Source organism: Xenopus laevis, chromosome 4L (genome assembly GCF_017654675.1).
Source record: "Xenopus laevis strain J_2021 chromosome 4L, Xenopus_laevis_v10.1, whole genome shotgun sequence".
Classification (NCBI taxonomy): Eukaryota; Metazoa; Chordata; class Amphibia; order Anura; family Pipidae; genus Xenopus; species Xenopus laevis.
Window position 1 is genome coordinate 142690890 of NC_054377.1, and position 144179 is coordinate 142835068.

Consider the following 144179-nt stretch of genomic DNA (forward strand, 5'->3'; position numbering starts at 1 on the left):
TCTCTAAGGGCAGGGGCACACGGGCAGATTCGGGGAGATTTAGTTGCCTGGACAACTAATCGCCTCTTCTTTGGGGCGACAATCTCCTCGAACTGCCTTCCCCCTGCCTTCCGCCTGCTATAATGAGAAAACGCCAGCACAATGGCACTCGCGGCACTTCAATTCCCGAAGTCGCCCAAAGTTGCCTTATGGGGAAACTTTGGGCAACTTCAGAAATCAAAAGTGCCGCGAGTGCATTGCCGCAGGCGATTTCTCATTTTAGCAGGAGGAAAGCACGGGGAAGGCAGTTTGGGAAGATTGTCTCCCGCAGGCTAACAACCCCCCCCCTGGGAAATGCCGCATACTCCGTACTTACCCCTCGGCGCAGATTCTGCGCATGCGTAGTTGTTGCAAACCAACAAACTGCTCCAACTGCACATGCGCAGAAATACCGAATCTGTGGCGGGTAGTTAGCCTGGGGGGAGGAGGGAGGGAGGTCTACCTGGGGTGGGAGGTACAGGGTTTTTTCCCACAAGTTGATTTCTCCTTTAAGGGCGACTAATCTCCCCGAACTGCATCCCACCAGCTAGAATCTAAATCACCGGCAGGATGGCACTTGGAGCACTTCGTTTTCCAAAGTCGTCCGCAGTTTCCTCGTGAGGCAACTTCTGGCGACTTCGGAAAATGAAGCACACTGATTGCCATCCAGCTGGCGATTTCGATTCTAGCAATGAGAATTGTCGATGGGCGACTAATCTCCCCGAATCTGAGCGTGTGTCTCTGCCCTTAAAAGCCATCACAACAACCTCCAGCAGGGCATTCCCCAATCTGTGAAGAACCCCCTACATTGCTTTAAATGAAAGTTATCTAATGGTTTGGGGGGGCTTTCGTGCAGTGATTGTAATTCAAATCGGATTTGGGTCAGTCCAGTCCAATATCTTCCATATGGCTTCCCCCACAAGATACTATTGCACCAACTGTTCTATAATGTATACCCCTTTTAGCGTCAGACTAGAGGGGTCCAGGGTTGCAGCATCGGGGGGCCCATCCCCCTGGGCCCCCCTCCTCCTTCATCCCCTACCTCTGCCAGCACATACCTCTTCTCTCTGATCTTCATGATCAGGGAAGGGGAGTGCATTAATCTAATGTGACAATGTGACCATGGGGAGCAGGTCTGAGCTGGTGAGACCCACGAGGGTTGGGTCCTACCAAGTTTTTCGGGGTGTCCTGCTGCCCCAGTCTGAACCTGACCCATTTATTCCCAGTCCACTCACATTAACCTTCCCTTTATCTGCACATTTACAGCCAGAATATAACAAGAATACACACAATATGAAAGCAGTAGAACCCAAGGTAACAATAGGACATTTCCAAGAGCCTCTGTGCTACATTCCTGAACTTAATCATTGATTGTGGGATGTAGTGACATTTTATTTAGCAATCCCACTGGCTGGCACGGCATGAAGTGGAAAGAACTCTTGGCACCCTGTTCCGCATTTTTCTGCCAAGAACACAGCCTTACACCCTCTTATTTCATCATGTCATTTTGGCTAAAGGGGAATCATCCAGAGGGCACTGAAGCACCCGTTTCAGAATGGAGAAATGAATAAATCTGTAGGGCATGGCTGGTACAAGGTCTCCTCTAGATTGACCCCTCTTACTAATTCAGAGTTTAATTCACTAATTTAGATTATAATCTCATCTGGTCAGTCGCTCACTGTGCAGTACTGTAAAGATGGCCATAGATGTTGAGATTTTTAAAAGATCAGATCCTGATTGTGAGACCACGATCTTCTCGGAACGATTTACCATCAACTAAAAAGACCAATTTGCCAGGAAAACAAAGGGGAGCTGCCTGCTTGGCCCTGCAAACATAGATAGATTGCACTGGGACCGACAAAGATTTTTTGACCTGGCCGATCAATTTCCTGACAGATGTCGGCCGAAAAATCGTAAGATGTACGATCGTTCGAATCCCACTAACCGCACGATAATTTCGAAGGATTGGTCGGACTTCCCTAAAATCGGTCGTTCGGCAAGAAGAATCGTCGCGTCTATGGGGAGCTTAAGATGTGAATAACAATTGTTTGAAGGCTTGAAGTTATTATTGTTGTATTATTATAAATATTAAAGGGGAACTGTACCCCAATTTTTTATTTTGCCTAATGAAAGAAAACGTTCCCAGCATTAGTTGAAAGGGGCTGTTCACCTTTACATTAACTGTTAGTATGATGTAGAGAGTGATATTCTGAGACAATTTGCAATTGGTTTTTAATTTTTTATTATTTGTGATTTTTGAGTTATTTAGCTTTTTATTCAGCAGCTTTCCAGTTTGGAATTTCAGCAATCTGATTGCTAAGGTCCAAATTACCCTAGCAACCATGCATTGATTTGAATAAAAACTGGAATATGAATAGGAGAGGGCTTGAATAGTAATAAAAAGTATCAATAATAGTGATGGGCGAATCTAACCCATTTTGCTTTGCTCTAAATTCACAATTTATTCACCCATTGGAGTCATATAGGCATCATTTTCACAGCAAAACTTGAGGTCAGGGACCACATTTGAAAGCTGAAAATAGTCAGAAGGCAGCAAATAATTAAAAAACTATTTAAAAAAAAATAATTAAAGACTAATGAAGACTAATTGAAAAGTTGCTTAGAATTGGTCATTCTATTGATGATGCAATCAAAACACAGTTCTGTATGTTATACCTAGACAGTTAATCTCTTGTTCCACTTATTAACAATATTTTTTTTCTCTGAACATTGAAAATAAATGAAAATTTTAAATAAAAAAAAAATAAAGAATTGGTCATTCTATAAGTCACCAGCGATAAACTTTCGCTACTCGAAATTCTTTGAATTTGAATCGGCCAGTGGGATGGCATAAGCGTCACTTGGGTTTTCCGAAGTCGCTCGAAGTTGCCTCACAACAAAACTTTCGGAAAACTGAAGCGTCAAGTATGGCATTGTCGCCGGTGATTCACATTCTTGCCGGTGGGAAGATATTTCAGGGGGATTAGTCGCCCGCAGTAGCGAAGACTTATCTCAGGCCACTAAATCTCCCTGTTTGCCACTACCCTAAACATTAATAAAGGAGATCAGCCCCTTGAAGTGTAATTGTTTTTGTAGGCAATATCCGAGTCCATTTCTGCACGGTCTACAGAAATGCTACAATGAAGCAGAAGTCAGCTCTAGATCCCCCTTTTGCTACAATTGTTTCAAGATATAAAGTGCAAGAAGGGACAGACAGATACAAGAACAACTACTTTTACAAATAGGTTTCAAACCAACGTATATTGTGAAAGTTCCCCTTTATATTTAAGTTTGCAGTTTGCCTTTAATCACCCGCCGGGGCTACTTTTTTCTGGTTGGTCGGATGCTGGAGTTCAGTATTCTAGGAGGCAAAGCTGTGGGGTTAGGACAGTGGAAGGCAGCCAGACCTCACTAAAGGTGGCCATACACGGGCCGATAAAAGCTGCCGACAGACTGTGTCGGCAGCTTATTGGCCCGTGTATGGGGGCCCCCGACGGGCTTCCCCGATCGAGATCTGGCCGAAAGTCGGCCAGATCTCGATCGGATGGGGTTAAAAATCCCGTCGGATCGCGGCCGCATCTGTTCGTTGATGCGGTACCGCGATCCGACCGCCCATTTGCGAGCGCTAGGATCCGATCGTTGGGCCCTAGGGCCCACGATCGGATCAGCCCGATATTGCCCACCTCAAGGTGAGCATATCGGAGGGAGATCCGCTCGTTTGGCGACATCGCCAAACGAGCGGATCTATCCGTGTATGGCCACCTTAAGCCATTTCCCAGAAGTCCTTCATGGCTGCTCCTGGGAGGTCAAAGTAATAAAGATAAAGAATATAGGGAAGCTATTAGGTAAGACAATGTGTATGGTGAATAGAGCTACATCCACTATAGACAGAGAGGCAAAGGAAGAAGAGATCCCTGTGTGACTGTAGGGGTCGCAGCTCTCTGCACAGGAGCAACTGTCATAAATAAAAATTGATATGTTGCTGTAACTGTGAGATTTGTTGCTCATTTCAGTGTTTCCGCTTTGTATAATTGATATACATGCTATAAGTTAAGGTATCTAAGCAGGAACAGACCTCTAGGTTTGTTTAAAGCAGGCATGTCCAATGTCAGGCCCGAGGGCCAATTGTGGCAAATTTACACCGGCCCTCCATCATGAAATTAATAATAATGTGGCCCCCCAGCACAGTGCGATCAGGAATCGACTAGCTGTATCAGTAATATTTGCCCACTTAAGGTGGCCATACACGGATAGATCCGCTCGTTTGGCGATGTCGCCAAACGAGCGGATCTCCCTCTGATATGCCCACCTTGAGGTGGGCAATATCGGGCTGATCCGATCGTGGGCCCTAGGGCCCAACGATCGGATCCTAGCGTTCGCCAAACGGACAGATGCGGCCGCGATCCGACGGGATTTTTAACCCCATCCGATCGAGATCTGGCCGACTTTCGGCCAGATCTCGATCGGGGAAGCCCGTCGGGGGCCCCCATACACGGGCCAATAAGCTGCCGACTTGGTCTGTCGGCAGCTTTTATCGGCCCGTGTATGGCCACCTTTAGTCTATACTGCTGCCTGTGTGCTGAAGGTGTTAGTAATAGACACGTAATGGCACAAAGTGACGCACCGCTCTCACATACTTTTTTAGGGCTGAAGGTGCAATAGACGTACTGACGTGCCAGTACAGTGAACTAAAGACGTATACGAGAGTGGTGCGTCACTACGTGTCTATTACTAACAGCTTCAGCACACAGGCAGCAGTATAGACCAAGTGGCAGATCATTTCACTAATGTTTCCAAACATTACTGCTACGGCTACGCGATTCCTTGTTTAATTGAGACACGTTGAATATGTCCAGACTCCACTTCTCCACCTCCTAAATGCTGTGTACACGCCCATCTCCAGTAGTGAATGATCCTGATCACAAGCTACCTCAGAATGGATTTCAGGCTGTCGGCCCTCACACAGTTTCACCTCACTAAATCTGGCCCTCGTTGCAAAAAGTTTGGACACCCCTGATTTAAAGTCTGAACAGAAGGAGACCATTAAACCATTTGAGTTTATTGATTCCCCTGTACTAAGCGCAATTCAGAAGGAACAGCCCCTGAGAAACTTAGGGGGCTGTTCCTGCTGAATTGTGCTTAGTACAGGGGAATACCTATGCTGCCATAGTTTTATGGGATCTCTCTGTACAGGCTATGAGCAAACTTAGGGGACTGTTCCTGCTGAATTGTGCTTAGTACAGGGAATACCTATGCTGCCATAGTTTTATGGGATCTCTCTGTACAGACTATGAGCAAATTTAGGGACTGTTCCTGCTGAATTGTGCTTAGTACAGGGGAATAGATACACTCATATGGTTTCATGGTCTCCTTCTGTACAGGCTTTAAACAAACCAAGAGGTATGTTCCTGCTCAGTACAGGGGAATGCCTAAACTGACATAATGTTATGATACAGTGGTCTGTACAGTTTATAAACATAAGGGGGCTGTTCCTGCTGCAGACATGTCTATGAAAAATGGTTAGTACTGGTATGGGACCTGTTATTAGGGTTGCTACCTTTTGAAACAGTGGAGACTGGCAGGTGGGCAGGGCAGGAAGTTTTGACCCGGGCAGCCCATCAAATACCAGGCTGTATGGGTCAAAACCGGACAGGTGGTAACCCTAACTGTTATTGTTATCCAGGATGCTCAGCACCTGGGGTGTTCCGGATAAGGGATCTTTCTGTAATTTGGATCATACCTTAAATCTACTACAATAAGATTTAAATGTGAATTAAACCCAGTAAAATTAGTTTGCCTTTAATAAGGATTCATTTTTCTCTAGTTGGGATCAAGTACAAGCTACTGTGCAGAGAAAAGGGAAATCATCTTTAAAAATGTAGATAATTTGGATAAAATGGAGTCTATGTAGGGTTGCCATCTGGCCGGTAATTTACAGGCCTGGCCAGTAAAAATGATGGCTGATCCCAATGTTATTAATAGGGAAAAAAAGATAAACATATAGGAAGGCCAATATTTTTTTCCAGAAAAGGTGGCAACCCTAAGTCTTCGAAACTTTCTGGATAAAGGGTTTCTGAATAACGGATCCCATACCTGTACCTGCGTTTGGCCAATTACTTTTTCAGTCACATCCCTGGGTGTGTATATAGTCAGAAATAAAGCACCTTACAGCAGCAATCTGCATCTGGTATGCTCTCCTCACTTCTCTGCTTTGTAAAGCCTTGCCCGTACCTGGCATCTTATTCTGTGGATTATAACACAGTAGGAGGGCTACGGTAGCAGCAGCTGAGGCCAGACTGAAACCAAGGGTTTTGTTACAAGTGGGATTTTCTGCAATGGTGGCAATATACTGGTGGAAAAATTGGCCAATACGGCCCACTACCTGTAGTGCAACTAGATGTTACTTATTCATTTTTCTAGACAGGAGCAGTTATAGGCTGAAACCACAGACTTGCCTGGGCATAGAAGGAACAGTGCAATGTTATATTTGCTGGGGGTCAGGGCCACATTTATGACAGATGATATTGAATCATCCTTCCGAGTCCTACCCGAAGGCATGGGATCCGTTGCCCAAGTGTCCCAGGCTACCGCCCGCGAACTGTTTGAACGGATGGGTCCCTCTTCACCGAAGCCCACCATCCCCGCCCCCCGAAGGGGTCTGGAGTCGTTTCGACGGGCAGAACCCATCTGCCGAAGCTTCCCCCAGGGCGTGTCATGGCCTGGGGTCCAGCCAAAGGACTATGACACCCATTCAGGGTGCTCAAACCAAACACACAAAAGGTTCTGGAGTGTGCGGTGCAAGGCCATTGATTGCCTTTAGTAAAGCTGACAGCCGGAAAAAGAAAAACTTCCCGCCCGCCTAATGGCCGGGGCAAAGTAAGTGAAGCATGATTAGGTATAGGTACATGTGCATTGCCCCTGACTCAAAAGCAAATCAGGTGCCTCCCTCATGGGAGCACAGCAACCCAACTTTCATCAAGCTTCCACTTGTCAGTCTAGTACCAAGTGTTTCTCCGTTCAGATACTCATCCTTGATCTTGCCAGCCAGAGGACCAAGGGGCAAATTCACTAAGATTCGTAGTTGCGCCAGCATCCGCTTCGCCGCACTTCGCCAGGCGAATATTCGCCAGCACTTCGCAAATTCACTAAAATCCGAAGTTGTGCTCAGGGGAAACGAAAGGTTGCGAAGTTGCACTAGCGTTAATTCGCCAGGCAAAGCGAAGTTACGCTAGCAATGCTTAATTTGCATACGGCGCCAAATTGAATTTACAATGGAAGTATTCGTAGCAGCACTACACAAGCCTGGGAAACCTTCAAAACATAAAATAAAATTGTTATTTTGCCCTACACATGTGCCCACTGTATAGTTAGGTTGCCATGAGTTAGGAAATGTAGGGGGGAAGGAGGGTAGCCCCAAAAAAAATTTCGATCTTTTTCAGCCTATCACCCATAAAAAAGAAAAAACGCCAGCGTTTTTTGGGACTTTGAAAAAATTTCAACTTTTTTTGAAGCAATCCCTATCTACTCTATTGCACTTCGCCTGGTCTGAGGTGGAGAAGGAAGTCTAGCGTAAAAGGTAGCGCTCAGGAAAATGCGCGCGTCAGTAAATTTACGTAGTTACGTCCATTGCGCAAATTCGCCAGGCGTAAGGGTGCGAAGTAACACTAGCGAATTTACGCCAGTGTCCGTTCGAATTAACGAAAATGCGCTACACTATCCAATAAACGCTAGCGTTAGGCGCTTCGTCCTTTAGTGAATTTGACCCCAAGTGTTTCCAATGGTACTACACTTGATCTTAGCCAAAAGGCCGAGAATGACCGATACAGAATAAAGGAATTGCTCTGCCATATCTTGGTTTCCTGTATTGGGGGGAAACTGCTGAGTGTGTCGCTCTCATACCAGGACCACCCCATAGACTGAAAAAAACTTTAAAGATGTTGGATTTTCCGCATAACTTAGCCCAAAATATCAGGACAGACACAGGCGGCTGCTCTTACATGAAAGGGGTTTATTTTTTCCTTATATCTTTGTAGCGTACAGGGGGAAGATGGCAGGGGGATTATGGTAGAAAATGCATGACAATTACTATGTTTTTTCCCAAGATCACAGCATCATATCAGTCCCCCTTGCACGTTATTTACAAACTAATTAGTGAGAGAGATTGGAATCCCTGGTACTTATGTTGCCTGAAAGGGTTTGTTCCCCTTTAAATTAACTGTTACTATAATGTAGAGAGTGATATTCTGAGACAATTTGCAACTGTTTTTTATTTTTTATTATTTGTGGTTTCTGAGTTATTTAGCTTTTCATTCAGCAGCTCTCCAGTTTGCAATTTCAGACATCTGGTTGCTAGGGTCCGCATTACCATAGCAACCATGCGTTGATTTGAATAAGAGACTGGAATATGAATAGGAGAGGGTCTGAAAAGAAGGTTGAGCAATAGAAAGGAGCAATAACATTGCATTTGTAGCCTAACAGAGCATTTGTTTTTAGATGGGGGCAGTGACCCCCTTTGAAAGGTGGAATGGGTCAGAAGAAGGCAAATAGTTTAAAAACTATAAAAAATAATGAAGACCAATTGAAAAGTTGTTTAGAACTGGCCATTCTATAACTAGGGATGCACCAAATGCACTATTTGGGATTCGGCTGAATCCTAATCCTTCATGAAGGATTTGGCCGAATACCAGATTTCGAATCCTAATTTGCATATGCAAATTAGGGACGGAAAGGGGAAAAGTGGAGAAATCAAGTAACAAAAAGTTACTTGATTTCCCTTCCCGGCCCTAATTTGCATACACAGGCACAAGGATTCGGCCGAATCTAAAATCCTGCTGGAATCCCCTAATCCTGTATTTGGTGCATCCCTATCACACCAGAAAATTTGGGATTGTACATCCAGTTATAAGGTCTTACAATTAGTGTTAGGCCTAATGGCCACTTATCCTCACTTATCCTCATTAAAGCCCCTTGCATCTCTTGTGAACTACAATACCCAGCATCCTCGGCACACAGTGCTGCAGTTGAGATATCCCTACATTCAGCATCACCAGTGTATGGATATACATTTTAGGCTTTGGGTCTGAGTTGCATTAGGAGAATAGGCATAAGGGTTAGTCACACGAGGAAATTTGAGGAGGTTCGGGGGAGATTTTGTCGCCTCGTGAGGCAAATTCGGGCAACTTCTGAAAACGCAGCGCTGCATGTGCTTAAGCGCAGGCGACTTTTCATTATAGCGGATGGGAAGACACGAGGAGGCAGAAGATTGTCGCCCAGAAGACGAGGCGATTAGTCGCCAGGCGACAAAGTCTCCCCGAATCTCCTCGTGTGAACTAACCCTTAATGAGAAGCGCAGGAATGTAGCCGGTATGATAAATATTTCTGTGATGGGGACCCACAATGAAGGCTGAGTTAGTATTTTTCCACTCCCTGTGAAATACTTTAAAATAAACATACTCTCCTCTCCTGAGCGAGTGTAACAGAACAGGTTATGCCCTTCCCAACCAGCCCCATTCATGTCCCAGGCTCCCATAGTAAATCATTAATACACTGCGCTAGTGACTCCAGCATAGGGCACAACTTAATAGAACAATACAAGGTTATCTGCTCCACTGCCTGCTGCTCATTCTTTCCTTTATTTGTCTCCTTATACACTTGGACTGTAATTACTGCTGGAAACAGGAATAATGTTTTTTGTTGTCAGTCTGCAGCCTTCCAACTTTCCCAGCAAACACTGAAGATGAGCAATAACTCAGTTAGAGAGCTTGGTGGGAGCGATTTAGGCCTCACATTGGCCAATTAATTAAAACAAATCTAGACCAATCCAGCCTGGTCGGAAGGAGGTCTTTTTTACCACTTTTAAGCTACTTCAGTAGTCAGAATGTCAAAGTCACATGCCCACCAGCTGCCGCCTCAGGGCCCCCCAAATCAGTCACTAGGTCCTCTGTACTGCAAGTCCAGCAGCACCCCCCTCCCATTCACCATGCGTGCACACCCCCACCTGTACCCCATACTTGTTACCTGCTCGTTTTGACCTTGATTTGGGGGTGGTGGGAAGAGCGCAGTACCCACAATTCATGGCTGGGGGGCAGACCTGGGACATTGGGGCACGCAGGGATTTTTCTCCAGTGCCCAGTCTGACCCTGGCCAGGTAAGGAGTGAGAAAGAGTGAGAGACGGTATAGGGAAGAGGTGGATGGGGCATGTTGATGGGAGAAAGAGCTGGGGGAGGTGGAGAGACTGAAGAGCAAAAAGAGAATAGTCAGAGAAGGTACTAAGATAATACAGAGGTGGTGGTAGGTATAAAGTAGGGAGGGCATGGAAATTAAAAAAAAAGGAGCAAGGAGGAAGTTATTGGGGGGGGCACAGAGAAAAGGGAAAGTGCAGGCAGGAGGTACAGCAGACACAGAAAATGAGTAGTGATGAGAGAATTTTTTTGCCAGCCATGGATTCACAGCAAAATTCTGCATTTCACGATCTGCAAATTTTTTTACGAAACTGTGATGAAAATGAGCCTAAGAAAAATTAGCAGAGACAAAAAAGTCACAGAGGATTACGCCATAAGAAAAGATGCCGGTTGACTTTAATGCATTTGGACAAAAAAGTCGCCATAAGAAAAAACAAATGCATTTGGAGCGAGAAAATTTGTTGCATGCCTAAAAAATTGTCACTCATAAAAAGAAAATTGACACCCATTGACTTCCAGGCCCGGATTTGTGGAAAGGCCACCAAGGCCCGGGCCTAGGGCGGCAGGATTTTAGGGGGCGGCATGCTGCCCAACCACACCCACATTGGTTCAGAAACACTGGGAATGCGCTGGAGATACAATCATTTCTTAAATTTCCTATGCGCCAATCCCCATTGCTCCAGTCCAGATAATGAAAATTTGCACAAATAAAGGGGAGGGGACAGGGGCGACTAAAGGCAGTGGGCCTAGGGGCGCCCACTATGTAAATCCGGCCCTGTTGACTTCAATCAGTTTTGCGAATTTTTTCGCAGTTTCCTGATTATATCAGCAAAGTGACAGATTTGCTCATCACTAAAATGAGTAAAATGATTGGGAGGAGGGGGCACAGTAATGGGGGAAGGAGCAGAGAGGAATTATAGAAGGTTAGGGATGTAGCGAACTGTTCGCCGGCGAACTAGTTCGCGCGAACTTCGACTGTTCGCGTCCGCCGAATGTTCGCGAACGTCGCGCGACGTTCGCCAATAGGCGTTCGCGTCAAAAATCGTTCGACCATTCGACCATTCGATTCCTTCAATCGCTAAAATCGAAGGATTTTCGTTCGAATCGAACGATCGAAGCCATTGGATTGAATGAAATCATTCGATCGAATGGCTTCGATCGTTCGATTCGAACGAAAATCCTTCGATCGAACGATTAAAATCCTTCGATCGTTCGAATCGAACGATTTTCGGATGTTCGAAGTTCGCGAACAGTTCGCGAACTGTTCGCATTTTTTGCCGGTGTTCGCGAACGGCGTTCGCGAACACATAAACGGCAGTTCGCTACATCCCTATAGAAGGTATGGAGATATGAGGAAAGAGCAGGAATGAGGTGCAGAGAATATGGGGTTCACATTCAGAAAAGGAACAGAGAGCAGGTGCATTAGGTACTGAGATAGTTGAGGGATGGGGAGGGAGTAGAGAGAACACAGGAAAAGGGGAATGAACGAGGAGGGAGAAGAGAAGATGAAGATCAGGAAGGAGAGGAGGAAAGGGAATCAAGAAAAGAGAAGGAACAGGGAGGAGGCCCAGAAAACACAAACATGGGGGGGAAGTATGAAGGGGAAGAGCAAGGAGGCAGCAAAGGGGGCAAATAGGTGGGGGTAGAAGCACAGAGGAGGCAGAGGAGCACAGGGATAGTGAAGAAGGGAAGAGAATGTAGAGATCGTATAGAGATGACAGAAGACACAGAGAGGAAACAGACAGGACATAGAGACAGAGGAAGGAGCAGAGAGAAGCACAGAGATGAGTGGGAATAGGAGGCAGGAGGGCGACAAGACATGTATTAGGGACCGAATGATGAGAAGGTGGAGGTCTCCATGTTTTTGGGAAAGAATTATCTCATGGCTGTGTCAAATACAAACAAGATTGCGTTGAGGCATTAGTATTTAAATATAGTGTGTAATTATACCGGTGTGCACCACAACCTGGGTGGAAGCAATACTTATCCTAAAGCCTTAGTTTTGTAATGTAATGAAACAACATATATGAATATGGCTGCCCTCCGACACTAACACGTGCACCCACTGAGCTATCACAGTGCCCAGACACTTGAATCAGGACTTCCCAAACCGGAGACATAAGGACCTATAAATTCAGCTGCTGCTCCTCCAGCTATGCCTCCGTGTGTATCACACACATTCCCAACCTCTAGGTCTGTCAGGCTTTATTTGCCCTTTAAACAGTGCAAAGGTAAAACCTTACTACACAGAACATTCAGTTCTCACTAACAAGCCTTTAACTCCAGGTATTCACATTCCCAGTGGTGTAAATGAAATTGCCACTGAAAGCAGTGACTGTTTATATTCACTGCACTGCTGGTTCTGCTTCCTGAAACAATTTTCGCTAGATAGTCTCAGGAGTGTTAGTAGTAGATCTCTGTCTCAGTAGTCAGAACCAGAGTACAGCCAGGGACAAACTGAACATTGTTAATGAATATATAACGGAAGGTGTATAACGCAATAATGCAATGCAATAAAAGGTTATAAAGTGTCACCCTTGCAGTGAGCTTTGCCTACAGCAGCACCTCTACATTCCCCATTCCGAAATGGAATATTTATCTTTGTCATCTGAACTGGGAAGTGATTCTATGCAGCTCCAGATTTTCCTACAAGGTGATATTTCATGTGAAAGAGCTGCCCGGCCAGTTTCTCCTTCTAGGAGCCATGCAGATATTGCGAATCAATGCAGCAGGCGACAGTTTTTATGAATAATGCGTCTACATTCTCCTTCTAGGAAATTGCTACGTGGCCTTTGGTAAATAATGAACTGCATAATTAGCACAAAAATTTGCATTCTGTCATTCAGGAGTAGGGTTGCCACCTGGCCGGTAAAAATGATGGCTGATCCCAATGTTATTAATAGGGAAAAATGATAAATATATAGGAAGTAGAGATGCACCGAATACAGGATTCGGTTCGGGATTCTGCCTTTTTCAGCAGCATTCGGCTGAATCCTTGTGCATGGCTGATCCAAATCCGATGCATATGTAAATTCGAGGTGGGAAGGGAAATCCCGTGACTTTTTGTCACAAAACAAGGAAGGGAAAAACAGTTTTTCCCACCTTTTCCTTTCCCAGCCCTAATTTGCATATGCAAATTAGGATTAGGATTCGGACAAATCTTTCACAAAGGATTCTGGGATTCGGACGAATCCCAAAAAGTGATTTGGTGCATCCCTAATAGGAAGGACGGTATTTTCTTTGCCAGAAATGGTGCCAACCCTAATCAGCAGTTTTCAGGGAAGCAGAATGCATCTACATTTACTCACCTTTACACACTCATTATGTCTACACACTCACCCACAAATGTCTGGGATTGTCATAATATATTGCTGAAAATGTGTTGGGCCTACATCTCAGCCTCAGCCTCCCTGCTAAACAACGGGGAGATTATCTAATTATTGTCATCAACTAAAACATATCAGTGAGGACCCCCTGGACCTGCTGTCACTATTGATACAATTATCCTTAAAGAAGTTGTTCACCCAAAAATGTGTTAAAAAAAAGTCATTTTAATGGGTTGTTTACCTTTAAATTAACTGTTAGTATGATGTAGAGAGTGAAATTCTGAGACAATTTGCTATTGGTTTTCATTTTTTTATTATTTGTGGATTTTGAGTTATTTAGCTTTTTATGCGGCAGCTCTCCAGTTTGCAATTTCAGCCATCTGGTCGCTAGGGTGCAAATTACCCTAGTAACCATGCATTGATGTAAATGAGAGACTGGAATATGAATAGGAGAGGCCTGAATAGAAAGATGAGGAATGAAAAGTAGCAATAACAATACATTTGTAGCCTTACAGAGCATTTGTTTTTTAGATGGGGTCAGCGACCCCCCCCCTTTTAAAAGCTGGAAAGCGTCAGAAGAAATAGGCATAACTAAAAAAAAAACTAATAATGAAGACCAATTGAAAAGCTGCATAGAATTGGCCATTCTATAACATACTAAAAGTTAACTTAAAGGTGAACCACCCCTTTAAAAGGGATTATGCATCATTCCCAGCAGGCCCTGCACCAGCAGAGCTTACAGTCTAAGGTCCATATAACATTCAGCAGGATACTAGGGGTAGCATATAGAGGCTGGGGAGAGTGTCCTCAACAGTGGGGAACACCTGGACCTAGGGGTGCCCCTCCCAAAAATCTAGCCCTACTTGAGTTCTGAAATATTGCTGAACTACAACTCCCAGAATGCTATAACCTTGAATATAGGATGAAGTTGTAGTCTATTAAATTCAAGGAACCCAAGGCTACGAACCAAAGTGACGGGGCCCTAGTTACGCCACTGCATCCTAGGATCATGGGAGTTGTAGTCGAGCAACATCTGGTGATCCATAGTTAAGAAACAATGCTATAGAGGCAGGGTTTGAGGGGGCCCTAAAATGATTTTCCCCAGGGGCCCAGTAACTTATAGCAATGCCACTGCATCTAAAGGACACTTTATTGGATTAGATTGCAGAGTAGTGTTAGAGACAGCGAACCTGGAGCCATAAGTTGTTGTTGTACTACAACTCCCAGCATCCCTGCGATAGTAGTGCAACAACAACTGAGAGGTAGCAGGTAGGACATTTTGTACCTTTCGTGTGGACACGAGGGGTCATTTCAAAGCCATCACCACCAGCAACACAGAATAACCCCCTGCACATCTATTTCACCCTTTCCAAACAAGGCACATTTCCCCTTTAAATGACAACTCTATATTTTTATACCAATCCAGAATAATTCTGCTGACACTGCTAAAAAAACAGCTATTCCCCCCCCCCCAGCCAGAAGGGCCCATTGACACCCTGCAGTGAACATGTTAAACTGTGAAATTCACTTGGGCTTTAAATACTGAGTCAGGTCTATAAATGCCATGCGATATTTACTTACAGATGGAAGCTTTCAAAGGAGCACGGCACCGGCATCTGCACCCCAATAGTCTCCATGGTTTATTGTTTTGGGGGTGGGGGGATTTGAATGATTTCTCCTTAAGGTGCTCCACAAGCCCTTGGAGAAGAGTGAAAGTCAAAGTCGGAACTGGTAGTTTAATGTGACAGTGGGTGTTTCCTGATTAGACCCTGGCAACTCCAATCCTGAGAGAGCTGTGCGGCTGGACGGTGCCCTCCTGTCTGTTATTCAGACCTGTTTAATCCAGCACCTACCTGGGGCTAACCTTCACGGCACTCACTACCTCTGCTGCTGCTCTGACAGAGACCATTTTAAAGGGAAACTCCACTGCAGAATGAAATTAAATGTCGTTCTGAGCAACTTCCCAATGTACACTTATTCCCCATTTCCAAGGATTCTAAAGTTATTTGTAAATGTCACTGCTATTGAAAGCTGCATCTGTCCGGCTGTTTTATATTCTCTGCACTGCTGGCTCTGACTCCTGAATCAGTGGTGCCTGTTGGCTGATTAACAGACCTGGTGGAGAACTGATTCCTGCCCATATGTTTCATGTCTCAGACTCAATGGATCCTGAACAACTGCAAGGGCATTGTGCAAAGTGCAATTTCAGATGCAAGTTGCCATGTTGTTTTACCCACAATGCAGCATTTTTTTAATCTAATTGCGGCAGTAAGGGTAGGATCTACTGTTATTGTTGCGGTTCGCACTAAAACATTGCAAAGTTTGAATCAGTGTCAGACTAAGTGGGGGTAAGGATACAGAGAGACTGCCGAATCAGGGTCCCCTAAAACTGGGGTTGCCACCTGGCCGGTGTTTTACTGGCCTGGCCGGTAAAAATGATGGTTAATGCCAATGTTATTAATAGGGGGAAAACAATAAATATATAGGAAGGTCTGTATTTTTTTCCGGAAAAGGTGGCAACTCTACCTAAAACCCCTTCTGCAACCTCCACAGCCCCCCAGTCCAGCCTCAAACCACCTCCACCCCCACTCCCCGTGTACCTGCTCTATTCGGTTATCAAACAGGGAGGAGGGAGGTCCAGGAGCACAGCTAAGGTTGCCACCTGGCCGGTATTTTACCGGCCTGGCCGGTAAAAAAGATGGTTGATCCCAATGTTATTAATAGGGAAAAAAGATAAATATATAGGAAGACCAGTATTTTTTTCCAGAAAAGGTGGCAAGCCTACGCTTAGCGGCTATAGGAAGTAGGTCTGGGCCAGCGAGACCCACAAGGTCCGGCGTGGCCTACTGCCACCTTGAAGGTGGCAGAAGGTTTAGGCAGGGTTGCCACCTTTTCTGGAAAAAAAAACGGCCTTCCTATATTTTTATGGATTTTCCCTGTAAATAACATGGCATCAAGCAAGATTTTTACCAGCCAGGCTGGTAAAATACCGGCCAGGTGGCAACCCTAGGTTCAGGGTTCCCTTACACTGGCAGAAGATTTGGAACAAAAGGAAGGACAGGCACACCAATAGGGTTGCCACTATTAATAACATTGGGATTAACCATCATTTTTACCAGCCAGGCGGTTAAAACACCGGCCAGATGGCAACCCTAAGCACCAATGCAAAGTACAACCTTGCCAAAGTACACAGAAGGGCTTTGGACACAAGCAGCATCAGATCAGAACCAACCCCGGGCCCCCCAACCATCCTCCAGCCCCCCAGCCACAAAGTCTTCTTGGATCGCCAACCCCCCCCCGCCATACTCTTTTCCTGCATGTCAGTGTGATCGGGGTCAGAGACGAGGGTAAGGAGAGGGAGTGCAGGGAGCGGGTCTGGGCTGCCGGGGCCCAACAGATTTTTTCCTGGTGTCCCTCCAGTCCAATCCAACCTTGGACCCAAGTACCTTTCAGGAACGTCACTGTACCTTTAAGACTTAAGACTTTGCCGCCACATTCAGGGTGGAATTAGCTCCACGGTTCTATAGTGTCAATAGGCATCGCACTTGTACACGAATCGGCAGTAGATGCATTAGCGTTTGGTGCAAGGAGTATGTTTAGACTTTACCTTTAACGAATGTCACCAATAAGCGTAACAGTTGTGCCCATTTTAGCTCCACTGCACTGTGTTCACAGGGCCGGATTTACATAGAGGGCGCCCCTAGGCCCACTGCCGTTCGTCGCCCCTGTCCCCTCCCCTTTATTCGTGCAAATTTTCATCATGAATGGGGAAATTGAAAAAATTATTGTATCTCCAGCATATCCCCAGGGTTTTTGAACCAATGTGGGTGTGGTTGGGCAGCATGCCGCCCCCCTAAAATCCTGCCGCCCTAGGCCCGGGCCTAGGTGGCCTTTCCACAAATCCGGGCCTGTGCGTTCATAAATGAGCTCCCCAGTAAATAGAAAGGGAGGGACAGACGCCACTTCCAATAACAATTAACTTCATAAAATTTTTTCCAGATAACAGATCTTTCCGTAATTTGGATCTCCATACCTTAAGTCCACTAGAAAATCATGTAAACATTAAATAAACCCACTAGGCTGTTTTTGCCTCCAATAAGGATTAATTATATCTTAGTTGGGATCAAGTACAAGCTACTGTTTTATTATTAAAGAGAAAAAGGAAATAATTTTGAAACATTTTTGATTATTTGGATAAAATGGAGTCTATGGGAGACGGCCTTCCTGTAATTCCAAACCCAGGTTATATTTATTCGCCATCAACATGTATTATTATATCCTTTTTACAATTTTTTGAAAGAATCACATTGATATTGATTCATATTGGAAATGAGAGTCAGGTTGTATAACACACTGGCAAACATGTTTAAAGGGATACTGTCATGGGAAAAAAAAAATTTTTTCAAAATGAATCAATTAATAGTGCTGGTTCAGCAGAATTCTGCACTGAAATCCATTTCTCAAAAGAGCAAACAGATTTTTTTATATTCAATTTTGAAATCTGACATGGGGCTAGACATATTGTCAATTTCCCAGCTGCCCCAAGTCATGTGACTTGTGCTCTGATAAACTTCAATCACTCTTTACTGCTGTACTGCAAGTTAGAGTGATATCACCCCCGTCCATTTTCCCCACCAGCAGCCAAACAAAAGAACAATGGGAAGGTAACCAGATAACAGCTCCCTAACACAAGATAACAGCTGCCTGGTAGATCTAAGAACAACACTCAATAGTAAAAACCCATGTCCCACTGAGACACATTCAGTTACATTGAGAAGGAAAAACAGTAGCCTGCCAGAAAGCATTTCTCTCCTGAAGTGCAGGCACAAGTCACATGACCAGGGGCAGCTGGGAAATTGACAAAATGTCTAGCCCCATGTCAGATTTCAAAATTGAATATAAAAAAATCTGTTTGCTCTTTTGAGAAATGGATTTCAGTGCATAATTCTGCTGGACCAGCACTATTCACTGATTCATTTTGAAAAAAATTTTTTTTCCCATGACAGTATCCCTTTAAGTTACCCTTTAGTCTCAAGCACTGGCTGCATGGTAATATGATACCTGTATGCAAAAACTTCAGCACTGCTGCTATTGGGAAACTACAACCCCCAGAATTCCCCTGCTGGATGAGCTGGTATGTGGATGCTGGAGGTTGTAGTTCCTGGCAGCAGTGACAGTTAGAAGCATTGGATACAGTCGCCTTTGCTCTAAGCTCCCTACCTTTAACCCCTGCCTTTTTGCTCTTTCTGCCATTAACTCTGTACTCCAACACATTCTCTCTCTGTATTTATACTTGTATACACAGCACTGTGCATTGAAACAATCCATTAATAGACCACACAGAAACCAATACAATAACAGACTATATATTCAAAAGTAAAATTGCATTAAAGGGGGACGCCACCCAAAAACTGTTGGGTTTTTTTTGACTAATGAAAGAAAATATCATTATAAGCAACTTTCCAATATACATCCATTACACATTTTCACTTAGAGGGATGGAAGACTTGAATTATGAGGGGAGACTGTCAAGGTTGGGGTTGTTTTCTCTGGAAAAAAGGCGCTTGCGAGGGGACATGATTAGACTTTACAAGTACATTAGAGGACATTATAGACAAATAGCAGGGGACCTTTTTACCCATAAAGTGGATCACCGTACCAGAGGCCTCCCCTTCAGACTAGAAGAAAAGAACTTTCATTTGAAGCAACGTAGGGGGTTCTTCACAGTCAGGACAGTGAGGTTGGGGAATGCACTGCCGGGTGATGTTGTGATGCTGATTCAGTTAATGACTATAAGAGGGACTTGGATGATTTCTTGGACAGACATAATATCAAAGGTCATTGTGATACTAAAATCTATAATTAGTATAGATAGGGGTATATATAGTTTCTGGGGCCAGTGTGAGTGTGTGTATGGATCCTACGTTTCATTTGGAGGGGTTGAAATTGATGGACCTTGGTCTTTTTTCAACCATGTGTAACTATGGATCAGTAAGTATTTCAGACGGATCAGTACATTTTTCAGGTGGATCAGTAAGTATCTCAGTATGTATTTTTTACCACAACCCTGAACTTGGTAGTGTTCAGGGTTTCCCAACGACACCTAATTATACTAAAGCTGGCCATAGATGTTGAGATTTTTAAAAGATCAGATCCTGATCGTGAGACCACGATCTTCTCGGAACTATCGTACGAATTGATCATCAACTAAAAAGACCAATTTGCCAGGAAAACAAAGGGGAGCTGCCTGCTTGGCCCTGCAAATATAGATACATTGCACTGGGGCCGACATAATTATTTGACCTGTCCGATCAATTTCCTGACAGATGTCGGCCGAAAAATCGTAAGATGTACGATCGTTCGAATCCCACTAACCGCACGATAATTTCGAAGGATTGGTCGGACTTCCCTAAAATCGGTCGTTCGGCAAGCTTAACTCAAGGCATGCTTGGGGGAGCATTACAACATCAGCCATAAGGCACATGAATCAAAACAAATGAACTAAATAAAGAATAAATATGAGGGCATACTGGAGCTGCTAGCCACACATCTGCTCTGTCCTTTACAACAACATTTTGACAATTTCCTGTTGGATGCAAGCTGGTCTTGTAGGTGACCCTACTGTTAAAGATGTGACTGGCATAGAGAATAGTATACTAAGCACCCAGGCTAGCACGATGCACAATAAGAAAGCTATGGGTGACACCTAAGCCCCATCCAAAGAGTGCCACCAAACAGCTATTGGCTAGGGATTCCATACTTCTAAAATTTTGGCTGATCCAACAAAAGCGTATGATAAAATGCTGATTGCGCTGTGCCTGTCTGTCCTTCCCAGAGAACCTGCCCAATCAAAATTTGCCATCCTCTGAAAGATTTGGTTGCTTTCAGGTCTTGAAGGTGACCAGACGAATCTTCTATCAAACCATATAAGTATCTCAGACAGATCAGTAAGTATCTCAGGTGGAAGTAAGTATCTCAGGGAGGATCATTAAGTATCTCAAGCAGATCAGTACGTATCTTAGGTGGACTATAAGTATCTCAGACAGATCAGTAAGTATCTCTGCCAGATCAATAGGCAGTAGCTTTGTCAGGCAGTTCAATCGTCAGTAGGTATCTCAGGGAGATCAATAGGCAGTAGGTATCTCTGGCAGATCAATAGGCAGTAGGTATCTCAGGCAGATCAGTTTGTATCTCAGGTGGATCAGTAAGTATCTTAGGTGGACAATAAATATCTCAGGCAGAGCAGTAGGTATCTCAGTCAAAATGTGCCACCCTCTGAAAGATTTGGTTTCTTTCAGGTTTTGATGGTGACCAGGGGACTCTTCCATCAAACCACCTAGGAGGTTATCATGATGCATATGTCCATGCAGCCTGTACAAAAATGCACCTGGCACACCTAAGGTTTACCTGCTATGCACACCTGTAATTAAAAAATTATTATGGACCCCATTATTTCAGCATATAGAATAAAATGTATTTACAATGAGAATTTAATCAAGTTCAGACTGGGCCTTCTAGGGCCCACCAGAAAACTTGACATCCATGGTCCACTCCATAATCAGATGGAGACCAAATGTTATAGATGGTTTATATGTCAATGATGGAAATAAAAAAAAATATTAATTTGGGGCCCACTATGGCCAGGCCCCACTGGGAGATCTGGTGCCCTCACAGGCCAGTCCAATGGAGAGAGAAAGATGGCAGGAGAAAGTCTGTTGTTGCTTGGTCTTAAAGGACAACGCTGGTTCTGGTTACCAGCACACTTTATTCCGAGACGTTTTAAATATCACGGAGACCCTGCCAACTCCGAAAACATGTAAACAAGATCCAGTGCCAGGAAATGTTTCAGTCTTCAGGGTCTCACATCTGCCTTGTGTATAGAAACGCAAGACGGGCCATAAATTGTTAATCTCCGGCGTGAGGAGCACGTACGGCCGGACCCCAGATTGTGTACCGTTGCTTGTCTCTCAGATATAACCTTTCCCAAGTATCAACAGGATTATTTATTTATACTATGGAACAAAATGTAACGGAGTGTGAGATTCCGAAAGATACTGATTAGAGCCCTTCACAAGCTCGGGGGTATTTTTAGCTCTCATTAAAGAGGTGTAACTAAGAAGATAACATGTTCTGCAAAAGTCATAGCCAAGGTAAAATCTATCAGTACTACCCCCGTCGTGCCGGATGGTTTCATTTACAATCAGGTTGATTCAAGGAAACAGAAAAGTTGTGACAAGGAAATGTTCTACTCAGAAGGAAAGACCGGACCTGAGATATGAGGAAACATTGCATTGGGTTGGGACAATGGTGGTGGTGGGGCCATGGCTCTGTATTACAGTCACCTATCTGGTGCAGAGAAAACATGGCTATGGGGGAGATGTACTAGAGGGCATCAAGATGACTGACCTACTGTGGTAGCAAATAAAGGCTTTGTTGTTTGGTAGCCCCTGTGTGAATTGACAACCTACATGAGACTCTGTTTGTCAGTACACCTGGTTTTTATGCAACCAAAACTTGCCTCCGAACCTGGACTTCAAAAAAATAAGCAACTGCTTTGAGGCCACTAAAAGCAACATCCAAGGAGTTGAGGTGTGAGGAACATGTTGCTCATGAGACACTGGTTGGGGATCACTGCTCTGGATGCAGCTTATGGGTCAATATGGACTTATCAGAGCACAAAGCAAACAGATTCTGGAAATCGTTGAGCAAAACCAAGTTATACATAGATAAAATACACTCAGGGTCATTAATGACCTCAGCACAGCACTAAAAAGTGCAATTCCTTGTGTTTCTACATATCCCTGGGGTGTCCTCAGTACTCAGGTGCAGGGCTAGTTATGCTCAATACAGCCAGCTCAGCAAAACATGGGTCAGTAGTACCAAAATAGGCATTAATTCCCAGCACCTGCACCTAGTACACTCTGGATTGGCAGTTGATCTGTTGGTGGCCCCCATGCACTGCCCAGAGCAGGGGCATAGCTACAAGCAGACCCTGCGGCTGCAGGTGGGCCCAGGGGTTTAGGGGCCCCATAAGTTCCTAATTAAAGAGCAATTTCAACATATATTGGGGAAAAAGGACAACCTTTGCATATTTAGGGGGTTATTAAATATAAATATAAAATTAATTAAATAATAATAATTTGCTGTAGGGCCCAGTAACATCTAGTTACAGCAATGGCCCAGATGTTGCATAATGGGACACCCATGTCACTGCTGTTGGGTTGCTGCATTCTGCTATTCCAGCTGGGCTCTAATTAGAGTTGCCACCTTTTCTGGAAAAAAATATCGGCCTTCCTATATATTTCTATTTTTTCCCTATTAATAACATTGGGATCAACCATCATTTTTACCGGCCAGGCTGGTAAAATACTGGCCAGGTGCCAACCCTAGCTCTAATAAGCAATGAGTGTCCAGGCCGCAGACCTACAACTACAATTCCCAGCATCCACTGGGAAACGATTAAAGAACTGAATTGGGACACAGCTGATCTGAATCTTTTCAGCTTCCTTGTCTTTCACAAGCAATAAAAAACAAAACATAAGAATGCAAAACCCAGATACTAAAATTTTCCCATGCAACGTCTCTCGCAATGGACTCACAGCTTCATGCTATCAGAGAGCCCTCTAGTGGTACAATGTTTTATAACGGCACAGACAAGGTAATAAACTGGATAAACAAATATTAACCCTTTTTTTGAGGGAGGCAGAATAAACTGGGAATCAAGTACCGTTTTGGTGTTATTGCTCTACTTTATTTTAATTATGGACATTTCACGGTATTAGATAATGTAAAATATGATTATTCCTACTATAAGTTGCTTAATGTAGTACAGGTATGGAACCTGTTACCCACAATCATCATCATTTATTTATATAGCGCACACAATGCTCAGGACCTGGGTTTTCCGGATAAGGGATGTTTCCATAATTTGGGTCTCCATACCTTAAATCTGCTAAGCAATCATTTAAACAACAATTAAACCCAATAGGCTGGTTTTGCTTCCAGATTAATTATATCCTAGTTGGGATCAAATCAAGAGAAAAAAGAAATGATTTGATTAAAATTGAATCTAAGGGAGATGGACTTCCCTTAAAAGGGTGGATCACCTTTAAGTTAACTTGTAGTATGTTACAGAATGGTCAATTCTAAGCAAATTTTCAATTGGTCTTCATTATTCATTTTTATAGTTGTTTAATTATTTGCCTTTTTCTTCTGACTCTTTCCAGCTTTCAAATTTGATCATTTCTATTACTCCTCTTTCTATACCGGCCTCTCCTATTCATATTCCAGTCTCTTATTCAAATCAATGCATGGTTGCTAGGGGAATTTGGACCCCAGCTACCGGATTGCTGAAATTGTAAACTGGAGAGTTGCTCAAAAAGCACAAATAATAAAAAAAACTAAATGCAGATTGTCTAAGAATATCACTCTCTACATCATACTAAAGGTTAATTGAAAGACGAGCAACCCCTTTGATCCAGAGCTTTCTGGATAACAGGTTTTCAGATTATGGATGCCATACCTGTATAGTCTAACCACAGGGTTAGGGTGAGTATATAGCTATGGTGGCATGTATTATGTATCTATTCCCACCATTGCAGCTCCTTTATTATTTTCCAATGTGTTTAATATTATTTGCCATTTATTCTGTGATTGTTTGGGGCAAGGCCATACCCATGTACCATATAGAAGGGAAATTCCTAAACACAGATGAACCTTTGCACATGTGCAGGAAACCAGAGTAACCAGACAGACATCCTGCTGCAGTTTACATACCTGTCAAGGGACAGTTACCGATTTTGACAGCTCAACACGCAGTCCCGGATTGTTACTGAGATGTCCTGACTTTCTCTTAGATCTCCTGCTCTGAACAGCCAGCAAAAGATACAAAGTTTCTAAAACGTAATTAAATAAGAGGCTTTTGGCAGAGAGCCCAGAAAATGTGGCAGCTGCACTTAGATACGTTTGTAACAATTTAAGATAAGCAAAGATACAATTGTAACTATTTTAGATAAGCAGGTCTCTTGGGAAAACTGGGACCTGCAGCTTAAAAGGCAATTCACCTTCATTAGCAAAACTGTTATAACCACAGAAATGTGTACAAACTTTCATAAACTTTTTGTAAAATGAATGTGGTATTTAGGGGGTGTGGCAATAAAATGGGCTTGGTCAGATTTATTTTGCAGCGAATCTTTTTGTCCCTCTTATATTTTCCAAATGCTGGGAGGTATGAATCAATGTTTGGGAATGTCCCCTGCGCTCTCTTGGTATGTATGACAAATATGCAGTCAATTTTTTTAATTACAGGATTCCAACACTAGAGGGCGCTTAAGGAATCTTATACACACCAGACAGGACAACTGCTTATTCTTTTTTACACTGCTGTATATTGAATATTCTTAGTTTGACTTTACTGCATGTACGAACGGAGAATCCCCTAAAGATTTACTGCCAAACCAGTTCCTGAAGCTCCAATGCTTCAAGCTGCTGAGCAGGGAGGGGACCCAGGGAGCCGTTTTCTTTAGAGTCTCTGCAACGTCTGAGGTTACATCAGCCGGACTCAGGCTACAGGGGTTCATGAAGCCTGGGGCACATTTAGGGCCTGATTTATCAAAATCTGAAAATATCTCATTATAGTCTGAAAGCGACTCTGTCCAAATCCACACAGGTTGTTTTCCCTTATTGATCAATACATTTTTCCGTAAAATTTCCCGTGCGGGGAAAAAATTCAAAAAAATCATACAAATTTTTCGAATTTGATGCTCGAAAGCTCAGATTCTTTTTAGATTTTTGCCCGAAAACCACAAAATCTTTGAATTATTGCACAAAACCCAGCGCAGATCAGGATATCTTCGGGACTTCTCCCAATGACTTCTACATGAACTCGGCAGGTCTGAGTTGGAGTACTTTTTTATTCAGACTTTTAAGACCCTGCGGGGGTTTAAGTAATCCCTAAAAATTCAAGGTTTTTTTCCACTGAAAATTTGGATTGTATATTAAAAAAAACTTGATTTTTTTTTTTTGAGTGTTTGTCATTAAAAATATATTTAATAAATAACCCCCTACATGTCACAAACTGTTAGTTTATCTTTTCTCCCTTGAATGTAAAAGCTGGTGCTGACAATGGGGTGCTTTGTGACCCCCAAAACTCCCAAAGCCGTACTTACTACTCAGTGTAGACAGTGTAGTCTATGTCCTATCCAGCAGAACAGTCAAGGGCAGCCTAGGATGGCATCAATGGTAAATCCCTTATATAGGGATCTAGGACAAGCTCTGCTTAATATAACAAGCTAATTAGGAACCAGCCTTTTTGCTGCCAATGGGGTGAGATTTGTTTGGGAAAGAACCAACCCCAGTGTTCTACATTACAAACCTCTTGGAAGACAACATCCAACCTAGTTGGATTAGTGAGGAACATCATTGAGCATGGGCCAGTTGGTAAGTCTACCAAACAATTAAAAAATAAACTCTACTCCCTATGGGCACGGCTATGGGCACCACTATGACATTTCAATTTCTTGTGTCTAATGTCCCATTATCTGCTCCTTGCCTATAGAACTTGCACGTGAAACTTGCTGTAGGACTGCAGGCTAATACTCTGTACATGTTTTTACTGAGTTAGGGGGGAGCTTGTCAACCCATGTGGGAAAGGCAAAAAAAAAACGCAGGAGCAACGGGACTATTTATAAAGCTGATTCCACCTCTAGAAATGCAGTTCTTCACCTGCGCCGGTGTGTTTAACAGGTGCAAAACGAAAGCCTCAGGGTTTGATTACTCGACAAAAGCAAAAAAAAATCTATTTATGATTAATTCTTCATCTCCCAAAAATGCAAAAGTTGCAGTTTCACTTGATTCTTTTTCTTTAAAATTATTTTTTAAAGTACTATTCAACACCTATCTCCAAACATTTGCTTTTTCTTATCATTTCTTAAAAGAAGACGAGATGACGTATGCGCAATTGCCGGTCAGGGGTTACGGAGCACAAGGCTTCGTTAACAGATTTCACATCCACATTTGAACCATCCACAGTTAAAACCTGTGGGGTTTTTTTCAGCTAAACAAAAAAAGAGTATTTTATTTTGCAACATGGAATAATGTCATACTCATGCTCATGATCTTTGCACACCCTGTGATATTTGCCCTGGAAAAAAAAAAAAATATATATAGATTATAGATTTATCTATATATATATATATATATATATATATATATATATATATATATATATATATATATATATATATATATATATATAGATAGATAGATAGATAGATATATATATACTGTATATAAGATGTTAATTGAAATCACAATGCTATTGGTTAATTGAGATATGCAAATAATGATGTCACCTAAGCACAATTGTTTGAATGTTGGGTATTTAAGCTCACTTTAATCACTTGCACAGAATCCTTGATAAAGGTCCAAAAGTGGACCAAAACGTTGGAACGCACAGTGAAATAAACCATTATAATAAGAAGATTTGGAGTGCTGAGCACCCACATAATTAAGTCAGTGAGCGGATACACACCTGGACAGTATATATATATATATAAATATATATATATATATATATATATATATATATATATATATCCTGGAAGAAGTAGGAGCACACCAGTTGTTTGAAAAAATGCAAAAATATAAATTTTATTAATCCATTTAAAAGAAAGACAGGTCAACGTTTCGGTCTCCACCTAAGACCATTGTCAAGATCTAGGTCCTAGGTGGAGACCGAAACGTTGACCTGTCTTTCTTTTAAATGGATTAATAAAATTTATATTTTTTTAATTTTTTCAAACAACCGGTGTGCTCCTACTTCTTCCAAGATATATGAATGAGCAAACTAAGGAAGCACCTGGTCATTTAAAATGGTGAACGGTGTGCAGTGAATAAAGTACCCCCTCTTGTAAAATAAAAGGATATTATAAGTTACCGAGGAGTTTCATGACCATATAAAAGTACGAGGCCGAAGGCCGAGTGTTTTTATACAGGTCATGGAACTCCGAGGTAACTTCTAATATCCTCATATTTTGCAACAGGGGGTACTTTATTTATTATAATACACAAGTTTTAGGGGGTCATGTGACAGAAATGACATCAGAACTCACCGTTTATAACTGATAACATCAGAACTCACCGTTTATAAGGATATAATTTACAAGATATTCATGGCTTTTGTGTATTATATATATATATATATATATATATATATGATGAAAACAGATAGGTGACACAACAACGTCCTTTCGAGTAGTATTAAAACAATAACTTCTTATATTTCTTGAAAAAACAGTGTATAATAAACTGAAATATATGACAGCCATTTTTATTTTGACTTTTTTGCTCATGGCCTGCATGGCAGATCCTGTGGCAGAAACCGGCTCTGTGTGCAAAGTGACCAGCAGGAGGCAGTATAGGGCACCAGCGCTGTGCACTAATTCATTTTTAAAGTATTTTTTTAAAAACACTCCTTTCACTTCTATATAGTTAGTTATATATAGCACCAATACACCCACCCAGCTCTGGTAAATAGTGTGTAAGTGTGCCTAGAGCCCACTGTGGGTACCCTAAAGCTTCTGCCACCCTGGCCATGGACACAAATCCCATTGTACTGGAGAACAGTTTTGTACCTGTAGGATGGGTTTGTAATGTACAAAAGAAAAAGTGGCAGTGGCAGAAAGGGGCATCTATCCAAGTCAGGTGGGTCTGTATGAGATCTCTGGGTACATGGGGTGAATATAATAAACAGAAGGACTTACCTGCAGCCTGCCATACCCTCATGATTTCAGTTAGGGATAGAATGAGACTACGTTACCTGGCACCACCTCTGCTGGCTAAACAAAAAGGAAACAATAGGGAAAGTTCCCATTGCCGCCCGACAGCAGCTAATAGCAGTCAAATACACAGCGTAATGATGCCCAGGTCAGAGGTTACAAGTTAATCCTATTGACTACTGACCTATCACTCTATAGTTCTTTCTTTAAAGGGATACTGTCATTGGAAAAATGTTTTTTGTTTTTTATATACATCAGTTAATAGTGCTGCTCCAGCAGAATTCTACACTGAAATACGTTTCTCAAAAGAGCAAACAGATTTTTTTTTAATGTAATTTTGAAATCTGACATGGAGCTAGGCATATTGTCAGTTTCCCAGCTGCCCCCAGTCATGTGACTTGTGCTCTGATAAACTTCAGTCACTCTTTACTGCTGTACTGCAAGTTGGAGTGATATCACCCCTTCCCTTTCCCCCCAGCAGCCAAACAACGGGAAGGTAACCAGATCACATCTCCCTAACACAAGATAACAGCTGCCTGGTAGGTATTAGAAAAGCACTCAATAGTAAAATCCAGGACCCCACTCTTTCTGAAAGCACATGACCAGGCAAAATGACCTGAGATGCACCTACACACCAATATTACAATAAATACAAATACACTTGCTGGTTCAGGAATGACATTTTATATTGTAGAGTGAATTATTTGCAGTATAAACAGTGTAATTTAGAAGTAAAAACGACACCATAATATTCATGACAGAATCCCTGTAAAGGGGTGGTTTATTTTGAAGTTTTAAGCAACTTTTCAATTGGTCTTCATTATTTATTTATTTTTTTTATAGTTTTTGAATTCTTCTTCTTCTTCTGACTCTTTCATGCTTCCAAAGGGGGGGGGGGGGTCACCTCCAGCCAAGACTCTATTTCCCACAATGCCTTGCATGTTCTGTAATTCAAGGTGGCCATACACAAGTTGACAAAAACTGCCAACTCGGTCCAGACTGAGCTGACAACTTATTATCCCATGTATTGGGCTTGCCTGACAGTAGTGATGTGTGGGCCGAGCCAAAGCCCATGGGCTGAATTTAGACCTTGTCCGCATGCGACCTTCTAGTGCCCCACTTGTGCTGGGTGCACACCTTTTTATATACTCCTGCTCTGACGTGCCCCGTCCGAACATGGGTGTATATAAACGAGAGCGCACCGTGGGTTGGGATTGGGTGCAGGTTCTTGGGCGCAGGTTAGGGTCGGGTGCATGTCAAGTTTTTCTTGACCCGCACTTCACTACCAGACAGATAATTGTCCAGGTATCAATTTGAAAGTCCTGATGAACAAGGAGCACACTGATGCAGTCCTCGTCCAATGGGTCTAAGTAGTCCCCAATGGATGATCCAGTCACTGGCTCTAGGGTCAACAATCAAATCTTTGGCTCAGCAAGTGGATGGACAAATAAACCCCAGATCCGATCCATAAGGAACCTTGTCAAAGCAGGGGATCTGCCATGTATGGCCACCTTAACAGATCTGTAGAGAGGGACAATTACAGAAGCATGCATTGAACAAAAAGGAAGCTTGGCTGGAAGAGAGCTGACTACTAAATTGTTTCAATGGTAAATGTTGTGAGATGCTGAGAGTCCCTAGAGGAAGTATCTTAAATAATTCCACTGGATCTAACTGCTGAGTCCTCCTTGTTTGGGTTTCTAAATAATTTGCCTGTGGGTTTTACTTATTCTGATCCCCCCCCCCTGCGCACACACACACACACACACACACACACTTTCGGAATACGCAAAAGGAGGCATCTCCGGGCTGACCTCAGTTTCAGCTCCATTATATGTGAGTGCACAAAGGCTGATCAGATTCAAATCAATGGAGATGGGGCACTGAGCAGATCTGCTTCTCTCAGCCTGCAAAAAATACTCTACACAGGCTGACAACAGCCAGAGCCTTCAGCCTGTGTGCCCATAGCCAGCATTGGACTGGGCCAGGAAAAAAACAGGTGGGCCCCAGCCCTCGTGGGCCCCGCCGGCTCAGACCCGTTCCACAGAGTGAGACCTCCTCCCCCTCCGCTCCTGACCTCCACCTAAATTGCATGGCTCCGCCTCTTGTCCCACCTGCTCTGCCTCTTGCCCTGCTCACTTCACCCACTTGTCCCGCCCATAAACAGCCGCAGGTATGTGCTGCAAGGTAGGCAGGAGAAGGCAGAGGTGAGTTTGCTGGGGAGGGAGGCCCTTGGGGGGTTGTGGGGGCCCTGATGTGGCAGCCCTGATGGGCCCTGACCCCACCAGTCCAACCCTGCCCATCACCTAAGCAACATAAAGTTGTGAAGACAAAAAGACTCTGGTGAGAAACTCTACCTGGACTCATAAGGTTTAATAGGACTATTCCAAATTCAGAAGGGTAATCACACTCATCCATGTATATGTGTAAATACACATAGAGTTGTGATGTGCTTCATGGACACCAGTAGTTTATTGTGTGGAACACATAGTGTAACTCAGAGTGGAGGTGGCTCAATTGAGGGCAGGTGGCAGGGCCCAACAAGATTTTCCCTGGTGTCCCAGTGGGCTAGTTCAACCCTGCCAACCCCCCAGAGTATGCCCATTCAACCCCTCCCTTACCATGTTCAATGCTGAAGTGATGGATTCTGGTTCCCATGGTGGGTGGACTTCAAATCCCAGAATCCATCAATTCAACATGGAGCAAGGTGAGATGGGATTGAAGGCTCTCCCAGCCTAAGTGGGGTAGGAAAATTGTCCCTGCAAGTCACAGGCAGACTATCATCATTTTCTTCTCAATCTGAGGAATCATACATAGGATTCAATTTACCCTAGCAACCAGACAGTGCTTCTAATGACAGACTGGAAAATAAATAGGAGAGGGTCTGAACAGAAATACAGGTAGCAATATAATTGTATCTGATAAACCCTCAAGTTTCCTAGCTGTGCTCCCTCTGTCAGGTCCAATGAATCAAAAGCTTAAAACAGAAATAAGGCTTTCAGACCATTGTCTTTATCTATTGGCTGGAGGAGGGACACACGGAGGAAAATTGCACAATTTATGCCATTTCCCTAAACTTACAAGCTTGGTGCCCAAAAGACTGACAGGGGTGATAATTTATTAGGAGCCGAGCGTTATAGGACGTTACTACATATTTCTGGTGAAACAGGGCCATAAATATTTATGTCTTTGTGATTATTCTGCTCTTTGCTGCTTCATTTGCAGAGTCAGGGGGAAGTGAGTAGGAACAGAGCTTAATAGAAAGATAAGCAAGAAGAAAAAAAACACGGAACAAAGGCAAATATTAAAATGCCAGATTAAGATTTTACCCACCAAGAAAGTCTTGCATTGGGGAACCCTGGGTATACACAATGAGGAGGTATGAGACAGAGCAGCTCACAAGGAAACATGAATTAAAAATCAAACTCAGCACAAATATCAACTAAAGCACAGTTACAAAAAAACTCAACCAGAAAAACTCAAGTTCGAAGCATTCTAGATTACATGTATCATGTGTTACACTTTATTTATTGTATTTTATAGTAATGGCACTGTATTTTTTTCAAAAAAGGGACAGCAACACAGTTAAAGAGAGGTCTGTAGAGTGAAAACCCACAACATCCCGACCCCTTCCCCGCATTCAACTTGAGATCTTCCATTTCCACCCACTCCACATTTACATTGTGACCGCTAGGGGATGGGAAGGGACACAATTGTTAGTTGCACAAGGACCAAAGTACCAATAGGTAAACTGCTGATAAATAGTTAATGTAACAGGGTTTTTTTTTCAAGAGAATTAAAAAAAGTTAAAAATGTATTGAATTGATCTGAAATTTAAAGGGGATGTAATCACTACATTAAAATTTTGCCTAATGACAGAAAAAATGATTCTAAGTTCATTTCCAATGCACAACCATTACAAATTTTCAGTTATTTTATAGCTATTTGCAAATGTAATTGCTCTTGAAAGCAGTGCGTATCCGGCCATTTCTATGAAACAATGTAACAAAAGCAGCTGATTGACAGACCTGGGCAGAAACAAGCCTTGTGCTACATTGTTTAAAGCGATGGAACCAGGCAGGCACTGCTTTCAGTTGCAATTAAATGTAGAAATAACATGAAAACCATTTGAGATGTATAATGAATGTATATTGGAAAATTCCTTAGAATTACGTTTTCTTTCATTAGGCTGAGTTTTATTCATGGGTTTAAACCCCCCTTTAAGTAACTTGCAAGGAATTAGATGCATTAGAATCCATGGAGAGAGCCTTACCTCGCCATTAAATCATACCGTAGCTTCTGGCTAAGGACGCACAAAGCGTTCATCGTTCGTGGAGGTGGCAGAAATAAATAAATAAAAGGCCTTCGCAGGAATGATCTCCCTAATCAGCAGCGATTCCAGAAAACTGACTCCCACTTTCTGTAACATCTAAAGCATATTCCAATGGCTAAACACTGTTTATAACACTTAAAGCAGTACACTGGGGAGGGAGGGGGGTAAAGAGTGAAGGATTGTTCTGTAACTTGTCCAACCTGCTGAAAAAACCACCCTGTTTCCTCACCCCCATTACCATAAGCTATTTTGCCTTCAGAGATAGAACACTATTTGTGCATGCCTCGTTTCAATACATATTTGCTTTTCTGAAAATCCGGCTACATTAATTAGAGGTCTATGGGTACGAGCAAAGTCAAACATTAATCATAAAATAATGCCTAATATCGCATTAATTACCCGTGTCAGCTGGCAGCGAATAAAGATAATTATGTTTTTTTAATTAAGTGAGACAATAAAGTGAGGGCCATGACTTGTTCTTCACCAGAGTATAACCCCTGAATTACATTCCCGATATATAACTTGTTCAGAATGCATGAGTATCTAAGGGCCACCCTGAAAGAGATCCTTCTTTCTTAATTTGATAACCTTTTTACATCTTAATTTGATAGCCTTTTTACACCTCCCTGGCCACACTTTATTGAAGTCTCTAGCAGGTTTGGGTTAGAACAATGGTCCCCAACTAGTGGCTCACGAGCAACATGTTGCTCACCAACTGGGATGTTGCTACCAGTGGACTCAAAGCAGATGCTTATTTTTTAATTCCTGCCTTGAAGGCAACTTTCGGTTGCTTAAAAACCAAATTTACCACCAAACAGAGCCTCCTGTAGGCTGCCATTCCACATAGGACTACCAAATAGCCAATCACAGCCCTTATTTGCACCCCCAGGGTGCTTGTGTTGCTCCCCAACTCTTTTTACCCAAAAAAGTTGGGGATCACTGAGTTAGAAGATGGGGAGCATACTGGAAGCCAGGCCAGGAGCAGGCTGCAAACACCATCATCGTTGGTCTTGACCAGTAAGAACCTGAGACTAAAAAGACTATTTTCAAGGGAGAATTTTTGAGTTCAAAGTGCCATCTTTTCCCCAGAATGACAGCGTCCTTGCAGCCATGAATTAAGGCAGCTATGCACCATTTGTACCCAATTCACCTATATGGACAAGAAAGTAGAGCCAGACCAAATAATATTAGTGCTCAAAGCAATACTACTTAGTGTGGTGCCCTTCTTGCTCATTCCTTACCTACTCATTCACATACCTGCCCCCCCCCCTGTGGTCAGTCTGCTTACCAACCCCCTACACAAGTGTTCAACCTGCACACAACCCCCTACCATCACAGCCCAAATGGCTCTCCAGTACACTGCTTGCTACCTACTACCCCTTCATTTGTGCAAGAGGAAGGTGATTCTGCTGCCAACCCTACATCCAACCCTGTCATTTATTAACATTTTCCATATGATTGGATTCATAATGGTGTCATTTCCAGTAAACCACATTAATAATAACAGATTTAAAGTGTTATTCACTTTACACAAGTCCATATCGCCTATGGAAGCAATATAATAGTAGAACCCCATAAGTGCACTTGATATTGGTAGACTGAAGTCCAAGGTAGATTGAGGTTCAGGATGATTAAATAACTTAAATGACCCATGGAAATTACACAGGGTCATTAGGAACCCCACCCAATTATCTAAAATTGTTGGACTGTAAAATAAAACTGTAATCTCCTACTGCAATGGACATGTATAGTGGCATCTGTATGTATCTGTAGCCCTACTGCTTACATTCACAATTTTGGATGGGCATCTCTCTAAAAAGTAAGTAAGTTATCAAATAGTATCAGTTTAAGCATCAAGACATCCAACCGATCACAGCTCGAAATTCAATATACTTGGCCCTCAAGTGCAATGGAAAGATTTCTATGTGACCTAATTTGAAGTTAAAAAAATGAATTCATCTTGCTGTAAATTTCATACATCTACAAAACAAACACTGAAAGCGTCTCTTTGTGCTGTCTGTTTGAATTCATCTTCGATAAACAAATTAGCCCAATATTTTCACAGATTAAGTTGTTTTATGGTGTTGACATTAGGAGTTCAGTTTCACATCTTCCTTGGAAACATTAGATGCCCTTTCCCTACCGGACTAGAATATGTAGTGAAATGTATGAGAAGTTTAACCAATGTGTATTCAGCCCTCTCTTTTAAAGTTTCATATAAATACATGTTCTTCTGGAGAAGAAGCAGCATGGCCCTCAAAAACCTGCCATGTCCTGATAGTCTATCACCAACTCTCTTGGTGATACAGGGAATATTCAGGAACTCTATTGATATTCTCAAAAAGATCATCTACTATTCTTATATTGCATCTTCTTGGTGTCTAACTCTTATAGTAGGGAATTTCGGGAACTGTAGACCACTTGAGCTGAAAGAAAAAGTTTATTTGACACAAGCTCCATGGATTCTAAGAGTCAGAACCCTGAACAAAGGAATCACATGGTTTTTATAGACTTGTAAAAAAGGAGTTACCAGTGGGAGACCATAAAGATATCACTCCACAGGCCATAGAAACAAAGAACTGCTCTTACAGCCAAACCAGTGGCTCTGCCCTCAAGGCCAGGGTACAAGTGACCAAGTCTAGCTTGAGAGCAAAATCCATCCAAGTCAGGTGGGCTTCCGGGGGGACTCTGCATACACAGAATTGTATTCTCTTTCATTGCTCTCAGGGTGAATGTACAGGACAGCAGTCTACAGCAAAATAAGAGAAGGGTGCCTAAAGGTATGCATTTAAAATAATATATGGACAAATGCAATATTCCCACTATCTATCTTTGACAGCACACACAGCAGTCATGCCAGTAGGTAGCACAGTGAATTATTATTAATGGTTTAAACAGGGGACATACCATTTTTATGGATATCCTGGGATTAGCATTCACCTACCATAGACGTTTGCCCAACTAATGATGCAAATGCAGGTTTGGAAGAGGTGTAAGTAGTACTAATATTTGTGCCCCCAGATAGTCTTGTTGGTTTCCAGGTGTTTTCTTACTACACAGAGAGCCAGATTTATTTATCCCGTGTGAACTGGTGTTTGCCTAGACATGTTCCTTCTTGTTGTTGAAACTGTTGTTGCACAAGAGGCTCCAAATGTGTCACTTCCCCTTTCTCCCAGTCCGTGGCTTGACCAGCAGAGTCAATGTGGGTGTAGGTACAGAGCAACAGTTATCTAAGGGCATTTCATCAAACAGACGAATAGAAATCTGTTCATCTAATGTAAAATCTGTTCATCTAATGGCTATCTTTGGATAGCCGAAATGTGATCCCCATGCCAATACCAGATCACATGGAGAACCAAATATGAAGGGGGTTGTTTACTAAACTCCGGCTGGGGCTTTTTGGGGCAAAACTAAAATTTTTCAATATTTATTAAAGCCCGATGCAGCTAAAAAGCCAGAATCTGAAAATCCACCATCTCAGACCTGCCGAGGTTATGCATAAGTCGAATGGAGAGACCCCTATCCTATTTTGAAGTTTCTGTGGCCATCACTGGAATTAGCCTGAAAATCTGACCATTAAAAGGGTTGTTCACAGGGGCGTAACTATAGAGGAAGCAGACCATGCGGCTGCAGGGGGGCCCAGGAGGTATAGGGGCCCCATGAGGCCCTAATTCATATACAATTTCAATAAATATTGGAGAAACAAGTCAACCTCTAAACATTTTGGGGCCCTGAAAAATTATTTGCTTTGGGGCCCAGTAATATCTAGTTACGCCACTGGTTGTTCACCTTTGAGATAACTTTTGGGGGAAAATTCACTAAGCTCCGAAAATTTGCCAGCAAAGGCTTCGCTCACAGCGCAACACTTAGCCAGGCGTAGATTCACCAGGACAACGATAATTCACTACAATCCAAAGATGCGTCCAGGGTGCTGAACGCTGGCGAAGTTGTGCTAGCGTTACTGCGCCAATCGAAGCAAAGTTGCACTAGCGTTGTCTAATTTGCACACGGCGGGAAGTTCAAATACAATGGATGAATAAGTTGCAGCAAATACATTATATTGCCCTAAACATGAGACCAGTGTATAGTTTATGTGCCATATGTTAGTAAATGTAGGGGGGAAGCCGGTTAACCCAAAAATAAATTACGCTCTTTTTCAGCCTATCACCCTGAAAAAAGGAAGAGATGCCACCATTTTTTGGGACTATTTTTTTAGGAACTCCTATCTACTCAGTAAAATCCGCATCTTAGTGAATTTGCGTAGTTACGTCCATTCGCCAGAGCGCAACTTCGCCTGGCGTTAGGGAGCGATGTACCACTACAGTCTATTTTCTTCGATAATGAGGTTACGCCAGCGACCCAGTGTCGGACTGGCCCACCAGGATACCAGGAAAACTCCCGGTGGGCCCAGGGGTCAGTGGCCTCTTACTTCTAACCATTTGGCCTATTTCATGGTCATTCCCTATTTCTTTATGAGAACAAAGAGGCTAAATAATGGAAGAATAGAGTATAGTAAGTAGAGAAAAGAGACTAGGAGAATAAAGAGGTTGAGTGAGAAAAGGAGGTATAAAAGTTTGGAAAGTGGGTCCTCAGCCTAAGGTTTTCTGGTGGGCCCCTGGCATCCCAGTCCGACACTGCAGCGACCGTTAATAAATCGAAGAAGTTCCGAAATGATGTTACGCTGGAGAATTTTCGCCAGCGTTAGTCACTTCGCCCTTTAGTAAATTTGCCCCTTAGTATGATGTAGAGCAGTGGTCCCCAACCAGTAGCTTGTTGGGAAGCAACGTGTTGCTTCCCAACCCCTTGGATGTTGCTCTCATTCAAAGCAAGTGCTTATTTTTGAATTCCAGGCTTGGAGACAAGTTTTAGTTGCATAAAAAGGTATATTAACAGAGCCTCCTTGAAACTGACAGTCCACATAGGGGCTATCAAATAGCCAATCACAACCCTTATTTTGCACCACCCAAGAACTTTTAACTTTTGTGTCGCTCCCCAACTCTTTTTACATGAGAATGTGGCTCACAGGTTATAAAGGTTGGGGATCCCGATGTAGAGAGTGATATTCTGAGACAATTTGTAATTGGTTTTCATTTTTTATTATTTGTGGTTTTAAGTTATTTAGCTTTTTATTCAGCTGCTCTTCAATTTGCATCTTAACCAATCCGGTAACTAGGGTACAAATTACCCTAGCAACCATGCATTGATTTGAATAAGAGACTTGAATATGAATAGGAGAGGCCTGAATAGAAGGATCAGCAAACAACTATAAAACTGTAAAAAAAATTGAAAAGTTGCTTAGAATTGGGCATTCTATAACATAATAAAAGTTACCTTAAATATGAACCACCCCTTTAAAGACTCTTCAGGCAAAAATCCAAAATATTTGCACTTTTCGGTAAAAAAGCTCGAAAAAAATACGAGCGATTTGGGAAAAACTTTGAAAAAAAAATCATACGATTATGGTTTGCCCGCGATTTTATTGAATTTTTACCCAAACCTATTAAATTGAACTTTTTAATAACAAATAAGGTAAAATCGGGTATTAGAGTTTGGTCGTGGTTTTTTAATTTAAAAAATTAGATAATTTCAGATTTTAGTAAATAACTCTCCCTGTGTATGGATCCTCAATCAGCAGGATTTTCTGCCCAGCCTAGTAAAAATCGAAGAAACCCTAAAGAGATTGTGCACTTGTGGGTGGGCTAACATTTTAGACAACTTTAATGGGCAGACAACAGCCGGCAACAGATTATTCACCTTAAAATCAACTTTTAGTATGATGCATAGACAATTTGCAATTGGTTTTAATTTTTTTTTATTGTTTGTGGTTTTTGCTTTTTATTCAGCAGTTCTCCAGTTTGCAATCTCAGCAGTCTGGTTGCTAGGGTCCAAATTCCCCTAGCAACCATGCATTGATATGAATAAGAGACTGGGTTATAAATAGGAGAGGCCTGAATAGAAAGACGAGGAATAAAAAGTAGCATTAACAATGTATGAGTAGTCTTACAGAACATTCCTTTTAAGATGGGGTCAGTGACCCCCTCATTTGAAAGCTCAAAAGAGTCAGAAGAAGAAGGGAAATAATACAAAAAATATTTTAAAAAAAATAGACTTGGCCATTCTATAACATATTAAACTTAACTTATAGGTGAGCCAACCCTTTAAAGCAAAGATATTGTCAGAGTGACATCCAGAGAGGTAACAGGTCAAGCTTTTTTCTGACCATTGTTAGAGGCACTGGTCAAGTAGTCAGGATAACCTTCATGGCAGAAATTAACAAGCACTGAGCACTGATATGTAAACATTCCTACAGTGAGACCTAGCGGCTCTGGCAGTAGATGGAGCACTTTATTGTTTAAAATGAAAAGACTAAAAGCAGCAACGAGGGGAAGTTGGGGAGATGGGGTGTCCGACTGGCCCTGATTATCTATATTTATACCTTGCGTCTCTAAAAGACTCTGCTCTGCTTCTCTCTGTGTCTTCTTTACATTTAAAACTGGTGCTGCTGCTTTTCTGCTGCTGTCGATAGAGATTCCAAAGACAGGGGTGAAAGAGGAGCAATTTTTTATTATTTTTTTTATTTATTTTGATCCCCCCCCCCCATCCAGACTCTCACTGGTGTGTGCAATTATTTTATTTGTCCTCCTATGTACTTTCAATAAAAATGTAATCTTTTTGAGGCTCATGTTTCCTTATATATATTTGTTTACGGCACTTAAACCCTTATTAAAGGGGTTGTTCCATTGTAGCCATTATATACAGTAACACACTAACAGTTAACTTAAAGGTGAACCACCTCTTTAAACATTCTATTTATCAGTAGAACTATTTGCCCATCGCTTGTGAACTGTTATTGTTATCTTATGTATTTTTCCATCAGGATATATATATATGAATATGAGGTTAAGGAGTAAAACGAAACACACATTCCAAAAACAGAACTGCAGCTTTTTTTTCCCCAGAATTCCCAGAATAGTTGCTTACTCTAAAAGTCTTACAGATTGTGCAGCGGTCAGTAAAAGCTCTTGCTCAAAATGGACATGGCGAGTAGGTTATGGGTGCAAACGGTCACCCTGCTGAATTACTTTGAATTACAAAGGTGTCCCTGGGTTAAGTCGCAAACCAAAAACGAATTCCACCTGCTGAAATCAGGTGGATAGTAAATTGCACTCAAATGGGCTCCAAGATAAGGCCTGAAACATGGGCGGGATATAGTGGTGTATTTAATTGCTCTTCAATGGCATTTGATTCCATGGGTGCAACATCAACAGGCACAATATTCAAAGGGTGCCCTGTGCCCATTTTTGTACAAATGTGAAGCTAAGCTAAGTGGTATTGTTACCACTAAGGGGCACAATTTTACGCTCATTCACTTTGAACGTGTGTCAGGACAATAGTAAGTGAAGGAAAAGAATGTGGGCATTCAGATACTCAAAGGATTCTACACGGCTCACAGAAATTAAAAGTAAAAAAAGGTATTTATTCAAAGTTACATTAACATCTTTATTTACCCTACGCATTTCGTTCCCTACCGGCACTTAGTCATGGGCTGATAGTACTCTAGTAGTAATGTAATGTAAATAAATATATGCATGGCACCATTTGCACATTTTGTCTATAGTTTCTTAGTGTTGCTCTTCAGGCCTTGGCAAAGGTGAATGGCGTCTGTATATCTGCTCTACGACACAATTGGTGTGCTGCGGTGTATCATTAGATTAGATTAGATTAGATTCAACTTTATTGTCATTACACAAGTACAAGTACAAGGCAACGAAATGCAGTTTAGGTCTAACCAGTAGTGCAATAAGCAGTAAGTGCAGGATAAGGTATAAATTATAATTGGTATGTACAAGAATGTTTACAAATAATAATATTTACAAGGTGATTACAGTCATATGAACATAATATACAGTTTGTAGTAACTATAATCAGTAGTTACAAGCAGATGAACAAATGTACAGGTTGCTGAAGTACAATATTGAATGTGCAATGGTAATGGGGATAGTGTAAGGTGGGGGGTTTAAAGGAGTCAGTAAGGTGCAGAGTTCAGAATGGAGACAGCTCTAGGAAAGAAACTGTTCCTCAGTCTGCTGGTTCTTGTCCGGTGTAACCTGAAACGCCTGCCTGAAGGCAGAAGAGAAAACAGTCTGTGGGCAGGGTGAGAGGAGTCCTTAAGAACACTGCGTGCTCGACGAAGACAGTGCTTCTTCTGGATGTCCTCAATGGATGGACGCGGAATCCCTGTGATGCGCTGGGCAGTTTTTACCACCCGCTGCAACGCCTTGCGCTCAGCAACAGAGCAGCTCCCATACCACACTGTGACACAGCTGGTCAGGATGCTCTCTATTGTGCAGCGATAAAAGTTCACTAGGATGGCTGAGGACAGCTGGTTTTTCTTTAGTATTCTTAAGAAGAAGAGGCGCTGGTGAGCCTTCTTGACCAGGCTGGAGGTGTTGGTAGTCCAGGACAGGTCCTCCGAGATGTGGGTTCCCAGGAACTTGAAGGATGACACAGGTTCAACAGCCATCCCGTTTATGTGGATGGGATCATGGGAGCCACTTCTCTTCTTCTTCCTGAAGTCCACAATGAGCTCCTTGGTCTTGGTGGTGTTAAGGAGCAAATTATTTTCCGTGCACCAAGTGGCTAGATGCTGGACCTCTTCCCTGTAGGCAGTCTCATCATTTTTGCTGATGAGACCAATCACCGTGGTATCGTCTGCAAACTTAATAATGGTGCAGAATTGGTGAGGCCTACTGCAACTATGATCTAGTGTAATGATCCCCAACCAGTGGCTCATGAGCAAACATGTTGCTCACCAACTACATGTTGCTCCCAGTGGCCTCAAAGCAGGGGCTTATTTTTTAATAGGCAAGTTTTGCATAAAATTAGGTGTAATGCCAAACCCCCATAGGGGCTAACAATAGCCAATCACAGCCCTCATTTGGCCCCTCCAAGAAGGTTCCCCAACTCTTTTTACGATTGAATGTGGCTCATGAGTAAGAAAGGTTGGGGACCCCTGATCTGTAATGATTAATTTGCTTTTAGCCACTGCTGAATTCTTTTTTCACAATTAGCACTTGATTATTGCCGCTGTCAGAATAAGCCCTTATTGTGCTCTCTGTAAAAACTGTAAAAAGGAAGGCGCAAACTGCGAGATCATACTGACAAATCGTTTCCATGCAGTTGCATCCCACTGAATGTTACCCATAGTCTATGGGCCAGTACAGTTTATATTCTGTGTTCCACTATTCTTTACATTCAAAGTACGTATGCGCCTCCGACGAATAAATTAGCGAAATGGGCGTGAAAATGCGCTGGCGTAAAAAAAATTTGCCAGCGTCCAAAAACCGGATGCCGGCATCAAGAACGGACGCCGGCTTAAAAAAATGGACGCCTGCGTCAAAAACAAGATGCATGAAATGCGTAGGGCCTATGGAGATGGATTTATACTTTTAATAATGACCAATAAAGATTTAACTTTTTAACTTATACTATTGGCTCTGTGGATTCCTCTGAATGGCGGATAGCCCTGTTGTTTTGCTGTGTGTTTCGAAAGCTACATATAGCCACACATATTTAGCTTTCAGGTGATTTTGCGGAAGGGGAATAAATAGAGGAATTCCCAAGTCACTTAAAAATGAAATTATTTCCATGCTTAGAAGCACTTCTCTGCACACTGAATCTCACCACAGTCAACATCATGTTTCCAAGGTGCCAGTCAATACAAATAAACAAAACAAAAAAGTACAAGTAAACTGTACAAATAGGATGAATATTCAAGGTGTTATGTACTGTATGTACAGTATTTATTATATGTACAATTAGCTAGTTATCTGGCACCAAGAACATGCCAACCGGAGTCATATTCCAGTGTTCATATTCCATTACCTCATCAAGAAGGCTCTTCATCAGATCTCATTATCAGTATGGACAGACCTTTAAGGTGGCCATAGACACACAGATCCGATCGTACGAATCGGGGATTCGTACGATTTTCGGATCGCGTGTGGCGTGTGGCGACATCTTTCGTCCGGCGGAGATCGGTCGTTTGGTCGATCGGTCTGGTTTGATTTTGACCCGATCCCGCCGGAGCCCATGGCACAATCATATTACCCCCGAACAATCAGATTACCCCCGATATAGCCATGCCTGTTAATGGCATATCGGAGAAAGATCCGCTCATTTGGCAACATCGCCAAACGAGCGGATCTTTGCATCTATGGCCTCCTTTACTCCAATCTGATATGATAACAGTAAAGTCTGTAGAAACTGCCTTACATGCCCAGACAGTGAGACAGTAGGGTTAGAAATGTCCATCCACATCTGCCTATCTACAGTCAACCTAAACCTACAATGACCTGCATTCATCATGGTCTAGACAAGATACTTTGCTAAAAGCATTCCCCATGACAAAGTTCCTCAATGTAATGCGATGGCGTTGCGCCCTGAAATGAAAACCTATTCTTACTTGTCTATTGAAATACCGGATACCAATGAATATATGCGTTTATTCTAGTCTTGATCTCAGTTGGTAGTGAAACCTTGGTGTTGATTACGTTGTACTGTGTTTCCCTCCTCAGTCGATCATTTGCTTAAATTAGCAATTTTCTGTCGCTGGTGTGAGAACCTATTTTGGTAGGACACAAAAATAATTATGACGCACGCAGTCCCCCCGGTGTATTCAGCCCATCCAACGAATGGCAGTTAGTACAAGAGGGCTAAAGCTATAATAGATATGCACTCAACTGTATTGAATTCCAAGACTCACCCAGAGTATAATTTTTGGCAGGGCCATGTTTATAAGGAGGGAACTGCGGTGCAACTTTCCAACCCATGGCCCTTTAGCTGTTCTTGAATAACCCTTGGACTTTCATGCTGCCAACCAGTATTACCAACAAGTGGTGCTGTAGGGCCAGGTCCTTTTAACTCACAGAATAACCATAGAGAGATAATACAAACAGACAAAGATGCTAAAATAGAAAGAGGGTATAGGTCGCTGTCAGAAAGGAGGAGGCGGCGCCCACCTGAAAGACCAGCTAAGGACCATTCCACCTGGTAGGGGCTCACCTCTCCACCACACAGCAGCCCCCATGATTACCACTGCCACAAGCATCGCTGATTACCTCCATATTCCCATGCTCCCCTGCCTGCCCATGTTTCCAGACCCGTAGGGTCCAACAAGACTGGATTTTTCCAAGTGCCACAGCAGGCCACTCTGACCTTAGTATAGGTCAAGCGGATAAATATATTATCCTCTTGGATTCTTTTTAGGTCCATAAAAACCCAATAAAGTAAATTTAATGAAGACAACAGAAAACATTTCAACAACACCCAGATAAAAATTGATACTACAGTCTATCAAGGTTCTGTACTACCACTGTTTGTGTATGGAATAGACTGAACAGCCATGATGGATTTATGATGAGGAACACATCATAGTACTGGCAATGTAACTGAGGACAGTGGGAAGGGAAGGGAGGATAACAAAGGGAATTTACACCCTGCAGGCAAAACTCATTCTAATATGTCTATTAAACTTCAGAGGAACTGCCTCCCCTTAAAACTATTCTCACAATGACACAACTGAACTGAGTTCAAGAGCACAGAGCACAACAGAAGCTGGAGGACAGAGGTCACTCGCAGAAGCTGGTGGGAAGAACGTTGAGGAGTAGTGTTACAAAACATCACTTTATGAATGTTTGGAATAGACAGCTTGCACTTCCAGTGAACTTGTACACATCCCATCTTCAACTTTAGCCCAGTATACACCCTCCTACAGAAGAAATGTGGTTAGTGTAAGATGCCTATGATGTCTATGAACTTTGCAATGGGTGTTTAATCGATTACAAACCAAATAAATATAATTAAATCAATGGACCAAGAATAATGAATACATTAATAAAACACTTTAATGGCAAGGTAGTAAAACAAGCAGATATTTGCCTGATTTGACCCTCAGACCAATGGTCACATCACATTAGGGGCCCTGTGCAAACGCCATTAGGGAAGGGCCACAACAACCATGGTGATTTGCATCTAATGAAGGATCTACTGCTCAGAAAATTTAGTATTTCTTTAGTACATTTTCCCCAAGTGCTTATGGTACTACTCACCAAAAAAGCCAATAAGAAAAGGGCAGAGGATAGTCATTGAAGTCTCAAGACTCCAAGTCATCAGTTGAAAGAAAGTTAAAGGAACAGGTCAGCGTAAATATAAAAACTGTGCAAAATAATGTTTCTAATATAGTTATGTAGGGACCCATAAGTGTAATGGTCCTTACGGCTTCATTCCCTAATAGTGCCTTAGTTCCCTGTTGCTGGGCTAAAACCCCATGTAACATAGTATACCTTATTTGCATACCCATTTCATTGGCCCTAGGTTGATGACCATTTCCTGCATCACTGTAACAAAATGCTTGGCAGGGGGAGGTCCTTCAGCTTTGGGCTGCAGCAGTTGATCTGGGTGGAGGTGTCCATTGAGCCTGAAGTTAACAAGGCCCCAGAAGTGTTAGGCCCTAAAGGGACACCCCCTTTAGTGAAGTTGGGGTACAGGGACCCCGTGAACGAGGTGAAGCTAGTGTGTAGTATAGCTACTGTTATAGCACTCTGTAGAGATAGTGAGGCTTAGTTATAAAGAGCAGCTTTGAGCTCCACCTGAGGAGGATAGAAGGGAGTAGCTCTCCCCCAGGCTCTACTGCCTGTAGTGAAGGGACCACAGTACTGACAAGGGGATCAGGTCATTGTTCTATCCCTGTTCCACGTCTGCTGTAGGGGATAAGGTCCACATGAGGTACTGACAACCTGGAAGGTGATACTTTCAACTCCCCATGCTACTCCTAGTATGGTGTCTTTCCTTGGAATGTACTTAGAGAATGTACTTTGAATGCCTCATTGTGAGTATGATAACCCTCTGGCACTTTATACCTGAATAAAGCCTGTTCTACTGTTTTGCAAAGAACCCCTGGTGTCCAACTCTATACTTTTACATCTTTGGCAGTAGTGAGTTGTAGTTTAACAACATCAGCATGTGTTCTTTGCATTTATTGAAAGCCCATCCTGGTGAAAGAGGGTCGTGTGTGTAATGGAATCTACCTCAGGTCGTCAAGATGGCGTCCAAGATGGCGTCCAAGATGGCGACCACCTGCCTCACCACATGGCTCCTGCTGGGCACAGCTCTATGACCTCACCTTCTTCCCACTCCCGGATTGGTCGTCGGCGACGGAACGGACGCCGGCGTCAGAATCGGGTGCCGGCGTCAAGACGTCAGCGTGAGGACGCTGGCGTCTGCGTCTGACGCAAGCGCGTCAAAATTTGGCGCCAACCCAGAGACTATTTAAACCTACTTCCCCTTCCAGTCCTTGCCCAACTATAGGTTCCTGCTACAGAGTTCCTGGGTGTGATTATCTATATTTGATTCTTGTGTACCGATTCCTGCCTGTTCTTCGATTCTGCTTGTCCTCTGCCTGGTCTGACCTATTTGCCTGTATTTTGACGATTCTTTGGATAAACCCTTTTGTACCTCGAACCTGGTCTGGTCTCCTCTTTGGTCTACACTATTACTGTGCCTTCGGGCCCGTTACAGTGTGTAGCCCATGCTCTATCATATTAGTTGGTATTTGCCTAATTCAGCTAAAAAAGGGGTTGCAGTTAGTTAGCCAAAAATGTAATTTATAAAAATCAGTGGAAACCAAGAGAAATGCAAAGCAGGAAGTAGTGTTCTGTTATGTTACACAATCAGTCACTCCAGCCTTTATACATTATATTTTTGGCTAACTAACTATATTAGGAACATTTTTTATTTTGCACAGCCTATCTATTTACCCAGTTTTTATTTTTACATTTAACAATTCCTTTAATGAATATGCATCGCAGGTAAGGGTGGTCATTATATTGCTGCCAAAATGTCACATCTGATGGGGTCAGTGACCCCCCCCCCCATTTGAAGAAGTCAGAAGAAGAAGAAAGCAAATAATTTAAAAAAAACTATAAAAAAATAAATAATGAAGACCAATTGAAAAGTTGCTTAGAACTGGTCATTCTATAACATATTAAAAGTTAACTTTAAGTTGAGTTAAATAGAAGCCTCTGTCCCACACTCAGTCCAGACCCTGGCTGGAGTGTGAGCTTGCATATCCAGGGCCCAGCTTTGACCAAAACCAAGAGTCTGTTTCCATGATTTTCTTGTTTGGACGTTTGATTACTTTGCATGTTTATATGCATATTGAAAATATAAATCCCATGATCCCCTGCCTGGGGCACAACAAACAAGGCATCCCAAACAATAAATCCTAACAACTGAACTGTTTGTTCTCCAAGCAAAGATTTTTTTTTTGTTTATTCCCCCCCCCCTCCAGACTGGTGGGAAGCATCATCTTCAGTTAACATCTCTTCTCCAAGGTTGTTTTAATTCGATCCTACAGGGAGTCCAAGGAACAACTCTAACAAAACCCCACTTTACATTGTATGAGGTAATATGCTGGAAAATCCAGATATTTTTAGAAAAGTTTCCATACATTGATGCAGTATAAAATATACATCTGGTATTTTTCAATATGTGCCGGGCTTAGCTGTGTTATTGCAATTGCCATTGGCTGAGAAAGGGGCACGATATTATAATTGGCCACTAGAGAGTGAAAGTAAAACACAATGGAAACATCTTTTACTTAGCAGTATAACAAAATAAACTTTTACTGATGCACCAGTAACTGTATTTTGTTTCCATGGGGATCTGCCATCCACATAGATGGAGAATAAGAAATATGGCATCCCAAAAAGAAAACCAGCTACTATATATTCATCCAGTAAGTTCTCCAATGGAAGCTCTCAGTTGGAAGCCTTCTCAAACATGAACTTCTCCCTTGATCCCTACTAACAAACTAAAGTTAGGCGTTGGTATAAGTTAGACCAATGCTTTCATTGACAGTCTCAGTAAATAATGGACAGGGATAAGTCCAACCCTCAATGCTGCCTGAAAGTGAGAGGTGAAAGAGCTGATGGAACAATAATTCACTTTCCATCATAAACTTGAAATTCAAGGATTACAAACATCTTGGTTGTAGAGAGGGTTTCTGGTACTGATGTGTGGGTAGGGAAAAACTCAACCCGTACCCGACCATAACCCTCTAAATGTTGCCATTGAAGGCCCAGAAACCAACCAGTACCTGCATCTGGTTCCAAGACAGGGAACGTTCTGAAGCAGAGGAAGAGTGTACTTCAACAGTCTGACCTGCACACAACCCTAAAATAGAATGGTAGGCTAAAATCCAATCCAAACCTGTCCTACCGGTGGTCAACCCACAGATCACCATGGATTTCGGGTCAATTTTTGGCTGTTTGTGCAAAGATGTGAATTACAGAGACCATAGACGCAAATGCAACATCACTAATGTTTTTTTTTTTAAAAAACATGACAGTTTGTTTACTTTGCTGCCTAGCAGCACCAAGGCCCTAGGTTCAATTCCACTTAGGGTTGTAAAAGTTTAAAATAAATAGTGTGGAGCCAATATAAGGCAGTGCCTTGATGAGATATTTCCTCTTTTGGCCTAGAAACATCAAGCATCCAGGACAAAGTGGACAGACCTAATGCAGAGGTTAGTACTGTCAGGGATAACTAGAGGATAGCAGTGGCAAATAAGTTCACTCTAGGGGGTATATTTATCAAAGAGTGAAGTTAGAGATAACTATAGTCCACTAGAGTGAAATTCCACCACTCTTCATCCATTTCTATAGCATTTTTAAAGACATATTTATCAAAGGTGAACTTTGCCTTTCACATATTGATAAATACTCTTTTAAAAATCCCATAGAAATGAATGGAGTGTGGTGGAATTTCACACTAGTGGACTGTGGTGATCTCTAACTTCACTCTTTGATAAATATGCCTCTAGGATTGAAAGTTACATAGGGCTAGTGAGATACCAACGAGGAGTGACTAGGTGGGGGATAGAGCCGCTTAAGGCGATAGTGCGCCAGTGTTAGGAATCAGAAATTGTTGGCGAAGGTATAGTAGAGGGGTCCTACAGTGGAACCTTGGGCACTATAAGTGCAGTCACAGCAGAGAAAGGGGGGGCAGAGGACCTCCCTCAAACAGCTAGCGGCATACTGTGAGTGCATTCCAATGGGACAGGGGCCTGGAGGCATGGTCTGTGTGGCTAAATGGTTAGAAGAAAGAGGCCCACTGACACCTGGGCCCACCGGGAGTTTTCCTGGTATCCCTGTGGGCCAGTCCGACACTGCTGTCAGCAAAGGCCCTGCATGTGTATCTTTCAGTAACGGGTGTCCACCAGCTATTGGTGGCCCCTTTACAGGGTGCAATCTGCAAAGTGCAGGCTGTGCCCATTTTTTTGCACCCTGTTTTTCACTTGATGAATGAGCTGCCAATTTATAAGAATAAACTGCCAATTTTTAGCCAGAAGCTAAAAACAAACACAAAGCCTGCAGGACTACAGTATCTTACATTATCTCATGGTATAGAGAACAGTCGGAAATCTATATAACTATTCAGAGTAAAGTACCCAGAGGAAACCCTAGCAGACACGGAGAGAACACATAGACCCCCCCCCAAATATGGAATCAGACCTAGCTGTATACATTGCTATTGACTTCTTTAATAACGGACAGTTTGAAATAAAACCCATTGTACTGTAGTGGCTTGAGCCTTGGGAGAGCGAGATATAGGAAATATGGACACTAACATGAGGTTTTACTCCTTTCACATCTTAACTTGTGTTGTGCTTCCAGAATGGCACTGAACATACTTAATGACAAAACTAAATCAACCTTGAGTAGCTACAGTGGGAAATGTCAAAATATAACCAACTATTTGGAGACTTCTCACAGAAGATTAACCACATCCGACCCCTCCATGATGACTCAGGGGTCAGCAATGTGCTTACACGTTAATCAAAGGCTTGTGGTTACCTACAGCCCATCTGTTAATGCCATTCAAGTGCTCCAGATGAACACCAGAATCCTCATAGAAGGTCTTTCCATTCACTTCCGTGTTGCCTGTTCCTGAAATCCACCAGCCAATAAACTCGGGGGTAATCACAGTAAATACAATAACTAGGAGATTTACTCATTCCTTGGTTTAGTCCTTAAGGAAGCTTTTTCTCTTTTTCATTGAGGGTAAGTGGGCTGGGCAGCCAAACAAAAGGGTTCAGAATATTTCCAGCATCTCAGCAATGGAATTCAGAACGCCTGGATCTCACAATGAAGTTCTTGCTCTCTGCTTATCTAGACTCATCTGAGTTGGTGAAGCAATTTCCATTTATTAACAATGAAAAGGATTGTTCTTTTTTTTTCGTACAATATTTGAGTGTGAAAGGGTGTTCATATTCTGAGTATATTTACGAGTTTGTAGAATCTTTAGCACCCCCCTCCTTGGCTTGTTTAATATATCTCTGCTAGAGGGAGAACTGAATGAACATTTAGATTATGTGCCAGTGAGTCATTCTGGCAATGCCACCAGACCAGTTATAAGGTTCCAACCTTTGCACCCATACATGGACTTGAATGTGTGCAAGTGCCAATCGAACCCACTGTAATGTCAAATTGAACCAATTAAGGTTGCACAGAGGAAACTTGGACCTCTACCAGGGCTCTGACTGGCCTTTAAAAATTACCAGAAGATCTCCTGGTGGACCCAGTCATTGGTAGGGCACAGTAGGGCCAATAACCAATTCTCGATCTAATTGTTGTAAGAGAGGATCCACGGGGTCAGCTTCTTTGGTAGGCCCCAGTCCAAGATTGTTGGGTGGGATTAAAATTTCAGTTTAAGGAGGAGAGTGCAGATCATTCAGATCATTAATGCCTGCAGTATGAGAGTGCTCCATTCTTCAGGCATACAATGTGGCAATTCTCTTGCCACTGCAGTTGTAAATGAACCTGCTATTATAGCAATCGTATAGTATATTTCCAGGGTCGTACTGGGCCGTCGGGACACCGGGTAAAAACCCAGTGGGCCTCAGCTCTCATAGGCAGGGCCGCCATCAGAAATCACAGGGCCCCAGACAACATTTCCTGGGCCCCATGGGATGCGCCAACCACAAGCCCCACCTACAGGTCCGCCCTCCCCACCCCACAGGTCCACTCCCCACCACACAGTAAAAAAGAAAAACATTGGTGGCTAGGGTTCCCAAATGTTAATAAAAAATAAAAAAATATTGGTGGTCAGGGCCCCCCGTTAAAAAAAAAACATTTGTGGTCAGGGCCCCCCATTAAAAAATATTGGTGGCTAGGACCCCACATAGGAAAAAAATTGGTGGCCAGGCCCCCCCCCACCATGTTATAAGAAAAATTGTGGCCAGGGCCCCCTAAAACATCCATGTAAAAAAAACTTCCCCCCCAGCAGTTTAAAAAAAAATGGTGCCCAGGGCCCCACCACACAACAGGGACCATAAAGGGTTACCTTTAGGGGGGCCCTGCCATGTTGCACTTACTTCATTGCTGTCAGTGAGCTGCCAACTACAGAAGGAATGAGGGGAGCACAGATGGCTGCATCCTCTTCCAGTGACAGCATTTTCTTCCCTTATTGGTCACAGAATTTCAAATCCTTGTAAAGCTGCATGGTGATTGGATGAGCTGGAGGGGAAGTTCAAACCTCAGCTATCCAATCCCTGAGCAGCTCAACTGGGACTTAAACTCTGTGACCAATAAGGGAAAGTAATGGACAGAAGATCCCAGTTTTTGCCCTCTATCACACTGAAAGACAAATGTATAGTCTTCTCTTATACCAGTGCAACATGTCTTGTTGGTTCCATGGCGCTAGCGGCGTAACTACAGAGGAAGCAGACCCTGCGGCTGCAGGAAGTATTGAGGCCTTAATTAATGACAGCACAACCACTGCAAATGTTGGGGGCTCTGAAATTAATTTGCTGTGGGGCTCATTAACAAATAGTTACGCCACTGCATGGTGCCCTGGCAATGGCATATTCAGTGGTATGCTGCACCGGCATCTTTTGCTTCATGCCACCACCTTTGAAGGCACAATGTGTTTTGCGTTTTGACACTCTGCCTTTCAACGTGAACCACTATTCACCTCCAACTACTACCCGCATGCTGCTTAAATCATATTACTATGTATAAACGGAAAGAATACACAGCAGGGGCGGCTAAAATTAGCAGCTATTGAAATAAAACTGAAGATTGCTGTCAGCAAAGAATTGGAAGACTGCTGTTCTCATTCCATCTGCCCAGCAAATTAAATTGTTCCGTGAGGTTTCACAGCTCACAGAGACTCAGAGTCGGATTCAGCACAAGAGGATTTCTAGAAATAGGGGAAACCGGACCTCAAGCAACGTTTATTTGCTTAAATTATAGGCAGTTTTGTATAACTGTTAATTAAATATATATATATAATTGATATAGATGTGAATGGTCAAACATCAAGATGCCACTTACTGACACTGTTTTCTAGGTATATATATATATGCAGACCCTCCATCAGGGATGAATAAGCAGAAGTAATATAATATGGCAAATCCAAGAGTGGACCCCAGACTGACACATACCTCATATTGGTTCAGGACCCCAAAAAGTTCAGGAATTGATATGGGTTGTGACTAGTGATGTGTGGGTCAGGAAAAACTCACACCTGACCCTTACCCACAAAACCTTAACCCACACCCGACCGTAACCCACAAAATGTTGCCATTGTAAGACCCGCACCCATCCCATACCTACGTCTTCATCGCTCTGTACAATATTTCTGTGAATGCCCCTGATTCCAAGACTGGGTATCTTAGGGACCAGTGGAGAAGTGTATTTCCCCAATCTGACCCGCACCCAACCCTAACCCGTATCGGTTGGCCATATTTCAACCTGAACGCACCCAACTGGTGGTTAACCCTATCATCACGGGCTTCGGATCAACCTGCAAAACACTAGTTGGGACAGATTGGGTGTGTTTGGTTTGACATTGGTACAGATAGGGAAGATCTATTATTATTATTATTATTAATACATTGTGGTCCCATTCTACTTAGTTGGCAACTGGCAGTCCTAAAAACTAGGGATGCACCGAATCCAGGATTCAGTTCGGGATTCGGCCAGGATTCTGCCTTTTTCAGCAAGAATCCTTCTGCCCGGCCGAACCGAATCTGAATCCTAATTTGCATATGCAAATTAGGGTCGGAAATAAATTGTGTGACTTTTTATCTCAAAACAAGGAAGTAAAAAATGTTATGCCTTCTCACCCCTAATTTGTATATAAATTAGGATTTGGATTCGGTTCGGTATTCGGCCGAATCATTTGCGATGGATTCGGGGGTTCGGCCGAATCCAAAATAGATTCGGTGCATCCCTACTAAAAACTTAGTATGGGGACCTAATATTTCCTACAGTGGTCCTGTATATACAGTACAGTATGTATAATTCCTTACAGAAGTTAGTGTACAACAGTCATAGATAAAAACATGAGAGTCACATCAAAGTGCAAGATACCCAGAGTGAGAAGAGCTTTCCCTCTATCAAAAAAAACTAAGAGGTTGGGAGGAACTGGCCAGTAAAGGCAGAATAATTAAATGGAATAGATAACACAATTCTAGACGCAAGAGGAAACTGGGAGAAGTTTCTGTGGGTGGAAAATATAGAAAGAGGGTGATTTTGGGAGGAGCAGAGGGGCATGAAGGAACCTATATGAGAGTTATGTTAGTGTGAATAATAAAATTGTAGGTTTAGTTTAAGGAAAGAATGAGAAGATTAAGGCATGGGGATAAAGTAGAATGAAGGTTGGATGGTCAGGATGAGAAAGGATGAGGTATTGCCTAAAAGAATTCAACTTAACCTTCAGTATTTAGTGTTTGTGTCTTGCTCCCAACCTTGATGTCTAGGGTAATGCCATCATAGCAACCCAGGTCCTCTTTTCAAAGATTGTCAACCTCCAATACACATACAATTCTGAAATTCTGTACTGGGAAATGGGATGAGACCCTAGTTATAGAGAAGCAAACCCCAGAGCAAAAGAACAAAGCTCAACCAGTATTATGAAAGTGCTGTAGATCTGACCACAAATGGTAGCAAGACAATGATCAGCGCTTATTGTTTTTATCAATCATAATAGTCACTGCCAGTCCATGTAGGCATTTTAATAGCAAGGACTTGTAGTTTACAAAGCAAGCTAAGCTACCATACCGGGAATTAAGCAAACACCATATGTTGACCATAGCTATTTACCTTTTGGATATTTTTCATAGAATGTCACCTCCCTGCTTGCTTTATCTTCTTGGTGAATAGCAAAAGCCTATTAGTTCTGAGTAATACAATAGCACTACAGGATACAGGTACTGAACATTTACTTGTGGTTTATATTAGCCTAGTTTTAGGCTACACAGAGCCTTGCACACTTAGCCGAGTTCACTGCATTAATAGTAAAGATTAGTTACCCCCAATGTTTCTGTAAATCTGTAACCTTGAGGGCCCAGCCTGAAGGTCAGTTAGGGGGAGATTTGGGGTGAGTGCTTATTTGTACCCTGGGTACCCCTGGAACTATAGCAGGGTGACTGTTACCCCAATGTTTCTGTATATATGTGACCTTGTTATGAGCTAATGGGGGCCAGTCTGAAGGCCACTTAGGGGGAGATTTGAAGTGAGTGCTTCTTTGAGTCCTGGTACCCCTGAAACTATAATAGGGTGACTGCATCAGTGTTTCTATATCTCTGAGTTAAGGGGGACATCTTGAATTCCAGTTAGATATATATGTATGATAAGTACCTAAATGCCCTTAAACGATATAAGGAGTGCAACGGGTTAAAGGAGAACTAAAGCTTAACTAAAGAAGTAGCTAGAAATGTTGTACATTATGTTTTGTGCTTCTGTACCAGCCCAAGGCAACCACAGCCCTTTAGCAGTAAAGATCTGTGTCTCCAAAGATGCCCCAGTAGCTCCATATCTTCTTTTCTGCTGATTCACTGCACATGCTCTGTGCTGCTGTCACTTACTGAGCTTAGGGACCCACTCACAATTTACAGTACACACAGAATAGAAATGTCACAATATAAAGCTGATTAGTAATTAATACAGATAATTACTACATGGCAGCACAGAAACCAGTGCAATTAGCATCAGAATTTAATAATCAGCAAACCTGTAGCATCAGCTTATATTACAGCCAGGGAAGCTCATTTTCTGCTGGATAATTAGTGACGAGCCCTAAGCTTAGCTTCTCAACAGCCAATCAGAGCCCACTGAGCATGTGAGTGTCACAGACACTTTCCAAGATGGTGACTCCCTGTGACAAGTTTGAAGTCCTGGATCATTGCTGCTATTGACCAGCTGAAACTTTAGCGTCGTGCAATAAGTTCAGTATATAAAATATGGCATTTTTAGCAATATTTCTTTTTAGGGTTTAGTTCTTCTTTAATACCACGAAGGGAACACTCTGAAGATACCCCAGGGTTGGATATTTGATTTTCTCTTTGAAGACCAACAAAAACAGAGATCTACCCTTTTTTCTCTTTTCTTTAGAATGTTTCTCAGGAGAAGGGAATTTCCCAGACCCATGACTGTGTTTGTTGTTTATCGCGTAAGTGCAAGTGTCATGAAATTATTTGAACGTTTACCAAACATGCCCACATCGGGCCTTCAGGGCAGAGGCAACGCTTACGTCTCTAAGCATGCTCTCGGGGAAGCTAAAATGACAAATTAAAACATGGAAAATATTTGTGCTCATGGAGATTTCATTTTATTTTCATCTTATTTTCTTACTCTGTATCCAATTATAACAGTGTTGTGTCTGCGACCCTCTCCAGATAAAAGAACCGCAGACATTTTAGACGCTAATTGGCCAAGTTGTTATTCCCCGTGTCCATATAAATCCCTTTCGTCAAGGTCAAGGCACCGTTAAATGTTACTAAATAGACCCCAGGCATGTTTACTGTTTATTTTGCAAGCGTGGGAGGGATCAGCAGGAACACTCAAAAATAAAAAACAATTTAACAAGAACAAGAGGTGGTGGGCTAGTGATTCCAAAGGATGTCTCTGTTCAGAAAGATTGAGTAGTGATGAGCGATGAGTGTGGATAAACGAATTAGAGAAAATTCATAAAAGACTGCGTAAATAGATATTATGAAAGTAGGGGGCACATTCCATTGGTACCAGTATTAGGGTGGTTCATTAATAAAAAAAATAGAGTTGTACTATAAAAAGGGAACTACAACACTAACCATATTTTATGAAAATGAGACTTGTTTACTGGGATACAACATCAGGGGTTACCCACACTAAGAACTGAGCTGATGATTCTTTCTCTGCGTGTTCAAACCCCTTACTAGTTATTTATCACCAGGCTTCTCCAGCACCACAAGTTTCCTCATTGGAATTCGTGCTTATAAGTCTTTCTTTCTCAAGCTCCTTAGAAAGCTTGGGGTTGAGGACCACCAAGATTTTTGTTTTAATCCCCATCACCTACAGAAGTAAGTACACACAGGTAAGAGAAACAGATTCTTCACACTCTGAGTGGTATATAGTTAGGAGCAGGGCCAAGGAGCTTTGGCACCCAAGGCAAGCTGGGCTATCTACATCACAACCTCCATGGTCCCACTACAACATTACCCCTTCAAGGGTCAGGAGATACTTACACAGTGAGCTGATGCACATACAACAATAAACATGTCTGGATTTGTGCATGAACACCCCGGCTCTTTGAAAATTAGGTACACTCCAGGCAAGTGCTCGACTACATATGTTCTGCAACATGGAGCTACTCTCTATTCCAGGGATCCCCAACCTTTATACATGTGAGACACATACAAATATCAAAAGAGTTGGAGAGCAACACAATTATGAAAAAAGTTCCTGGGGGTGCCAAAAAAGGGCTGTGATTGTGATCTGGTAGCCCCTATGTGGACTGGCAGCATACAGGAGGCTCTGTTTGGCAGCACACTTGGTTTTTATACAACCAAAATTTGCCTAAAAGCCTGGAATTCCAAAACAAGCCCCTGCTTTGAGGCCACTGGGAGCAACATCCAATGGGTTAGTGAGCAATGTGTTGTTCGCGAACCACTGATTGAGAAATAACTGCTCTCCAGGTTCCTGCCAGGAAACCCACTGGTACTTGCATTATAGTCCCCTCTTGCCCAAGCCAATACTACTGGGCTTGATGTCCTGCCAGCCTGTCCACCCACTTGCACCCACATCCCACCCACTGCTATAGCTGGATGCCCCCTCTATATCTCATCCACCCAACCTCCAACCCCACTAGATGTGTCCTCCCTTCTCCTCCTGTTCTGTTGGGCTACAAATTTGCTTGGAACTGCACCCACCACCCAACTACAGTCTAGGCCTGTGTCTTCCCCTTGTTCTGGACATGAAGAATTGTATTATGGCATAACATTAACATTAAGTCAAACATAAGACTCAGACTCAATACTGACCTCCAGCACTACAATAAATCTAACCATTCAGCATCAGAGTAGCCTACCAGTGTTACATGAGTGGTTCCCTGGCTTTAGTGGGACCCAATCTAGGAAAATTCCCACAAGTCCATCCTTATTTCCACCGTGGGCCTTTATAAAAACCTATATTATTTGACACTATCAAATTGATGTAAGAGTGGGCCCAGGGTATCAGGTTCTCTAATAAACCCTAGGTGACTAAGTGCAACACTGTATTAAATATTGTCTCTTGCTGCACTTTTTGACTACTTAACACATAAAGGGTCAGATTTATCAAGGGTCGAATAATAAAAAAAAAATCATAATTTGATTTAAAAAAAGACCAACCGAAATCTATTAAAAAAAGCTAAGTTTTTTTTTTTCGGATGAATACAATAGTTTTTAATTTCGTTTGAATTAAAAAAAAAACTTTGAATTTACAAAGTCCACCAATTGACTGCAGATAGGTTCTAGGAGGTCCCCGATAGGCTAAAACAGCAATTCGGCAGGTTTTAGATGGCAAGGTGGTCGACCTGAATTTTTAAAGAGACAGTACATGATAAATTTCGATATTCGAATTTTTTTTAAATTCGAATTTGGACTATTCCCTAGAAGAAATACACAAAAAATAGCTCTTTTTAATTCTAATTTTCACTTCGACCCTTGATAAATCTGCCCCTAAGATTTAAGAATCCAATAAGATAGGGTTGCGGACAACGCGTTTCGTGACGCTAAGTCACTTCATCAGAAGCTTCTGATGAAGTGACTTAGCGTCACGAAACGCGTTGAGCCTGTTTTCCCTTTTCCCCTGCCCGCTACTTTTTAACTTATTCAATAAAGATGGATCGTTTTTAAACATTTCGGTTCGCATGTGTTTATACTATTTGGAGGTGTCCGCAACCCTATCTTATTGGATTGTTGTCTGCCGCGGCCAGAGTGGATCTAGCGGTTACACCTGCCACGCGGCCTGCTGAGGTGCGCTCACGTATCCAGTGTTGGATCGCTCTCCTTCAATCCTAAGATTTAAGAGCAGCTCAGAATTTTAGGTTTGCTTTCCCTTAAAATGAAAACGACGATCATCATGACTTTGTGATGCTACAGTAAGTTTCCAATAAACTTACTCACTGCGTTTTTTTCTAAATAGCAGTTTCTTTCTCTATTCAAGTGACATTCCATTACCTATTTCTGTAACGTTCTCGGCCTCTTCGGGAGGTACCAGACTGTAAGTTCATTGTATGCCGGGCTCCTCTCAAACAAAAGATTTCTTGTCGCTGAAATGAATGTTTATTTTGTTTTCCCAAAAGTGACTGTAATCTAGTGTACTGACCAAGATATCATCTATTTTTGTCAAGTATTTGTCCCTTGGCATGCCATTCCCCCATTAGCAGAAATACGGGCGTGTGTATGGGCCCCGACTATTGATATTAAGCAAGAGATTTTGGTTCATGCAGGGTCAGGGTTTCAGACGTTTGTGAAATTCCAGGAATTCACCCCAACCCACTGTGTGATTACATATATTATCAAATAGAACATGAGCACTAATAATTTCTGCGTGCAGCATGGCAATTTTTGACCACGCCCATTTTTGTGGCCACACCCCCTAATTACCATGTTCATTTTACAAAATTTGGCAGGTCATGAAAGTTTGAAAATATTTCTGTGTTTTTTTTTTATTACAGTTTTGCTAATGAAGGTGAATTGCCCTTTAAGCTGTGAATCTAACTTTTTCCCAAGGGACCTGTTATCTTATATTGTTACAATTACTTATCTTGAAATTGTTACAAAAGTATCTTATCTTGCGCTGTGGCTGTTCTGGGCTCTCTGCCAAAAGCCAATTAAGTTAGAAACATTGTTTCTTTTTCTGGCTGTTCAGTGCAGAGAAAAACTGGACTTTCCAGTACACATGAAGGACTGCGGGTTGAGCTGTCAAAAGAGGGACTGTCCCTCTAAAAGCGGGACAGTTGGGAGATATGGGATCGGCCAGAAATAACAAACACACAGGGATGATTGTCTGTAACAATGTTATTGGCGTGGCTATGGCAGCTTTAGAGGAGCAAATGGGTCAGATGCAGCTTTCTTTGCTACAGTCCCATCATCTGCCCATATCATACACATTATGGAGGTTATTTCTGATATGTTAAAATCTCGGAAAATTCGAGCCATTCGGGGTTTACAATTTTATTAATGTTTTCTGCGATCCGATTAAATCAAGTTGTTTTTATTATTAATAAATAAGCTAAAATTGGGCATGGGAGTTTGGTTGTGGTTTTTTTTCTTATTCACGTCAGTGCATGGTTGTTAGGGTAATTTGGACCCTAGCAACCAGATTTCTGAAATTGCAAGCTGCAGAGCTGCTGAATAAAAAGCTAAATCCCCCATGAAAATTCGCCTGCGTCAAAAAATTTTGGACGCGTGTCCGAAAAGTTGCTCGCGGCAAAATCGCCACGCATCAACAATATTCGGGTGCCAATTGACTTTAAAGCCAGTGTCAAAATTGACGCAAGCATCAATTTAGATTTTTATTCTTTCTTAGCCAATTTTTAGCAAAATTTTTCAGCGAGCGAAAAGGAAGAAATTTGCCCATCACTGACTGTTTATTCTCACACTGCAGAATGTATACGCTATATACACTGTATGAACTGTATTTATATTTACACTGGATGAACGGCTGCAGGAGCTTGTGAATGAATTGGCACATATGGTGGGAAACAGGATAGACAAATATTTGGTCTTCTAACCTGCTCTCACCTCTTTGTATTTATGGATAACGAGATTGCGCTGGAATTAGATACAGAAAGGCAAGGACCCTTAGCATTTAAATATTATCTTTAAAAATAGCCCCTTTATTGGAGCTCCCTATAGATCTTCTCTGGTCCCTTTCTGTATTTCAAATGAGGGGAGGGCGTGTCTTAATGGTCCCTACCAGAAGCACAGTAGGAAGGGGACAGCCAATCATAGATCTGCAGTCACAGACGCACAGAGAGGCTTCAGTTCCCTATCAGGTCCTGCTAGCTGCTGATTGGTTCCTGTCCTACAGGGCAGTGAGCTATGAGCCGCCGGCTCCCCTGCACAGCCTGGGAATTCAGGGAGCAGGAAGTGGAAGAGAAGGGAGGGATTATTAGGGTTTTTGCAGAAATATTCAATAAATCAGCCTGAATCACTACCTTTGTAAGCAGAATTCTTCTATATCTAAATGAGTATAATGCACTGGTACATTCTTTTTATATAAAATGTCTCCTTAAAATTGTTATGTTACTGGGTGAGGCCAAGGTGCAGTCCCCCTGTTACTGGAGTCACGGTACTGTTTATTTACATGTTAGTGCTTCATCTGAAAGGATTTTAGATTGCAAGCTCTGCTGAGCAGGGCTGTCTTTATCTATTGATTAGTACCCTTCTACTGTACAGCTAGGGTTGCCACCTTTTTTAAAATGCTTTACCGGCTGGTGGGGGGCGGGGACACAAAGGGGCAGGCCGTGACATCAAAATGGGCGGACCGTGATGTCAAAAGGGGCCGGGCCGCGCCACGGATGCTAGAAGAAGTAAAAGAAAAGGTAAGTTCCAGGGGATTGGGGGCAGGCCGAGGGCTCCTTTTAATCTTATTACAAATTTACCGGCAGCTACATTTCCGGTAAATTTGTAATACCGGCCCCGGCCTTGGCAGGTATTTTAATGGCTAGGCCGGTAAAATACTGGCTGGGTGGTAACCCTATGTACAGCGCTAAGGAATATGTCGGTGCTTTATAAATACTAGGGATGCACCGAATCCACTATTTTGGATTCGGCCGAACCCCCGAATCCTTTGTGAAAGATTCGGCTGAATACCAAACCGAATCCGAACCCTACTTTGCATATGAAAATTAGGGGTGGGAAGGGGAAAAACATTTTACTTCCTTGTTTTTTGTCCAAAAGTCACGCAATTTCCCTCCCCACCCCTAATTTGCATGTGCAAATTAGGATTCGGATTCGGTTCGGCCAGGCCGAAGGATTCGGCCGAATCCGAATCCTGCTGAAAAAGGCCGAATCCCGAACCGAATCCTGGATTCGGTACATCCCTAATAAATACATGGTAATAATAATGATAGAGACTATCCCCATAAAGGCCAATAAAAGCAATGCATTGCGGGACCCATAACAAGAAAGCTCTGTGCCTTCCGATTGTCACAAGCTGGCACCCAGCACTGTGTGTGTCTAATGACTGGCCAGTGGCCTGGTACTGTATCATGTAAGAGCAGCTCAGAGCCGAGTGCCAGCTGTTGCCTTGATCTGGCACTGGAGGTGATGGCTGCACTCGGCTACAGGTTATCAGCATTGGATTTTAATGAGTTTCCATGCTCCGGGGCAAAGGGGGAAACGCAGGGATAAATAGCAATCAGCTGCAGCCTAGAAAGAGTTTTGTTGTACCTCGTCAGCACACGGGAGCCTTTGGCACATGCCCTGAGCCTTCTGTCATGGCTGATTTGTGGCTGCTGCTGATTAATGGCTTCTTGTTAGGGGATGTATCGCGAAAATTAAAATTTAATATAAGCTTCATCTTGCTGAAATAAGAAACTTTCTAAATACAATCAATTAAAAATTATGTTCAAGAAATAATCAAGTTAATCAAGTATCTCACTCTCCACAACCTGTCACTCTTCAGGCTGAGGTCTGGGTCGCATTTTGATTGACAGGTTGGTCTAATATGTCTTTTAGGGGGGGGGCTCCCTTTCTTAGCAGAATAACTCAAATAACCAACTCCAGCACAAACAAAAGGTATCAAAATAACAGACTCTGCACGCAGAGAATCAGGATTTCCATCAGTTATTTTTAGGGGCCTTACACACGGGTGTTTTGAGCTGCGCTCCCCTGCGTTCCAGTTTCATGCGTTCAGCCGCAGGGGAGCGCAGGGGTAAATACACGCCATTACTGTCAAGGGGGCTGTACTCACGCAGACGCATGTAAGCTCCGAACACAGGTTGAGACGCAGCATGTTGCATTTTACCTGCATTCAGCGCTTACATGCATCTATGTGAGTACTTTACTCCTGCGTTCCCCTGTGGATGAACGCATGAAACCGGAACGCAGGGGAGTGCAGCTCAAAACGCCCGTGTGTAAGAGTGAGCACCTAGGTTAAGGGTGCAACCCTCCCAAAGGATGTTATTAGACCTAACTGTCACTCAAAAACTGACTCCATTTACTGCATGAAGACAGAATGTAGAGAGACCTGTTGCTCAGAGGGGCACAGTGAGGAATAACTTTATTATTTCATAACTGTACCATCATTTTGAATTGATTATATTTAGAAAGTTTGTTATTTCAGCAAGATGAAGCTTATATTACATTTTCATTTTCGCAATACATCCCCTTTAAGCCCCGGCGTTAGTCGTATGCCTCAGAATAGGACTCAACGGCCACCAAAAGGTGCATTTCTTACAGGATCTATGTTGTACTTCCATTCACCCCCCAGGTCTGTTAATCAGAGGGCTTCTGGCACATTGTTTCAGGAGTCAGAACCAGCAGTGCAGACTATATAAATGGGCATATACACAAGTCATTTACAAAGTAACTATAAAACCACTGTCATGACTGCTCATTGTGTTCTTGCCTCCGTGCGTCAGGCTTTCTGTACCATGTGCCGCCCATTACTTTGCTCCGGTCGATTCTGTTCATGGTTCGGTCACGCTCCGTAGACAACACAGAACATTTTGTTAAATGTGCCGCTCAGGCTCCGGAAAATGTCGTGTTTATCTGTTTTCTCCAGCGAGTAACTGTAGCAACAGATAATCGGCATGAATCTGAGGAGGGTGATAAGTGGTGTATCTGAAGCGGACACACGGGCCTAACGGGGCTTGATTAGGCGCCTATCTGCCCAGTGCTGTGATTATATCAAGGCTGTAACATCAGCAACACATGAAAATAAAGTGACGACATGAATTGCTCTGCCCCCTTCCAGCCTGATATCCAGACCACATCCTTTCTTGTATTTTATTTTATTTGTTCCCCTTTTTTTAACCCCTCACATGCAATCAAACTACAGCACCAAAATAGAAGTACAATTTGGCCTGTGCCATGGATTCTACATCATGCAAAGTGGCAAGATCAAAGCAGCCTGGCGCTGAAAGGGTTAAAGGGCCCTACAGTTATAGGGAACAAATGAATTCACAACTGTTATAAAAGTTTTTGTTGTCAGTTGCCCTTTCCATTTCCATGGAACATTCTTGCGGCCATGTGACTTGAGTTTCGTCCCTTTTGGGCCCGAAGGGTAACAAAGCATAAAATAGACGTTTCGTTATATGATACAGGTATGATCAGTTGTCACATTGCCGCCCACATAGGAAAAACTGCCTGGCCAGAATGAAAGAAAAGGAGGAGTGTTAATGAGAAAATCTCCATTGAGTCCGTATTGTCTGATTCAGGGTGGAACAAACTCATTCTGATGGTTTAGCCCATGACTAAGTGCCTATTGGGCACAAAACACTTAAAGGGAAACTGTTGTGGGAAAAAAAATAATCAGTTAATAGTGCTGCTCCAGCAGAATTTTGCACTGAAATCCATTTTTTAAAAGAGCAAACAGATTTTTTTATATTCAATTTTGAAATCTGACATGGGGCTAGACATATTGTCAGTTTCCCAGCTGCCCCAAATCATGTGACTTGTGCTCTGATAAACTTCAATCACTCTTTACTGCTGTACTGCAAGTTGGAGTGATATCACCCCCTCCCTTTTCCCCCCCAGCAGCCTAACAACAGAAAAATGGAAAGGTAACCAGATAGCAGCTCCCTAACACAAGATAACAGCTGCCTGGTAGATCTAAGAACAGCACTCAATAATAAAAACCCATGTCCCACTGAGACACATTCAGTTACATTGAGAAGGAAAAACAGCAGCCTGCCAGAAAGCATTTCTCTCCTAAAGTGCAGGCACAAGTCACATGACCAGGGGCAGCTGGGGAAATGACAAAATGTCTAGCCCCATGTCAGATTTCAAAATTGAATATAAAAATATCTGTTTGCTCTTTTGAGAAATGGATTTCAGTGCAGAAGTCTGCTGGAGTAGCACTATTAACTGATGCATTTTGAAAAAAACATGTTTTCTGATGACAGGATCCCTTTAAAGCCTACGGAGATATAAATATTGTTTTATTTTTTATAATTTTGGCCCTGTGGATTTCCATGAGTGCTGGATGGGCCACATCTATCTGCATAATATTGGGAGACCTGTTGCACAATATCACGTGAAAAGAAAAGCGAATTTATGCATGGGGTGAAATATATCCAGTAATGGACAAGGACCTACGCAGGCCTGCATTCAGCTAAATGGTCAGGGCCCCTCTCTTGTACCAGATAACTCACTTGTTGACGGTTCTATATAGCAAATTATGCCATAAATTGATAGAACAATAACAAAGATTTTCCACCACCAAGGTCAGGATTTGGTTATATACCCGACCTCTGGAGACAATGCCTGAGTGCAGTCAATTCCCCAGGATTTCCCTGTTGTTCGCCCCATTGGATTTTGATCTAAAATACTAAAAGGATTCAATATATTTAATACATCATACCAAAGGCTCATAACTATTATTTTCCTCTCATTTTTGTATTATATTGTAATGTCGTTTAACTTCAGCATTGGCAATTGAATGTGCTTTAGCCAAATTAATTATGTTGCAGACCCCTGACACACAGCATGAGTCTGTTGCTTGTTCCAGAAGGAACGGGAATCTATAATACACTGATTCATGCTGTATACAGGCAGCTCAGATTAGGAGTGGGATCATGTTGGTAACTGACTCAAACTGTAGGGTCTGACCACTAGAGGTTCTGATTTGAAATCGAACCTCTCCCATCATTCCAAAAGGCTATTTGTCTTTAAATAAGATTTGTCTTATATACAGGGGGTATCCCTATTAGAATTAGGGTTAGGTGGTCTTTTATTAAAATAAACACATTAGTGTGTTAACCTTTGAATTACAAGGAGCAGATGTCACATGAATAACAATTAGATAAACCTAATTTTCCATTACTTGGGCAATCTTAGCAGTGGTCCCCAGCAAGGGTGATTTTATGAGCCGTGGGGGTTGTGGGTGACCCGCGAATATGTGCGGCAGGGAATCGCTGGTCATCTGGTCATTGCTAGATTTTTCCGTCAAAACGTTCGAATTGCTCGATTTTTTTGTGAAAACGTTCGAATTGCTCTAATTTTTCATTGAAAATGTTTACATTTCACGATTTTTCGTGATAAAGGTTCGAATTTCAGGATTTTTTCGTGAACTTTCCAAATTTAAATATTTGTCGCCGAAAGGAAACAAATTCGCCCATCACTACACCTAGCGCAGTAAAAGCCTCAAGCCAGTGCAGAATTCAGCACATACAGGTGCAAGGGAGCCTTAGTGCAAGCAACTCCACCATGTTGTGCATCAATTGCAAATTGCCGCCTCATCCTGGAACCAGCCAATAACAACAGGGCAAATCTGTCAGTGACTCATGAGCATGTTGGTTGCAGTAGGGAGAATGGTTAGGTTGAGAAACTCATAAATAAATAATGACATAAACAACTGGAAGGGAAAAATATTAAAGACTATTATTAAACAACCACTGCAGTTTGGTGAACTTTTTTTTTCCGTTAGTGATAGTTCCACTTTAAGTAGTTTCCTGGAAATGCTAGAACTTGGCACAGAAGTAGTATTTATGTGTGAATTAAAATCTGCGGATAACTCCTTCCTTAAAGGGGAACTATCACAAAAAGGAAAATGTAATATAAGTTTCTTCATACCGAAATAATAAATTATCTATATAAATTCAATTCAATTACAAATTTCTGAACTGTTTCTGAAATATTCAAGTTAACCTTCACTATCCCTCTCTCAGCATCTGTTTCTATTCATGCAGGAGTTGGGTGTAAGATCCAATATATCTTATAGGGGGTTTCCTTTTGCCTAGAACAGTGCTGTCTAAGTTCTGTGGTAACGAGGGCCAAAATTTTACTGTCCTATATGGAGGATTGCCGATAATGGAAATCAGTGTTGGCCACTCCCCCCTTTTAAACCACTGTAAACCACACCCATATTACCACAAGAACTTTTAAGATCATATCCACATTAACAGTGGTAGCACACCAAAAAACCAAATAGTTGGTGCTCACTGCAGGGAAATCCCTCATCACTCATATGTGAAAAATGTAAGTCATGTTAAAAACATACCCATAAATCCATATGCCTCATTCTCCCCTGTGGATAATACAACAACCCACATGATTAAACACCTTAGGGGCCCTTAATAACAATTTCCAAATGCGAACAAAACCCTAACAGGCTTACATTCCACAGGTAGCGTAGGGCAAGCAGAGAATGGAACACCGAAGCAGCACTGGGCAAGCAGAGAATGGCACACACAGGGAGGCAGGGCCGGGCCAAGGTATTTTTGCACCCTAGGCAAGGGCTTCAATCAGTGCCCTCCACCCAGTCCATCATTACCATTTTTCACCTTACCAGTCATATAGCCCCCTGTACCTGTGCCAGAACCTTGTTGCCTCCATTTGTATCTATGCCAATTGCAGTCAATCCCTCAGATTGCCTCCAGGCCCCAATCTGTACCTGTGCCAACATAAGCCAAAACATCCATCATATTTTTACCCCAATCTGTACCTATGCCATCGGCAACCAAAAGGATCCATCATATTGCCCCAATTTGTATCTGTTCCAGCAGTAGCCAAAAATCCATCATATTGACCTCAAACATCTGTTTACCTGTGCCAGCAGCCACCATATTGCCCCATGTACCTGAGCCAGCAGCAGCCAATCCCTTATATTGCCCCCAATCTGTACCTGTGCCAGCATCAGCCAAAAAATACACTATAGTACATATATGTGCTTGTGCCAGCAGCAGCCAAATATCCATCATATCATCTGTTTACCTGTGCAAGTAGCAGCCAAGATATTGCCCACAAATATGTACCTGTTGCCAGCAGCAGCCAAAAGGGAGCTGGGAGTGATTCTGTCTGGAACAGGGGGTTTATAAAGTTGAAAAACTATTAAAGGCCAAGCAAATCAGGGTTTAAAAAAGAAAGAAAGGAAATTCCCCTTAAAAGTGTGCCCCCCCCCTCCTGCAGGGAGGGAAGACAGAACAGAGCAGGAGACAAGGAAAGCTCTCAGTCTAATATGTACTACATACAGTGACACAGTGCTAGTGCTCCATTAGCATTTTGAATAAGGTGTGAACAGGTGAACAATGTGGGCAATTTCAGTCTGGGTCTCAGGTGTGAACAATCAGGCCTTTAGGATATAAACAATAGAGGTGTCACAAGTGTGAACAATACAGGGGGTTAGAGTCTGAATTTGAGGTTTAAACAATTCAGGGGACAGTTAATCTCTGTAGTGATACCTTTTGCGTCCCACGGGCTACCAGTTGGACTGCCCTGGCCTAGAAGATGTATTACAGCTCACTCTATTAAACTCACCAGACATCATGTCTCTCTACATGCTGAATTTGTGCAAATTGCAGTTATTTTGTTAGATTTTGTTTGTACTGGAATCCGTTATTTGAGTGAGCTCTAATTCATCTGCCAGGAAATGGAGACCCCCTATAAAATATATTGGATCTAACTGTCAATAAATATCTGACACCCAACTGCTGCATGAAGGCAGAATGAAGAGAAACGGATGCTTAGAAAGGAATAGTGAAGATAAACTTGATTATTTCAGAAGTTGTACAGAAATTTTAATCAAGGTCAGACTGGTAGGGGGCTACTGCCGAAGGGGCCCACACACTCCTCTACAGGGGTGCCACCACCCGCCCTCCCCCGAGTGTGCGTAAATTAAACATACCTTAAGTGTGGGAGGGAGATCAGGGGCCAGAGGGAGCACCGGTGGGTCTGGGCTGATGGGGCCCACCAAGTTTTTTCCTGGTGTCCTGTGGCCCGATCAGACCCTGTTTTTAATTGATCGTATTTAGAAAGAATTTCAGTATGATGAAGCTTATATTAAACTTTAATTTCCGCTATAGTTCCCCTTTAATTATGCAGTGAGTGCATCTAGTTGGGAACAGGCCGAGGAAGTGGATATAAAGGTCTCACATCTCTCTCTCACTTTAACACATTTTGATTAGGTAACAATAAAAAGCAAAGAAGGAAAAGGTTTGGCGCAGTGGGAGTCTGGTGAAACATTCGCGTCTGCATGAATGAACTCCAGCACACAACTTATTTATGACCCAAACCCAGATATCTATGCAGATTAAAGGCACGGAATAGCGACAGGCGGCTGGAAAATATCAAAGCTGTAATAAAAGGTGAGCTAGTATTTTCCTGAATGTATCAGCCGGCTTTGAAGGCCATTGTTGCATTCCATGCTCCTGCAGAGTTGCTTATTTCAGCGATTAAGCTGTCACTCACTCAGCCCCATCCTCAGTTTATCCTCCCAATGCCCAGGATTAGCCACCCGGATGGCTTCAGTCTTTTAGGGCAAGGCAATCTCTTTGTACAGACTATTCAGGCGGTTCCTGAAGAATTGTGCTTACTACAGGAGAATGTTTAGGGCACTTACAGACAAGCGTTTTTAGCTCAGCTCCCCTGAGTTGCGGTTTCATGCGTTCAGCCGCAGGGGAGCGCAGGAGTAGACGCACTGAATTCTTTTCAATGGGGCTGTACTCACAGAGACACATGTAAGCGACGGACGCAGGTTGGGACACAGCATTTTGCATTTTTCCTGCGTTCCGCGCATACAGGCGTCTGTGTGAGTACAGCCCCATTGAAAAGAATTCAGTGCGTCTACTCCTGCGCTCCCCTGCGGCTGAACGAATGAAACCGGAACTCAGGGGAGCGCAGGTAAAGACCCTCGTCTGTACGAGCCCTTATACTGACATAGTGTATTGGTATCTCTCTCTATAGGCTATGAGCAAACTTAGGGCCCATTAAATAAATTCTGCTTATTACAGCAGTAAACCTGCACTGCAGCTGATTTTCTCTGGTTTCTCTGTGTCCAAACTTAGGGACTGTTCCTACAGAATTGTGCTCACTGCTTAGTACACAGAAATAACCCGGCTGTTGTCCCTGCTAAGAAGTGTTCAATGTAACAGCTTATTATGCCCTATCTTCTCCCTCTGGCATCATATTAGTGAATTATAGAGATGGGCGAATTTATTCGCCAGGCGCGAATTCCCGCAATTCAGAATAAATTTGCGTAACTGCCTCGAAAATTCGCCATTCGCCGTTTTTTTGGACGCCGGCGCATTTTCGCCAGCGAATTTCCCGAATTTCTCTGGAAATTTGCAAATTTTTCGGTGAAGCGAAACACCCCAAATTCACCCATCACTAGTGAATTATAACATAATAGGAGGGCTGTGGGTTATCTGTTTTAAAGCAGTGGCTCACGTTTAAGTTACCTTTTAGTATGTTATCAAAGTCGGACTGGGGGGCCTGGGGCCCACCAGGACGGCTGTCTAGGGCCCCCCTCTGGCCTACCCGTCCAGCCCCTACTTTGAAGTGCACCGGCGCGCACGCACAATGCCGTACTCGCCGCATCGCGCATGCGCAGGCTGCACTTTTTTTTTCCGATTTCAGAATCAGAACAACATAACACTGTATGTTATAGAATGGCTAATTCTAAACAACTTTTCAATTGCCCTTTATTATTTATTTGCTATAGTTATTTAACCATTTGCCTTTTGACTCCAGCTTTCAGATGACCGAATTCTAAAAAAAAACAAATGCTCTGTAAGGCTACACATTTATTGTTATTGCTACTTTTTTTACTCATCTTTCTATTCAGGCCTCTCCTATTTATATTCAAGTCTCTTATTCAAATCAATGCATGGTTGCTAGGGTAATTCGGACCCTAGCAACCAGGTTGTGTCTATTGCAAACCGGAGAGCTGCTGAATAAAAAAGCTAAATTTCTCAAAACCCACAAATAATATAAAATAAGTGCAAATCGTCTCAGAATATCACTTTGTACAGTGATGATTGGATAAAAGCTTCTGTTGAACGGATCTGCCCCTTTCCCAGCAGATACACTGAGCCTGTACTATTCCTGCTGCACAAATGCAAAGGCAAACTAAAAAACTAAATTGCGACCCTTTAGAAATAAGTTAAGACCATGAAAGGCTGGAGGCGCTACAGTCACTACCGCAGATATTTGGGACAGAAATCAGGGCATTAATCAAATGATCTTTTCTGTCAGCGGCAATAATAATAATTTATGTGCTCCTTAATAGACAACTGAACATATTTTGTCTCATCATGAATGATTGTCTCTTGCAGCCAACAGTCCAGTTCTGTATTCCCATTCCTTGTACAGCCTGGTACTGTCATTGCCCTCCTTCTGACTGCCCATTGTTTGTACTGGTACCAGCACTGCTGTGCAGAAAAGCAGTTTCATCCTTAGCGCTTCTTAGGGGATTGTTCACCTTTAAATTAACTGTTAGTATGATATAGATAGTGATATTCTGAGACAATTTGCAGTTGGTTTTTATTTTTTATTATTTGTGTTTTTTGAGTTATTTAGCTTTTTATTCAGCAGCTCTCCAGTTTGCAATTTCCACAACCTGGTTGCTAGTGTCCAAATTACCCTAGCAACCATGCACCGATTTGAATAAGAGACTGGAATAGGAGAAGCCTGAATAGAAAGATGAGTAATAAAAAGTAGCAATAACAATTAGTTTTTTTGGATGGGGTCAGTGACCCGCATTTGAAAGAGAAGAAGGCAAATTCAAAACCTATAAAAAAGGAAAGTTGAAAGCCAGTTCAAAAGTTACTCAGAATTGTCAATTATATAATAAACTAAAATTTAATTTAAAGGCAGAGACACGTGGAGATTCGGGGAGATTTAGTCGCCCGGCTACAAATCGTCGTTTCTTCAGGCGACTAATCTCCTGCAATGCCTTCCCACTGGCTAGAATAAAATCGGAGAGCTTCATTTCCCGAAGTTGCGTGAAGTGTTTTCCTAAATTTCGGAACACAAAGCTCTCTGAGTCGCCCGGTGACAAATCGCCTCTTCTTCGGGTGACTAATCTCCCCACAATGCCTTCCCGCCGGCTAGAATTTAAATGGGAGAGCTTCGTTTTCCAAAGTTGCCTGAAGTGTTTCCGAAACTTCGGGCAACCGCAAAACAAAGCTGTCTGAGTCGCCTGGTGACAAATTGCCTCTTCTTCAGGCAACTAATCTCCCCACAATGCTTACCCGCTGGCTAGAACTTAAATCGCACACGGGAAGGCATTGCGGGGAGATTAGTCGCCCGAAGAAGAGACGATTTGTCCCTGGGCTCCACTGGAATCTCCAGGTGTGTCTCTGCCCTGAAGGTGAACTACCCCTTTAAGCTACCATCCCTAGATTTTTATACCTGTATTATAAGGGCTCTTACTGACGATCGTTTGAAGCTGCGATCCCCAGCGTTCCATTTTTCAGCGTTCAGCCGCAGGGGAGCGCTGGAATAGACGCATTTAGCTTTTTTCAATGGGGCTGTACTCACACAGGCGCGTGCAGGCACCGAACGCAGGAAAAATGCAGCACATTGCGTCTGAACCTGCGTTCGGCGCCTACACGGGCCTGTGTGAGTACAGCCCCATTGAAAAAAGCTAAATGCGTCTATTCCTGCGCTCCCCTGCGGCTGACCGCTGAAAAACGGAATGCACCCGCTCGTCAGTAAGAGCCCTAATATATAATTAGCAGCTTAATCAAACAAACTCCACAGAACTATCCGGTACAAAACTTTTGTATATTTGGATAAAAGTGTAAAGACTGTTAATCTTAAATTAAAAAGGGGCAATGCAATGAAAGTCACATGATTTGCACAAGGTCTAGTAACCCTTAGCAACCGATCAGTAATTGCCACCTGCAATGGTAAAGTCAACTATCCCTTTAATAAGAAGGGCGTCTATACTGAAGCAGGGTTTATTTTACATTTATTTCCCATTCAAGAGATGGTAATGCGTGAGGGCGTGGCTTATGTAAGCAATGGCGAGAGCTGCCATACTGCTTGGCTCAGCTGTAACTGGCTCATTTTCCCACCAGTAAAATGTAAATTATAAACTGATCCATTGCTCAGCTGCTTCAGTTCCTAGTGAGCACGCTCCCTGCCAGAGCTCCTGTTCCAAAATTTACATGAGTTGTCGCTATTGAGAACCAGCTTTACTGAGTTTATACGACAGGGGCTGAGAATAGAGTTTATTCAATAGTAAAAGCTAAAGGTTAGACAAATGGGAAAACAATTATAAGAGAAACTAAGTGGAAAAAAAAGTAAATTTGTGGCAGGTTACTTGAGAATGGGAGGATTTGTGATAGTGAACTATCCCTTTAATCCTAAAATTCTAGGGATTCTAGTTCTTGCTGAGCTGAAAAGTGACTGTATATCTAATTAAACCAGTTGCAACACATTCGCACATATTGAAATAACATTGTATCTGCCAGTAATTTCTCTTTTTCTCATGATTCTCCTTATTCCCCTATTTACTGTCCATTTTCAGGCTGGAATGGTAAAATGTAACCCTTGCTGTGCTGGGTTATAGTGTAATTCTCTTTTTTTTTTTAGCTTTGTTTATTTAATGGGGAACTCTACCCAAAAACCGTGCTCTATAAAGTATGCAATGTGTTACACTGTAAAGAAACATAAGCCATAGATCACATAGAAGCTATAGTAGTTTTACACTGGTGACAGAATTCATATATTATAAGGGATAATATCCCCCCTACTATAAATTATAAGGATATTAGAGGTCACTGAGGGGTTCTGTGACCATATAAAGGCACAAGGCTGCAGGCTGAGTTATACAGGGAACTCTGAGTATCACTCATGTATTATAAGGGATAATGTACCCCCTACTGTAAATGATAAGGATATCAGAAGTCACTGAGGGGTTGTTCTATGACCATATAAGGGCTCTTACACATGATCGTTTTTACCTGCGCTCCCCTGCGTTCCGTTTTTCGGCGTTCAGCCGCAGGGGAGCGCAGGAATAGACGCATTTAATTATTTCAAATGGGGCTGTACTCACACAGGCGCATGTAGGCGCCGAACGCAGGAAAAATGCAGCATGTTGCGTCTCAACCTGCGTTCGGCGCCTACATGCGCCTGTGTGAGTACAGCCCCATTTGAAATAATTAAATGCGTCTATTCCTGCGCTCCCCTGCGGCTGAACGCCGAAAAACGGAACGCAGGGTAGCGCAGGTAAAAACGCTCATGTGTAAGAGCCCTAAAAGGCACAAGGCTGCAGGCTGAGTTATACAGGGAACTCTGAGTATCACTCATGTATTATAAGGGATAATGTACCCCCTACTGTAAATGATAAGGATATTAGAAGTCACTGAGGGCTTCTGTGACCATATAAAGGCACAAGGCTGCAGGCTGAGTTATACAGGGAACTCCGAGTATCACTCATATATTATAAGGGATAATGTACCCCCTACTGTAAATGATAAGGATTTTAGTAGTCACTGAGGGGTTGTTCTTTGATCATATAAAGGCACAAGGCTGCAGGCTGAGTTATACAGGGAACTCTGAGTATCACTCATGTATTATAAGGGATAATGTACCCCCTACTGTAAATGATAAGGATATCAGAAGTCACTGAGGGGTTGTTCTATGACCATATAAGGGCTCTTACACATGAGGGTTTTTACCTGCGCTCCCCTGCATTCCGTTTTTCGGCGTTCAGCCGCAGGGGAGCACAGGAATAGACGCATTTAATTATTTCAAATGGGGCTGTACTCACACAGGCGCATGTAGGCGCCGAACGCAGGAAAAATGCAGCATGTTGCGTCTCAACCTGCGTTCGGCGCCTACATGCGCCTGTGTGAGTACAGCCCCATTTGAAATAATTAAATGCGTCTATTCCTGTGCTCCCCTGCGGCTGAACGCCGAAAAACGGAACGCAGGGTAGCGCAGGTAAAAACGCTCATGTGTAAGAGCCCTAAAAGGCACAAGGCTGCAGGCTGAGTTATACAGGGAACTCTGAGTATCACTCATGTATTATAAGGGATAATGTACCCCCCACTGTAAACAATAAGGATATTAGAAGTCACTGAGGGGTTCTGTGACCATATAAAGGCACAAGGCTGCAGGCTGAGTTATACAGGGAACTCTGAGTATCACTCATGTATTATAAGGGATAATGTACCCCCCACTGTAAACAATAAGGATATTAGAAGTCACTGAGGGGTTCTGTGACCATATAAAGACACAAGGCTGCAGGCTGAGTTATACAGGGAACTCTGAGTATCACTCATGTATTATAAGGGATAATGTACCCCCTACTGTAAATGATAAGGATTTTAGTAGTCACTGAGGGGTTGTTCTGTGACCATATAAAGGCACAAGGCTGCAGGCTGAGTTATACAGGGAACTCTGAGTATCACGCATGTATTATAAGGGATAATGTACCCCCTACTGTAAATGATAAGGATTTTAGTAGTCACTGAGGGGTTGTTCTGTGACCATATAAAGGCACAAGGCTGCAGGCTGAGTTATACAGGGAACTCTGAGTATCACTCATGTATTATAAGGGATAATGTAACCCCAATTGTAAACAATAAGGATATTAGACGTCTGTTCCATGACCATTAGAAAGTTGAAATGTAATTTATTATTTATTACTAGTCTAATTATTTGTGGGATTATATTCTGTTCCTTAGGGTGATGGCACCTTTCTATGGCATGGGATAGATATTCCATTGTACTGGCATGGAGCGTTCCTTCAAGAGACAGCATATGTAATACATAGTCAGTATTTGTCTGTGTTAGTTTCCTTTTATTATGCAATAAACTGTTTTTGGGTTAAGTTCCCCTTTAAATAAACAAAGTAACACTAAGCTTCAAAAAAATGAGCAATACACTATAAGGGTGGTGGCACATGGGGAGATTAGTCACCAAGGGGCAAATCTTCTCTACTGCGAGCGACTAATCTCCCCAAATGCCTTCCTACTGGCAAGAATGTGAATCGCCGGCGGGATGGCATACGAATGACTTTGGAAAACCGAAGCATCCCGCCGGCGATTCGCATTCTTGCCAGCAGGAAGGCATTTGGGGAGATTAGCCGCTCGCAGTAGAGAAGATTTGTCCGTGGTCAACTAATCTCCCCATGTGCCACCACCCTTATAATTTTGATCTTTGTTTTGCTTTGTTTATGTGTATAAATAATACATAAAATAATACATAAAATAAATATGTATAACATATGCTGTCTCTTGAAGGAACGCTCCATGCCAGTACAATGGAATATCTATCCCATGCTATAGAAGTAATACCATTGAGTTGCACTGTGCTTATCTGAACTGAGCAGTGCTACGTTTTATGGCTCCGAGTGTATTTACATTCAGCTGATAACAAACATATACTGGAATGTTTCTACATAACTAGCAAATGGGGACGAAGGTCGATATTATACTCATTCAGTTCTATATTAAATCATATATTTTCCAAGATGCAGTAGGCAAATGTATTACAAATACGTATTAATCACAATAACAGGTAACCAGTAGGGATTATATGAGAGCTGGTAATATTCAGTAGGATTAGATGTAAGGTATAAGGTGTGTGTAATTTACATAGTTACATAGTTACATAGTTAAATTGGGTTGAAAAAAGACAAAGTCCATCAAGTTCAACCCCTCCAAATGAAAACCCAGCATCCATACACACACCCCTCCCTACTTTTAATTAAATTATATATACCCATATCTATACTAACTATAGAGTTTAGTATCACAATAACCTTTGATATTATGTCTGTCCAAGAAATCATCCAAGTCCCTCTTATAGTCATTAACTGAATCAGCATCACAACATCACCCGGCAGTGCATTCCACAACCTCACTGTCCTGACTGTGAAGAACCCCCTACGTTGCTTCAAATGAAAGTTCTTTTCTTCTAGTCTAAAGGGGAGGCCTCTGGTACGGTGATCCACTTTATGGGTAAAAAGGTCCCCTGCTATTTGTCTATAATATCCTCTAATGTACTTGTAAAGTCTAATCATGTCCCCTCGCAAGCGCCTTTTTTCCAGAGAAAACAACCCCAACCTTGACAGTCTCCCCTCATAATTTAACTCTTCCCTCCCTCTAACCAGTTTAGTTGCACTTAGTCTCTGCACTCTCTCCAGCTCATTTATATCCCTCTTAAGGACTGGAGTCCAAAACTGCCCCCATACTCCAGATGAGGCTTCACCAGGGACCTATAAAGAGGCAGAATTCTGTTTTCATCCCTTGAGTTAATGCCCTTTTTTATACAAGACAGAACTTTATTTGCTTTAGTAGCCACAGAATGACACTGCCCAGAATTAGACAACGCGTTATCTACAAAATCCCCAAGATCCTTCTCATTTAAGGAAACTCCCAACACACTGCCATTTAGTGTATAACTTGCATTTATATTATTTTTGCCAAAGTGCATAACTTGCATTTATCAACATTGAACCTCATTTTCCAGTTTGCTGCCCAGTTTTCCAGTTTAGACAAATCACTGTGCAAAGTGGCAGCATCCTGCATGGAACCTATAGTTCTGCACAATTTAGTCTCATCTGCAAAAATAGAAACAGTACTTTCAATGGCCACCTCCAGGTCATTAATAAACAAGTTGAAAAGCACGGGACCTAGTACAACTTATTGTACTCATGGCAAAAAAAGCTAAATAACTGAAAAACCACAAATAATAAAAAATGAAAACCAATTGCAAATTGTCTCAGAATATCTCTCTCTACATCATACTAAAAGTTAATGCAAATGTGAACATCTGCTTTAAAGAGAAAGTGTGTCAAACGGAATCCTGTAGAGCGTCAGCTGTTTGAATGTGCACTTTTAATAAAACCCCAGTTACAGTAAATGGGTAGTTATAGCTGCCAGTGAGCGCCAAGTTGTAATGGAATTACATTGCATAAGGTTTATTAGGCAAATTCTTACTAGGGATGTAGCGAACGTCGGAAAAAAAGTTCGCGAACATATTCGCGAACTTGCGCAAAAATGCGAGCGGTTCGCGAACGGTTCGCAAACCCCATAGACTTCAATGGGAAGGCGAACTTTAACATCTAGAAAAGACATTTCTGGCCAGAAAAATGATTTTAAAGTTGTTTAAAGGGTGCAACGACCTGGACAGTGGCATGCCAGAGGGGGATCAAGGGCAAAAATGTATCTGAAAAATCTGCCTGTGTGTGCTTGGAAGAGATAGTGTAGGGGGAGAGCTGTTAGTGATTTCAGGGACAGATGATAGTAAGTTTGCTGGCTAGTAATCTGCTTGATACTGCTCTGTATTGGAGGGACAGAAGTCTGCAGGGATTTGAGGGACATTTTAGCTTAGGTAGCTTTGCTGGCTAGTAATCTACTGTTCTCTTTAAACAACTGCCATACGTTGACCTTGTAGGCATTGTTTGCCCAGTTTTTTTGGACGCAGCCACTGAAGCACAGTTGCCATAAAAAATATGCCATATAAATGCTGAAAATAGTAATTTTTCGCCATACGTTGACCTTGTAGACATTGTTTGCCCAGTTTTTTTGGTTGCAGCCACTGAAGCACAGTTGCCAGAAAAATATGCCATATAAATGCTGAAAATAGTCATTTTTTGCCATACGTTGACCTTGTAGGCATTGTTTGCCCAGTTTTTTTGGTCGCAGCCACTGAAGCACAGTTGCCAGAAAAAATATGCCATATAAATGCTGAAAATAGTAATTTTTTGCCATATACGTTGAGTCAACGTATGGCAAAAAATGACTATTTTCAGCATTTATATGGCATATTTTTTCTGGCCTCTGTGCTTCAGTGGCTGCGGCCAAAAAAACTGGGCAAACAATGCCTACAAGGTCAATGTCGTTGACCTTGTAGGCATTGTTTGCCCAGTTTTTTTGGCCGCAGCCACTGAAGCACAGAGGCCAGAAAAAATATGCCATATAAATGCTGAAAATAGTCATTTTTTTGGTCGCAGCCACTGAAGCACAGTTGCCAGAAAAATTATGCCATATAAATGCTGAAAATATACATTTTTTTGGTTGCAGCCACTGAAGCACAGAGGCCAGAAAAATTATGCCATATAAATGCTGAAAATATAAATTTTTTTGGTTGCAGCCACTGAAGCACAGAGGCCAGAAAAATTATGCCATATAAATGCAGAAAATATGCATTTTTTTGGTCGCAGCCACTGAAGCACAGTTGCCAGAAAAATTATGCCATATAAATGCTGAAAATATAAATTTTTTTGGTTGCAGCCACTGAAGCACAGAGGCCAGAAAAATTATGCCATATAAATGCTGAAAATATGCATTTTTTTGGTCGCAGCCACTGAAGCACAGTTGCCAGAAAAATTATGCCATATAAAAGCTGAAAATATGCATTTTTTTGGTTGCAGCCACTGAAGCACAGAGGCCAGAAAAATTATGCCATATAAATGCAGAAAATATGCATTTTTTTGGACGCAGCCACTGAAGCACAGTTGCCAGAAAAAATATGCCATATAAATGCTGAAAATAGTCATTTTTTGCCATACGTTGACCTTGTAGACATTGTTTGCCCAGTTTTTTTGGTTGCAGCCACTGAAGCACAGAGGCCAGAAAAAATTAAACCAGTAGGGTTTGCACCCTAGTTTGTAACGGTGGCGGAGGGAGGAGGAGGACGCTAAAGGACAGCTGTGTGTGGAGTCATGAGGCTTGAAGAGAAGGACAGCTGCATAGAAGTCAGAACAAGTCTTCCGGCGTGCAGTAACCCTCCGAGATCCACCCCTCATTCATTTTAATAAAGGTCAGGTAATCGACACTTTTGTGACCTAGGCGAGTTCTCTTCTCAGTTACAATCCCTCCTGCTGCACTGAAGGTCCTTTCTGAGAGCACACTTGAGGCTGGGCAAGACAAGAGGTTCATGGCAAATTGTGACAGCTCTGGCCACAGATCAAGCCTGCGCACCCAGTAGTCCAGGGGTTCATCGCTCCTCAGAGTGTCGATATCTGCAGTTAATGCCAGGTAGTCCGCTACCTGCCGGTCGAGGCGTTCTTTGAGGGTGGATCCAGAAGGGTTGTGGCGCTGCCTTGGACAGAAAAACATTTGCATGTCTGACGTTACAGACTGGCCAAAGGGCTTTGTCCTTGCAGGTGTGCTCGTGGCAGGATTACTGGCACCTCTGCCCCTGGAATGTTGATGAGTTCCTGAAGTGACATCACCCTTAAAAGCATTGTACAACATGTTTTGCAGGCTGGTTTGTAAATGCCGCATCTTTTCGGACTTGTGGTATGTTGGTAACATTTCTGACACTTTATGCTTGTACCGAGGGTCTAGTAGCGTTGCGACCCAGTACAGGTCCTTCTCCTTAAGCCTCTTGATACGGGGGTCCTTCAACAGGCATGACAGCATGAAAGACCCCATTCTCACAAGGTTGGATGCAGAGCTATCCATCTCCGCTTCCTCATTATCAAGGACTGCATCATCCACGGTCTCCTCCCCCCAGCCACGTACAAGACCAGGGGTCCCCAAAAGGTCACCACTAGCCCCCTGGGAAGCCTGCTCCTGTTGGTCCTCCTCCTCCTCCTCCACAAAGCCACCTTCCTCCTCTGACTCCACTTCTGGCACCTCTCCCTGCGTTGCAGCAGGTGCCTGGGTTCGTTCTGGTGATTCCGACCAGAAATCGTGCGCTTCCAGCTCCTCGTCACGCTGGTCTACAGCCTCATCTGTCACTCGTCGCACGGCACGCTCCAGGAAGAAAGCGAAGGGTATTAGGTCGCTGATGGTGCCTTCGGTGCGACTGACCATATTTGTCACCTCTTCAAAAGGTCGCATGAGCCTGCAGGCATCGCGCATAAGCACCCAGTAACGGGGGAAAAAAATCCCCAGCTGTGCAGATCCAGTCCTACCACCCAGTTCAAAAAGGTACTCGTTGACGGCCCTTTGTTGTTGCAGCAGACGTTCCAACATAAGGAGCGTTGAATTCCAGCGAGTCTGGCTGTCAGAAATCAAACGCCTGACTGGCATGTTGTAGCGCTGCTGAATGTCAGCAAGGCGTGCCATGGCTGTGTAGGAACGTCTGAAATGGGCCGACACCTTTCTGGACTGGGTGAGAACGTCCTGGAATCCTGGGTACTTGGAGACAAAACGTTGGACTATTAAATTTAACACATGTGCCATGCAGGGCACATGTGTTAAATTGCCCAGTCTCAACGCTGCCAACAGATTGCTTCCATTGTCACACACCACTTTTCCGATCTGCAGTTGGTGTGGGGTCAGCCACCGATCGGCCTGTGACTGCAGAGATGACAGGAGTACAGATCCGGTATGGTTTTTGCTTTCCAGGCACGTCATCCCCAAGACAGCGTGACAACGGCGTACCTGGCACGTCGAATAGCCTAGGGGGAGCTGGGGGTGCACAGGTGTGGAGGAGGAGAAGGAGGACCCAGCAGCAGAGTAAGAAGAAGAAGAGGACGAGGTAGAGAGCGATGGAGGAGTAGAGGTGGTGGCAGAACCGCGTGCAATCCGTGGCGGTGACACCAACTCCACTGTTGTTGTTGAGCTACCCATTCCCTGCTTCCCAGCCATTACCAAGTTCACCCAGTGGGCAGTGTAGGTGACATACCTGCCCTGACCATGCTTGGAGGACCATGCGTCAGTAGTCATATGGACCTTTGGCCCAACACTAAGTGACAGAGATGCGGTAACTTGGCTCTGCACATGTTGGTACAGGTGTGGTATTCCCTTTTTAGAAAAAAATTGCGGCTGGGTACCTTCCACTGCGGTGTCCCAATTGCTACAAATTTGCGGAAGGCCTCAGAGTCCACCAGCTGGTATGGTAAAAGCTGGCGGGCTAAGAGTGCAGACAAGCCAGCTGTCAGACGCCGGGCAAGGGGGTGACAGTCAGACATTGGCTTCTTACGCTCAAACATGGCCTTCACAGAAACTTGGCTGGTGGCAGATGACTGGGAATGGGAACAGGTGGTCAAGGTGGAAGGCGGAGTGGAGGGTGGTTCAGACGGGTCAAGGAGAGCAGAGGTAGAGCAGTAAGATGCTGGACCAGAAGGAGTGTGGCTTTTAGTTTGCCTGTTGCCTTTGAGGTGTTGCTCCCAAAGTGCTTTGTGCTTGCCGCTCATGTGCCTTCGCATAGAAGTTGTACCTATGTGGCTGTTGGGCTTACCAAGGCTCAGTTTCTGACTGCACTCATTGCAAATTACAATGCTTTTGTCAGAGGCACACACATTAAAAAATCCCACACTGCTGACTTTTTGGAAGTGTGCGATCTGGCGGTAACAGTAGAAGTTGGCGGCATTGGCGGCAATGGCGGGTGCGTTGGCCGGCTGAACACAGGTGCCGATACATGTTGTTGCCCTACTGATCCCTGCGGGCTGTCCTCCCTGCTTCTTCTAAGTCTTATTCTCCTACTGCCTCTCTGACTCTCCGTCTCTCCATCTGAACTACCCTCCTCTTGCTCTCTTCTACTAGGCACCCACAAAACATCAATCTCCTCATCATCATTCTCCTCAGATGCATCAATTTCTTCTGACACATCACAGAAGGAAGCAGCAGCGGGGACCTCCTCCTCATCACTCATTATGTCCATCTCTATCGTGTTCTCTGCCAGAATTAAATCTGGTGTAAGGTCCTCATCTCCTTCATCTTCTTCTGGCAATAATGGTTGCGCATTACTCAGTTCAAGAAACTCATGGGAAAATAACTCCTCTGACCCAGTGAAGAAGGGGCACCGGTGGTGGAGGAAGTGTTACGTGGGGTGGCCATAGCAGTGGAGGATGAGGAGGATGTTGTGGTAAAGTTAGAAACGGTAGAGGATGGGGTGTGCTGTGTAAGCCAGTCAACTACCTCTTCAGCATTTTGGGAGTTCAGGGTCATTGGCTTTTTAAAACTGGGCAATTTGCTAGGGCCACAGGATTGCATAGCAGCACGGCCCCTAGCACGGCCTCTGCGTGGCGGCCTGCCTTTGCCTGGCATTATTTTTAAAAAACAACAACAACAACAAAAACTCAGTTGGTTTTTCTGGAAACGATAATACACACAGCTAGATGGCGGGTTGAAGAAAACAGTGTGCAAATAATGCCTACAAGGTCAACGTATACACTACTACAGCGGTGGATACGGATTACGTAAAATATATGAATGCTGCTTGAAAAAAAGTAACTCAAGTGGTTTTTCTAGAGACGATAATATTATCAATATTTAGACAAAATGTGAACAAGCTCACACAGCTAGATGGCGGGTTGAAGAAAACAGTGTGCAAATAATGCCTACAAGGTCAACGTATACACTACTACAGCGGTGGATACGGATTACGTAAAATATATGAATGCTGCTTGAAAAAAAGTAACTCAAGTGGTTTTTCTAGAGACGATAATATTATCAATATTTAGACAAAATATGAACAAGCTCACACAGCTAGATGGCGGGTTGAAGAAAACAGTGTGCAAATAATGCCTACAAGGTCAACGTATACACTACTACAGCGGTGGATACGGATTACGTAAAATATATTATGGCTGCTTGAAAAAAGTCACTCCGGTGTTTTTTCTGGAGACGGTAATATTATGGATATTTAGACAGAATGTGAACAAGGTCACACAGCTAGATGGCGGGTTGAAGAAAACAGTGGTGCAAATAATGCCTACAAGGTCAACGTATACACTACTACAGCGGTGGATACGGATTACGTAAAATATATGAATGCTGCTTGAAAAAAGTCACTCCGGTGTTTTTTCTGGAGACGGTAATATTATGGATATTTAGACAGAATGTGAACAAGGTCACACAGCTAGATGGCGGGTTGAAGAAAACAGTGTGCAAATAATGCCTACAAGGTCAACGTATACACTACTACAGCGGTGGATACGGATTACGTAAAATATATTATGGCTGCTTGAAAAAAGTCACTCCGGTGTTTTTTCTGGAGACGGTAATATTATGGATATTTAGACAGAATGTGAACAAGGTCACACAGCTAGATGGCGGGTTGAAGAAAACAGTGTGCAAATAATGCCTACAAGGTCAACGTATACACTACTACAGCGGTGGATACGGATTACGTAAAATATATGAATGCTGCTTGAAAAAAGTAACTCAAGTGGTTTTTCTAGAGACGATAATATTATCAATATTTAGACAAAATGTGAACAAGCTCACACAGCTAGATGGCGGGTTGAAGAAAACACTGTGCAAATAATGCCTACAAGGTCAACGTATACACTACTACAGCGGTGGATACGGATTACGTAAAATATATGAATGCCGCTTGAAAAAAGTCACCCGGTGTTTTTTCTGGAGACGGTAATATTATGGATATTTAGACAGAATGTGAACAAGGTCACACAGCTAGATGGCGGGTTGAAGAAAACAGTGTGCAAATAATGCCTACAAGGTCAACGTATACACTACTACAGCGGTGGATACGGATTACGTAAAATATATTATGGCTGCTTGAAAAAAGTCACTCCGGTGTTTTTTCTGGAGACGGTAATATTATGGATATTTAGACAGAATGTGAACAAGGTCACACAGCTAGATGGCGGGTTGAAGAAAACAGTGTGCAAATAATGCCTACAAGGTCAACGTATACACTACTACAGCGGTGGATACGGATTACGTAAAATATATGAATGCTGCTTGAAAAAGTCACTCCGGTGTTTTTTCTGGAGACGGTAATATTATGGATATTTAGACAGAATGTGAACAAGGTCACACAGCTAGATGGCGGGTTGAAGAAAACAGTGTGCAAATAATGCCTACAAGGTCAACGTATACACTACTACAGCGGTGGATACGGATTACGTAAAATATATTATGGCTGCTTGAAAAAAGTCACTCCGGTGTTTTTTCTGGAGACGGTAATATTATGGATATTTAGACAGAATGTGAACAAGGTCACACAGCTAGATGGCGGGTTGAAGAAAACAGTGTGCCAATAATGCCTACAAGGTCAACGTATACACTACTACAGCGGTGGATACGGATTACGTAAAATATATGAATGCTGCTTGAAAAAAGTAACTCAAGTGGTTTTTCTAGAGACGATAATATTATCAATATTTAGACAAAATGTGAACAAGCTCACACAGCTAGATGGCGGGTTGAAGAAAACAGTGTGCAAATAATGCCTACAAGGTCAACGTATACACTACTACAGCGGTGGATACGGATTACGTAAAATATATTATGGCTGCTTGAAAAAAGTCACTCCGGTGTTTTTTCTGGAGACGGTAATATTATGGATATTTAGACAGAATGTGAACAAGGTCACACAGCTAGATGGCGGGTTGAAGAAAACAGTGTGCAAATAATGCCTACAGGGCAAATAATGCCTAAAAGGTCAACTTATACACTACTACAGCGGTAGTAAAATAAAAAAAAGTAAAATAAAAAAAAATGAATATTAAAAAAAAAAATTAAAGTTGGTGCTGCTGAACTACTAGGAGCAGCAGATTAGCACACCAGTCCCACTCCCCAACACTGCTAGACTAATAGCACTGGGCTCTTATAGTAGTAGTAGTAGTAGTAGTAAAACAACAAAAAAAAAAATAAAAGCAGTCCTTACAAGGACTACTGTTATTGCAGCAGTCAGCAGATGAGATCAGAAGCAGGACAGCTGCCCACTGCAGCTACATACAGAGCACTGCAGTAGAAGGTAGATTACTAGCCAGCAAAGCTACCTAAGCTTAAATGTCCCTCAAACCCCTGCAGACTTCTGTCCCTCCAATAACAGAGCAGTATCAAAACGATTACTAGCCAGCAAACTTTCAACTGTCCCTGAAATCACTAACAGGCAGCAGCTCTCTCCCTACACTATCTCTTCAGCACACACAGGCAGAGTGAAAAAACGCTGCAGGGCTTCGGTTTTTATAGGGAAGGGGAGTGGTCCAGGGGAGAGCTTCCTGATTGGCTGCCATGTACCTGCTGGTCTGGGGAGAGAGGGCAAAAAAAAGCGCCAACAATGGCGAACCCAAAATGGCGAACGTCGCGCGACGTTCGCGAACTTCCGGCGAGCGCGAACACCCGATGTTCGCGCGAACAAGTTCGCCGGCGAACAGTTCGCGACATCTCTAATTCTTACACTATTAGGGCAGAGACACGCTCAGATTCGGGGAGATTTAGTCGCCCAGCCATAAATCGACTCTTCTTCGTGACGACTAATCTTCCCAAACTGCCTCCCACTGGTTAAAATCTAAATCACCAGTGGGATGACACTTGGATCGCTTCCTTTTCCGAAGTCGCCTGAAGTTTTCATCGTGAAGCAACTTCGTAAAACGAAGTGCTCCGATTACCATCCCTCCAGTGATTTACATTCTAACCGGCGAGAGGCAGTTCGGGGAGATTAGTCGCCCTGAAGAAGAGGAGATTTGTCGCTGGGCAACTAATCTCCTCGAATCTGAATGTGCGTCTCTGCCTTTAGGGGCAGATTTATCAAAATGTGAGCTTAGAGCTCAGTCAGCACAGAAAAACTCACTCACTTTCTATTCATTCCAATTGGATTTAGAAGCATATTTATCGATGGGTAAAAGTATTTCACGATTTGATAAATAAGATTCTAAAAATGAATAGAAAGTGGGTGAGTTTTTCTTTTCTTTGCTGAGCTCTAATCTCACATATTGATATATCTATTAGTGATGTGTGGGCCGACCCAATACCTGCGGGACCTGCGGGTCGGGCGGGTTTGGGCCGACTCCTGCACAAAATCTTCTTCGCGGGTGCAGTGCGAATACTGTCGGCTTCTGGGGCCGGAATTTATACACTTCCGCCAGCCCCTTTTGTGACATCACTGTGGGGCGGGGCAGGAGCGGGCACATTTCGGGAGGGGGCGGGTCGAGTCGAGATAACACATCCCTAATATTCACCCCTATGTGTGTGCTGTTTAACCTCCATTATTTCAGCTTTCAGAATTGGTATCGTAAAGGAACAGTAACACCAAAAAATTAAAGTGTTTTAATGTACCGTATATACTCGCGTATAAGCCGATTTTTTCAGCACCCAAAATAAGCTGAAAAACGCTGCCTCGGCTTATACGCGGGTCATTTAAAAAATATTAACTATTTGATGCGATACTAGGTGCAGTTGTCCCGCGGCTCGGCGCTGATCGGATCTTCCTTGACTTCCGGGTATTCTCGGCAGTTTCCGGAGCGGCGGAGGGAGCAGGAGGACTTCGTGACTTGACTTCGTTTGTTTCCGTCACGGCGCTCTTACGTCACGGGGTCCGATGCGCCGCATGCCATTGAGATTCTCTGACTGGGAGGGGAGAGCGCGCGTCTGGTGAGTCATCCCAGAGTCTCCATACTTTGCGTCTCAGTTGCTGTTAGGCTGCCCGCCGAGGTAGAAGATTTTACTGCTGCATTTTGCATGATCATCGGATCAGATCCCAACCCAAATCCAATTGTAGTAACTCACTGTAAGGTAGGCCGCTCGGATGATCCCTCAACGAACCCAATTTTAGTCAACTTCCTTTCGGGCTCTGCTGAGTGCTTAGTAGGGGGGTATTCTACTTGGACTACAACTCCCACCATGCCCCTGACAAAAGTAACGTTGTCTAGAAAGTAGTAGGTCTCAGGGGAAATGTTAGGGTCAGGCTAAATAAAGTTGTAAATAGTAACTCTTTTACACACCAATGTGTACGCCCCACTTATGGTGACAGGCAGGCTTATTTGCCTCCTTTTCCTCACTCAAACCTGTTGGGCAGGAAGGAACTCATGGAGTTTCCAGGATTCTCCATACTGTGTGACCCCGCCCCTCACCTTGATGGTCTCACTATTGTGATGCACCTCATTCTGTTCAGGGCAAATACATTCGTTGCAGCATATGGGGGTCGGGGAATGTGACAGCCTGGATTCACTGGGTGCAGTAAGTTATAACCTAGAAAGCCTTTCATTAAAGACGGCATGTTTATTAACCTTTCGTTCTCCTTTAAGGTGGAAAAGCAGCAATGCAGATGGTGATGGACCTGCTTTTGCAAGCTGCTGCATTTCTCACCCTAGGCTTATACGCGAGTCAATACGTTTTCCCAGTTTTTGTAGGTAAAATTACCGTATATACTCGTGTATAAGCCGACCCGTGTATAAGCCGAGGTACCTAATTTTACCTACAAAAACTGGGAAAACTTATTGACTCGCGTATAAACCTAGACACAACTAAGACCCTTTATGCTACAATCACTACAGCGCAAACTAAATCACTGAAAATTTGGTCCCCCCCAGTGGATTTATATTACAGATATTTTTCAGCTGAGACAAAATATACTTTCCACTAGCAATTATACACACATAGACACACATATACTTTACACACACACTCTTCCCACAAAATAATCACACACACATACTATACACACAAACTCCCCACACATATACTATATACACACACAAACTCTCTACCCACACCATCATACACTATATACACACACTCCCCACACAATAAGTTAATGGGTGGCACGAGTGAATAGGTATGTGGGTGGGTGGGTGGCACGAGTGAATGGGTGGGTAGAATGATTGAATGAATGTTTAGTATGAGAGAATGGGTGGGTGGCATGAGTGAATGGGTGGGTGGCATGAGTGGGTGGGTAGCATGAGAGAATGGGTGGGTAGCATGAGTGGATGGGTGGGTAACATGAGTGGATGGGTGGGTAGCCAGGCACAATGCATCCTTGCACCACAGCAGACAGTCTAACTAGTCAATATGGCCAAAGTAAACATTCATTTTTGCAGCAAAAAAATATTCAACAACAAGTTTTAGTGAAAGAGAGAGAGAGAGAGAGAGCGCGCGCGGCAGGCCACTTGACTTTACCTCAAAATGTGCATGAACCCGGAAGGTACGGCAGGCCACTTCACTTTACCTCCGAAGTGTGCAGGGGCCCGGAACCCGGGAGATGCTGGGGGCAGGTGATGTTACTCTCCATCCTGTGCCGGCCGCCCGGCTTCAGCTAGGCGGGCCCTGATAGGCGGGCCCTGATTGGTCTGGAAGTGGAGGATAGTGCGTCTTCCATTCATTGCCCCGGGCCCCTAAAATCAGGGCCCCGGGCCCTAGCCCTAGCCAACTGCCTAATCCGGCCCTGGCTGCGGGCCAATTCAAAATAGACCGCGGGCCGCAGTTGGCCCGCAGGCCGTAGTTTGGACACCCCTGGTCTAACAGTTTAGCCATTAGTCCAAGCTGCAGCACTGCAGCAGTACATTGATATCCCTCCGCAGCACAGCCCCTTACCAGGCGTATGAAGCCGAAGCCCCGGTCCCGGTTGATAAACACCTCACTGGGTTCCCCGAATTTCTCAAAGAGCTTTTTGAATTCCCCCTCGGTGATGTCGGTGGGCAGGTTCGCCACAAAGAGACGGCAGCGCTGCGTGTAGCTCTTCACGCTGGGCTTCAGAAAGCTCCCCCCTCCTCTTTCCTCCTCAACATCCTCCATCTTGGGAGGCATCAGAGACGGGTCCCCCGCGGACACCTCAAAAGTGCGCTTGTTGCCTTTGCCGGGCGGAAACATCTGCTGCTGAGGCGGCGACACCATTTGGCCTCCGCCATTGTTCTTTTCGATGCGAACTTGCTTCAGGTTACGGTTAGCCATTCGTGTCTCTCTGTTCTTCAGCTGTCTTCTGCCTTCTACCGTATTTCATCTAAAAGAGGTTACCCGCGTATAAGCCGAGGTCAATTTTTTCAGCACATTTTGGGTGCTGAAAAACTCGGCTTATACACGAGTATATACGGTAGGTACCTTGGCTTATACACGGGTCGGCTTATACACGAGTATATACGGTAAGGGAAATATATTGTAGTGTTGCCCTGTACTGGTAAAACTGCTGTGTTTGTTTCAGAAGCACTAGTATAGTTCATCTAAACAAGCTGCTGTGTAGCAATAGTTAAAATTGAAAAAAAGTCTATATGGCACAGGTTAAATAGTGGATAACAGATAACACCATTATGTCCTACAGAGTTTATCTGCTGTGTAACCTGAGCCTTTTCTCATTTGAATGGCTGCCCTCTGGCTACACAGCAGCTTTTTTATATAAACTATAGTAGTTTTACAAGTGCAGGGCAACACTGCATTATATATTTATTACTTTAAATCACTTTTATTTTTTGATGTTACTGTTCCTTTAAATACATCCTACTTAAAGGGGCTGTTCGTCTTTAAATTAACTTTTAGTATTATGTTGAGAGTGATATTCCGAGACAATTTGCAATTGGTTTTTATTTTTTTTATTATTTGTGGTTTGAGTTATTTAGCTTTTTATTCAGCAGCTCTCCAGTTTGCAGTTTCAGCAATGTGGTTGCTAGGGTCCAAATTCCCCTAGCAACCATGCACTGATTTAAGTATGAGACTGGAATATGAATAGGAGAGGCCTGAATAGAAAGATGAGGAAATAAAAAGTAGCAATAACAATAAACGTGTAGCCCGACAGAGCATTTGTTTTTTAAAATGGGGTCAGTGACCCCCCATTTGAAAGAGTCAGAAGAAGAAGGAAAATAATTCAAAAACTACATATAACGAAAGCCAGTTGAAAATTGTTTAGAATTAGCCATTCTATAAGTTACTAAAAGTCTACCCCTTTATATTTATATATACAGTATAAACTAACCCACCATCAGGTCTGGACATCCCCAGGGATGCTGGGAGTTGTAGTTCAATAACAGCTGGAAGGCTGGGGTAAGGCTATAAAGCTGATAAGGTGTGGGACACTTTAAAAGTCTTGTTTTCCCCTAAATGACATTTCCTCTTTCAATTCAGAGCTCTTCAGTGAGAACATGTGACTGCTGCTAAATAAAGGAGATTTTCCACTGGAAACACCATAAAGCTCATGTTCTGCCGCACTCCCCGTCTCACAAGGGGGAATCCCAATTAGGGCCACGCTAATTACAGAAGCCCAGTGCCGTCGTGTTTGAAGAAATCACATGATGTAATAAAAGCTAATCAGTTCTTGGCAGACATGTGATCCTTAATGAATTAACATTTCATTTAACTAAGGACTTCAGGAGTTAATGAAAGAGGCATGATAATAAATTCCAGGAAGGAGGGACCCACATGAATAGACTTCGGAAGGGGAGTTAAGATTCAGATAGTCGTACAAGATCCGTATCCGGAAACCCGTTATCCAGAAAGCTCTGAATTACGGAAAGACCATAGACTCCATTTTATCCAGATAATCCAAATTTTTAAAAATATATTTTCGTTTTTCTGTGTACTTGATCCCAACAAAGATATAATTAATCCTTATTGGAAGCAAAACCAGCCTATTGGGTTTATTTAAACGAGACATATAGGATAAATGAAAAAACCCTAATTTGGTAGGCAATTATAAGTCATATATGGTGTTGCTTTAACATGGTTCTAAAAATGAATATTATCTTTAAAAATAGCCCGTTTATTAGAGCTCCCTATTAGGGATGGGCGGGAAGGGAGTCGGGAGGGAGGGTCGGTAGGGGTCATCCAAGTGATGGTCCAGCTTGGTGTGTGCACAGAGCAGGCCTAATCTATATATTTATACATACGTATGAAAGATACCCATTTCTATTCCCTTAAAAAGAATCATACAATGATGCAGTTTATTGGGTTCATAGAATACTGTTTTCATGTATCTATAGAAGCAGGAGGAGCCGTCTTGCCTCAGGACAGGCTAATTATAGAGACATTAATTGTGTAACCTATTCACTTACACTTTCCCGGTTCTTCTGTCTCACAGCAATGAAATGCAATATGTAGGCAACTCACCCTAGTGCACATAGGGGCAAATTTACTTACCTCCAAAGTTGCGCTAACGTTGGCATTGCCGCACTTCGCCAGGCGTAGATTCGCCAGGACTGCGCAAATTCACGAAGATCCGAAAGTGAGCACAAGTTACTGATCATTTGCAAAGTTACACTAGCGATATTACTATCAGCGGTTCGAAGTTACGCTAGCGATGGCAATTTTGCATACGGCGTGCAGTTAAAGTACAATGGCCGTATATGCAGTAACAAATACATTACCAGTGGCAGAACTACCGGGGGAGCAGGGGGTTTGAGCGGGCCAGGGCCCCCCGGCAGCCCACGCGCCACTGAAATGCAGGCCGTACGGAGGGGGGGCAGGGGCCCAGCTGTGCGTCACACACCAGGGCCCGCCCCCTCTAGTTACGTTACTGTACATTACACTTCACAAGGCCAGGGAACCTTAATAAATGTGTTCTAATGCTCTACACATGTGCCCACAGAATAGTTTAGGTGCCATATTTTACAAAATGTAGGGGGAAAAGAGGGTACCCTAAAAATAATTTCGATCTTTTTCAGCATATAACCCTATAAAAAGTAAAAGACGCCAGCGTTTTTTGGGGACTTTTTTTGGACCAATCCCTATCTACTCTATTGCACTTCGCCTGGTCTGAGGTGGCGAAGTAAAGTCTGGCGCAAGAGGTAGTTCACGAAAATCTGCAACCTAGTGAATTAGCGTAGTTACGTCCCTTCGCCAGAGCACAACTTCGCCTGGCGTAAGTAAGTAAGAGTAAGTCTATCATGGGCTGTACAGATCCACAGTGTCCCAATCCAGCACTACCCACCTACCCTTCCTAGACAACATCTCGATCCCAACCCTACATTCCTATGACAAGGACAACCTAAATTGACCTATTACAATAGAAGAAGTAAAAGAAGCCATTGCCTCCCTCCCGACAAACAAAACACCGGGCATAGACGGTCTTCCCTCCAACTGGTACAAGGCCCTCTCAGAACAGCTGGCTCCCCAGTTGCTGGCTACCCTTCACGCCTCCTTTGATCTTGGCTCCCTGCCCCCTTCATTTAGTGAAGCACTTATAGTTGTGGTCCCTAAATCCGGTAAAGACCCTGACCAGTGCACTTCATATCGGCCAATCTCCCTTATAAACACTGATGCCAAAATTCTCGCCAAAATCTTGGCCACAAGACTCCAACGCTATATAATAGACCTGATTCATCCCGATCAATCGGGATTTATGCCAGGTAGGGCCACAAATATTAACATTTGGAGATTGTATACTAACATTGAAACGCAACATGCCAATGTGGGGACAAGAGCAATAGCCTCCCTAGACTCAGCTAAGGCCTTCGACTTCGAATGGCCCTACCTATGGGAGACCCTTCGCAGGTTTAACCTGGGTGACCAATTCATTAAATGGATACAGATGCTTTATTATAGACCAACTGCACGGGTCAGGGTTAACGGCATGATATCAGATCCATTCCTACTGGAAAGAGGTACGCGACAGGGATGCCCGTTATCCCCATTTCTCTTTGCCTTAGCCATAGAACCTTTAGCCATAGCCATACGCGAATCTGAACAAATTGTAGGTCTCAAACTTGGCCCACTTACTGAAAAGATCTCCCTGTACGCAGACGATCTTTTGATCTACTTGGCAGACACCCAGAACTCGCTAGCATCGCTGCTCAAAGTAGTAGAGCAATTTGGAGGTTTCTCTGGCCTCAAAATAAACTGGGATAAATCCATTCTCTTCCCAATTGACAATCAGGACCCCCCTAACGATCTCCCCCCCAATGCTCCCCTTAAGTGGGTCCAGAAATTTAAATACCTTGGCCTCCACATACAAACAAATCTATCAAACTACATACAAGAGAACCTTGATCCCATAATTTCAAAACTTGAATCTGATCTACTGGGCTGGGCTAATCTCCCCCAATCTTTGTGGGGGAGAATAAACCTGATCAAGATGATCTATCTACCGAAATTTCTATACCACCTCCATAATGCCCCCGTATACATTCCCAAATCAGTATTTAAAAAAATCAACCAATTGATACTTCCCTTTATATGGAACCGCAAGGTACCGAGAATTGCCTGGGAGAAATTGACAGCAGAGAGGGAGGATGGTGGACTCGCCTTACCCAACTTCCAGTTGTATTACATAGCGGCCCAAGTGTATTACCTGCACTGGTGGTATCATCCGGACCCATATAACCCAAATATGGCGCTACATGCAAATATAATAGGGTCACTGGAAGGACTTAAAAATCTTCCCCATCGGAAAATCTCGGATGCCGGCAGTCTGCCATCCACCATCTCCACTCCTCATAGAGCCTGGACCCAAGTATTGAAAATATTTAAGAAAGGACCAATTCGGCTGAATCCACTATTACCATTATGGGGCAACTCCAACCTACTTCACTTCCGTAACCTAGAGGACTTCCTCTTCTGGCCAAGGCAGGGCATTAAATACCTGGGCGATCTTCTGCAAAACAGTACCTTCCCTTCACATACTGAACTACAAGCCAAATGCACCTCTCAGACCCTCCCACTTTTTCGATATTTCCAAATTCGACACACTTTTAAGGCCCAGTTTGGTACTCTTTCTCCTGTCCTTGCCACAATGACAATTGAAGAAACCCTCATAGCTGAACAAACAGTTAAGTTGGTGTCCAGGCTATACAAAAACCTGCTAGCCAGTGTCCCCCCTCCTTTCCACACAGCTCAGGTACGGTGGAAGACTAACATTCCAGAGCTGACCCAGGATGACTGGGACGAGGCAACAGAACTATGTATAAAAGCTTAATAGCAATAAGGGATAGGCTGATTCAATACAAGGTGTTTCATCAACTCTATATCACCCCGCTTAAACTAAAGGCAATGGGTAAGACGGACACTGACTCCTGCCCCAGATGTGGAACTCCAGTAGCCAATTTTCTACACATGATCTGGTCTTGCCCAGTGATAAATACTTACTGGTCGCAAGTAATGGCCTCGTTAGCGAACACACTCGAATTCCCAAATATACTCTCCCCCATTGTGTGTCTCCTGGGTGTAGTGGAACACCTTGTACCCACTGTCTGTGCGAGATTAAGGTTTAGAGCGTTATTATTCTATGCTAAAAAATGTGTGATTATGCACTGGATGGGACCTACCCCTCCCACAAAGGACTCCTGGATTAACCTTGTTGATTCAACTATACCCAAAATAAAGATTACCCATGAAGCGAGAGGCACCGCAGATAAATTTCAAAAGATATGGATTCTTGGTGGGAAATGGGACCGGGCGTGCAACTGAGAATTTATCATGCAACCGGATAATATATATATACTTACACTATATCTGTAATGTCTTCTGATGCTAACTTACCCTCAATCTACGCTGTACCAATTGAAAGCAAATAATTATGGACCAGTGACACATGTCTTAACTATGCACATGTTTGTGGATATATTACTTTTATTTTTTCTTGTTTGTAATGTTTATTAAAAGCAAATAAAACATAACCTTTAAAAAAAAAAAAAAAGTAAGAGTAAGTCTACTTCGCTAGCGAATTTACACCAACACGAATTTTGGATAGTGTTAGCCCCATAAAGTCCAAGAACAACATTTCATTTCTAAGGAATCCAAAATCATGGCGTCCTGATAAAGTCCATAATATGTGGGCGAGAGATAGGGCTTTAGATTGTAAGCTCACTGGGGCAGGGATTGATGTTTTATGATCTCTGGAAAGCGCTGCAGAATATGTTGGTATACATAAAGGGTAAGTGTACAATGAACTGAATTTAAATGCTATCACCTTCTAGAACTATAGGTTCCTGCACACATTAGTGCGGTTCAGTCCGACCACAGCTTTATCAGCCTCAGGTGGTTGGGCAGCAGTTCCTGGAACCTTCAAGTACAAAGAGACACTGAAACAGATGGAACGGGGCAGTTTTGCAATCCGGAGCCGGTGGACACATCTGGATCAACAGTCGGCACACAAGGCAAAGCGAGGCCTCCCCCCACCCACCCATCCAGCAATCACTGTCAGGGGTGTGGAGCAACTCGCAGAAGGTTACAAATGGACAGAGTCGGCAAAGCTATAAATAGGAAGGATTTAGCAATGCGCAGCACTCATGCAGAATATGTATTAGACAATACAGGGCATTAATCATTCTTAGGCAGTGCAGGGTTGTACTCTGGATAAAGGGTGTTGAGGAAAGAAGTGGGTTTTTCTCCATTAGTGTGAGCTTGCATTGTGGGAATGAGGTCCACGGCACAGGAACTGGGAGAAGCTTGGACTTGCCCAGTAGGGCACTGACTGATAAACAGTTTTATTCTACATTTATGGAAAATGTATCATTTCCTACGTTTAGGTGGGCTAAAGTGATTTTTGCTATGGCTATGTAGTTACCTCACTAATGATCACTGTAAGCTAATATCATCTTAGAGGCCCCCACTAGGGTTGCCATATTTTAATTGGGTGAATCCGGGTAGGGGAAAGGGAGGATGACGTTTGGGCCGGGCTGGTGACATCAGGGGGGGGCGAGCTGGTGACGTTGGGAGCGAAACTGATGACGATCAGCGATTAGCTGGTCGCCATGTTATTAACTTCAATGTCCTGTCCGGAGTTCCTAATTTGAAAATCCGGACAGGCAAGAAAACGAACTGTCTGGGTAAAAACCAGACAGGTGGCAACCCGAGCCCCCATACAATCCCGAGCCCCCCAACCTAGTTGGGTGCCACAATCATCTTCCGCCTTCCTCTTCCTCAGGGCTTACCTTGTCGGGTGCCTTGTCGCATGGAGAGGCAGCACCCAGGTTTTCACCGGTCAGCAGGATCCACAAGGGCCAGGGGTCCACCAGGTTTTTTTCCCAATTTCTTGCTGGCCCACACAGAGTTCCACTGGCCCACTAGGATATTGGGGAAAAATCTAGGTGGACCCTGATCACCCCAGTTACCTGCCACCAGTATTGTGGACATGCAGTGGAGGTGTTGTTGACTGTTAATGACAAGCCCTAGAGGTCCAGTACACAGTGGACCCCAGATACACCAGTCCAACTCTGATCCCACACAAGATGTCTAACTAGCCAATAATTTTATTGGGCAGATATTTTCAATTACAGGTATATTATCCAGAATGCTCCGAACCTGGGGTTTTCTGGATAACAGGTCTTTCCATAATTTGGATCCTCATACCTTAAATCTACTAAAAGGATTAATGAAACCCAACTTTAGTGTTTTGCTTCCAATAAGCATAAATTATATCTTAGTTGGGATCAAGTACAAACTACTGTTTTATTATTATAGAGAAAAACGATTTGATTAAAATGGAGTCTATGGGAGATTGACGTGTAATTTAAGTCTTTCTGGATAACAGGCAGGCCCGGATTTGTGGAAAGGCCACCTAGGCCCGGGCCTAGGGTGGCAGGATTTTAGGGGGGCGGCATGCTGCCCAACCACACCCACATTGGTTCAAAAACACTGGGATACAATCATTTTTTCAAATTTCCCATGCACCAATCCCCATTGCTCCGGTCCAGATGATGAAAATTTGCATGAATAAAGGGGAGGGGACAGGGACGACGAACGGCAGTGGGCCTAGGGGCGCTCACTATGTAAATCCGGCCCTGATAACAGGTTTCCAGATAACAGATCCCATACCTATATACTCTGGTCTGGGGATTAGCTGACCCTGTGACCCAGGAGGTATAGAGGAGTCGGGTTTAATCTATGTTTGTCAAAAATGTTCCAAAAGTTTATAGGGGCCTTGAAATCATTCTGCTGAGGGATCCAGTATGTTTTATGCAGGAAAACATATTTTCATGAGACACTATCCAGCTATATTTTGCTCCCATAACCAATAAACGTGACCAGTACTAGATGTGTCATAAATGTAATGTAGAAATACTAATTGGCTTCCCCATTTCTTTTATGGAGAGTTTGGCCACATCCTAAAATGATGGAGTTGATGAACCCAACAAACTATATTCCTGGGGATAGTGACCTGTTATAGAGATATATTCATCCTCGTAGCTTTGCCATCTGGGTGCTGATTGACCCAAATCTCTTCCCTTCCCTATTGCCCGTTGCAATAAAATATAGGGAAGTAATAATAAATAAACTATGTCCCTGAGTAGATTATATATATTCTTGTGCCTTTAAGTAGGAAATAGCCACAGCACGTAACATCTGTTTCCAGCAAGGCAGCGAGAGGGTGGCCAAGCCGACGTGTGTTTGCAGAAAGTGTAGCTGCTGACACCAGCAGAATGAACAGCAGGACAAACAGAAGTGATGAGTATTACGTTAAATAAACAAACCCAGGGGGAGCACTGGCAGCTTTCAACTGGCCAACAAATGAATATTTCTGGCCTTGATACTAAAGTACCGGCATCTCTCATGGCTATTCTTGTATCTGTAGGATAAACTGCCGATGCTCATCCGCAAGGGAACTGATCAGGGGGAAAGAGCATCTGTAGGCCTAGGGTTATCCTTTGGGATCTTGTGTGATGTAGAAAACTAAAATCAGGATTTATTATTATTGCCGTAATTGTTGTAACATACACAGCAGCATTTACAGCTCAATCGAATGGGTACAATTCCCAGGACATATATCTCACTGTGATGCCTCATCCGGAATCAATTTGCAACATAAAACAAGGTAAAAAATATATATTTGTTAAAATATCTCATAGCATTGTGTCACTATGACTAGTGATAGAGAGTGCACCATGAGTTACAGTATAATAAAGCTAAATAAAAGCCTTGACCAAAATAAACTCTTTGCCACCCCAGCAGAATTTTACCAGCCATTTTTTTGATGGCCCCCAACATTGTTCCCCAACCTCCAACATTCTTTGAGCATAGGGCATAGGCCAGAGTCTCATTGGTCCGATGTTGATGCCACATACCAAGCCCACAATTGACTGCTGCTAGTCCGGGAGAGTTTAGGAGGAGACCATACCTGGCACCCAAAAACGTGGGGTGGTGCTCCATCCTTTACAAAGACCCCCAGCAGCCACCTTGCAGTAGAAACTGTGTTGAGACCCAGCAAAGAAAGAAGGGCTTCTGATGAGACCATGCTTGGTACCCAAAGAGGGGGGAGTCTCTATCCCCTACAGAGACCTCCAGCAGCCACCTTGCAGCAAAAGCTGTGTTGAGACCCAGCAAAGAAAAGCCCAGGAGGGCTTAGGATGAGGCCATGCTTGCCACCCAAAGTGGGGGAGTCTCCATCCCCTACAGAGACCTCCAGCAGCCACCTTGCAGCAGAAACATTGTTGAGACCCAGCAAATAAAAGCCCAGGAGGGCTTAGGATGAGACCATACATGCCACCCAAAGATAGCTGCGGTTCTCCATCCCCTATAAAGACCTACAGCAGTCACCTTGCAGCAGAAACTGTGTTGAAACCCAGCAAGTGTGGAATTCAAAAAAGATTGCCACTGCTGAGACTGGCCAACCAGCAGAGGGTTCCAGCTAGAAGAGTATTTTCAGAACTACAATGACTCCCCCACAATAGACATTAATCATTTAGCTTCAGATTTGTGACATGCTACTTGAGAATATTCTGCCACCAAAGAATTGTTAAAAGGAAAGAGGCCTCTCTGGGTTTTTATGGTAGTTCCTGTAGTACCCACAGCTTTTGGACTGTTGCTATCAGGACTGTCTAGAGTCAGCCTTAAAAGATTATTCCTTACAGAGTTAGTTATGAAGAATCATAAAAACAAAACTCTAACGCTTATATACTGTGCATGCAGCCATTTTTAAAGGGGAAGTTCCCCATTTTAGCCCCTTTATTGATGCTATTCTAAGCAACTGACCCTGGCAACCCAGTAAATGATTGACTGTGAACCTTATTGTTATTCACATTCTTTACAGCTTACTAGGGTAATTGCACCTTAGAACAAAGACATTTGTGGGTACAGAGGCAAATGGAATCTTTATATTTTATATAGTGCCAAGACAAGGTAACATAACTAATCAGTTATTATGGGTATTTGCTTGGATGTCCGTTTGTTGATGAGTAATTGGGCAACACGTGACATTAACAAACTATAGCTAATAAACATTGTACACACGGCAGAGGGTTGCTAAAGTTAGGCTGGTGTCTAATGACACAGTCATTATTTTTACTCCCCTGGTAAACGCCTCCAACATCAGATACTGCAAGGTTCCAGAAAATACTATCCATGCTATCATCCATCAGGCTAGAACTGGAGGACGGGGGGGGGGAGAAGCACTTAGCAGTATTCCAGGGAATCCCCTGGGCACTTTCTTTTTAATCGGAACCCTTAATTCCAGATTTAAATCCAGTTCTGTAGCAGAGCTCCACATGTACTTGGAACATGGAAGTGGCCAAAAACTCTCTCTCCATAAATTCCACTTGATAAACATTTATATTTAACCAAAGAAGCGGTGCCACTTGCCATGTTGAGAGCCTTGTGCAGCCTAAGATATGGGAACCTTGGTCCCTCCCTTCTTTACATCTAGCTCCCTCCGGTGCAAAGGGCCTTGGAGACCACCCTAGGGTACAGGACAACAGAAGAACAGGCATCTAATAGCTTAATCAGACTAACCAGTTCATGTCCATTGGAGCATAACTGGATCCAATATATGATCTATAGTATTAGAAGTAGCTATCTAGCACCACTCGCTGGAATCTGATGTTCTAATTTGGCTAATTCCATATAAATGTCATCAGGTCTTGTAATCAATTAGCAACCATTTAACTGACAGGGTTTACAGATCACATCTTTCAAAGCAAACATCTTGTTTGGTTCTATAGGTACTAGACCATACTGGAAGATGGGGCCTGCAAGTTACCTATGCCTGGTGTAAACCTTGAGCTTCTCTGGCAGAAGGGTGGTTGATGTGGAAGGTGGGGCCGTAAATGTTACCTGTGTTTGGTATAAACCTTAAGCTGGTCAGGCAGGGGAAACATTGGTTAAAGGTGGAGTCCTAAAGTACTTAAAGCAAAGGAATAACACATTGAGTCTTTGTTGGAAATCATTGTTTGAAATGAAAGGTGGAGCCCTGAAAATTCCCTATCCCGTGTGTAAACCTTGAACAGCTCCGGGAGAATGTTGGTTGGAGTCAAAGGTGGCATCCTGAAGGTTTCAATTCCTGGTATATACCTTGAGCTCCTCTGGCAGGCAGGTGGTTGGAGTGGAAGGTGGAGCCCTGAAGGTAACTTATTCTTTGTATAAGCCTTGAGCTTCTCTGGCAAGGGGGTTGGTTGGAGTGGAAGTTTAAGCCTTGGAGGTAACCTATTCCTGGTATAAACATTGAGCTCCTCTGGAAGGGGGTTGGTTGGAGTGGAAGATGGAGCCCTGAAGGTAACCTATTCTGGGTATAAGCCTTAAGCTGCTCTGGCAAAGGGGTTGGTTGGAGTGGAAGTTTAAGCCTTGAAGATAACCTATTCCTGGTATAAACATTGAGCTCCTTTTGGAAGAGGTTTGGCTAGAGTGGAAGATGGAGCTCTGAATGTAACCTATTCTTGGTATAAGCCTTTAGCTGCTCTGGCAAGGGGGTTGGTTGGAGTGGAAGTTTAAGCCTTGAAGGTAACCTATTCCTGGTATAAACCTTAAACTCCTCTTTCAGGGGGGTGATTGGAGTGGAAGATGGAGCCCTGACGGTAACCTACTCTTGGTATAAGCCTTGAGCTGCTCTGGCAAGGGGGTTGGTTGGAGTGGAAATTTAAACGTTGAAGGTAACCTATTCCTGGTATAAACTTTAAACTCCTCTGTTGGGGGGTGATTGGAGTGAAAGGTGGAGCCCTGAAGGTAACTAATTCTTGATATAAACCTTAAGCTACTCTGGAAAGTGTGTTAAAGGTGAAGCCCTTGAGTTATCCTTAGTATAAACCACCCATCAAATACATTCTGATGCAATTTCTGAAAGTTCTACATCCACTGAAACCCTGAAATGTCTCCCTTTAAAAAACAATCATTATGTTGTACAGCTGTTTCTCCTAGTACATATCTGCCTGGGATGGGATAACATCCAGTAAATGAATGCAAATAAAATCGCTGCTGGATTGTTAGGCTGAGCTCCATTGGAACAATATGAGAATCACTGGCATCAGAATCCAATTGTTCCCCAACAAAGCAGTGCTTGCCTGAAAGAATTATAGAGGAATGCAAAAAAGGCAAATCATGGTGACCTTAACTCAGACAGTAAAACAATCCCCATGAAAGCTTTGTGTCCTGCCCGGGAAAATTCAGGTTGCTATATTTAGTTCACAAACCTTTGCCAATAAAACCTGCAATGTAAGGACATAAAGACTGCATTCTTATATAATTCAGGTCCTTTACAGTTGCAGGCTGCATACACCCGGCCAATGAACTTCTGTTGATTTGTCAACTCAGATTGACCAGTAAATAGATTAATAAATATTCCATTAAAATCTCATAACCCGGGATTGTACCGGCACAAACTCACCCTTTTGTATTCTGATTGATGGCCTTGTTGTATACTATAGTATAGTATAAGCATAAAAGGTTACTAGAAGTCAAAAAGATGTTCCATGACTATTTAAATGTGTTGACCACAGATTGAGTTGCACCATCTCTCCCTACTATACCTGCTATCCCACAGTCACACTCCCTTCCCAGAGACTATTATCCACTGTTACTATAGGCACCATCTCTCCCTACTATACCTGCTATCCCACAGTCACACTCCCTTCCCAGAGACTATTATCCACTTTTACTATAGGCACCATCTCTCCCTACTATACCTGCTATCCCACAGTCACACTCCCTTCCCAGAGACTATTATCCACTGTTACTATAGGCACCATCTCTCCCTACTATACCTGCTATCCCACAGTCACACTCCCTTCCCAGAGACTATTATCCCACTGTTACTATAGACACCATCTCTCCCTACTATACCTGCTATCCCACAGTCACACTCCCTTCCCAGAGACTATTATCCACTGTTACTATAGGCACCATCTCTCCCTACTATACCCGCTATCCCACAGTCACACTCCCTTCCCAGAGACTATTATCCACTGTTACTATAGGCACCATCTCTCCCTACTATACCCACTATCCCACAGTCACACTCCCTTCCCAGAGACTATTATCCACTGTTACTATAGGCACCATCTCTCCCTACTATACCTGCTATCCCACAGTCACACTCCCTTCCCAGAGACTATTATCCACTGTTACTATAGGCACCATCTCTCCCTACTATACCCGCTATCCCACAGTCACACTCCCTTCCCAGAGATTATTATCCACTGTTACTATAGGCACCATCTCTCCCTACTATACCTGCTATCCCACAGTCACACTCCCTTCCCAGAGACTATTATCCACTGTTACTATAGGCACCATCTCTCCCTACTATACCTGCTATCCCACAGTCACACTCCCTTCCCAGAGACTATTATCCCACTGTTACTATAGGTACCATCTCTCCCTACTATACCTGCTATCCCACAGTTACACTCCCTTCCCAGAGACTATTATCCCACTGTTACTATAGACACCACCTCTCCCTACTATACCTGCTATCCTACAGCCACACTCCCTTCCCAGAGACTATTATCCACTGTTACTATAGGTACCATCTCTCCCTACTATACCTGCTATCCCACAGTTACACTCCCTTCCCAGAGACTATTATCCCACTGTTACTATAGGCACCATCTCTCCCTACTATACCTGCTATCCCACAGTCACACTCCCTTCCAGAGACTATTATCCCACTGTTACTATAGGCACCATCTCTCCCTACTATACCTGCTATCCCACAGTCACACTCCCTTCCCAGAGACTATTATCCACTGTTACTATAGGCACCATCTCTCCCTACTATACCTGCTATCCCACAGTCACACTTCCTTCCCAGAGACTATTATCCACTGTTACTATAGACACCATCTCTCCCTACTATACCTGCTATCCCACAGTCACACTCCCTTCCCAGAGACTATTATCCACTGTTACTATAGGCACCATCTCTCCCTACTATACCTGCTATCCCACAGTCACACTCCCTTCCCAGAGACTATTATCCACTTTTACTATAGGCACCATCTCTCCCTACTATACCTGCTATCCCACAGTCACACTCCCTTCCCAGAGACTATTATCCACTGTTACTATAGGCACCATCTCTCCCTACTATACCTGCTATCCCACAGTCACACTCCCTTCCCAGAGACTATTATCCCACTGTTACTATAGACACCATCTCTCCCTACTATACCTGCTATCCCACAGTCACACTCCCTTCCCAGAGACTATTATCCACTGTTACTATAGGCACCATCTCTCCCTACTATACCCGCTATCCCACAGTCACACTCCCTTCCCAGAGACTATTATCCACTGTTACTATAGGCACCATCTCTCCCTACTATACCCACTATCCCACAGTCACACTCCCTTCCCAGAGACTATTATCCACTGTTACTATAGGCACCATCTCTCCCTACTATACCTGCTATCCCACAGTCACACTCCCTTCCCAGAGACTATTATCCACTGTTACTATAGGCACCATCTCTCCCTACTATACCCGCTATCCCACAGTCACACTCCCTTCCCAGAGATTATTATCCACTGTTACTATAGGCACCATCTCTCCCTACTATACCTGCTATCCCACAGTCACACTCCCTTCCCAGAGACTATTATCCACTGTTACTATAGGCACCATCTCTCCCTACTATACCTGCTATCCCACAGTCACACTCCCTTCCCAGAGACTATTATCCCACTGTTACTATAGGTACCATCTCTCCCTACTATACCTGCTATCCCACAGTTACACTCCCTTCCCAGAGACTATTATCCCACTGTTACTATAGACACCACCTCTCCCTACTATACCTGCTATCCTACAGCCACACTCCCTTCCCAGAGACTATTATCCACTGTTACTATAGGTACCATCTCTCCCTACTATACCTGCTATCCCACAGTTACACTCCCTTCCCAGAGACTATTATCCCACTGTTACTATAGGCACCATCTCTCCCTACTATACCTGCTATCCCACAGTCACACTCCCTTCCCAGAGACTATTATCCCACTGTTACTATAGGCACCATCTCTCCCTACTATACCTGCTATCCCACAGTCACACTCCCTTCCCAGAGACTATTATCCACTGTTACTATAGGCACCATCTCTCCCTACTATACCTGCTATCCCACAGTCACACTTCCTTCCCAGAGACTATTATCCACTGTTACTATAGACACCATCTCTCCCTACTATACCTGCTATCCCACAGTCACACTCCCTTCCCAGAGACTATTATCCACTGTTACTATAGGTACCATCTCTCCCTACTATACCTGCTATCCCACAGTTACACTCCCTTCCCAGAGACTATTATCCACTGTTACTATAGGTACCATCTCTCCCTACTATACCTGCTATCCCACAGTTACACTCCCTTCCCAGAGACTATTATCCACTGTTACCATAGACACCATCTCTCCCTACTATACCTGCTATCCCACAGTCACACTCCCTTCCCAGAGACTATTATCCACTGTTACTATAGACACATCTCTCCCTACTATACCTGCTATCCCACAACCACAGTCCCTACTCCTTCCAAAAACTATTATATTTAAATAATGACAAGACAATCTCAGACAGTCACACCCTATCATATGTAATAAACATACACAAACTTAAAGGGGAGTTTTGGATAAACCCTGTGACCTTAAATATAAAGTAACACAGAAAGACAAATGGAAAATATTCTCCTAGAATAATGTCGGACTCACCTATTCCTTGAGCACAGCCTAAGGGCAAGTCCACCCGTGGGATGGAAAACACTCGAGGGTGTGAACATGACACAAAACAAACACACAAAATTCCCATCAATCAGCAGGAGTCATAGCTCACCGAGTGCCTACAGAGCAGCATGGAAATTCTCCACCATTCCCCAGTTTTTATTTCATGTATATCTTTCATGACATAATGCACTAATTATGTAAATGATCTAGAATAGACCAAAGTACAGCAACCCTGTATGTATGTATTACTGGGTATAGTTAATAGAAGTTGCTTCTTCTCTATGCCCTGGGTAAAGCACCTGGCTATAGGCCTCTAGTGTAGCCTTGGCACAGGGGAAAGGGATGTGGACAAGACAATTGAATATACATATATATCTAAATATACATCTGAAATCCATTGAGACAGGTACAGTCATGTCTTGACTGAGATTCAAAATAGGCCCTGGCATTTCAAGTAGACAGAGGACCAAACAGCTTCCCCAACCGCCCATTAAATAGTGACTGTCTATGGCATCTTACAGCAGCCCTTCTGGCATTTGGCAGAACCCACAGACTGCCAGTCAAGGCCTGGGTACAGCCAAAAAACATATACAGTTGCCACCAAATGAAAGTGCTGCACAAGGTGCGAAAATCACATTATGACTGATTTGTGGCTGCATTGTCAGTGTGAATGGAGAATCTGTTCTATAGTCAAAAATTCTGTGAGCATGATGTATTACACCTGATACACCCCTTAGAGCATATATATATATAATATATATATATCAAATAAAAAAAGTCGAGAAATGTTTTTATAATTTCACACGTTGCTAAAAGCGAAGACAACCTTAACCACGAAAAATTCTCACTTTCTATGGTGAGGATGTCCACTCTTTGGGTTAGTATTTCTGGTGCCCAATGCTCTGTAAGTTGAAAGTGTCTGTAAGACTGTGTCGTATACAACGAGGAATCCACTAGGCCTTAGACTGTCACCAGGCAGAGCTGGAAATCCCCATTATGGACTGAGCCCGAGGCAGCAAGTCAAATACAGAAGATCTTCCAAAACAAGTTAGGAAATAGACCTGCCAATCACTGACACTTTGGGACATTTTCCAAAAATGATTTAGAGCAACCACTGGTTTCAGTGTCCCAAGGAATATCTGTATCTGTTTAATACAGAGGCTCCCCACTAGCAACACTGCAATGTACAGAGACCCAAAGACAAATAAATAGAATAGGGAGCCCAGAACCCCTGCATTCTCAATTCAACCAAAACCTGATTCAACCGACAAGATCTGGCTGCACGAAACATGTACTACGTATACAGCTGAACCCCCAAGTGAAACCCTAGATTCAGTGCATCAATAGGACTCAAACGTTGTAACAGGCTGAGCATTTGTTTTAAAGGAACAGTTAACTTAAAGTGATACTGACACTAAAAAACTACTTCTTAAAATATGACTGTACATTAAGGGGCATATTTACTTAGCTCGAGTGAATGAATAGAATAAAAAATACTTTGAATTTCGAACGTTTTTTTTGGCTACTTCGACCATCGAATTGGCTACTTCGACCTTTGACTACGACTTCGATTCGAACTAAAAATCGTTCGACTATTCGCCCATTCGATAGTCGAAGTACTGTCTCTTTAAAAAAAACTTTGACCCCCTACTTTGCCAACTAAAACCTACCGAACATCAATGTTAGCCTACGGGGAAGGTCCCCATAGGCTTTCCTGTCAATTTGGGATCGAAGGAAAATCATTCGATCGTTCGAACCATTCGATTCGAAGGATTTAATCATTCGATCGAACGATTTTTCCTTCGATCGATCGAACGAACGAATGAAATGCGGTAAATCCTTCGACTTCGAAGTCGAAGGATTTTACTTCGACGGTCGAATATCGAGGGTTAATTAACCCTCGATATTCGACCCATAGTAAATGTGCCCCTAAAAGTTAATGCTGATTGTTTTTTGCTGAAAGGTTTGTTTTTTAAGTAATTGTTAGTTGAAGTTTCTAAACCTGACTGTTCCATCTCAGTTAAGGGTCAGGGCACACGTTCTGTCGTCCCGGCGACATAACTCCTCTTTTTCGGGGTGATTAATATCCCGAACTGCCAGCTAGAATGTAAATGGCCTGCGGGGTGGCACTCGAAGCACTTAGTTTTCCAAAGTCGCCCGAAGTTTCCTCAGGAGGCAACTTCGGAAAACAAACCACTCCATCCCGTCAGCGATTTACATTCTAGCCGGAAGGAGGCAGTTCGGGATATTAGTCGCCCTGAAGAAGAGGAGATTTGTCACCGGGCGACTAATCTCCCCGAATCTGATCATGTGCCCTGGCCCTAAAGTTTCTAATTCTAACGGACTCCTGCTGCACAAATATGGCAGCCCCCTCATAGACAAACACAGTGAGTCAGACAGGTAATGTAAAAGCATTGGGCAAATACTTTATGGCAAAATTATAAGTAGCATCCAAAGCCAATATTATGATAGATAATAATTTCTGGTGTCAGTATTTCTTTAAAGGGTCAGCTCACCTTTCAGTTAACTTTTAGTATGTCATAGAACGTCCATTCCTAAGCAACTTGGTTTTTATTTGTTTTTTTATAGTTTTTAAATTATTTGCCTTCTTCTTTTTACTGTTTCCAGTGTTGAAATTGGGGTCACTGACCCCATCTAAAAAAACAAATATTCTGTAAGGCTACAAATGTATTGTTATTGCTACTTTTTGTTACTCATTTTCTATTCAGGCCTCTCCTATTCATATTCCAGCATTTTATTCAAATCAATGCATGGTTGCTAGGGTAATTTGCACCCTAGCAACCAGATTGCTGAAACTGCAAACTGAAGGGCTGCTAAATAAAAAGCTAAATAACTCAAATAATAAAAAAAAATTAAAACCAATTGTAAATTGTCTCAGAATATCACTCTCTGCATCATACTAAAAGTTATTTTAAAGGTGAACAACCCCTTTAAAACCAAGTTGCTCTAATATGAAAAGATCCATTGTGACATTGATACTGTATATATATATACACAGAATAACATATACATGAAACTGAGTATGCTAATATTCAGCAGTGATAGGAAAACAATAACGTTTTTTAAGCTTGAATCAGCGGAATTGAAATTTGATGTATCACCCCCTCAATTGATAAATATATATCAATTTCATACCTTTCATACCTTGTTACAAGAACCTTTGACTTTTACTGTTGCTTTAAGAAAGTTATTAAAGGGGAAAAGAAGTGTTTCCAACTAGAAGAGGTTATGATCTAAGACAAGACAATTTCAGATGCCAGCTACCTTCATTAGTACGATAAAAAAATAGTGGTGACTTTTCCTACTACTAGTCACCGGGTTTGGTCTTATCAACTGAATAAGCTTATTGTGGTGACTAATGATATTCATAATGTAATGACTTCACTGATAAACTCAAAGCAAAGAGAGGTGCGTAATTTACCCAAGTCTTCAAAGGAGAAAAATCTAAGTGAGAGCAAAACTGAACAATAGAACAATCAGAAATAGGACCGTTTTTAGTGATGGTGGGGCCACTTTATCCATATAAATGTGCACTTCCCAAGCTCTCCCTTCAGCTTGGACATTAGCAGAACCTCAAAGCAATCTTTACTTGTCAGTGGATTTCTACTGCAATGGGTCATGGTTTGGGTAATACTGTCACCACCCCGACCTATAACTATTCCCACAGTCACACTCCCTTCCCAGAGACTATTATCCACTGTTACTATAGACACCATCTCTCCCTACTATACCTGCTATCCCACAGTCACACTCCCTTCCCAGAGACTATTATCCACTGTTACTATAGACACCATCTCTCCCTACTATACCTGCTATCCCACAGTCACACTCCCTTCCCAGAGACTATTATCCACTGTTACTATAGGCACCATCTCTCCCTACTATACCTGCTATCCCACAGTCACACTCCCTTCCCAGAGACTATTATCCACTGTTACTATAGACACCATCTCTCCCTACTATACCTGCTATCCCACAGTCACACTCCCTTCCCAGAGACTATTATCCACTGTTACTATAGGCACCATCTCTCCCTACTATACCTGCTATCCCACAGTCACACTCCCTTCCCAGAGACTATTATCCACTGTTACTATAGACACATCTCTCCCTACTATACATGCTATCCCACAGTCACACTCCCTTCCCAGAGACTATTATCCACTGTTACTATAGACACCATCTCTCCCTACTATACCTGCTATCCCACAGTCACACTCCCTTCCCAGAGACTATTATCCACTGTTACTATAGACACCATCTCTCCCTACTATACCTGCTATCCCACAGTCACACTCCCTCCCCAGAGACTATTATCCACTGTTACTATAGGCACCATCTCTTCCTACTATACCTGCTATCCCACAGTCACACTCCCTTCCCAGAGACTATTATCCCACTGTTACTATAGGCACCATCTCTCCCTACTATACCTGCTATCCCACAGTCACACTCCCTTCCCAGAGACTATTATCCACTGTTACTATAGACACCATCTCTCCCTACTATACCTGCTATCCCACAGTCACACTCCCTTCCCAGAGACTATTATCCACTGTTACTATAGGCACCATCTCTTCCTACTATACCTGCTATCCCACAGTCACACTCCCTTCCCAGAGACTATTATCCACTGTTACTATAGACACCATCTCTCCCTACTTATACCTGCTAATCCCACAGTCACACTCCCTTCCCCAGAGACTATATCCACTGTTACTATAGGCACCATCTCTTCCTACTATACCTGCTATCCCACAGTCACACTCCCTTCCCAGAGACTATTATCCCACTGTTACTATAGGCACCATCTCTCCCTACTATACCTGCTATCCCACAGTCACACTCCCTTCCCAGAGACTATTATCCCACTGTTACTATAGGCACCATCTCTCCCTACTATACCTGCTATCCCACAGTCACACTCCCTTCCCAGAGACTATTATCCACTGTTACTTAGGCACCATCTTCTCCCTACTATACCTGCTATCCCACAGTCACACTCCCTTCCCAGAGACTATTATCCCACTGTTACTATAGGCACCATCTCTCCCTACTATACCTGCTATCCCACAGTCAACACTCCCTTCCCAGAGACTATTATCCCACTGTTACTATAGGCACCATCTCTCCCTACTATACCTGTTATCCCACAGTCACACTCCCTTCCCAGAGACTATTATCCCACTGTTACTATAGGCACCATCTCTCCCTACTATACCTGCTATCCCACAGTCACACTCCCTTCCAGAGACTATTATCCCACTGTTACTATAGGCACCATCTCTCCCTACTATACCTGCTATCCCACAGTCACCACTCCCTTCCCAGAGACTATTATCCACTGTTACTATAGGCACCATCTTCCCTACTATATCCACATGTTAGGCAGGCCTTCCACACGTTACTATAGGTACTATAGGCACACCACATCCTACTATACCTGCAGTCACACCAGAGCTGGATGGCCTGAGTTTTCCACTACTATACCACACCTATCCCAGAACTATAACCAACTATACCTGTCACACTCCCTTCCCAGAGACTATTATCCACTGTTACTATAGGTCCCACAGTCACATACTATTATCCACTGTTACTATAGGCATCTCTCCCTACTATACCTGCTATCCCACAACACTCCCTTCCCAGAGACTATTATCCACTGTTACTATAGGCACCATCTCTCCCTACTATACCTGCTATCCCACAGTCACATCCCTTCCAGAAACTATTATCCACTGTTACTATAGACACCATCTCTCCCTACTATACCTGCTATCCCACAGTCACACTCCCTTCCCAGAGACTATTATCCCACTGTTACTATAGACACCATCTCTCCCTACTATACCTGCTTTCCCACAGTCACACTCCTTTTCCTAGAGACCAAATTTCACTATAGGCACAAACATGACCATTCGTTAGAACAAATTAAATAAATTCATATGGATCCTTTCAGCAGTTAATGGGATGGCCCCATAGCATAGCACGGACTGCACGTCACATGAAACATATGCTGTTCTCTTCAAGCACTATAAAAACAAAGCTTGCCCAACACTGACTGTCTGGATAAAAAATAGACAGACTGTAGAGAAACCCCAAGAAGCAGCCAATTAGCTGGAGCAGTGGTGGGTACCATGGATAGAAGGTGAGGTGTCCCAGTGGAGTAGATGTCACTTACCTGTATTTCAGCGGCTGACTTTTCAGCTCATAGTAGGTCTTGGGCTCTTCTTGAAATTCTTCGCCAACGTCGAAGTCAGGCACAATTCCAGATTCTGACTGCATTTCCGCAGCCCTGTGTCCTAGCAGGGTGTTTGTGTGTGAAGCAGCTCCCTGTGGGTGCAACTCTCCTCTCTGACTGTCAGGCACTGCAAACTCCCTCGTCCTTGCCTGCACTTAGTTTATACATACGGGAGTTTCAGTTTTTTCTCTCTGCTTATTGACAGCGTACTGTACTCCCGGATGTTGGCTCATTCCTGCCATCTAATGGATAGCTCCTAATAGGCTGGGGCTTTGTGCCTGCTGTCAGGAATACAATGGCCATTTAATTGCTGCTGTGCACATTCTAAATAAAATAGTACCTGGTCTATTCTAGTGACTGGCCTATAGAGTCCAAAAAAAAAAAAAGAGACACAAAGTTCTTTTTTTTTTTTTTGGCTTCACATGTGAAACACATACCGATGTCTCTCCAGGTGCAGCACTGAGGCTAAGAGGCTCACTCTTGGCGATATTTTTATTTTTTACAGTTAAATAAAATATTTTTCTACATATTTGTAAAAATGTCAAGAAAAAATTTCAACGACAGAAAAAGTATAAACGTTGGCGTCAAATAAATGGCCCATTTATAAGTCTCTGTTGTTGTCCCTGTGCAATCGTTTACAACTAACTAATTGCGGTATTTACAAAGCAGTGTCAGACACAAGCTAGGAAGAGCCAAGTGGTGTAAAGTCAGGGGCATAACCGGTGTTGCCTTGGAAATCACTGGTTACCAGCGCCCAGATCTTTTATGGAGGATCAGTCCTTCCCAATGGTCCTATCTGTTTTTCTCATGCGTCCAAGGTTGGCATGCTTTACACATCACTCATGACCCACCTCTTTGGCCTTCAATTCCCCTGCTGCCCCCCTTGCAGCTGCAGGGTCTGCCCATTCTATATTTACACTGCTGTGCAAAGAGCTCACTGTCCACGAATAGGACCTGCTACTGTTATTCAGAATACTTGGGACCTGGGTTCAGGGGTGTAACTACAGAGGAAGTAGACCCTGTGGCTGTAGGGGAGCCCAGACGGTATAGAGGCCACATGAGACCCTAATTCATATATGATTTCAATACATATTGGCAAATAGAGGTCAACCTATAGGTATTTTGAGGGCCTGAAAAATAATTTGCTGTGGGCCCAGTAATGTCTAGTTACACCAGTGCCTGTTGTATTCTGTATAGGGGGTGTTTCTGTAATTTGGATTTCCATAGTTTGTATGCTAAAAACATGTAAAATAGACAATATTGTGTGTGCTACAACCACCTTATGTAACCTTGTAGGTTGGGTGCAAAGTAGTCCAGAAACCCTTGCCAGGGGTTTGCAATAGACATACAGCTAAAATACCGCTGCAGCACCTCTTTGTTGCAAAAAATAAAAACTTGAATTTATTTGGTCAAACAACCAGGCAACATTTTGGGCTTACTCTTACCCTTTCTCAAACCTGCTAAAAAACATGTAAACATTTATGCGTTCCGCCGCCGGCGAAACTGGCGCAATAATTCACCGGCGTCAAAAAATTTGAACGCGCAGCAGAAAAGTCTCTCACGTCAAAACCATCGCACAGGAACATTATTCAGACGCCCATTGACTTTAACTCTGGCGTAAAAATTGCCTGATGCAGGCACAAATTCGCCCATCACTAATTATTGCAGTAAAAAAATCATTTGTAAAAATTTGAATTGTTTCATTAAAATGAAGTCTATGAAAGATGGCTTTCCCACAATTCAGAGCTTTCTGTATTTCGTGTTTCTGGATAACAGATCCCATTCTTGTACTTACTTACGCCGCCCTCTGGCAGGTATTAAGTACTGCATTCTTCATCCAGTTCATAATGCAGAGCACAGTCTGCGGAAACCATTGCCCCGGCTGCATGGGCCCTAAGTTGTGCATTAGGGGGCCCCTTAGTTGTACATTTGCTTATGAGGCAATAATAACTCTGCTCTGTGATTTTGTTCATGGCATGTCGTGGTATTAAAGGGTAACTGTTTGGTGTCTTATTGTGCAGTTTAGAATGACGACTATGGGGAAAGCAGACTCTGCGGCCGCAGGGGGGAGCAGGGTTACAGGGGGCCCCAAGCACGGAGGGGGCCCAAATATTTTGTTCTGCAGCTGTGCACAGGCTCCCAAAATTACAACCCTGCAGTTTAGCTCATGTGTTCACAGAATATGCTGTTATTTGCTTTGACCTTTTTAGCTTTGCTCGTCCTCACTGCTATGTTACCCCTTGGGGCATGTGTACAAGCAGCGACTGTGTTGCCATTACAACTATATAATGTGGCACTGGCATCAATCCTTCCAGTTATCCATGAAAAGCCTGACACTAACCCGCATGCTCAAGGTGTGTCTATTCCTTCTAATGCCTTTAAATCCTGAAAACCAAAACTGAATTCCAACCCTTAAAGAAACAGTAACACCAAAAAATTAAAGTGATTTAAAGTAATGAATGATTTAAAGTAAAGTAACTGATGTGTTTGCTTCAGAAACAATAATATAGTTCATATAAACAAGCTGCTGTGTATCAATGGCGGAAATTGAAAAAAGTTTATATGGCACAGGTTAAATAGTGGATAACAGATAACACCATTATGTTCTACAGAGTTTATCTGCTGTGTAACCTGAGCCTTTTCTCCTTTGAATGGCTGCCCCCATTGCTACACAGCAGCTTATTTATAGAAACAATAGTAGTGTTTCTGCATTATATTTTTATTACTTTAAAACACTTTCATTTTTTGATGCAATTGTTCCTTTAAAGGGATATGTCGTGGGGAAAAAAAAGATTTCAATAGTGCTATAGTGCTGATCCAGCAGAATTCTGCACTGAAATCCATTTCTCAAAGGAGCAAACAGATTTTTTTATATACAATTTTGAATATAAAAATTGACTTGTGCTCTGATAAACTTCAATCACTCTTTACTGCTGTACTGCAAGTTGGAATGCTATCACCCCTCCCCCCCCAGCTGCCTAACAACAGAACAATGGGAAGGTAACCAGATAGCAGCTCCCTAACACAAGATCACAGCTGCCTGGTAGATCTAAGAACAACACTCAATAGTAAAACCCAGGTCCCACTGAGACACATTCAGTTACATTGAGAGGGAAAAACAGCAGCCTGCCAGAAAGCATTTCTCTCCTAAAGTGCGGGCACAAGTCACATGACCAGGGGCAGCTGGGAAATTGACAAAATGTCTAACCCCATGTCAAATTTCAAAATTGAATAAAAAAAAATCTGTTTGCTCTTTTGAGAAATGGATTTCAGTGCAGAATTCTGCTGGAGTAGCACTATTAACTGATGCATTTTGAAAAAAACATGTTTTCCGATGACAGGATCCCTTTAACATCACCTCATTGTAAAACACTGGATATTTTAGTGGATTTAGTTAGCCCTGTGGACACGTAATAATACTATGACTTGTTTTGGGCAAACATGAATGAGTGCAGATAAGGGGTTAATTCTATGACTAATTCTTCCCTAACCCCTATCAGTGGAACAGCTAAAACATGACTCAGACCAGAAAGGGTATACTTGTCACATGACCACCAGAGATTATCTGTATCCGTCCCAGTATAAGGTCTGATGTGCAATTAAAGTGTTGTTTCTTTCCAGGCTGACTTTACATACATGTGAGGATAAACTAATACATTTTGAGTTTTTTTTTTTAATCTAAAATAAGCATAAGCTATACAAAATCACTTTTTAGGTGCCTTTTGGAACGTACAGTTTTCTAATTTTGTTTCTGTTCATGACCACAATGAATTTTAAATGAAACAACTCAGATGCAGTTGAACTGCAGACTTTCAGCTTTAATTCAGTGGATGGAACAAAAAGATCTGCCCCTTGTAGAGTCCGGCTGCAACAGATGCGATGCCCGCGATACCGGCCAATGGTGGGGGCAGGAACAAAAGGGGCGGGCTCTGATGTAAAAGGGGCGGGCTGTGATGTAAAAGGAGTGGACCATGATGTAAAATGGGGAGGAGCCCAACACGCTATGGCCAGAAGGCAGAGAAAAGTTAATTTTATTGGGGGCGGGCCAAGGGCTTTTGTTAAGTGTATTATAAATTTACCGGCAACTACATTGCTGTTAAATCTGTAATACTGGCCCCTGGCCTTGGCAAGTGTTTAACCAGCTAGGCCAATAAAATACCGGCCGGGTGGCAACCCTAGTGGCTACCCATGGATTACCCGCAAAAAAGCGGGTAACCTACAGGTTGTGGGTAGAACTTTCGGGCATACCTCCCAACATTTTGGAAATAAAAAAGGGCACAAAAAGTTGCCGTAACGCGCAAACATTTTTTGACCACGCCCATTTTAGTGGCCAAACCCCCTAATTACCATATTCATTTTACAAAATTTGGCAGGTTATGAAAGTTTGAACATATTTCTGTGTTTTTTTTTTTCAGTTATCACAGTTTTGCTAATGAAGGTGAATTGCCCTTTAAGTTGTGAGTCTTCGAAGGGACCTGTTATCTTATATTGTTACAATTACTTATTTGCTTATGTCAAAATTGTTACAAAAGTATCTTATCTGAAGTTGTGGCTGTTCTGGGCTCTCTGCCAAAAGCCAATTAAGTTCGAAACTTTGTTTCTTTTTCTGCCTGTTCAGAAACTGAACTTTCCAGTACAAACGAGGGACTGCGGGTTGTGCTGTCAAAAGAGGGACTGTCCCTCTAAAAAAACGGGAAATTTGGGAGGTCTGCTTTCGGGTGTGGGTATAGACACGGGTTGGCGGTTCTTCGGGTTTGCGGGTCGTGGGTTGGGTTGCAGAGCTTATCAATAGCGAGTTTTACTCCTTTACATATGTTTTAAAAACGTTTTTACCTGACCACAGCTACTTCTAATGATGTCACTTCCGGTTTACCACTACAGAACTTCCTGTTTCTTCATGGTCAGCGGGTCGCAGATCGGGTTGCAAATAAGACACTTGCGGGTCGGGTAGCAGGTAAAAATGTTGGTGAAAACGCAGGTTGCGGGTCTGGGTGCCGTTTTCGGGTCGCAGGCCTGGGTTAGGCCTGGGTTGGGTTCGGGTTTCAAAAATTGGTTCTGTGCAGGACTCTATTCCCTTGGACTGAAACAGGTATAGGATCCATTATCCGGAAAACCCATTTTCCAGAAAGCTCTGAATTACGGGAAGGCTATCTTCCATAGACTACATTTGAAAAACACAATTCCCATTTTTAGAAAAAATTTCCTTTTTCTGTCGTAATAAAACAGTAACTTGGTACTTGATCCCATCTAAGATAATTAAACCTTATTGGAACCAAAACCAGCCTATTGGTTAAACGTTAAATGATTTTCTAGTCAAATTCAGGTATGAAGATCCAAATGATAATGAAAGATCCTTATACCGAAGAACCCAGGTCCCAAGCATTCTGGGTAACAGGTCCCATACCTGTACAGAAGCCCAAACAATGAAGAGCCCTTCTAGCCTAATTATTTGAGCTATATTTCTCCTTTCATGGACAATAATGTGCAGCAATTCCCTACATTGTATCCCTGCAACTCATAGAATGCACACATTCCTATCCTTCTGTTTCTGGTGTCCTTAAAGGGATTGTTCACATTTAAATGAACCTTTAGGGGCAGATTTATCAACGGTTGAAGTGAAAAAATTCGAATTTCGAGCTTTTTTTTGTGTACTTTGACTAGGGAATAATCCAAATTCGATTCAAATTTGAAAAAAATTTGAATTTCGAAATGTATCATGTAGGGGCAGATTTGTGAAAATGAAAATTCGAATTTAAAAAGCTTGAATTTCGGCTAATTTCTGTGTACTTCGACTAGGGAATAGTCCAAATTCTATTCAAATTTGAAAAAAAAATCAAATTTCTAAATTTATCACTGTCTGTCTCTTAAAAAAAAAGATTTAGTCCATTCCCCATCTAAACCTGCCGAATTGCTGTTTTAGCCTGTGGGGAACCTCCTAGAACCAATTTGGAGTCAACTGGTGGACTTCGAAAAATCAAAGGTTTTTTTTAAAAAATTGAATTCAATCGAATGTGCTATTATTTTGATTCGTACGATTCAAATTCGATCTAAACGGACCTATTCGGCCAAAAAATCTTTGATTTAATTTCGGTTGGTCTTTTTGAATTCGAATTTCGAAGTTTTTCAAATTTGATAAATCTGCCCCTTAGTATGATGTAGAGAGTGATAGTCTCTGAAAATTTGCAATTGGTTTTCATTGTTTATTATTTGTGTTTTTTGAGTTATTTGGCTTTTTATTCAGCAGTTCTCCAGTTTGCAATTTCAGCAATCTGGTTGCTAGGGTCCAAATTACCCAGTAACCATGCAATGATTTAAATAAGAAACTGGAATATGAATAGGAGAGGTCTGAATAGAAATATGAGTAAAACAATGCAGTAATAACAATACATTTGTAGCCTTACAGAGCATTTGTTTTTAGATGGGGTCACTGAGCCCCATTTGAAAGCTGGAATGAGTCAGAGACAAATAATTAAAGACTATAAAAAATAAATAATGAAGACCAACTGGAAAGTTGCTTAGAATTGGCCATTCTATAACATGCTAAAAGGGAACTTAAAGGTGAACCACCCCGTTAAGTCATATTCTGGTGAGTGTATATATTTTCAAATACAGGAGTCACATTGATATGATGATGTGCATGTAATGGAAAATGGACAGTGACACATATGTCTCTAAACCAACCTTGTGGTCTACTGCATTGGACCCCTCATGAACAGGCGCCCAAAGGGGGTTGTCCAAAGGGATTTTATGCATGGGTGCAATAGACCAGAATGCAATAGCCCTATCAGATCATACACTCTCAGCTGTATTGGCCACATGCATGTATCTCCATTCACATCTGAGCTCTAAGAAGGGCTGGTATGTTCTGCTATATGACCCACATATTTATTAACAGGGCCATTTCCAAGTGACTCCTGACACACACACACACACATATACACACATACACATACACAGACACACACATACACACCCACACACCCACAAACACACATACACACACATACACACACACATACACACACATACACATACACACACACATACACACACAGACACACACATACACACACAGACACACACATACACATACACACACATTCACACACATACACACACATACACATACACACACATACACACACACATACACAGACACACACATACACACCCACACACCCACATACACACACACACACATAAACACACACACACACACATACACACACAGACACACACATACACACACATACACATACACACACCCACACACACACATACACACACATACACACACATACACACACATACACATACACACACCCACACACACACATACACACACATACACACACATACACACACAGACACACACATACACACACCCACACACACACATACACACACATACACACACATACACACACACATATACATATATACAAACACACGTGTGCATTACAGAGAGATAAGGAACAAGGACACGGACCTGACAATATGATATGAAAACTGTTTTGACGAGTCTGAGTCACTTTGCTGCTTCCACTGTGTGTCCTGAGTTGACTAGTTTCTCTCCATCTGGATACAGAAACATATACAAACAACAAGCTGAGAAAGCTGCATGTTCTGCATTCTCTCCGGTGCTCTCTCTCTCTCGCTCTCTCTCTCTCTCTCCTCATTAAACCCGGCGCTAGTCCAATGCCATCCCCAGAACATGGTAATAATGGCAGCTAATGGAATTTTCCATAGTCCTGAGACCTTTTATTACAAGGTTCTGTGTTAAGTCAAGTGATTGGCAAGAAAATTAGGTTTGTCAGAAATATGTTATTACTATTAACTGTATATTGGGTAATTTTGATACTGATTCATCCAACCATGTTAGAGTGCAGAACAGTCCATCTTGTTCTTTAGGCTGGGTCTCAATATTACAGCTCCCCATGTCCCCAATAAAACTGAGTAATGGAGCAACGGGATATTCTGTTTTGTGATGATATTGGTCTATAACTATCTATATATCTATCTCTATCTCTCTCTATCTCTTTTTCTCTGTCTGTCTATTTATATATCTAATCTCTCTCTCTCTCTCTCTCTCTCTCTCTCTCTCTCTCTCTCTCTCTCTCTCTCTCTCTTTCTCTGTCTATCATCTATCTATTTTTCTCTCTCTCTCTCTCTCTCTCTCTCTCTCTCTATCTCTCTCTCTCTTTGTCTATCTAATCTCTCTCTCTCTCTCTCTCTCTCTCTCTCTCTCTCGCTCTCTCTCTCTCTTTGTCTGTCTGTCTGTCTCTGTTTGTCTATCTATCTCTTTCTCTGTCTATAATCTATCTATCTATCTATCTATCTATCCATCTTTCTATATATCTACCTATCTCTATCTCTCTATGGGTCAAAATCACTAACCTCCGAAAATTTGCCAGCGACGGCTTCGCTCACAGCGCAACACTTTGCCAGGCGTAGATTCGTCAGGACAACGATAATTCACTAAAATCCGAAGTTGCGTCCAGGGCGCCGAACGCTAGCAAAGTTGCGCTAGGGTTACTGGCAAATCGAAGCTAAGTTGCGCTAGCGTTGCCTAATTTGCATACGGCGGGAAGTTAAAGTTAAATGGACGTATATGTTGCAGCAAATACATTACACAAGCCTGGGAAACCTTAATAAAATAAAATAAAGTTGTTATATTGCCCTACACATGAGCCCAGTGTATAGTTTATGTGTCATATGTTAGGAAATGTAGGGGGGAAGCCGGTTACCCCAAAAAAATTTACGCTCTTTTGAAAAAAGGAAAAGACGCCTGCGTTTTTTGGGACTTTTTTGAGGAACTCCTATCTACTCTATTGCACTTCCCCTGGTCTGAGGTGGCAAAGCTGTTTGTCTGTTTGTTTGTCTCTCTCACTCTTGCTCTGTCTGTCTGTCTATCTTTCTCTCTTTCTCTCTTTCTTTCTATCTCTTCAGTTGTATCTATCTCTTCAGTTACATGTTTAATTAAAATCGACTTAAATAGACATGGCTTCAACTACTGCACTAGATCTGAGAACTTACAACTCCTAGAGCAGAGCCATCAGACTGAATGGTCCTCCAGAAGAATAATGTTGCCTCAAGACCTGTCCAAGACCTACAATGTCCAGTGTATAGCAGTCCTATGTATGGCTGCTCAATCCAGTTGTACATATTCTGTGTAAGGCGTCCTCGGCGCGCCCAGAAGAGGCCATGCGGCCGTCAGACGCCAGCGTGACGCTGGCGTTTTCACGCAGCGTATTTACGCTGGCGCATCCTTTGGCGCGAAAATCCACCTATTTAAAGTTGCCAGAAGGTTCTCTCAGTGCCCGAGTATAGGTTCTTCTATCCTGAGTTCCTGGGTGCTTACTATTATTGATTCCTTGATCTTTGACCTTTGCCTGAAACCTCGACTTTGATATCTTGCTGCCTGGACCGACCTCTGCCTGGAATATCGACCACGTTATCTTGCTGCCTGGACCGACCTTTGCCTGAACTGACGATTCTTCTGCCTAAACCCTTTGTACCATGAACTGTGTTTGCCTAGTTGCTTCCTCCTTGGTCCGCACTCCAAACTGTGCCTTCGGGCCTTGACATTCTGCAACTCAGTAGGGGGTCATTTATCAAGTGCCAAGAATGGATGCACTCTGCCATGTTTGTTGCACTTTGCCTCTGTGTTCATTAGAATTGTGGGAGGCACCTCCCTCTTGTCGTCCCCCCCACCCATTCTCTAACTTTCGCATCTTTTAGACAAATGCCCAATACAGGGTAGTCATACCATTTCCCACAGGGTAAAGCACAGCCAGATGCTGGACACAAGTGCTCATTGAACATGCACTAATTGGGGCACAGCTTTGCACCCCTTAGTCCTCTTGCACTTGCATCTCGAGTCTCCCCTTCATGTTATAAGGAGACTATGAAAAGGGAGTCATATTATAATGTATGAAACACTTTTGTGATGGGCATGGTCTTCAGTTTATTTACCAATGTACCCCCCACCCAAGATTAAAGTGGAAAAAATACTTATCCTGCACTAATTGGATATTTCCATCTTTCTCCCTGGGACATATTTTTTCACACTTTTTTTTGGTAATTTGTGAGTTTTGCTGAGTCATTCGCGAGCCATTTGTTCCCACACATGGCAGCTGTTATTTGTTTGCTTTGTTTCTCCTTAGCACTTCACTTACTTTTTAATGATAAATGCACGTAGTCGTGTACTTAACGCTTAACTTGTCACTGATACTAAAGAGGGTGCCTTGCTTTGCTTTAGAGCGCGTTGGGTTTTTGAGTTTGACTCTTCTTGGGTTTGTTCCATTGAAGAAATGGTGATTGAGAGAATATTGGTATTGTTGGGATCTCAGTGATCTTTATACTGTATGATTATATATGAGACAGTTATTCCAAATTAAAGGGCTGTGTTAGCGATATATATCTACACAAGGCTTTTTAATTCCATACACAAGAGAAATCTTCCTGCATAGACAGTAGAGATGTCGCGAACTGTTCGCCGGCGAACTTGTTCGCGCGAACATCGGGTGTTCGCGCTCGCCGGAAGTTCGCGAACGTCGCGCGACGTTCGCCATTTTGGGTTCGCCATTGTTGGCGCTTTTTTTTGCCCTCTCACCCCAGACCAGCAGGTACATGGCAGCCAATCAGGAAGCTCTCCCCTGGACCACTCCCCTTCCCTATAAAAACCGAAGCCCTGCAGCGTTTTTTCACTCTGCCTGTGTGTGCTGAAGAGATAGTGTAGGGAGAGAGCTGCTGCCTGTTAGTGATTTCAGGGACAGTTGAAAGTTTGCTGGCTAGTAATCGTTTTGATACTGCTCTGTTATTGGAGGGACAGAAGTCTGCAGGGGTTTGAGGGACATTTAAGCTTAGGTAGCTTTGCTGGCTAGTTAATCTACCTTCTACTGCAGTGCTCTGTATGTAGCTGCAGTGGGCAGCTGTCCTGCTTCTGATCTCATCTGCTGACTGCTGCAATAACAGTAGTCCTTGTAAGGACTGCTTTTATTTATTTTTTTGTTGTTTTACTACTACTACTACTACTACTACTACTATAAGAGCCCAGTGCTATTAGTCTAGCAGTGTTGGGGAGTGGGACTGGTGTGCTAATCTGCTGCTCCTAGTAGTTCAGCAGCACCAACTTTAATTTTTTTTTTTTAATATTCATTTTTTTTTTATTTTACTTTTTTTTATTTTACTACCGCTGTAGTAGTGTATAAGTTGACCTTTTAGGCATTATTTGCCCTGTAGGCATTATTTGCACACTGTTTTCTTCAACCCGCCATCGAGCTGTGTGACCTTGTTCACATTCTGTCTAAATATCCATAATATTACCGTCTCCAGAAAAAACACCGGAGTCACTTTTTTCAAGCAGCCATAATATATTTTACGTAATCCGTATCCACCGCTGTAGTAGTGTATACGTTGGCCTTGTAGGCATTATTTGCACACTGTTTTCTTCAACCCGCCATCGAGCTGTGTGACCTTGTTCACATTCTGTCTAAATATCCATAATATTACCGTCTCCAGAAAAAACACCGGAGTCACTTTTTTCAAGCAGCCATAATATATTTTACGTAATCCGTATCCACCGCTGTAGTAGTGTATACGTTGACCTTGTAGGCATTATTTGCACACTGTTTTCTTCAACCCGCCATCGAGCTGTGTGACCTTGTTCACATTTTGTCTAAATATTGATAATATTATCGTCTCTAGAAAAACCACTTGAGTTACTTTTTTTCAAGCAGCATTCATATATTTTACGTAATCCGTATCCACCGCTGTAGTAGTGTATACGTTGACCTTGTAGGCATTATTTGCACAGTGTTTTCTTCAACCCGCCATCGAGCTGTGTGAGCTTGTTCACATTTTGTCTAAATATTGATAATATTATCGTCTCTAGAAAAACCACTTGAGTTACTTTTTTTCAAGCAGCATTTATATATTTTACGTAATCCGTATCCACCGCTGTAGTAGTGTATACGTTGACCTTGTAGGCATTATTTGCACAGTGTTTTCTTCAACCCGCCATCGAGCTGTGTGAGCTTGTTCACATTTTGTCTAAATATTGATAATATTATCGTCTCTAGAAAAACCACTTGAGTTACTTTTTTCAAGCAGCATTCATATATTTTACGTAATCCGTATCCACCGCTGTAGTAGTGTATACGTTGACCTTGTAGGCATTGTTTGCCCAGTTTTTTGGCCACAGCCACTGAAGCACAGAGGCCAGAAAAAATATGCCATATAAATGCTGAAAATAGTCATTTTTTGCCATACGTTGACTCAACGTATATGGCAAAAAATGACTATTTTCAGCATTTATGTGGCATATTTTTTTCTGGCAACTGTGCTTCAGTGGCTGCAACCAAAAAAACTGGGCAAACAATGTCTACAAGGTCAACGTTATGGCGAAAAATTACTATTTTCAGCATTTATATGGCATATTTTTTCTGGCAACTGTGCTTCAGTGGCTGCGTCCAAAAAAACTGGGCAAACAATGTCTACAAGGTCAACGTTATGGCGAAAAATGACTATTTTCAGCATTTATATGGCATATTTTTTCTGGCAACTGTGCTTCAGTGGCTGCGTCCAAAAAAACTGGGCAAACAATGCCTACAAGGTCAACGTATGGCAGTTGTTTAAAGAGAACAGTAGATTACTAGCCAGCAAAGCTACCTAAGCTAAAATGTCCCTCAAATCCCTGCAGACTTCTGTCCCTCCAATACAGAGCAGTATCAAGCAGATTACTAGCCAGCAAACTTACTATCATCTGTCCCTGAAATCACTAACAGCTCTCCCCCTACACTATCTCTTCCAAGCACACACAGGCAGATTTTTCAGATACATTTTTGCCCTTGATCCCCCTCTGGCATGCCACTGTCCAGGTCGTTGCACCCTTTAAACAACTTTAAAATCATTTTTCTGGCCAGAAATGTCTTTTCTAGATGTTAAAGTTCGCCTTCCCATTGAAGTCTATGGGGTTCGCGAACCGTTCGCGAACTGCTCGCATTTTTGCGCAAGTTCGCGAATATGTTCGCGAACTTTTTTTCCGACGTTCGCTACATCCCTAATAGACAGTTCCCTTTACCTACAGCTCTATTACCTGGGCAGGGAAAGAGCAGCAACCACCTACTTACACCAGGTCCTTCTGGTCTCCAAATGTCCTCCTGACAGTGGGAAAGAGCAGCCTCCCCTAATCCATCTCAGCAGTCATAACCACCAAGAGCTCTGATTGTGATTGCTGTTGCTTTTATCCATCTTGGGTCAGTCTCTTAGTTCCCCCTGGCCAAAAGTGATTGGCCAAGGGGAACCTGCTCCTTAACTTCACAGTCCAACACCACTAGCAGATCTGCAAGCACAGCAGGGATCATTCATTGAAATGTCTTTAGACATTAGTCATGGGGCCCATCTTTTTCCCGAGAGCTCATATTCCTTTTATAAAAAAAAATGTAATGTACAGAGGACATAGTTTCTAAGATGCCACCATGCCTGGATATCTAGATATCTGTGTCCAAATAATTACAGCCTTGACTGCAGCTTCTCTTTAAGTTGTTAATAAGGATGTAACTTGTTTCCTCTTTCTGCTTATCTGCTGGTCAAGAGATGTGAGACGCTCTCTCGCTCACTGGCAGATGTGGCCCTTGTTCAGCCGACTCATGTGACAGAAATTTTTGAGATCATCGTTTTTCTCAACAAAAAAAAACTGTATTTCACAGAGATTGGACAATGACTGTTACAGCCCAAAAACAGTTGTTTCTTTTGATGGTGTTACTCCCAGACACCTGGTTTTATCATTTCTGGCAAACAGGAGCCCTAGTACCTTCCAAGTTCCTCTGGTGCCTCATCATGTTGCAAGTACAGTGCATGGCTTTGGGTGCAAGTTTCCTAATATAATTGCCCCAGGACTTGCAGGAGGAGCAACAACAGGAATGAACCCTATTTCCTATTCCAAACCAATAAAAGCTGCCAAATTGGCCTGTCGACCAAGTTCGCAGCTTACTGGCTGGTGATTGGAACCTTCCCGCAACAGCTTGTCCAATCAGTCTCTATCACATATGCTAGAAATTCCCATCAGACAAGAAGCTCATCAACATGTTGATTCAGTCCTCTACCAAAGGGTCTCCATAGGACTCCAGTAGATCCAATCTTTGATTGGGAGTCAAACAACAGGGTCAGACTGATTTAGCCCAGCACAACGATCTAATTTTTTATGGCCTCAAGGAAATGTGCTGATTTTAAAGTTGACGTATTTTATAAGTGCAACAAATAGAGTTTGTGCTAAATGTACATCATTGTATTAATCATGAAAAATCTATAGTTTTGTTATATATTATGCTAAACAGAGCAAAAAGAAGATACTCCATGTTTGGTTCTTGGAAGGTATATAATTAGATATACTAGATAAATGAGATCTTGGTATAATAGTTAGGACTAGTGGTCTGGCGGTGATGTATAGATGTTGCAGTTTAAGTACCCATAGGCCGTTTTTTATGTATTCCATCCAACAACTGGGATATCATATCATATTTAACTGCTAGAGCACAAGTGTCCCGGGACACACTTACCTTATATTGATGCTAACAACTGCTCAACATTGTTGTATATGTCACATTATGACTTGTTTCTTATTGTGCTCAAATAGGAAGAATAAGGTGGTTGACCCGCACATTTATGCAAGAGAAAAGAAAGAAAGTATCCCCTTTCAATCAAGAAAATCACCCAAAGTAAATATTTATCCCTATATCCTTCGGTATTAGATTAAACCCTCTGATCCCGTGGCTCTATATATATTGGTTCCCCACTTAATAAATATTCCTACAAAGTGCAAGTGCTTGATTTACATAAATGAATAGATTAACCTCAATTGAGGTTATTAAAAATTGATATTTTTAAAGTGATATATGCTTAAATAGAGTAAAACTCAAATTCAAGTAGATTTTCAATTGATTACTATGTATGCTTTATAATTTGTAATTCATAAAAATAGTTAAAAAGAATGCAGTTAGGAATCTCCTTAGTCAGGGCTAAAAGGAGCGCCCAGGTCCCTATCCAAAATTATTTTTTCTTAAAAAGAAACCCCCTAAGGTTATGTCTAAAATGGTATAAACCGTTAAGAAATAACTACTATTTGAATTTGAGTTTTATATCGCTTTAAAAATATCAATTTTTAATAACCTCAATTGAGGTTAATCTATTAATTTATGTAAATCAAGCACTTGCACTTTGTAGGAATATTTATTAAGTGGAGAACCAATATATATAGAGCCACGGGATCAAAGGGTTTAATCTAATACTGAAGGATATAGGGATAAATATTTACTTTGGGTGGTTTTCTTGATTGAAAGGGGATACTTTCTTTCTTTTCTCTTGCATAAAAATCTCAAATTCTGACAGAAGTCAGATCCCCTTTTTTTCAATCAATTCTATATATCTGACGACAGATCATTTCCTTTTAATTAACCCGCACATTTAACCTTATATGCATTTTCTCCACATCTGATTCATGTATCGCATTGTGAGGCTAAGCATTTTACTTGAGAGGGATCCATCCTCTCACATGCAATAACTCATGTTTTTTTTTAATTTGATTTTAAAATTTGTATAATGGCACGGGTGTGAATAAATATTGCCTTTATAGTTACATATTTTTACCATTTAAGTATTGTGTTATTTATGACGTTATGATGGGGATTAAGTCCCGGATTTTTTGCATATACTCTAAAATTGGTTATCTTGTGGACACCCCTACCTTTTGAGCCGCCATTACAATTTTGGTAATTTTGCTTAGTAATTGTCACGATCGCCGCCCGGAGCAGGACCAGGAGCTCCGGGCGGCGCAGCTATCCCTTCCGACGCCGCTCCCAAAATGGCGGCGCCCATGGCCGCCACGTGGGTAGCGGCGCCGGCGCAGAGACGCCTGCGCGCAAGTGCGCAGGCGCGAAGACGTCACAACGGCGCGACGGACGCAGGCGCAGCGCGTCGGTCGCAGACGTGCTGACGCCGACGCAAGGGCGCCAAAAAACCCCTTTAAAAGGACGCCTGAGGCGCCAAGATGGCGCCCGAAAATAGGATCTCGTTCCTGTATTGATTCCTGGGTTCCCTGTTGCCTATTCCTGTTATCCCTGAGGATATTCCTGTTTGATCTCTTGTTGACCTCTTGACCCCCTGCCTGGACTTTGGACTTTGATTATATTCTGCCTGCCTTGTGACCTGTTGCCTGAACTCGATTACCCTTTCTGCTTAATCCCTGGATACCACGATCCTGATCCCTCCTGAGGGGCTTCCTCCTAAATCCGGACTACTCCCCAGAGGGAACTCCCGGTTCCCTGACATTATTTTCGGGCCATGGATTCCACTGAGGAAGCTCAGCCAGATTTCGGCAGGGCCTTTCGGGGCCTGCATTCCCGCATGGAGGCGTATGAAGCCCGGCAGAATTACGTGGGACACACGCTGGAGGCGATCTTGGAAAAGCTCTCCTTGTTGACACCAGCGACCCCCCTGCCGGCACCTCCTCCGCAAGCGGCTGCTGCCATGGCTACCCAGCCCTCCACTTCTGGTCCACATATTCCTGCTCCGCCTCTCTACGATGGCGATCCTCAAGCCTGTCGAGGATTCGTGAATCAGTGCCAGATTCGATTTGCCCTACACCCCACTGAATTTGACTCTGAACGTGCTAAGGTGGGGTTCGTGATTACTCGTCTGGCAGGGAAAGCTCTCGAGTGGGCATCTCCACACTGGGAGAAGCAGTCCCCACTGATGGATGACGCAGAAGCATTTCTCAAAGAATTACGGATCGTCTTCGATGCTCCCGGCCGGGTGACATCCGCTGCTTCCCGTCTGTTCCAAATCCGCCAAGGGAGTCGCAGTGTAGCGGAGTATGCTATTGAATTCCGTACACTTGCTGCTGAGACTCGTTGGAACAACGACGCATACCATACTGCATTTTATAATGGTCTCTCCCTTCGCATCAAAGATGACCTGGTCTCCCGTGAATTACCCACGCAAGGGTAGAGAGCATCAAACCCTGAGAGATCGTGTCAGGAAGTTTCAACCCTTGTTGGCACCCCGCTTCCAGAGGCCTCTCCTGCAGGCTCCTGTCACTCCGCCTGCCCAAGCATCCATTTCTTTCCAGGAGTTTGTTAACGATGTGTTCCGGGATCTCCTAGGAAGGTTCGTAGTCGTGTACCTGGACGACATCCTGATCTTTTCTAAAGACCTAGAAAGCCATCGCTCCCAGGTGAAGGAGGTACTCTCTCGTCTGAGGAAGAACTCTCTCTTTGCCAAGTTGGAGAAGTGCGTCTTCGAAGTGTCCAAGATCCCCTTCCTAGGATACATTATCTCTCCTGAGGGATTTGAGATGGATCCCGTGAAAGTGTCTGCCATCCAGGAGTGGCCTATCCCGCTGAGTACCAAGGCAATCCAGAGATTTATCGGATTTGCTAACTATTATCGGCAGTTCATCCGGGGGTTCTCTTCCCGCATTGCACCTATCCTGGCCCTCATCCGGAAAGGGGGTAAACCCAGCTTGTGGCCTCCATCTGCCATTGAAGCTTTTCAGTCCTTGAAAGAGGCCTTCACGTCCGCTTCTGTCCTCCGACACCCCAATCCTGAACTACCCTTCTGCATCGAAGTTGATGCTTCTGAAGTCGGAGCTGGAGCCATCCTGTCCCAGAGACACCCCGCTGATGGGAAGTTGCATCCCTGTGCTTATTTCTCCAAGAAGTTCTCGTCCGCAGAGCAGAACTACGATGTCGGGAACCGAGAACTCTTGGCTGTCAAACTTGCCCTTGAAGAGTGGCGTCACCTCCTGGAGGGTTCTCTGATTCCTGTTCAGATCTACACCGATCATAAGAATCTCGAGTTCATCCAGTCCCTCAAGAGGCTAAACCCCAGACAAGCAAGGTGGGCTCTCTTCTTCTCTCGATTTAATTTTATCTTGTCTTATCGCCCAGCTCCAAGAATCAGAAGGCCGATGCCTTGTCTCGTAGCTTCACTCAGGTGGACCGCTCTCCTGAGAGACAAGAGCCAATCATTCCTCCAATCAAGATTATTGCCTCCCTGTATCCACAGTTTGCCGACCAAATCCTGGCTGGTCAGTCTTCTGCTCCTTCTGATACACCCATTGGAATGGCATTTGTTCCTCCTGAGCTGCGTCTGCCTATCCTGCAACAGACCCATTGCTCCAGGCAAGCCGGACATCCTGGCCCAGCTAAGACTCTTGAACTCTTACGACGCCTGGTTTGGTGGCCTGATATCCGCAAAGATGTGAAGGACTTTGTTGCTGCTTGTAATGTTTGTGCCACATCTAAGTCAAGCCACTCTCGCCCCAGTGGGTTACTACAGCCTTTGCCGGTTCCTTCTCGTCCCTGGACCCCACTTGTCCATGGACTTCATTGTCGAACTTCCTCCCTCTGGTGGGAACACTGTGATCTGGGTTGTCATTGATCGATTCTCCAAAATGGCCCACTTCATTCCCCTGAAGAAGTTGCCCTCTGCGGTGGAGTTGTCCCAGCTATTTATCCAGTACATCTTCCGCCTGCATGGTTTCCCGGTGGAGATCGTCTCCGATAGAGGCACCCAGTTTACTGCCCAAATTCTGGCGTTCACTATGCAAAGACTTGGGAATTGTTCTTCAGTTTTCGTCTGCATACCATCCGCAGACGAATGGGGCAGCTGAACGTGTCAACCAAGCCCTGGAACAATTCCTGAGGAACCACGTATCCCTCTGCCAGGATGACTGGTCTGATCTCCTCCCATGGGCGGAATTCGCTCATAATAAATGCTTGTCCATTCCTCTACAGGAAGGTCTCCGTTCATGTCGGTGTATGGTCAGCATCCTCAAGCTTTTCCCCAAGACTTTGTGTTATCTGACGTCCCGGCTGCTGACGATTCCGCAGCCCATATGTCTGCTATTTGGGCTGCTACCAAGTTGAACCTAGAGAAGAGCGCTCTTGTTCATAAAACTTTCGCGGATCGTCGTCGAAGATCCTCTCCTCCCTACAAGGTGGGTGACAATGTCTGGCTCTCTTCCAGGAATATCCGGTTGAAGATACCATCTCCCAAGTTGGGTCCAAAATTCGTGGTCCATTTCCCATCTTGGAGATAATCAACCCTTGGCTGTCAGACTCCAGCTTCACCAGAGATGAGAATCCCCAACGTGTTCCACGTGTCTCTGGTGAAACCCGCCCATCAACCAACCGGTTTCTCTGGCGTCAATCTCCTCCTCTGCCAATCTCTGTGGAGGGTCAACTCGAGTACGAGGTGGAGAAAATCCTAGACTCCAGATCTCCAGAGGGTCCCTTCAGTACTCATTCAGTGGAGGGGCTTTGGCCTGAAGAATGCTCCTGGGAAGGACACCGTGATGTTCACGCTCCTCGTCTGGTGAGGGATTTTCACGCCAATTTCCCCAGAAGCCTTGTCCCGGTGGTCCTGAGGCCCCCCGTGAGGGGGGGGGTACTGTACGATCGCCGCCCGGAGCAGGACCAGGAGCTCCGGGCGGCGCAGCTATCCCTTCCGACGCGCTACCCAAAATGGCGGCGCCCATGGCCGCCACGTGGGTAGCGGCGCCGGCGCAGAGACACCTGCGCGCAAGTGCGCAGGCGCGAAGACGTCACAACGGCGCGACGGACGCAGGCGCAGCGCGTCGGTCGCAGACGTGCTGACGCCGACGCAAGGGCGCCAAAAAACCCCTTTAAAAGGACGCCTGAGGCGCCAAGATGGCGCCCGAAAATAGGATCTCGTTCCTGTATTGATTCCTGGGTTCCCTGTTGCCTATTCCTGTTATCCCTGAGGATATTCCTGTTTGATCTCTTGTTGACCTCTTGACCCCCTGCCTGGACTTTGGACTTTGATTATATTCTGCCTGCCTTGTGACCTGTTGCCTGAACTCGATTACCCTTTCTGCTTAATCCCTGGATACCACGATCCTGATCCCTCCTGAGGGGCTTCCTCCTAAATCCGGACTACTCCCCAGAGGGAACTCCCGGTTCCCTGACAGTAATTTTGTAGTGTTTAATTAGATAACCCCTGTACAGGATTGGACTGGGCCCAATGGGACCCAGTAATCCATAATTCGGAGCTTTCTGGATAATGGGTTTCCAGATAACAGATCCATTCACTGTATTCCTTTTGTGCAAGCAAATGATACATGCTCAACAGTATTAGCCTTTCTTTTAACTGTCAATACAGGCAATTCTGGAGCGTGGCCTGGAAGTTATATACTTTTATACTTTGATGCTCAGTGGGTTGGGGTGCAACTATAACAAGTTGTAGGAGCATGTCATAAGCTTCACATATACCTGACCTCTGTAAACCATGTTTTATTCTGCAGTGAGGGCTCCGTTATAGACAAGAACTAGTAGCGTTAAATGCCAATTTGACGGATTTCATTTTGTGCATATTTTTGTGTCCTGGGCCCTGCAATATTAAATGAGCCCCACTGATTCAGAAAAGTAGCCTTGTACTTGTGCACATGTACTAAACTAATGTAAAAAAAGAAACAACAAGACAGATTGTGTGTAATGTGCCCAGTTAAGTTCCTTCCTTTATGTTGTTTATCCAGAACTGACCGTCTTATAACCCCTGTCCCAAGACCTGGAGGATGGCACGGCCATGGGTTACTAATGTGTAAACTACAGGATTGTCAAGATAATATTAATTTGTATTAATTAACAGCATTCATGGCTCACACTTGGCTCAATACATTCACACTTGTAGTTTTGTTACCCCCCCCCCAGTCAATGACTATGAGAGAATTTATCAGAAGACAATAAAGGGACAATTTATTAAATATCATGATCAGGGGAACAAGAAACTTCAAGTAAAAAAACATTTCTCCAGAAAGAGATTCATTTCATTTTGCCCATTTTCTCAGTAGTTTTCTCACATTCATCTACGGCTGCATAGTTTAAAGGAGAACTAAAGCCTAACTAAATAAGTAGGCGAGAAATGTTGTACATGATGTTTTGTATTTCTGTACCAGCCCAAGGCAACCACAGCCCTTTAGCAGTAAAGATCTGTGTCTCCAAAGATGCCCCAGTAGCTCCCCATCTTCTTTTCTGCTGATTCACTGCACATGCTCTGTGCTGCTGTCACTTACTGAGCTTAGGGACCCACTCACAATATACAGTACACATAGAATAGAAATGTCACAATATAAGGCTGATTAGTAATTAATACACATAATTACTACATGGCAGCACAGAAACCAGTGCAATTAGCATCAGAATTTAATAATCAGCAAACCTGTAGCATCAGCTTATATTACAGGGGAAGCTCATTTTCTGCTGGATAATTAGTGACGAGCCCTAAGCTTAGCTTCTCAACAGCTGCTCAGAGCCCACTGAGCATGTGAGTGTCACAGACACTTTCCAAGATGGTGACCCCCTGTGACAAGTTTGAAGTCCTGGATCATTGCTGCTATTGACAAGCTCAAACTTTAGCCTCGTGCAATGAGGTCATTATACAAAATATGGCATTTTTAGCCATATTGGTTTTTAGGGTTTAGTTCTTCTTTAAATGAAATTAACCCAAGCACTTTTTCACTTTGCATTAGTTATTTTTCTTCTATACAGGTATGGGATCCTTTATCAGGAATCCCATTCTCCAGAAAGCTTCAAATTGCAGGAAGGCCATCTACCATAGACTATATTTCATCCTAAGCACATGATAATAATTTTTAAAACTATTTTCTTTTCCTCCTTAGTAATAAAACAGTACATTTTACTTATTCGTTGCCAAGCTGCACGAATCCATATTGGTGGCAAAACAATCCTATTGAGTTTATTTAATTCTTAAATGTTGTTTAGCAGACTTAAGGTATGGTGATCAAAATCAAGAAAGATCCCTTATCCAGAAAACTTCAGGTCCCGAGCTTCGCAGATAATCGATCCCATAGCAGCTTAATGTAATTGAAATAAGGCTGCCACCTGCTGGCGAGTTTTACCAACTGTCTGAAATTTGGAAGAAAATTTCAAAAGAAGAGTCTTCTAATGTTCCTCTGCTTAGGGCAGAGACACACACTGCTATTTAGGGAGATTAGTCGCCCGGCGACAAATCTCCTCTTCTTCGGGGCAACTAATCTCCCCCTGCCTTCCCGCTGGCTAGAATGTAAATTGCCGGCAGGATGGCAATCGGAGCACTTCGTTTTCCGAAGTCGCCCGTAATTTCCTTGTGAGGCAAATTCGGGCGACTTCGGAAAACGAATTGTTCTGAGTGCCATCCTGCCGGCGAATTACATTCTAGCCAGTCGCCCTGAAGAAGAGGAGATTTGTCGCCGGGCAACTAATCTCCCCGAAGAGCAGCGTGTGTCTCTGCCCTTAGACAAGAGCAGAAAAACGTCACATCTTATTTACTCTTATCTGAGCAGAGCAACATCTTCTTCTGGAGCGTTCACAGCACTTAATAACTAGACACCAATGGAAAACCTCAATAATTTTTTTTAATAACTTTCCAACTACAAGAAGTCTTGGGAAAAGAATGTTAACAATTTAAATTCTTTAGACAATTTTTTGTTAAATCTGCTGTTTGCTATTTCTTAGATCATTTCTAATGCCATCAATTATTTCGTTTTTTTTAGTTTATTTTTTTTAGTTTTTTTTAGTTTATTATTGTAGAATTATCTCATGTTCATCTTATTAGTTAAACGCATTGCGGGTGGGAGCGAGGATATGGACATAGTGAGAGTGGCCCCTGGGAGTCTCGGGGGCCCTAGGAGGACCAGTTCAAGCCAAAATAACAATTTTTTCTTAAATATGTTTTTGAAAATGTAAATAACTAAATCATTTGACCCAACTGCAGGGAGGGGGAGAGATTGGTCCCAGCGTGTTTAACAATGTCTCCCAGTGTCGCTCCTGTCTCCATCTGGCCAACAATAAACAAGAATTACATAACCCAGAAATCATGAGATTGAGCCGACGCTGAGAATTTCCCTCTTGATTCAGGGTCATGTGGGTGAGTTGAGTTCTGTTCTGCAAAGAGGAAGAGCCCGGAGCTATTTCTGCAAAGTAAAGGCCACGCTTGTGGTTTGATGTGACATTTAGCATTTCAGGAAAAATGACACAATCGAGAAGTGTGATTTTTAGTGTCGCTTCGGCACCTGGTTTGGTGGCATCTTTGTAAGTAAAGGTGCACATGCTAATGTACTAATCCTGCTACTGGGATTACATGAACAATGAATTGAAGGTTAATTGAATAGAAAGGTCCTACCTCTGCTGGTGGGTGTTACCTGGGGAATATTAACCACCAATATGTTCCTGTAAAACGCGCCAGGAGATTTCCTCCGTCCCTTACCTCCCGGCGTGTTTCTTCTTGTCTTCAGGGCGCAGGCGTGCACTTCCAGGTTTAGGGGCAAAATGACGTTGGCACTTGAAGCGGAGGATCGTGACATCATCTTTTGGCGCCGAATAGAAATTTTTGGAGTTAAAGGAAAACTATACCCCAAACAATGTAGGTCTCTATAAAAAGATATTGCATAAAACAGCTCATATGTAAAATCCTGCTTCATGTAAATAAACCATTTTCATAATAATATACTTTTCTAGTAGTATGTGCCATTGGGTAATCATAAATAGAAAATTGCCATTTTAAAAAATAAGGGCCGCCCCCTGAGATCGTAGGATTCACTGTACTCACAAACATACCAACAAACCATACATGTTAGGTCACATGAGCCAATTAACAGACAGAGTTGTGTCTTTTGCTTCCTCACTTCTTCCTGTTACAGTTAGAGCTGCAGTATTTTGGTCAGGTGATCTCTGAGACAGCACACAGACCATCAGGAAATGGTGGCTCAAGGCAAGAGATGTAAAAGGGCAATATTTACTTAAATATATATTCCAGTTTGGCAAGATTCTTTAATATGTCACTTAATAAGATATGAACTATCTGTTGCTTAAGTGTTCATTTTGGGAGTATAGTTTTCCTTTAAATTCTCGTTAAAAGCCCAATTCTCCATTTTGACAGTGCCCAAGCTGGCTTCTGTTTACAGATCCTGGCGAAGCGTTTAAACTGTGTTGGAATTCCTGGTTTTTGACTCCTGCCTGACTTTTTGACTCCAATTCCTGCCGCCTGCCTTGACCTTTTCGTCTGATCTTTGACTACCTTCTTGCCGAATCCCTGCCGGTACCTTCTTTTGGACTTGTTACTATTTAGTACTTCTCCTTGTAGGTTCCGCAGCAGAAAGCCCGGAGCCCCAAAAGTGCGTTGGTGAACACCCGGAATCCACAGGGGTGCCCGGTGCATCTAAGTGTACCCGCTGTCTCTAAAGGTTCCAACTGACTAGTACATTACAGTACCTTTAGTGGAGCACAGGACTTTCTTACCAGACCTGACTAACTCCTGGATGGCAAGGTGCCAGTCTGTACTTATGTAGCCTCACAGGTAACCCCAACTTGTCTAAGGAAAGATTACCTTAGGGTTACTGAGGCCTAGCTCCGTCCAGGCTCTCCAGCAGATCCACATACTGCAATGGTGGAGTTCAAAATAAAAAGAAAGAGAACATGTTTCCTCCCCTTTTATAGATTAGAGGAAAGAGTCGGGCTGGGGGGCCCAGGGCCGCTGGGATTCCACATCAGGGCCCCACCCCTTGGCCCCCGTTTTTCCCGGTGTCCCGCAGGCCCAGTCGGACCCTGCTAGGGAAGTAGGAACTGGTGTAACAGCCCTGGCTCTACTAACCCTACCAACTGGTCATGCAGCATGTTTGTTTCTAGGTACCAAGTGTTAAAGGAATCTTAACTCCTAGAAAATGAATATATTGCAGAGTTATAATTATGAATTAATCCTGATATCACTGCACAGCTGCATATAAACAAATGTTACGTGCATTAGGTGTCAGCCCTGCAGCAGTGGCTTTTATAGGGTGAAAACAGCAGGGGAACTTGTAATGCAGATTATTAAAAGAATATACACTTATTTTACAGGTATGGGATCTGTTATCTGTGTTGTCCAGAAAGGTCCGAGCCAGGGTCGGACTGGCCTGCCAGGGCACTGGGTAAAGACTTGGTGCGCCCCGGCATTGGTGGGCCCTAGGCCCTCTAATTGCATTGGTGGCGCAGGCCAGTTACGGAAAGGCGATCTGCCATAGACTCCATTTTATTCAAATAATCCAAATGATTTCCTTTTCTCTGTAATAATAAAACAGTAGCTTGTACTTGATCCCAACTAAGATATAATTAATCCTTATTGGAAGCAAAACCAGCCTATTGGGTTTATTTAATGTTTTAATTTTCTAGTAGACTTAAAGGAGAATTCAACCCGTAACATAACAAAACCCCTACCCTACGTAGACCCCCTCCCTCCTCCCCCACCAGCCTACCTGGTACCCGGGCAAATGCCCCTAACTTTTTATTTACCCCTCGGTGCAGATTCGGTCCTCAAGAGTTCACGGCCACCATCTTCTTTTCTTTGTTAAACTTCGGAAGCAGACCGTCGTTTTCGACGCATGCGCAGTTGGAGTAATATTACAATTCCGAACAACTGCACATGCGGACGTCACAAAAATTTCCGAAAGTCATGAAAATTTTCGTGGCTGCGCCGTTGTTCGGGACTGGAATATTACACCAACTGCACATGCGTCAAAAACGGCGGTCTGCTTCTGTAGAAAAGAAGATGGTGGCCGTCAACTCCCAGGACAGAATCTGCACTGAGGGGCAAGTAAAAAGTTAGGGGCATTTGCCCGGGGTACCAGGTAGGCTGGGGGGAGGAGGGAGGGGGTCTAAGTAGGGTAGGGGGGTAGGGGATTTTTATTCAGTACAAATATAACCCTGACATTCTTCTTCCTTTACACACCCAGCATGATCCGTGATCTCACTAATAGCTGCACTGGTGGAAATGCCGGGCGAGTGCCAGGAGTTCATAACAGTTTCATATCAGTCCGTCAAAAAACCTGGCACCTATTTAAAGGAGAACTAAACACTAGAAATGAATATGTCTAAAAAATCCATATTTTACATACTGAACTTATTGCACGAGGCTAAAGTTTCAGCTTGTCAATAGCAGCAATGATCCAGGACTTCAAACTTGTCACAGGGGGTCACCATCTTGGAAAGTGTCTGTGACACTCACATGCTCAGTGGGCTCTGATTGGCTGTTGAGAAGCTAAGCTTAGGGCTCGTCACTAATTATCCAGCAGAAAATGAGCTTCCCTGGCTGTAATATAAGCTGATGCTACAGGTTTGCTGATTATTAAATTCTGATGCTAATTGCACTGGTTTCTGTGCTGCCATGTAGTAATTATCTGTATTAATTACTAATCAGCCTTATATTGTGACATTTCTATTCTATGTGTACTGTATATTGTGAGTGGGTCCCTAAGCTCAGTAAGTGACAGCAGCACAGAGCATGTGCAGTGAATCAGCAGAAAAGAAGATGGGGAGCTACTGGGGCATCTTTGGAGACACAGATCTTTACTGCTAAAAGGCTGTGGTTGCCTTGGGCTGGTACAGAAGCAAAAAAACATCACGTACAACATTTCTAGCTACTTCTCTAGTTAAGCTTTAGTTCTCATTTAAGCAGTAAATGGAATAGTACGCCTAGTGGGGCAGGAATGATTTAAAAAAGAAAAAAGATTTGTTCCATCAATCCTGGTCATCCGAAATCCCTCATCTTCCTCGATTCATTTCTGTTCTGTTTGTTGTTTAGTCTAATCAAGGACATGAATCTCCAGGATGCTCCGAATTACAGAAAGGCCGTCCCCTTAAGACTCCATTATAATCAAATAATCCAAATTTTTAAAAATGATTTCCTTTTTCTGTGTAATAATAAAACAGTAGCTTGTACTTGATCCCAACTAAGATATAATTAATCCTTATTGGAAGCAAAACCAGCTTATTGGGTTTATTAAATGTTTACATGATTTTCTAGTAGACTCAAGGTACGAAGATCAAAATTACGGAAAGATCTGTTATCTGGAAAACCCCAGGTCCAGAGCATTCTGGATAACAGGTCCCATACCTGTATTATCATACAGCAGCAATATATTCCCAGGCAGAGAGATTACAGTATATATTATTCCAGTCGCTCCCCCAGTGGAGCTGACAGTCTATGGTCCCTACAACATTTGCGTTAGTGTGTGCTGCCCCTTAGTACAAATGTGGCTCTCACTGTTTGAGTATAACGGCTTGAGCCATCGTTCTACATTCTCATCTCTGTATATTTTCATTGTGCTGCTGAAAAAGAATCATTGATCTGCTGAGTAATAAAGCAGGCCCAGATATTAGCATGGGGCTGTATTTGCCCCCAGACAGTGGCAGCCGGGAGTCACAAAGTAACCCCTGCAGCCGTGGGAGCGGTTTCAGCAGGTAAAAAATTAATGAATGAGTAAGTAATTTTCTATTTTCAGTTCTCCAGCAAAGAAAAGGCCGGTTGGATTAGAACAGTGAGAGGAGAGAGACGTCAGAGCCAGAATCAGGATCTGCAGCTAATCCCTCGGAAGTAAAATCAAGAGAGGTTGTGAATGAAGACTCACTAGTTAGAACTAAAGGAGTGGTTCGACTTTAGGTCAACTTTTAGGAGCAGATTTATCAAGGGTCAAAGTGAATTTGAGGGAAATGTTCGAAGTAAAAAAATTCGAGATTCAAAGTAATTTTTTGGATACTTCAACCATCGAATAGGATACTACGACTTCGAATTTACTTCGAATTCGATTCGAAGTAAAATAGTTTGAATATTCGTATATTCGATAATCGAAGTACTGTCTCTTTAAAAGAACTTCAACTTCAATACTTCGCAAAATTAAACCTGCCGAAGTGCTATGTTAGCCTATGGGGACCTTGTACAGCATTTTTCTACGTTCTTTGAAGTCAAAGTAAAATCGTTAGATTGTACGATAAAATCGTTCGAATCGTTTTAATCGTATTTTAATTTAATAAGTATTTTTTACTTCGAAATTCGACCCTTGATAAATCTGCCCCTTAGTGTGTAATAGAATTGTAAATTCGTCTTCATTATTTATTTTGTATCGGTTTTTTTTAGTCATTATCCTTTCTTCTGGCTCTTTCCAGCTTTCAAATGGCGGGGTCACTTATTCAAGTCAATGCCTGGTTGCTAGGGTAATTTGGACCCTAGCGACCAGATTGCTGATATTGCAAAGCAGAGAGCTGCTGAATAAAAAGCTGAATAAGACAAATAATAAATAATGAAAACCAATTGCAAATTGTCTCAGAATATCACTCTCTACATCATATTAAAAGTCAACTCAAAGATGAACAACCCGTTTAAGGCACTGCTAGTAGAGATGTCGCGAACTGTTCGCCGGCGAACTTGTTCGCGCGAACATCGGGTGTTCGCGCTCGCCGGAAGTTCGCGAACGTCGCGCGACGTTCGCCATTTTGGGTTCGCCATTGTTGGCGCTTTTTTTTGCCCTCTCACCCAGACCAGCAGGTACATGGCAGCCAATCAGGAAGCTCTCCCCTGGACCACTCCCCTTCCCTATAAAAACCGAAGCCCTGCAGCGTTTTTTTCACTCTGCCTGTGTGTGCTGAAGAGATAGTGTAGGGAGAGAGCTGCTGCCTGTTAGTGATTTCAGGGACAGTTGAAAGTTTGCTGGCTAGTAATCGTTTTGATACTGCTCTGTTATTGGAGGGACAGAAGTCTGCAGGGGTTTGAGGGACATTTAAGCTTAGGTAGCTTTGCTGGCTAGTAATCTACCTTCTACTGCAGTGCTCTGTATGTAGCTGCAGTGGGCAGCTGTCCTGCTTCTGATCTCATCTGCTGACTGCTGCAATAACAGTAGTCCTTGTAAGGACTGCTTTTATTTATTTTTTTGTTGTTTTACTACTACTACTACTACTACTACTACTATAAGAGCCCAGTGCTATTAGTCTAGCAGTGTTGGGGAGTGGGACTGGTGTGCTAATCTGCTGCTCCTAGTAGTTCAGCAGCACCAACTTTAATTTTTTTTTTTTAATATTCATTTTTTTTTTATTTTACTTTTTTTATTTTACTACCGCTGTAGTAGTGTATAAGTTGACCTTTTAGGCATTATTTGCCCTGTAGGCATTATTTGCACACTGTTTTCTTCAACCCGCCATCGAGCTGTGTGACCTTGTTCACATTCTGTCTAAATATCCATAATATTACCGTCTCCAGAAAAAACACCGGAGTCACTTTTTTCAAGCAGCCATAATATATTTTACGTAATCCGTATCCACCGCTGTAGTAGTGTATACGTTGGCCTTGTAGGCATTATTTGCACACTGTTTTCTTCAACCCGCCATCGAGCTGTGTGACCTTGTTCCCATTCTGTCTAAATATCCATAATATTACCGTCTCCAGAAAAAACACCGGAGTCACTTTTTTCAAGCAGCATTCATATATTTTACGTAATCCGTATCCACCGCTGTAGTAGTGTATACGTTGGCCTTGTAGGCATTATTTGCACACTGTTTTCTTCAACCCGCCATCGAGCTGTGTGACCTTGTTCCCATTCTGTCTAAATATCCATAATATTACCGTCTCCAGAAAAAACACCGGAGTCACTTTTTTCAAGCAGCATTCATATATTTTACGTAATCCGTATCCACCGCTGTAGTAGTGTATACGTTGGCCTTGTAGGCATTATTTGCACACTGTTTTCTTCAACCCGCCATCGAGCTGTGTGACCTTGTTCCCATTCTTTCTAAATATCCATAATATTACCGTCTCCAGAAAAAACACCGGAGTCACTTTTTTCAAGCAGCATTCATATATTTTACGTAATCCGTATCCACCGCTGTAGTAGTGTATACGTTGGCCTTGTAGGCATTATTTGCACAGTGTTTTCTTCAACCCGCCATCGAGCTGTGTGAGCTTGTTCACATTTTGTCTAAATATTGATAATATTATCGTCTCTAGAAAAACCACTTGAGTTACTTTTTTTCAAGCAGCATTCATATATTTTACGTAATCCGTATCCACCGCTGTAGTAGTGTATACGTTGACCTTGTAGGCATTATTTGCACACTGTTTTCTTCAACCCGCCATCGAGCTGTGTGACCTTGTTCACATTTTGTCTAAATATTGATAATATTATCGTCTCTAGAAAAACCACTTGAGTTACTTTTTTTCAAGCAGCATTCATATATTTTACGTAATCCGTATCCACCGCTGTAGTAGTGTATACGTTGACCTTGTAGGCATTATTTGCACACTGTTTTCTTCAACCCGCCATCGAGCTGTGTGACCTTGTTCCCATTCTGTCTAAATATCCATAATATTACCGTCTCCAGAAAAAACACCGGAGTCACTTTTTTCAAGCAGCATTCATATATTTTACGTAATCCGTATCCACCGCTGTAGTAGTGTATACGTTGGCCTTGTAGGCATTATTTGCACACTGTTTTCTTCAACCCGCCATCGAGCTGTGTGACCTTGTTCCCATTCTGTCTAAATATCCATAATATTACCGTCTCCAGAAAAAACACCGGAGTCACTTTTTTCAAGCAGCATTCATATATTTTACGTAATCCGTATCCACCGCTGTAGTAGTGTATACGTTGCCTTGTAGGCATTATTTGCACAGTGTTTTCTTCAACCCGCCATCGAGCTGTGTGAGCTTGTTCACATTTTGTCTAAATATTGATAATATTATCGTCTCTAGAAAAACCACTTGAGTTACTTTTTTTCAAGCAGCATTCATATATTTTACGTAATCCGTATCCACCGCTGTAGTAGTGTATACGTTGACCTTGTAGGCATTATTTGCACACTGTTTTCTTCAACCCGCCATCGAGCTGTGTGACCTTGTTCACATTTTGTCTAAATATTGATAATATTATCGTCTCTAGAAAAACCACTTGAGTTACTTTTTTTCAAGCAGCATTCATATATTTTACGTAATCCGTATCCACCGCTGTAGTAGTGTATACGTTGACCTTGTAGGCATTATTTGCACACTGTTTTCTTCAACCCGCCATCGAGCTGTGTGACCTTGTTCACATTTTGTCTAAATATTGATAATATTATCGTCTCTAGAAAAACCACTTGAGTTACTTTTTTTCAAGCAGCATTCATATATTTTACGTAATCCGTATCCACCGCTGTAGTAGTGTATACGTTGACCTTGTAGGCATTATTTGCACAGTGTTTTCTTCAACCCGCCATCGAGCTGTGTGAGCTTGTTCACATTTTGTCTAAATATTGATAATATTATCGTCTCTAGAAAAACCACTTGAGTTACTTTTTTTCAAGCAGCATTCATATATTTTACGTAATCCGTATCCACCGCTGTAGTAGTGTATACGTTGACCTTGTAGGCATTATTTGCACACTGTTTTCTTCAACCCGCCATCGAGCTGTGTGACCTTGTTCACATTTTGTCTAAATATTGATAATATTATCGTCTCTAGAAAAACCACTTGAGTTACTTTTTTTCAAGCAGCATTCATATATTTTACGTAATCCGTATCCACCGCTGTAGTAGTGTATACGTTGACCTTGTAGGCATTATTTGCACACTGTTTTCTTCAACCCGCCATCGAGCTGTGTGACCTTGTTCACATTTTGTCTAAATATTGATAATATTATCGTCTCTAGAAAAACCACTTGAGTTACTTTTTTTCAAGCAGCATTCATATATTTTACGTAATCCGTATCCACCGCTGTAGTAGTGTATACGTTGACTTTGTAGGCATTATTTGCACAGTGTTTTCTTCAACCCGCCATCTAGCTGTGTGTATTATCGTTTCCAGAAAAACCAACTGAGTTTTTGTTGTTGTTGTTGTTTTTTTAAAAATAATGCCAGGCAAAGGCAGGCCGCCACGCAGAGGCCGTGCTAGGGGCCGTGCTGCTATGCAATCCTGTGGCCCTAGCAAATTGCCCAGTTTTAAAAAGCCAATGACCCTGAACTCCCAAAATGCTGAAGAGGTAGTTGACTGGCTTACACAGCACACCCCATCCTCTACCGTTTCTAACTTTACCACAACATCCTCCTCATCCTCCACTGCTATGGCCACCCCACGTAACACTTCCTCCACCACCGGTGCCCCTTCTTCACTGGGGTCAGAGGAGTTATTTTCCAATGAGTTTCTTGAACTGAGTAATGCGCAACCATTATTGCCAGAAGAAGATGAAGGAGATGAGGACCTTACACCAGATTTAATTCTGGCAGAGAACACGATAGAGATGGACATAATGAGTGATGAGGAGGAGGTCCCCGCTGCTGCTTCCTTCTGTGATGTGTCAGAAGAAATTGATGCATCTGAGGAGAATGATGATGAGGAGATTGATGTTTTGTGGGTGCCTAGTAGAAGAGAGCAAGAGGAGGGTAGTTCAGATGGAGAGACGGAGAGTCAGAGAGGCAGTAGGAGAATAAGACTTAGAAGAAGCAGGGAGGACAGCCCGCAGGGATCAGCAGGGCAACAACATGTATCGGCACCTGTGTTCAGCCGGCCAACGCACCCGCCATTGCCGCCAATACCGCCAACTCCGCCAACTTCTACTGTTACCGCCAGATCGCACACTTCCAAAAAGTCAGCAGTGTGGGATTTTTTTAATGTGTGTGCCTCTGACAAAAGCATTGTAATTTGCAATGAGTGCAGTCAGAAACTGAGCCTTGGTAAGCCCAACAGCCACATAGGTACAACTTCTATGCGAAGGCACATGAGCGGCAAGCACAAAGCACTTTGGGAGCAACACCTCAAAGGCAACAGGCAAACTAAAAGCCACACTCCTTCTGGTCCAGCATCTTACTGCTCTACCTCTGCTCTCCTTGACCCGTCTGAACCACCCTCCACTCCGCCTTCCACCTTGACCACCTGTTCCCATTCCCAGTCATCTGCCACCAGCCAAGTTTCTGTGAAGGCCATGTTTGAGCGTAAGAAGCCAATGTCTGACTGTCACCCCCTTGCCCGGCGTCTGACAGCTGGCTTGTCTGCACTCTTAGCCCGCCAGCTTTTACCATACCAGCTGGTGGACTCTGAGGCCTTCCGCAAATTTGTAGCAATTGGGACACCGCAGTGGAAGGTACCCAGCCGCAATTTTTTTTCTAAAAAGGGAATACCACACCTGTACCAACATGTGCAGAGCCAAGTTACCGCATCTCTGTCACTTAGTGTTGGGCCAAAGGTCCATATGACTACTGACGCATGGTCCTCCAAGCATGGTCAGGGCAGGTATGTCACCTACACTGCCCACTGGGTGAACTTGGTAATGGCTGGGAAGCAGGGAATGGGTAGCTCAACAACAACAGTGGAGTTGGTGTCACCGCCACGGATTGCACGCGGTTCTGCCACCACCTCTACTCCTCCATCGCTCTCTACCTCGTCTTCTTCTTCTTCTTACTCTGCTGCTGGGTCCTCCTTCTCCTCCTCCACACCTGTGCACCCCCAGCTCCCCCTAGGCTATTCGACGTGCCAGGTACGCCGTTGTCACGCTGTCTTGGGGATGACGTGCCTGGAAAGCAAAAACCATACCGGATCTGTACTCCTGTCATCTCTGCAGTCACAGGCCGATCGGTGGCTGACCCCACACCAACTGCAGATCGGAAAAGTGGTGTGTGACAATGGAAGCAATCTGTTGGCAGCGTTGAGACTAGGCAATTTAACACATGTGCCCTGCATGGCACATGTGTTAAATTTAATAGTCCAACGTTTTGTCTCC